At 41.2% G+C, this 144,179-nt stretch overlaps 1 protein-coding gene across 2 annotated transcripts; it reads left to right on the forward strand.

Moving 5' to 3' along the window:
* Nucleotides 1–17,150: 17,150 nt before the first annotated feature.
* LOC129367353 (axin-2-like) lies at nt 17,151–106,171 on the forward strand. 2 transcript variants are annotated; one of them, XM_055041725.1, is made up of 17 exons: nt 17,151–17,241; nt 31,195–31,347; nt 46,513–46,692; nt 46,900–46,946; nt 51,970–52,092; nt 68,124–68,169; nt 86,183–86,463; nt 87,225–88,235; nt 92,329–92,469; nt 95,832–95,934; nt 97,486–97,626; nt 98,686–99,107; nt 99,196–99,345; nt 99,432–99,662; nt 100,358–100,447; nt 100,794–100,919; nt 104,839–106,171. In XM_055041725.1, exons 8-17 carry the CDS (start codon nt 87,382–87,384, stop codon nt 104,963–104,965), a joined length of 2,385 nt encoding a protein of 794 aa, XP_054897700.1. In that variant the 5' UTR covers nt 17,151–17,241; nt 31,195–31,347; nt 46,513–46,692; nt 46,900–46,946; nt 51,970–52,092; nt 68,124–68,169; nt 86,183–86,463; nt 87,225–87,381; the 3' UTR covers nt 104,966–106,171. The 2 variants fall into 2 exon arrangements, with proteins under 2 accessions (XP_054897700.1, XP_054897701.1); XM_055041726.1 differs by lacking the exons at nt 17,151–17,241; nt 31,195–31,347; nt 46,513–46,692; ... (1 more) ...; nt 51,970–52,092; nt 68,124–68,169 and adding an exon at nt 85,475–85,865.
* Nucleotides 106,172–144,179: the final 38,008 nt, after the last annotated feature.

Genomic DNA, 144,179 nt, shown 5'->3' on the forward strand with positions numbered 1-144,179 from the left:
TAGGCATGAGCCAGAAAGGAATCTTAAGGCTTTTATTTTGAAATTTTCATTGAGATTAATTTTAAATGGCCAATCTCATCCCATGTTTAACACTGATTGGGTTAAATCAGTTATATAGTGGTCAAAAGAGCAATTACTTGATAGAAAAATTGTCAAGGCTTTTATTTTGAAATTTACATTAAGCTTAATTTTAATGGTAACACTAATCCCATGTGTAACTATGGAGTTTTGAAATCAGTTCTAAAATTCCCAAAAACCAAGTACTTGTCATGGCCAGCTGATTACTCATCAGTAGTAACTGACAGTTCCACCATGTTGTAGTTTTTATATTCTCCTATGACCTCTTCTGTAGGCACTGAGTGTTCCGCCATGTTGTAGTTCTGACCTTCAGGAATTGTAGTTCTAAAGAGCTGCTCATTCCTCCTCAGTAGTAACTGACAGTTCCGCCATGTTGTAGTTCTGACAATCAGCTCTGACTCTTTTGTAGGCACTGAGTGTTCCGCCATGTTGTAGTTCTAACCTTCCAGATTTGTAGTTCTAAAGAAGAGGTCAACTGTCATGTCAGTGTGACACACAAGGAGAGACTTAATTCTAAATGCTTGAAGAAGTTAGTTTTTCTGACAGGCCTGAGAGAAATATTCAAGGTTTTATTTTGAAATTTTCATTCAGCTTAATTTAAAATTTCCACACAAATACTGTGTGTAACAGTGGTTGCTTAAAATCAGTGATAAAAAGCCCAAACACAATGTAATTCTAAAGGCCAGCTCATTCCTCCTCAGTAGTAACTGACAGTTCCGCCATGTTGTAGTTCTGACAATCAGCTCTGACCTCTTTTGTAGGCACTGAGTGTTCTGCCATGTTGTAGTTCTAACCTGCAGTCATTGTAGTTCTAAAGAGCAGCTCAGTCCTCCTCAGTAGTAACTGACAGTTCCGCCATGTTGTAGTTTTATATTCACCTATGACCTCTTCTGTAGGCACTGAGTGTTCCGCCATGTTGTAGTTCTAACCTGCAGTCATTGTAGTTCTAAAGAGCAGCTCAGTCCTCCTCAGTAGTAACTGACAGTTCCGCCATGTTGTAGTTTTTATATTCACCTATGACCTCTTTTGTAGGCACTGAGTGTTCCGCCATGTTGTAGTTCTAACCTTCAGGAATTGTAGTTCTAAAGAGGAGGTCAACTGTCATGTCAGTGTGACACACAAGGAGAGACTTAATTCTAAATGCTTGAAGAAGTTAGTTTTTCTGACAGGCCTGAGAGAAATATTCAAGGTTTTATTTTGAAATTTTCATTCAGCTTAATTTTAAATGTCCAAAATAATCCAAAGTTTAACAGTGGTTTTGTTAAAAAAAAGTCACATCATGCCCAAGATAGCAATTACGTGATATAAAAGAATCTCAGGGCTTTTATTTTGAAATTTTCATTAGGCTTAATTTAAAATTGCCACACTAATCCTGTGTGTAACAATGGTTGGTCAAAATCAGTTATAAAAAGCCCAAACACAATGTAATTCTAAAGGCCAGCTCATTCCTCCTCAGCAGTAACTGACAGTTCCGCCATGTTGTAGTTTTTATATTCACCTATGACCTCTTTTGTAGGCACTGAGTGTTCTGCCATGTTGTAGTTCTGACAATCAGCTCTGACCTCTTTTGTAGGCACTGAGTGTTCCGCCATGTTGTAGTTCTAACCTTCAGGAATTGTAGTTCTAAAGAGGTCAACTGTCATGTGTGTGAGGCAGAGACAGATTTCTATCTTTGTGAGACAGCTCAGTCAGTTATAATGGAAAAAGCAGCCCGAACAACTCCTTGCCGTTCGGGAACCATGATACGTATCGGAAAACCGTTTGAAGCGTATGAGAGAGCTATTTTTGTCTCCGATAGTCCTGCAAATCAAATCTGTAGCTCATTCACAGTAATTGCAGCGATGATATAAAAATGGTGTGTGCTGAGGTCTGAAATTTTCCATAAAAGTATTAAAATACATGGTGGAGAGCGTCAGTTAGGCTGGAACTTGATTTTGCTCTAAAGTACCTTGACAGAAAACCGTAAGCCCTAGAAAAAATTTGAAAACATTTTACCGGAGCAGACATTCGTATCTATGTCATGACCGAGTTTGAGACCTATTGCACGATATTTGTGGGAGTGGCAGCGATTTCAAAATTTATTTGGGGTCAGAATCGCACTGCTTCCCACACTCTAACGAAACGTCAGTTACACTCTAGGTTTTGGCAGTTGAGCTTTTCGGTTCGGCAGTTGGAAATTTTGCTCGTTTTTCGCTTTTTACGTCGCCGTCGTAACGCCGATTCCCCATAAAGTAATAGCTCCAATGCCGGGAACAAGCCGCACGTTTTGATACCACTTTTGTGGGTGGGCTCGCAGCGGTGCGAGCCGCATTCCGGTCTACGGAAGAATAAGTTATAATATATAAAGAGACATTCTATTGGGTGTAGATTAATAGGTGCCTGCCATGCAATGCATGGAGGCAGTGACTGACTTGCTTTGCAAGTCAGTCACTGCTCTCCTTATGCATTGCTATGGGCAGGCCCCAACTAGAAAATTCCTGAAGAAATTTAACCGGGGCCTGCCAAAGTGTGCCCGTCGATTTTGACCCAGCGTTCTGATGCTAAACATTAGCATCCATGCTAAAGAAAGCTGCAATGTCATTAATAGCACATGGAGCTTCACAAGCATGACTTACTGCATTCAGGACACTAAATATGGGTAATAAGTAAGGGAAATAGCTAATGCAAGGTAAAAGGCTAATGCTCTGCCTTGCTGCGCAAGGCAGAGCCCTAACCTGAGTGGATAAGATCATGCAGGATAATCTTAATGCACTGCCTACGGCAGTGCACTGGTGGGGAACAGAGAAATGCTAATGTTTGTGCTAATGCTAATGCACTGTCTTGCTGTGCAAGACAGTGCCCTAACTTGAGAGGAAAAGATAATGCAAGCTAATATCATTGCAGCGCCTGCAGCGCTGCATTAGCCACGGCCGAATCTTAAGGCTTTTATTTTGAAATGTTCAGAATGTTTAATTTTAAATGGTCAATGTAATCCCATGTATAACAGTGATTTGGTTAAATCAGACATATAATGGTCAAAAGAGCACTTATTTAATATAAAAATTCTCAAGGCTTTTATTTTGAATTTTTTTTAAAGCTTAATTTAAAATTTCCACACTAATTCCATGTGTAACAATGGTTGGTTAAAAATAGTTATAAAAGGCCCAAAACACAAGCAGTTCTAAAGTCCAGCTTTTTTCTCTGAGTTCTGCCATAGTTAGAACTACAGTGATGCGTTTTTGTAGTCCTAATCAGCTGGCCCCTTTGTGTTCCGTTGCCATGGTAATGGATCCTCTGCCAGCTGTAAGTCAGACAGGGGGAGACATAATTCTATCAGTTTGAGGCAGCCATTTTCCCTAAAATAGGCATGAGCCAGAAAGGAATCTTAAGGCTTTTATTTTGAAATTTTCATTGAGATTAATTTTAAATGGCCAATCTCATCCATGTTTAACACTGATTGGGTTAAATCAGTTATATAGTGGTCAAAAGAGCAATTACTTGATGGAAAAATTGTCAAGGCTTTTATTTTGAAATTTACATTAAGCTTAATTTTAATGGTAACACTAATCCCATGTGTAACTATGGAGTTTTGAAATCAGTTCAAAAAATTCCCAAAAACCAAGTACTTGTCATGGCCAGCTCATTTCTCCTCAGCAGTAACTGACAGTTCCACCATGTTGTAGTTTTTATATTCACCTATGACCTCTTCTGTAGGCACTGAGTGTTCTGCCATGTTGTAGTTCTAACCTTCAGGAATTGTAGTTCTAAAGAGGAGGTCAACTGTCATGTCAGTGTGACACAAAAGGAGAGACTTAATTCTAAGTGCTTGAAGAAGTTAGTTTTTCTGACAGGCCTGAGAAAAATATTCAAGGTTTTATTTCGAATTTTTTATTAAGCTTAATTTAAAATTGCCAAACTAATCCTGTCTGTAACAGTGGTTGCTTACAATCAGTTATAAAAGCCCAAACACAATGTAATTCTAAAGGCCAGCTCATTCCTCCTCAGCAGTAACTGACAGTTCCGCCATGTTGTAGTTCTGACAATCAGCTCTGACTCTTTTGTAGGCACTGAGTGTTCCGCCATGTTGTAGTTCTAACCTTCAGAAATTGTAGTTCTAAAGAGGAGGTCAACTGTCATGTCAGTGTGACACACAAGGAGAGACTTAATTCTAAATGCTTGAAGAAGTTAGTTTTTCTGACAGGCCTGAGAGAAATATTCAAGGTTTTATTTTGAAATTTTCATTAAGCTTCATTTTAAATGTCCAAAATAATCCAAAGTTTAACAGTGGTTATGTTAAAAAAGTCACATAATGCCCAAGAGAGCAATTATGTGATATAAAAGAATCTCAGGGCTTTCATTTTGAAATTTTCATTAAGCTTAATTTAAAATTCCCATACTAATCCTGTGTGTAACAATGGTTGGTTAAAATCAGTTATAAAAGCCCAAACACAATGTAATTCTAAAGGCCAGCTCATTCCTCCTCAGTAGTAACTGACAGTTCCACCATGTTGTAGTTCTGACAATCAGCTCTGACCTCTTTTGTAGGCACTGAGTGTTCCGCCATGTTGTAGTTCTAACCTTCAGGAATTGTAGTTCTAAAGAGGTCAACTGTCATGTGTGTGAGGAAGAGACAGATTTCTATCTTTGTGAGACAGCTCAGTCAATTATAATGGAAAAAGCAGCCCGAACAACTCCTTGCCGTTCGGAAACCGTGATACGTATCGGAAAACCGTTTGAAGCATATGAGAGAGCTATTTTTTGTCTCCGATAGTCCTGCAAATCATATCTGTAGCTCATTCACAGTAATTACAGCGATGAGATAAAAATGGTGTGTGTTGAGGTCTGAAATTTTCCATGAAAGTATGAAAATATATGGTGGAGAGCGTCAGTTAGGCTGGAACTTGATTTTGTTCTAAAGCACCTTGACAGAAAACCGTAAGCCCTAGAAAAATTTCGAAAACATTTTACCGGAGCAGACATTCGTATCGATGTCATGTCCGAGTTTCATACCGGTAGCACGATATTGGTGGGCGTGGCGGCGATTTCAAAATTTATTTGGGGTCAGAAATCCACTTCATTTTTCACTCTAGCGGAGCGGCAGTTGGTGGCAGTTATGCTCTGCGTTTCGGCAGTTGGAAATTTTGCTCGTTTTTCGCTTTTTACGTCGCCGTCGTAACGCCGATTCCCCATAAAAGTAATAGCTCCAATGCCGGGAACAAGCCGCACGTTTTGATACCACTTTTGTGGGTGGGCTCGCAGCGGTGCGAGCCGCATTCCGGTCTACGGAAGAATAAGTTATAAGAACTAGAAAATTCCTGAAGAAATTTAACCGGGGCCTGCCAAAGTGTGCCCGTCGGTTTGGACCCAGCGTTCTGATGCTAAACATTAGCATCCATGCTAAAGAAAGCTGCAATGTCATCAATAGCATATGGAGCTTCACAAGCATGACTTACTGCATTCAGGACACTAAATATGGGTAATAAGTAAGGGAAATAGCTAATGCAAGGTAAAAGGCTAATGCTCTGCCTTGCTGCGCAAGGCAGAGCCCTAACCTGAGTGGAAAAGATCATGCAGGATAATCTTATTGCACTGCCTATGGCAGTGCACTGGTGGGAAACAGAGAAATGCTAATGTTTGTGCTAATGCTAATGCACTGTCTTGCTGCGCAAGATAGTGCCCTAACTTGAGAGGAAAAGATAATGCAAGCTAATATCATTGAAGCGCCTGCGGCGCTGCATTAGCCACGGCCGAATCTTAAGGCTTTTATTTTGAAATGTTCAGAATGTTTAATTTTAAATGGTCAATGTAATCCCATGTATAACAGTGATTTGGTTAAATCAGACATATAATGGTCAAAAGAGCACTTATTTAATCTAAAAATTCTCAAGGCTTTTATTTTGAAATTTTTTCAAGCTTAATTTAAAATTTCCACACTAATTCCATGTGTAACAATGGTTGGTTAAAAATAGTTATAGAAGGCCCAAAACACAAGCAGTTCTAAAGTCCAGATTTTTTCTCTGAGTTCTGCCATAGTTAGAACTACAGTGATGCGTTTTTGTAGTCCTAATCAGCTGGCCCCTTTGTGTTCCGTTGCCATGGTAATGGATCCTCTGCCAGCTGTGAGTCAGACAGGGGGAGACTTAATTCTATCAGTTTGAGGCAGCCATTTTGCCTAAAATAGGCATGAGCCAGAAAGTAATCTTAAGGCTTTTATTTTGAAATTTTCATTGAGATTAATTTTAAATGGCCAATCTCATCCCATGTTTAACACTGATTGGGTTAAATCAGTTATATAGTGGTCAAAAGAGCAATTACTTGATGGAAAAATTGTCAAGGCTTTTATTTTGAAATTTACATTAAGCTTAATTTTAATGGTAACACTAATCCCATGTGTAAGTATGGAGTTTTGAAATCAGTTCTAAAATTCCCAAAAACCAAGTACTTGTCATGGCCAGCTCATTCCTCCTCAGTAGTAACTGACAGTTCCACCATGTTGTAGTTTTTATATTCACCTATGACCTCTTCTGTAGGCACTGAGTGTTCCGCCATGTTGTAGTTCTAACCTTCAGGAATTGTAGTTCTAAAGAAGAGGTCAACTGTCATGTCAGTGTGACACACAAGGAGAGACTTAATTATAAATGCTTGAAGAAGTTAGTTTTTCTGACAGGCCTGAGAGAAATATTCAAGGTTTTATTTTGAAATTTTTATTCAGCTTAATTTAAAGTTTCCACACAAATACTGTGTGTAACAATGGTTGCTTAAAAACAGTTATAAAAAGCCCAAACACAATGTAATTCTAAAGGCCAGCTCATTCCTCCTCAGTAGTAACTGACAGTTCCGCCATGTTGTAGTTCTGATAATCAGCTCTGACCTCTTTTGTAGGCACTGAGAGTTCCGCCATGTTGTAGTTCTAACCTGCAGTCATTGTAGTTCTAAAGAGCAGCTCAGTCCTCCTCAGTAGTAACTGACAGTTCCACCATGGTGTAGTTTTTATATTCACCTATGACCTCTTCTGTAGGCACTGAGTGTTCCGCCATGTTGTACTTCTAACCTTCAGGAATTGTAGTTCTAAAGAGGAGGTCAACTGTCATGTCAGTGTGACACACAAGGAGAGACTTAATTCTAAGTGCTTGAAGAAGTTAGTTTTTCTGACAGGCCTGAGAGAAATATTCAAGGTTTTATTTCCAAATTTTTATTAAGCTTAATTTAAAATTGCCAAACTAATCTTGTCTGTAACAGAGGTTGCTTACAATCAGTTATAAAAGCCCAAACACAATGTAATTCTAAAGGCCAGCTCATTCCTCCTCAGTAGTAACTGACAGTTCCACCATGTTGTAGTTCTGACAATCAGCTCTGACCTCTTTTGTAGGCACTGAGTGTTCCGCCATGTTGTAGTTCTAACCTTCAGGAATTGTAGTTCTAAAGAGGTCAACTGTCATGTCAGTGTGACACACAAGGAGAGACTTAATTCTAAATGCTTGAAGAAGTTAGTTTTTCTGACAGGCCTGAGAGAAATATTCAAGGTTTTATTTTGAAATTTTCATTCAGCTTAATTTTAAATGTCCAAAATAATCCAAAGTTTAACAGTGGTTTTGTTAAAAAAGTCACATAATGCCCAAGAGAGCAATTACGTGATATAAAAGAATCTCAGGGCTTTTATTTTGAAATTTTCATTAAGCTTAATTTAAAATTGCCACACTAAACCTGTGTGTAACAATGGTTGCTTAAAATCAGTTATAAAAGCCCAAACACAATATAATTCTAAAGGCCAGCTCATTCCTCCTCAGCAGTAACTGACAGTTCCGCCATGTTGTAGTTCTGACAATCAGCTCTGACCTCTTTTGTAGGCACTGAGTGTTCCGCCATGTTGTAGTTCTAACCTTCAGGAATTGTAGTTCTAAAGAGGTCAACTGTCATGTGTGTGAGGCAGAGACAGATTTCTATCTTTGTGAGACAGCTCAGTCAGTTATAATGGAAAAAGCAGCCCGAACAACTCCTTGCCGTTCGGAAACCGTGATACGTATCGGAAAACCGTTTGAAGCATATGAGAGAGCTATTTTTTGTCTCCGATAGTCCTGCAAATCATATCTGTAGCTCATTCATAGTAATTACAGCGATGAGAGAAAAATGGTGTGCGCTGAGGTCTGAAATTTTCCAGAAAAGTATGAAAATACATGGTGGAGAGCGTCAGTTAGGCTGGAACTTAATTTTGCTCTAAAGCACCTTGACAGAAAACCGTAAGCCCTAGAAAAATTTTGAAAACATTTTACCGGAGCAAACATTCGTATCTATGTCATGACCGAGTTTGATACCAATAGCACGATATTTGTGGGCGTGGCGGCGATTTCAAAATTTATTTGGGGTCAGAAATCCACTTCATTTTTCACTCTAGCGGAGCGGCAGTTGGTGGCAGTTATGCTCTGCGTTTCGGCAGTTGGAAATTTCGCTCGTTTTTCGCTTTTTACGTCGCAACGCCGATTCCCCATAAAAGTAATAGCTCCAATGCCGGGATCGAGCCACACGTTTTGATACCACTTTTGTGGGTGGGCTCGCAGCGATGCGAGCCGCATTAACGGTAGCGGAAGAAGAAGTTATAATAACTAGAAAATTCCTGAAGAAATTTAACCGGGGCCTGCCAAAGTGTGCCCGTTGATTTGGACCCAGCGTTCTGATGCTAAACATTAGCATCCATGCTAAAGAAAGCTGCAATGTCATCAATAGCACGTGGAAATTCACAAGCATGACTTACTGCATTCAGGAAACTAAATATGGGTAATAAGTAAGGAAATAGCTAATACCTCATGCAAGGTAAAAGGCTAATGCCAATGCTCTGCCTTGCTCTGCAAGGCATAGCCCTAACCTGAGTGGAAAAGATCATGCAGGATAATCTTCTTGCACTGCCTATGGCAGTGTTCTGGTGGTGAACAGTGAAATGCTAATGTTTGTGCTAATGCTAATGCACTGTCTTGCTGTGCAAGACAGTGTCCTAACTTGAGAGGAAAAGATAATGCAAGCTAATATCATTGCAGCGACTGCGGCGCTGCATTAGCCATGGCCGAATCTTAAGGCTTTTATTTTGAAATGTTCAGAATGTTTCATTTTAAATGGTCAATGTAATCCCATGTATAACAGTGATTTGATTAAATCAGACATATAATGGTCAAAAGAGCACTTATTTAATCTAAAAATTCTCAAGGCTTTTATTTTGAATTTTTTTTAAAGTTAATTTAAAATTGCCACACTATTTCCATGTGTAACAATGGTTGGTTAAAAATAGTTATAAAAGGCACAAAACACAAGCAGTTCTAAAGTCCAGCTTTTTTCTCTGAGTTCTGCCATAGTTAGAACTACAGTGATGCGTTTTTGTAGTCCTAATCAGCTGGCCCCTTTGTGTTCCGTTGCCATGGTAATGGATCCTCTGCCAGCTGTGAGTCAGACAGGGGGAGACTTAATTCTATCAGTTTGAGGCAGCCATGTTCCCTAAAATATGCATGAGCCAGAAAGGAATCTTAAGGCTTTTATTTTGAAATTTTCAGTAAGCTTCATTTTAACTGTCCAAAATAATCCAAAGTGTAACAGTGGTTTTGTTGAAAAAAGTCACATAATCCCCAAGAGAGCAATTCCATAATATAAAAGTATGTCAGGGCTTTTATTTTGAAATTTTAATTCAAATTAATTTAAAATTACCACACTAATTCTGTGTGTAACAAATTATTGTTACACAACCATTTGAAATCAGTTATAAAAAGTCCAAACACAATATAATTCTAAAGGCCAGCTCATTCCTCCTCAGTAGTAACTGACAGTTCCGCCATGTTGTAGTTCTGACAATCAGCTCTGACCTCTTCTGTAGGCACTGAGTGTTCCGCCATGTTGTAGTTCTAACCTTCAGGAATTGTAGTTCTAAAGAGCAGCTCAGTCCTCCTCAGTAGTAACTGACAGTTCCACCATGTTGTAGTTTTTATATTCACCTATGACCTCTTCTGTAGGCACTGAGTTTTCTGCCATGTTGTAGTTCTAACCTTCCGGAATTGTAGTTCTAAAGAAGAGGTCAACTGTCATGTCAGTGTGACACACAAGGAGAGACTTAATTATAAATGCTTGAAGAAGTTAGTTTTTCTGACAGGCCTGAGAGAAATATTCAAGGTTTTATTTTGAAATTTTCATTCAGCTTAATTTAAAATTTCCACACAAATACTGTGTGTAACAATGGTTGCTTAAAATCAGTTATAAAAAGCCCAAACACAATGCAATTCTAAAGGCCAGCTCATTCCTCCTCAGTAGTAACTGACAGTTTCACCATGTTGTAGTTTTTATATTCACCTATGACCTCTTCTGTAGGCACTGAGTGTTCTGCCATGTTGTAGTCCAAACCTGCAGTCAATGTAGTTCTAAGGATAAGGTCAACTCTCATGTCAGTGTGACACACAAGGAGAGACTTAATTGTAAATGCTTGAAGCAGTTAGTTTTTCTGACAGGCCTGAGGGAAATATTCCAGCTTTTATTTTGAAATTTTCATTCAGCTTAATTTAAAATTGCCTCACAAATACTGTGTGTAACAATGGTTGCTAAAAATCAGTTATAAAAGCCCAAACACAATTTAATTCTAAAGGCCAGCTCATTCCTCCTCAGCAGTAACTGACAGTTCCGCCATGTTGTAGTTCTGACAATCAGCTCTGACTCTTTTGTAGGCACTGAGTGTTCCGCCATGTTGTAGTTCTAACCTTCAGGAATTGTAGTTCTAAAGAGGTCAACTGTCATGTGTGTGAGGCAGAGACAGATTTCTATCTTTGTGAGACAGCTCAGTCAGTTATAATGGAAAAAGCAGCCCGAACAAGTCCTTGCCGTTCGGAAACCGTGATACGTATCGGAAAACCGTTTGAAGCATATGAGAGAGCTATTTTTTGTGTCCGATAGTCCTGCAAATCAAATCTGTAGCTCATTAATAGAAATTACAGCGATGATATAAAAATGGTGTGTGTTGAGGTCTGAAATTTTCCAGAAAAGTATGAAAATATATGGTGGAGAGCGTCAGTTAGGCTGGAACTTGATTTTGCTCTAAAGCACCTTGACAGAAAACCGTAAGCCCTAGAAAAATTTTGAAAACATTTTACCGGAGCAGACATACGTATCGATGTCATGTCCGAGTTTCATACCGATTGCACGATATTTGTGGGCGTGGCGGCGATTTCAAAATTTATTTGGGGTCAGAAATCCACTTCATTTTTCACTCTAGCGGAGCGGCAGTTGGTGGCAGTTATGCTCTGCATTTCGGCAGTTGGAAATTTCGCTCGTTTTTCGCTTTTTACGTCGCCGTCGTAACGCCGATTCCCCATAAAAGTAATAGCTCCAATGCCGGGAACGAGCCGCACGTTTTGATACCACTTTTGTGGGTGAGCTCGCAGCGGTGCGAGCCGCATTCCGGTCTACGGAAGAAAAATAAAGATCTATAATAATAATAAAGAGGCATTCTATTGGGTGTAGATTAATAGGTGCCTGCCATGCAATGCATGGAGGCAGTGACTGACTTGCTTCGCAAGTCAGTCACTGCTCTCCTTATGCATTGCTATGGGCAGGCCCCAATAATAATAAAGAGGCATTCTATTGGGTGTAGATTAATAGGTGCCTGCCATGCAATGCATGGAGGCAGTGACTGACTTGCTTCGCAAGTCAGTCACTGCTCTCCTTATGCATTGCTATGGGCAGGCCCCAATAATAATAAAGAGGCGTTCTATTGGGTGTAGATTAATAGGTGCCTGCCATGCAATGCATGGAGGCAGTGACTGACTTGCTTCGCAAGTCAGTCACTGCTCTCCTTATGCATTGCTAGGCAGGCCCCAATAATAATAAAGAGACATTCTATTGGGTGTAGATTAATAGGTGCCTGCCATGCAATGCATGGAGGCAGTGACTGACTTGCTTCGCAAGTCAGTCACTGCTCTCCTTATGCATTGCTATGGGCAGGCCCCAATAATAAAGAGACATTCTATTGGGTGTAGATTAATAGGTGCCTGCCATGCAATGCATGGAGGCAGTTACTGACTTGCTTTGCAAGTCAGTAACTGCTCTCCTTATGCATTGCTAGGCAGGCCCCAAATATACGTTTTGTATCATGTTACAATGTTATTAAATCATCAGAAACATATCTGCAGTACAAAGAAAAAAAACTTGCATATGAAAATACTTTCATTGCACTCATGCAGCAATATTTAAGTTGTAAAAGTGAAGACAAACATGGCTGGATGCCTCACTGCAGAAGAGGGGCGACGTGGCAATGCTATAGTTGTTTGCCAACCTCCATAAAAACAATGAAGAAGCTCGTCAGTTGGTTTACAGTCTGGCCTTTGCTGAATCTCACATAATGAGCTGCTACCTGCCATAAGGTAAGAATAGCTTATCTTAACTCTGCTAGCTGCTTATATGGACCACGTGCGTCTCCTCCGCTCTCCTTTCCACACGAAAATAACTAACCAATCAGCAACGGCGGAAAAAAAAAACTTTCTGCAACACTGACGCGTTCCCAAAAATAATATTTATAAAATCAAAATAAAATAATGGTAACCATTGAAGGTTATCATGGCTACTAGGAAACAGAGAAGGAGCTAGCTAGCTAGCTAGCTGCATCTAGTCACGTCTCCTAACTCGTAAACAAAGAAATCAACAGAAGCGAGAGTTGAAGGTGCTTATTTCTGTGTCCCGAACTAGATATTCCTTTACGGGAAAAATAAACAAGCTTTTCAAACAAGTAACAGAAACGGTGCTGCTCGGACAGGGCGTGGAGGAGAACGGGAAAGCTAAATCCAACCACTGACAGGCATTACTTATGGGAAACGTCCTGACAGATGGAAAAAATGAAACTGAACTAAGTTCAAGGCCATTGGAGGGCTTTGACTGTTTGTCGGGCTTTACATCATATTTCATAGAAACCGGGTGAGAAATTAGGGAGCTACGAACATTTCTCAGACGGATTCCTGTTCATCCCGCATTGGAGCGGTTTGGTTTTGTGGACGTGACTCGGGGAGTGTGTGGTAATGGCGCCTGCAGGAGCGCGTCATTAGCTGCAACGGCTAACAGGTATCGTTTGATATGTAGGATTTTTATAATAAACTGAAGGAAGCACAGTTACTTGATTGTGCCATAAAGTGAGACTTTGGGCCTGGACAATACAGTATACTGCCCATGTAAGCTGTGGAATAACCCTTTAGTTAGGCACTCATAAAATGGTTCAATGTGATATATATAATATATATGTGTCTAAAATGTTTGATCTCACTATAACCTAACTTTTTTTTTTTTTTGCTTGTTGTTTGGTAACTGTTTCTTTAGTTTCTGTTTGCACTAAATCGTCTCATGTTAACTAACGAAACCCGTTTTTAGCAGTATAACCAGTACACTGACGTACTGTGCTGCTTCATCCTTATTTACTTTCATTTGTGGCCTTTTATTACTAAAAGCATCCCCCTAAATGAGCTCCCATTTCCACATCCTCATCTGAGCGCACCATGACCCACAGATAGATGGTTGTATACCCTACACCCCACCCCCAAAGTGCTTCTTTTAAGTCTGTGTCAGACTGTCCACAATCACTCTGTCAAAATGGCGTCCTGTCACCCACCCCTTGTTATGAAGTAGCACAGAGCAGGAGGCTGAGACATATCAGAGTTGGAGCGGTCTAGTGAGCCTGCCAGCCCCCATCATGTAACATGAGGAAATGAGTTTGTGTCAGGACTATTTTGGAGTTGCTTTGAAGTCTTATTTTACCCACTTTGCCTCTAGGGGGACAGCACAGAAAGCAAAAGGGGGGTTGGGTGGTACAATGTGGGGAAAACTACTGAAATGCCCTGATAACTAAGGCAAGCTCTCCTGATCTGTGCCGGGGTGGTCGAAGTGCATAGAACCGCATCACCAGTTGGGTTAACTACGTATATCAGTGTTGCATATACCTGCTTGAGCATAAGCACCTGCTTAAGATGGAAATTTTTAAGATTCCCATCTCAAAATCACATGTAAAACCCATCTTCCAATCAGCATGCATTAACATCTCCTTAGGGAAGGAAGAGTTTCGTTATCCCGAGGCCTTTTACTATTTTGGGTTTTATTTATGTATAACTTTTTCTACTCATTATTTCTACTTAAATTGCAACTTTTGCGTGGCTTTAACGCACTTTTTGTCTTCATGTAGACGACTGAAATTTTTGAGGGCCTGTTTAATTAAACATTCTATTGTACCTAGCTGCTTTTGCAAAAATGATTTTCACACAGACAGTCGAGAACATTAAAAAATAGATAAACAGACACATCACAAACCCACAACCTGAACAGACATGTTGCTATTATCACATTGTACAAATTCGTAGATCAATAGGCAGCAGTGGATCTGTCGATATGAGCCTGGAGCAACAGACTCCTCAGTGGAAAGTATGAAGAGGGGAATATTCCTAAGGCAGCACAAACAATGATTTTTACCCGCTTTCTGGCAAACAGAAATGTGTACATACTCGAGGGACTGTTTTAGAGTTGGTTTATACACCCAGGAAGACGCATTTAAAAAAATAAGCCCAGAAGTGTCCAGTCGACTGTGCTTTGACCTCATACACAAGTTTATAGATCAGTGATCATAGTTTGTCTCCAGTATCCCATTTGCTGCCATGCATGAGGAGGAACAACAATGTTGCACTGCAAAACAAAATTGGAATTCACACACGCACGGATGCCACACACAAACACACAGACCCTTTTGCCAAAGATGATGGATGTTTTGGATCCCCGTTGCGTCTGCTGCGACGTTCCCGGACCAGGGACAGCGAGAGGGGCGTCCCGCAGTGCTGTTTTGGGCGTCCTTGCCAGCACGAGACAACTTCACTATCCCTGTCCTAGCAGGGGGCGATAATCACATCAGGCTCCCCTGACAAGAGGCATTGAATTCAGCTCCGGTACTCTTAAGATTCTGGCATCCAGCAGTCTCTGCCAAAATGCTACTGATGTTACAATAAGAAGGTTTGTGCTTTTTTTTTTTTTTTTTTTTTACTTTGTGATTTCGCTGAACTTTCTTTTTTTCAAAATCCAGACAGGTTTGGCAAGAACGCTGAATTGCTTGTCACGGTTTGAAAACCTGAATCGACAAATTTGAGAGTCACCGTACCTGCCCATAGTGATCAGTGTGATTGTGCTCGTCAGTGTCTTCTGCTTGTTGTGGCTAATTTTGTACAAAATACCTACCTTTTGTTCAGTTTATTCCCTCAGACTTTTTATGAAAAAATGTTTACTTTTTCAATTTTAACACGAGAAAGATTTACAGATTTACAAACACTATTTTGAGGTTTTCACCAAAAGTCTTCAGAAGGCTCTTTTAGTTACTAAATGTAAAAAACAAAATGTTAAGACTTGGAATTACCACTGATGACCTCAGATTGGATTTAAGCCCCTAACACATGCTGGGTAGAGGCAATACAAAAAGAAACCTAGCGCTGTAAGATACCACGCTCTTTTAAGATTTGTGTGATCAAGTTCATTACTTGTTGTTTTGGTATACAGCTTGGCGATGACTGGTTTGGTCAAAGTGAAAGTAATGCTCACGCTGACTGCTTCTTTTTTTCGTATTTGCATTATTGTTAACAATTGTGTCACACGTCCATTTTTTTTTTCAAACGACCTCCTCTCATCAACACTCAAACACTAATAGCGTGCATGTTTTTTTTGTTTTTTTTAAAAGTTTCTTCTGAAATCTGTTAGAACTTTTAGGAATCCAACAGAAACTGGTCTGAGGCTCTTTGTGGGCCTGCAAAGCTCCCCTGCTACCCAGGGAGCCTGGCTTCCAGCAGCTATGCCCCATTCATCACCTGCTTTCAGCGGCCATCGCCAAGCTGCCTCCGGCTTGAAGGCCAGGTAGGGTGCCGGCTGGAGTACAATGTTTGGGGGATTAGTAATCAAAGGCTTGAGCCCTCTGTCCTGCATCCGCCTTTCACTCCCTAGTTGGGGGAGGAGAGCTCCAGCAGCGGCCAAGGTCATCATCTCCATCTCGGCAGGAGGTAATTTGGAGAAAACCCTGGGAACAGGCTAGCTATCATGGGCTAGCAGGCTAGCAGCACAGCGGGTGTCTCAGCCACAAAACATTCATCTGCTTGGGCTGTGCATGGCATGGCTGACAACAGAATAATGCTTTGCTTTTACTTTCTTCCCAGTTTCACCCTCTTTTCTGTCCTCTCCGACTTCTTTATTTCTTTTGTTGTCCTTGATCTGCTCCAGCTTCATTCTGTGGGATTTAGTTTCCCTTTTTATATTACTGAATGGCATGTTAATGGCATGATGACAAAACTGGCAGCATCGCAACTTAGTTTTGATCATTTGGTCCTAAATGGTTTTTTTTGTCATGTTTGAAGTGTGATGTTTGGTTGTCATCTTATTGTTCGCTTCCTAGTAGAAACTTGAGATATGGTTCTCAAATGTATTCTCTGAAATCAACATTCTCAAACAAATGAGGAAGAACTTGTGATTGTGTGCATTTATGCTTAAGAGTTAAAAATAATAATTATCTACGGATGCGAACACAAAAGAAAATCATTTGAACTGCTTTGACTTAAAAGGCCATTGCTGAATTTGCGATCCACCTCTTGAATTTCACGTGTCAGAATAATGACTATGGTTATCGTTTTAAGCTGATTTGGCGTCCTGTGGTGCGAGACATCGGGCAAAGAAATCCTGGTGAGACAGCTGCCTGTAGACTCATAGGTTTAGAGCAGAATGCCCCATAAATTCTCGAAGATCGCAGGCTGGGCAGATTAGCTTAGCCCGCTAGGTCTGTGAAAGGGGAAACAGCAAGCGCTGAAGTAGCGATGATGAAAAATGAGTTGTCTGCTTGTGCCAGTCAGAGGCAAGGAAGCAAACGTGACCCGCCACCCCACCCTTCTACCAACACACCCCTGTTGGGAAATCGCCAAGTTGTCATGACAACAGGGATGTTCTGCTGATGAGGTCTCGCTCAGCGCTGTCCAATCAGATCGGGGAGCTACAACCGCAGCGTGAACAGGGGAGGACGCACCTATTCCAGTTGCACAATGCTGAGAGAGGATAGGCGAAACCTTGGACCACCAACGGCAAATTGGCAATCTGGGGGAGGCTGTCAACGGGCCGCTATGGTTCGACAATCCACAAACAGCTGGGGGTCGTGGAAAAAGGGGCTGCCAGGTAGGGGGTCTGTATTCTGTAAGACTATTAGCGCTGCTACTGTTGTTTTCATTTCTGCTAAGTATTGAATTTTTTTTTTTTGGGCATGCACTTAAAAAATTTTAGCAATTGTAATTGGTTTTACTGACGTTTCTGGATGTTGGATGTAGCTACAGGACTTCTCCAGCTGCACTTAAGGAAATTGTTAAATAACTCCTGCAGGTGGTTTTTGACTACCAGTTGCAAATACTTCAGCATGGAGAAAGAACTGATAATGCATAGGGAGGATATGCTTTATAAAATTAACTTAAGCGGGATTTTGCATTCACTTCTCTGCGGGATGTGACCTAAGTGTAGACAAGGCTAATATGGTGAAACTCTCCTGGTGTTTGTTTGATTTAGGCCTTTTATTTCAAGCAGCAGGGAGGATTTTTCCATTCACTGTGTCTCTGGTTGACCAAAAAGACAAATTGAAGTTGCTTGAAGCTCGAAAAAGATAGAAGGCTTGGAGAGGAGAGTGCGCTCTTTGCTCTGCAGGCAGACATTACGGTCATTGCCTGCTAAGGCATTTTATTTCAGCCTATCAAACTATGGAAGACCACAATTGCTGTTCTTTTTCGGCAGATATCATAGCATGCAATGGTGATGATATTGATTTAAACACTCTTTTGACCCACCCTTCTCAACTCCAGTCCCTCTATCATGGGCTCCCTGTTGGACACCTATTGACGGATTGACCCTGGTTTGTTTGTTTGACTCTTTAAATTCAAGAATGAGATGGAGGTCATCAGCATGGCAAAACTTCCTTTATTAACTCCTTGCTGGATGTCTTCATGTTTGCTTCTTTCAAATCTTCACGACACTTGAATACTTTAGCAAATCTTAGTGGGAAAGCAAGACAGGTGTCCAAGCGGGATGGCTCTAGTGTGGTATGTTGAATTTAATAGTCGGGAGATCAGTTTGGTGCAAAGTGCCATTATCCCCTTTGCACTTAGAAGTGTTCCAGGAACCCCTGATAGTTCATGTAGCTTCTTTAAAAAAAAGTACTTCTTTACAAATGTGGTTTGCGGAAGCTGACATTAGCATTAGGGACGTTGGTGTTTGCTGCAGCAGATTTTGCATGAATACATTTTAGGCTTGATTCGGTGATAGGTTAACTCTTTTTTGCACAACTTGCAGACAATAGTCATTTCCTGCATCATTTGAAGTAAAAGCTTAACCCTCAGTGGGTCAAAAGAACTGGTTTCATCATCCATTTTTCTACTGAGCCAATCAGTGAACAGAAGGAGAAGTTGCGAACAACGATGTCAATTTTCTGCGCCATTTTAGAGTTGTAGTCTGCCTGTAGCTTTAGCAATGGCAGCATTGGAAGTGAGTGAAGCCGTTCAGTCCATGTTGGCCACGCTATTGAATTACCATTAACTGTTGTATCGTTCAGCTCTGAATTTCTCTCTTCACAGTGGTAGATAATTATTTACAGCACAGGCATTTTTCGGTAAGCTTCATAGCATTATTTACATATGTCAAGGGCAAATATGAGTGGTTGGGTAAAATTTTAAACTTCAACAAAGTCCACTCCTCCAGCAAGCAATCGTTTGTTGTTAGTCAAGAGCCCAGATTCTCTGTACAAAGCAAAGCATTGGGCAGGGGCTGGTTTTTATCAGGCTGATAGCATATGTCATTCTATATCGTTAATGCAAGATAGCTATTAAAAAGCAAGTAATTCAGTACTGATTTCTGTTTAGATCAGTGGTCTCAAATTACATTCCTTGAGAGCCAGAGTCCTGCCACTTTCAGAGGTCTCTCTTGTCCTACACACTTGAATTCAAGTGCAAAGCTGCCTCACTAGCATGCAGTCAAGCTTTACGAACACAAAGCCGCAGCATTTTGCTAATGAGCTATTATTGAAGCCAGGTGTGCGGAAACAGAAAGACATCTACAATTTTGTTGAAAATGAATTAGTTGCAACTGCCTTAAGGTAACAAAGAAATCAGTTTTTTTTGTGACAGTGGTTTTTGCAGCTTCTCATATATATTAAATATTTCCTCCTTCTCAACAATATTTCTCCATCCCAATAAATTGGGATTTCTGCTGAAATGAAAGAGTTCTAAACAAGTCATTGTTGAATGTCAGACAGCAAAGACATTTGGCTGCAAATGATCATTTCTGTCTCAGCTTAATAATGTGAAACTGGATTTGCCCTACAAGCTGATTACTGGGCTTTTATGTCATTTATAGAGCAACTCAGCACTGCCTACAGCATGGAGAAATCAGACTAATCACGGCCAAGATGGGTATAGTGGGCTCAGCTGCTGCTGATTGTAAATTTGGGAGCACAAAACAAAATCCACATGGATTGTTCCCCCTCCACCTCTTGTTTAGTTGTTTCTTGTCTAGTCTGGTAATGTTTGCCGATTTGAGCAACAAACACTGAATTTTTGCACCATTTTATTAAGGTGGCTGTTGTTTTTCTCAAGAAACAATCTTTTTCTTTTTTTTTTAGCAAATGTGGACATGGATCCAGCAAACCAAGCAAAAATGTTGCTTATTCACTCAGTTATGCTTATTTGTCAATTCTGAGTCGGTGAAAAGGGATTTCCCTATTTCTTTGAAGTTACAGACCAAAAGAGTTGTGGAGAGTTTGCGGTGTTAGATTGTTTGCAGAGCAAGTGGGTTTGTAAATTAAAAGCATGACAGAGATATGTTTTCCTTTTTCTGCTTTAGTAAGGCAGATGACTGGGATAGGATGTGGTGAGCGCTACAGCATCCTGTTTACTTCTGACCATGAGGTTTGGGTTGACATCAGTAGAAAACAGGATTTATGAAGAACGTTTGCAAAGACCTTATTAGCCCTTAATGGTGTGTTTTGTAATATAGTCTTTTTTTATTTTCTTTCTTGAAAAGATCTGAAGTTTTAACAGGATGGGTTTAATTGAGATAACCACAGAGGCCCTTGGGAAACCCGTGGCAACTTGCTTGGAATTCATTTATGTCATCTTTTGATCAAATTTCTCTGGGTTCCAGATAAATCACAGCATGAAACATCCCAAAAGAGAGGGTGTAAAAGTTGATGTTTCAAGGAGTTGAAATTAATTGCAAGAGACACATGTGTCAGTAAATGTCATCATACAGCTTATTGGACCACCCGGTGGTTACCCATTTAAAGTCATGCGGTTTCCATTGAAGATGTTCCAGAGTCGCACCCAAAAGTTTTTTTTTTTTCCTCCTCCACAGCAACCCAGCAGATTCTGATCCTGCGATCCACAGATGGGCATAAAAATGCTATGCTAGTCAGTTAGCCGACCTGTCTCCTGACGGGAAACGCTATCTGATGAGCGTCACATTGCAAACGCTTCACAATTCACTCAGACCTCAGGCTCAAGACGTCTATTACGACCGTGCGGAGATTCAAGGAGGAGCACTTTGCACAAATTAATTGCCCGTCATTTGTCAGCTTCTATCAAACAAAAGCACCGCGAGAAGCTTGTCAGCCAAGGACAATGAATGCATCACATTTCTTCCACACCTTCCTACATTTGATCTAATGGAGACGGACGCAGACCACAGACAGAGCTGCAGCAGAAATATGGTCAGGTTGTAAACACACAGACATGAAGAGGAAGAGCGGGATTACAAACAGGTTTGATCTCCTCGGGGCTGTCCAGACCGGCTGACAGTGGGGAGAAGTGGTGGGGAAGCTGAGGGGGGGGGCTGATTTAGGCTCCTTTTATTCTCTCCTCGTCCGTCAACCGCCTCTGTCTTGCCGGTAGCGTTGTCATTTGGGCTGTCCAGATTTAACTGAGAGTCCGACATTGAAAGAAGCACTACAATGAAGCAGGAGACAGGCAGGCGAACATACCTGGAGGCTGAAGTGGTGGAAAACAGCTGAGACCCACCAATTTGTTAACAGCACAATTTTCAGGAGAGTCATAACATTAACCCAACCCTCTCTCTTTTTCTCTAGTTCACGTTATCCGTTCACAAATTTGAAACACTGAAAGAGAAGCTCCATCAATGCTTTCCCACAGACCGGTAAGACTATCTTTAACGGCAAACTAATCAAATTGAATTCCTCATTATCGCTTCTCTTTTCAAAACCATCAAACGCCTCTTTTAATTCCAGTGAAATTAAGTTTAATTTATCTCAGTCCAGTCATAATATTATCCTCTTTGTTCCTGTCCTAGCATAGGAATAAGCAGGAATAGGCAGATCGTGAGATAACAATGGGGCCAGCCTTTCTTCCCGTAATGTGCTGAAATGTGAGGATGACACGGTCTAAAGATGAAGAAGCGTCCTGCCTGGCCAATTTAGACAAGGGGAATTAAAGGTCCAGAAAGTCAGAAAGTGAATCGCGTCCTTCACATTAATGCGTGACTTCTAATATCATTTGTCGCTTGAAGGCAGATGTCTCTTCTAAAAAGAATAATTGTACATCTGCTCATGGAATATGACCCGTCAGTTGAATCTCCTTTAAAAAACATATGAAATGGGAGTAAATGTGTTATTCTTCGAGACCAAACTCAGTTATTCTACTTTGTTACCTTTGAACGGCTTCTTTCTTCAAAAGTTTTATAAGTGCCTATTGTCTTACCTTGTGTAGATACATTTCATGAGGCTTTCATTGATTCAAAGTGCTTGTCTGAGGGAGGCCAAGAACAAAGTGTTGTGAAGTCATGATCAGCCTGTGTGAAACATGTACTCAGAGCCATGTGACACATCCGGATCTAAAAGGAGTCTTGTGTGTTCAGTTTGGGTGAATGTTTTTATTATTATTATTGTGATTTTTAATCTGTGTTACTTTATTGTAAGTTAGTGGCTGAAAGCAGAAATCAAAGATCCGATGAATCCAAGGGCTTATCTAATGGTCCCAAGACCAAAGCAGGCTTCAGTTCAACGGTTGTCATGTGAAAACCCATTCTGAAAACCAAACATGTAAATTGCTTCATGTAAGAATAACTTCTGCACATAAAAGTAAAGAGCTATGAAAAGCACAGTTGTTATTGTAGGATAAATTAAACATGTTTTATTGATTTCTAGACCACCTTACTCTTCTGTCGGGTTATTTTGATTTGAGGTCTGTTAAAAGGTTATCGGCATCTAATTTCTTACCTGCGTGACAAAAGTTCTCTTGTCGTTTCTTAGTTGTTATTTTAGCCTCACAATACAAGACAGTCAGAGGGAGCAAGACAAAACTGGTGTGTCCTCTCTCAAAACAACTTCAACCATAAAAACGTTGAAGCAGTATATACGGCTGCGACTTTAAGGACCGTATGTGGACGCCATATATGCAGTAGGCTATAAATTAAACATGATTTTCCTGTGTGAAGATCATGAAAGTAATGCTGTGTAAACATTGGTAAAGTATAGATTTTCTTTGGCATCTGTAACATGTTTGCCTTACTTTTTATATGTGACCAGAGTATTTGTCTGTCGTCAGAATGTGCTTCAGGATGGCAGAGTTCTGCTTTAGTGCTATATCTGACGAGCATAAACATCTATTTATTTAAAGGTGTTTTAATCATATGGATTTGGTCCCGACACGCTCTTGTCAGTTTGGGTTTAGTTTTAACCATTTCACTTAAGCAGAGTCAAATTGAAACCTTATAGGCACCGGGGCCAATGACAGGTTTACGTCTGTTAGCACAGCCGTGATTGATCTCTGGAGATGAAGTGGAGGGGGAAATATAGCAATAATGTCCTGCCAATCAGGGGAAACACGCAGACTCAAAGAAGTGTGTTGAGAAACACATGGGAATGCAGAAGCGCACATCAAATGGAGCCAGAACATCTGCCAGCCACTGGACCAGTGGTTTAGTTAAAAGATGAGGAGGGGTCTGGTGAATGTTCTGCTATTCATTTATCTCGCATTGCTGCCCATTGGTTTTAATTACGTTTGACTCTTTCAAGTTGGAAATAGGCCTGCCTCAAAAGCACTTCTTTTTGTGTGTTTCACCATTGTTTCTGTGGTAACTTGGCACACGGAACGAAGGTTGACGGCGTATTTTTACATGTGTCTGTGCATCTTCCTGCCTCACTGAATACCCATCTGTCCGGCTGCATTTGAACGCACGCCGTCAATGATGAGCGTTTCTTTTTGTGTGTCTGCATGTTAGCACGTCGCCGTGTGTGTGTGTGTGTGTGTGCAAAAGCTGGACCTGCCGTCTTTTCCCGGCACAGCTGCAGCAGGACTGGATTGATGTGTAACCCAAGACTGCACTTTAAAAGGGCGAGAGGCCCGGGCAGACGTGGTCTTGCTGGTATACCAGATGGGGCTTTATGATGAAAAGAGAGTAATCCCCATCCAGGCATCACTTCCATCAGTTGTGAACTACAAAGCCATTCACAGCATTTTATTGCGAGAAATAATCTCTCTTTTTTTCCAGCTGTACCAAACAGAAAAAAAAAATCTTTTTTTACTTTTCTTATCTTCTTTTTCTTCCTTACTTGTAACACTTTTTCTTCATCGCTTCTTATCTACCTCTTATTGCCCATCCCACCCCACCCAGTCCCTCTTTGCTCTTGAAGACTTGCAAATGTGGCATTAGCTAATATTCTGAGAGCCAGGCAAGCGATCCCTTTTTATCTGCCAGGGCCCGTCTGATTGAGCTACAGTGTGTGCATTGGAAATGAGTGCCGCGCCTGGACCGCCAAACCCCGTTGCCCCTGATTGGTATTCAACATACATGTCACTGCAGGACATGCTGGTTTTTTGGCAATGGATCCACTTTATTTCTTTCTAGCTCTCGTGCTCCGACTCTCTTGTTTTTTTCTCATCCTCTGCTAATTTCTGCCACAGAAAATGTTTCCCTTTTTGCTTCTGTTGCTGATGAATAAGAGTAGAAGGCTGAGCCAAGCTGGTGCCTTAAATGTGCCTGTGATATCTTTTTTTTATTTATCAACACTGACAAAACAAACAGTAATTCACTGATGAAGTTATTGTAGCAAATTGCACTCGGCAGACTCCAATTACCGTATGAAAAATTCACCATATTTTAATGCTGGCCTGTTTTATCTTTCATTAACTAAATCAGATCTTGATTTCAATATTTTGCCTGTTGTTTTTTTGTTGTTGTTGTTGTTGTTTTCTTTTTACTTCTTTTTACACATTTAAAAACCCAAAGTGGGGAATTTTTCAACCTGCTTGTCTGAAATCCTGAAGACAACCTGACATTTAGGATGAACTGGATCCATGAGTCTTAGAATAGCTTTCAAATACCAAAAAATCACTAAAACTTATATTTTTGGAATGTCTTGCAAATACAGTAAAGAAGGCAGTATACAGTTACAATAGCATAACCTATTCATTGTTGGACAATAGTAAAAGTTGGGAATTTTGAAATAGTCTAAATGCTGCAGAGGCAGTGAAATAACCACAGAAATCAGAAATTATACAAACCTACAAATAATAATGGAATAGAAATATCCTTTATTGTCTCAAGCTGCGAAAATTCAGGTGCAACAGCAAATATTGAGATATCAAAAGGTGTGAAAAATAGTCATAACAAAAATAATATATTGTACTAGATTATAACATAAAAATACTGCTCTGAACTATTATTGGGGCAGATTCATTTTTATAGTTTGTTCTCAAATGCCTAGAAAATTTGACTTCGGAAAGAATCAAATTCCTTGCAGAACCCTGAATATGACATGTTTCTTGTTTCTCCATGTTTGTGTATTTTTGTCCTTGTTTCCACAGCTTTTGGATGATTAGTGATGAAGTCACTAATTTCTATTTTGGTGGAAAGGCCTTCTTCCTAATACTCTCTTCTTGAGTTCCCCCCATAGACTCGCTGTCAGATTCAATTATTTGCTCTGGCTATGCAGCTCGTAAAAGTTAGCAATATTGTCAGTCAAAAGGAACATATTGGTAACGTTAAGAGATTCCTTTTAGGCTATTTTTTATTTCTAAAATCTTTTGGGCTTAGCTGTAACCCAAAAGACTTGTAGCTGCAATTAAATGTGGTTTTACAAAGTCCACTCAAAAGAATCCTACAGCATGTCACATTTTTCTGCTGTTTAGTGGTAAAAAATGGTCAAGTCCATGCATGTCTTTTTTACTGCAGACATTTGCAATGTTTTGCTGTCATAAAATTCTAATAAAATACACTGACTTGAAAACACTGAAGGAGTTGAATGCCTTTGCAAAGCACTAAAAATACAGTATGTCTCTATAGCTCTTTCAGAACCACTATTTTTAAACTTAAGTCCTGGGAATAAATGCTGTGGCTGATAATCACGTTTTGTCTTTACGTAATGCATTTGGAAGTAAAGTTTCACATAGGCAAGACAGTGACTGCTCATAGCTCAACCACAAACACCTACTTTGAAAAATGCAAAATTATCTCTTTAAAGTTGAAAGACTTGGGTGAACAGTTTTATTTCTGCATCCATACCCAAACCCTTAGAACCAGACAGTATTTTCTTTTGGCTCATCTCCATTACAACCAATTACTTTAGTGCTGAATCTGTATGTGCACTATTTACTGCATGACACAAATCTTCTTTTCCTGATTCATCAAGTGACAAATTCTGCCCGATTTACAAGGTTCACAATTTTGGGTCATTACCCAAAGAAATCATCCACTAAGACAGTAATTTTAAACAAAAACAATTACGTTTTTGTGCAGCTTGTGCCAGTTTTGCATTTCACCCTGAGTGTAGAACGATATGCCTCTCTATCTGTGTTTAAGTCTCTGAATTCATTTATTCTTCACTTACAAAGAACTCACAGTATATTCTCTCTTTATCCTTCACTTGTTTTTTTCTGCTTGTGAAGAATTCCCTGTGAGCTGCAGGATTTCTCTCTATCTCAGACTTACATCATGCTTGCTGAATATGTCAGGGTTTTTTACTTGCACGTACATTAGCGAAAGTGTGCCTGAAACCTGCCGCGGCAGTGGAAGACGAGAAGGAGAAGTAGCGAGTCTTTAAAGACAACTTAGCGATGATATCCTCCATGGGACTCCGGCAGTCACGAACCGCAGAGAACCTTTGAGCCAGAGGAGGATTTGCTGCTTTTAAACTGACAAAAACTTAATGTTTGGGAGTTTTCTAGTAATCTGTTTATGAGTTTAAAAAAAACTTGTGCAAATTGACACTTCACTTCAGACCAGAGCCTGGTTAGGCCTCTTTATCTCAGGTCCGGAGATCTGTCCTGTAGGTTGGTCAATGTGGGCCTCATTCCAGGTGTGACTGGCAGTGATCCAGTTGTGGATAGTCAAGTGTAAACAGTTTACTGAACTGCTGCGTCTGGGGAGGACTGAGGTTTCTGGCTGGGGGAAGTGAAACTCGGGCAACGTTTCACAGGCGAGCAGCATCCTCCACAGGAAAATGACTCAGCAGTTCAAGGGAAAAGTCAGCAGTGGCGTCAAGGGCAGGGTGGGGGGTCAACAGGCAACAAGACTGCTTTGCTTTCTCCCTAAATGCAATTACATAATTAAGTTACTGGAATAAATGAAACTTTTCAGTAGTTTATTGAAAATGATTGTATGTTTAAAAAATGTTTTGTTTCTTTTCTGATTGTGTTGCAGAATCCACTGGTAGCTGTCGTTCTTTTTTCTTGTCAAAAGAACAACAACTCCAGCTGAAATATTTTTTTTTGTTGGAGCAGTTCTTCCAAATGATTGATCATTTTAGTGTTTAAGCTGCTACTGTAATGAGAGACAATTAGTGAAAACCCTGTGAGACTCTGATAGACTCAGGAGGCGATAAGAAATTATCCTTTAGCTAAATTATTTTCAGATTTTTCTACAAGAATGTAAGGATGTAGATTCAGTGTTATTGGGCAAAGTTTTTCACATAAGCTTAAGTGTCATCTTGCATGTATACCAATAAAAAAAAATACATGCAAAAAAAAATTAAAAAGTCTAAAACCTTCAAACTGTCCACGCGACACTTATGTGTGCCAAAGATAGATTCAGAACTTAGGGTCTATAAACATACTTTGAGCATTTCCACACTTTGGCATACTATAACCAAAAACTTCAATGCATTTCGTTGGGATGAACGTGTTATACCAACACAAACAAGACGAAACCTCGGTGAAAAGAAAGTTGAAAGGATGCTTTTCAGCATTTTTGCAAATGGAAACCTGAAAAATGTTATGTGCATACATTCCTCTTGCATTAAATATCCTCAAGCAAAAATTCAGGAAAACCGAAGTCTGGAAGGATCAGAAAAAACTTAGTTTTTTCACCTAATTTCATTAAAGCTTGAGTTGAGGTTAACTAATGTAGCAAATCACCCTAAAGAACACAGTTAAGCATGGTGGTGGCATCGTCATGCAGCAAGGATCATTTTTTTATGAGCAGGATTTTAAAGGGAATAAAATTTGTCAGAATCAATTGGAAAATGGATTGAGCTAAAAACAGGGTGAGAACAACCTGTTAGAAACCTGTTGGAGATTCACTTTACAGCAGATGACCAGGGACATAAAATGAGAACAAAAAAAAGTTATTTAAAATTATAAAATTGAAATAACTATCCATTGACATTTAATATGTAAATCTAACAAAATATGGAAAACTAGTCGCATGCATTCGTTCTGAGAAGATATTTTCATGCTCTGCATACTTTGCATTTCATGTGCTTAAACCCTCCTAGTGTCCCATAATGTGTTGGTGGTGTCTCTGTTGTCTGAGCCTGCATGCAGCAGAGCCTGCTGCCGCTGTTGTTCTAAACCTCAGCACAGGAAAATGAGGTACTTTGAGGAAGTAGACACATATCTCCAAGGACACATACCACCAAGCAGATCAAAGGACTTTAGAGGGCACGTTTGATGGGGAAACCACACTGGCTTTCAAAGCAATATAGTCCTGCATCTCAGCAGCCCATCAAGGCCCATGAAAGAAATTCTAATACGTTTGCCTGTCAGTTAATTGAAGCCCTGTTCTGTCCCTTGAGGGGAGGATAGGATGCTGGTCGTAAGGGAGCATCTTTGTCCTGCTGCAGAGTCACCATTAATTATTATTCCTCATTCAACTCCTCCCCAACACCGTTCCTTGTCTGAGTGTGTTTGTGTACCTTGTCACCAATCTCTTGTCTTGTGAAAACACACTGAAGTCTGACAGAGAACAAGATCATAGCTATCCGCATACTCACTCGCAGCATATCAGCCTACCTTTGGGGGAGTTGTGTGTTTCCCGAGAAGATATTTGGTTGTCAGGTCTGTTGCATTTGATCATGAGATGGGGGTTTCAGAGTCAGTAAGGTTGTTATGCTGCTTCAGGATGGCAGTACACAGCAGAGGACAGAGGCTCATTTGAAAGTAATCATACCTGGCAAAGAAGGACCACTACATAGTTTGCTGGAGATTGACAAAAGCACACATGCAAAGAGTAGACCTGTCAATCCAAAGACCTCTTCCCTGGAGAAAGTCAGCCTGTTAGACAGGAAGTCATCTTGTCTGTGAAGCTCTGAATGAGGGAGGAGGTGATGAGCGATGGCAGCCGATCTGAGCTCAGCTATGTGTCTGTGTATGGCTTGTGTAGTATGTAGTTTAAAGAATACACTTGATCTGCGCAAAAAAAATATACACTACTCAGCCAAACAAGCATGATTCAGAGTTATCTTGTCAGAGATCACATCTGATATGCAAACCGGTGTGTGTTTTTACAGCCTAAAGAGTCTGTTTAACCAGTGAGAACCATGATGATGGATTCCACTGACAAACCTGACAAATTGTATCTTAAACCCTGAGGGGCTGCATTAGGTTGCACTGATATCATAGCGTGTCTGCAGCTGTGACTGCTGGGAGGAATCATAGTTCTTACAATGGAGGTTAAAGATTTACATACCCTCATTATCATTACTCTTATTAATCCAGAGCTTTTAAATTTGCATTTTACATGGTTGTTTTCAAAGGTTGAATGATAAACAACTTGAATGCTTATATGTTTTTACAAATTGTGTAAAATATATTTTGTCCAAAACAATCTCGGTTTTGACTGAGTCTCTGTTCAGACTCAGTTTCAGATATCTAAGCAGCAAAAGCCAGATCTGACGTCCAGTGAGTGCCTTACAGCTCTGTAATGTCTTTGTCTTTTGTCCAGAGCCAAGTAAAGCAAGTCAGTATTGTCAGTTTTCTGAAGGACGAAAGTCTCGCGATATTGATTGCACAGAATCTTCATTATGGTGTGTACAGGGACTCTTTTGTAAGAGTACTTTTTTCCCAGGGCAAATTGGTGCTGTAGATTCTACCAAACAGTCCTTCATAAACTCCCCATTGGGGAACAGCTTAACTTATCGCGATTTTGTGTGACACAAAGCTGGTCAGGCTGTTGAATCCGTGGAGTGGATGAAGTCCTAGTTACTTTCTTAGTTTCACTAGCACTCTACTGATGCTTGTGCCTGTTTTTGCATAAGTCAAATCCTTGTACTTTTCTTGTGTCTCATCTCATTATGGCTGATAAAATTGTCATCCGTAAACACGGCTATATGTTCTTCACACTAAACAGAATTCAGCAGAAGAACATTTAGAAATTGGCGAGAGGCAGGGTACGCCCTGGACAGGGTTGTCAATCATCTATTGTGGGACAACACAGAGAAACTCAGGTCAAACTCATTCCTGGGGAGAATTAGAGAGGCCAATGAAGTCATAATGTTTATTTTAGGTTTGGTGGAGTGATTGAGAACTCACGCATGCAGAAAGAAAGGCCACAGAGACAATGTATCTGTTTTTTTTTGTTTTTTTCTTATGTGAAGATAACAATTTGGGGTAGAGTGTTGAAAAGAAGATGTAAAAACTCCAATAACGTGAGCGAGGAGGCAGCTGTGACCTACATGTAGACTTCTGATTAACAAAACAAAAAAAAACAGAACAAGAAAAAACAATTCTAGATATTGAAAAACACATTTAAAGCAAAAATCTACCAAACTTACATTCGTCAAATGAGCCACTTAGACGTTGCATAGACTTATTGCCAATTTTTATTGCGGAGCACTTAATAGTGCATGGTGTGCAGTGATCCTCCAGCTCCTAAATGTTTCACTGTGACCTCCTCCAAACCAAATGACCAGTTTGGACATTGAAAGGGAAATAGCCTGCATTCCTCCATAATCATAAGAGGTATTTACATATGCCCTCTAAATGATTCTGTGGTCCAGCTAGAATCACCCAATCAATTTTTGACAAAAGCACTTTCTCCTATTTACATTCCTGAAATGCAATGTGGTTTACTTTTGCTGCTGGACAGGCCAAATCAAAGCATGTGTTCTCAGGGACTGAGTGCAGGCAGAACGAGTGAGAGAAAATGAGAAAACAGAGAACTGGACGGTGGGAGGGGGCTGAGGAGAAGAGATTCAAAGCGAGCAAGTTTAAGCTTCAGGGTCAGCCCCTCAGTGTTTTTTCACAGCCTGTGTGAATACATAACCAACAATTGACTTTCTAATTGGAGAGGGCCCTCATCAAATATGTGGTTTAGTAATAACAGTAATTACTGGTCCTTTTACTCTTTCCACTCCTTGTCTTACTCCCAAAGCATCTAAAGTGACTTGTGTATTAAATAATGATGAAGCAGCAGCTGCTGCTGCTGGCTCTTGGTTCTTTTTAGCTCCTTGTTGTGGCCCTGAAATACAAATTGACAGCCAACCATTGTCCTCCACGCCTCCCTCATAAAAAGGCTCTCCCTACTGGATTCTGTCTCTGATTGGATCAAAGGTTTGACCTGTGTTGCGCGATGACCTTTCACGATTCCTCCTGTGCCTCCAGAGTGGGGACCTTTGCCGGGGCACCTGGGTATTATTCTTGACGGCAGCCTTGTTGGCGGCTGTCACAGAGCCACTGTCTTTTTGATGTCACCTCTGACATCGGCCTCTGTACCAATCGTCAGGAAGATCTGACGCTTATGCTGGGCTGTGAATAATAGAATATATCCAGCGGCCTGAGACCACTGTTGTCACTGGTGCTCCCCTATGATAAAATGTCCCCGTACTTACCTACAGGGGTGATGTGCTCTTCCTGTCTCTTTCAGGGTACAAAGCGACGCATCAGTGGCCAGCCATGGGAAAGAGCTGTCAACACGCTTGCCCAGCTGGCAGTCACAACGCTCCCAAGGGGGCCCACAGCCGACTGAAGTGAAGAGTTAAGGATGCCGAGGGATGATAAGATTCCCCTGCTCCAGCAGGTATCCCTTAACTCTGATGAACCTCTGTCAACAGTGAGAGATGCCAAGAAATGTTTAGAGTGCTCTGTTCTACCATCCCTCAATCACTAGCCTCCCTCAAGACTCATTACAAGTTTGTAATCTCATTTATCTCTTTGTTTTGGATATATTCATTGTGTTACCTTCGATTATACTCCTGTTTTTGTTTCATACCAATTTTCTGGGCTGAATGTAAATCCTTTTATGCAATTTTGATTTTATTATCCAATGTTGCCCAGTGGTGAAACATTGGAACATTGGAAAAGCACAAACACAAACATATGTTTAAGTTTATTTGCCAGGTGTTGTGAGCAAGCTGTTGCTACATGGCTGTATTAGAGGCGAAACCCAACACCGAGTAACCTTTTACTGTGTCAAGCCCTAAGAACTGACAGGAAAAAAAAACAAAGATGGATTATGCACACACATACAAATATCCAACATAAATACAAACACGCTTAGTATTTTAGTAGCATGGCCCAATTGCAGCAAACAGTACAATTGTTTAAAATTTTGGTTCATTCTTTCAATGGGGTTAGAAATTGATTAGTTTAACTAATTAGTTAATTAGTTCTTTAAATTTAAAGAACTGATTCCACAATCCTGGGATGTCCTTAAATTGAAATCTGTAATCATTAAACTCATCCAAAATAGCTTGAAACTAACATTAATCTAAAACAAAAGGCATAAAATGTCCGCAAGACTCTTTACAGGTCTGAGAGTGCTTTTCCCTAAAACACACAGTCCTGAATCTTTAACCTGGGCTAAAATCACTAAATCAGAACTAATGTCGAGGTAAAAAGAAATGATGAGTATAAATTTGGGACAGAGCTGGTCGGGACTCCCCCTGACACGTCTTTACTTCTAGCGATGGACTCCAAATATAAAGGTGTCTTGTGTATACAGTACAGACCAAAAGTTTGGACACACCTTTTCATTCAAAGAGTTTCCTTTATTTTCATCACTATTGACATTGTAGATTCACACTGAAGATATCAAACTATGAATTAACACATGTGGAAATATGTACTAAACAAAAAGTGTAAAACAACTGAAAATACACTTTATATTGTAGCTTCTTCAAAGTAGCAACGTTTTGCTGTGATTACTGCTTTGCACACACTCTGCACTCTCTTGATGAGCTTCAAGATGTAGTCACCTGAAATGCTTTTCACTTCACAGGTGTGCCCTGTCAGGTTGATAAGTTGGATTTCCTGCCTTATAAATAGTCATAAAAATAAAGGAAACCCATTGAATGAGAAGGTTGTGTCCAAACTTTTGGTCTGTAAGTGATGGCAGGATGAACATGAGATAAGTCAGTAGACAAAGCCCTTATCTGCTGCAGTGTAGCCACATGATCAAATTTTATTTGTATAGCACATTTCAGCAGCAAGGCATTTCAAATAGAGTTAGAGTTACAGCAAGTAAATGCCCACACTTAAAATCCCTGCTCTTGGTGGTAAAATAATTTGAAAGAAATCCTTCCTCGGAGTTCCCTTTGCAAGTTTTTTTTTCTTGTCACAGTCCATGGTGACCACACATTCAACATAGATGCAAATACAGTAAATCAGAGTACAGGAAATGGTGATCATGGCTGCCTGGACACAATCCATCAAAGTCACTGTCCTTGTGGAGAACACATGTGTGTCAGGCGTCATCTGCTGTGGATTACTAAAGTCTGGGAATGTCTGTGGGTTCACTCCCACCCCCACAACTAAACCATATGTGAACCTGAAGCATACATCCTTTTAGATGTTTTTTGGTATACAAATTGCATTTCAAAAGAATTCAAATCTTTTCAGCATTTTCACATTTGGCCCCATATCAACGTTCAAACTAAAGTGTATTTTATTCAGATTCAATAGAACAGGTTAACATAAAGTAGTTGTGAAAAAAATAAAAAATATATAGTGTATGTAAATGTTATTTATCCCTCTTTGCTCTGAAAATTCAATATAAACGCTGAAGCAAACAAACACACCACAAAGGTCAGGACAGTGACCTAACATATTAGAAAAAATGGTTCTGAAAAAACTCCTTATTTGAGTTAATAAGGAGTTTGTTTATTTCTGTCTTCCTTAGTTTTTTTTTTCATGAGATCAGTCTTGTTTCTGTTTGTTACTTTACCTCAGTTCCTTAGTGATTCTAGTTATGTTTATTTCTTGTGTCTGGTCATTTTCTGAGTTACCATAGTTTTTGTTATGCTTGTCTAGTTATTTTGTTAGATTTATTTCCTAGTCCACAGTGTGTTCTCACTCACCCTATGTGTCACTTCCTCTTTCTCTCTCTCCCCACTCCTGCAACTCATTAGCTCATCAACCCAAGACTAAAACTAACCCGGGTCTTTTATTCAGCGTTCAACCTCCCATTACTTAAGCACCTCATTTTCAGTCACTTCTGGCCAGTTCGTCCTGTTAAATCCCAACATGTTCTGGCTGCTTTTTCTTCCAGGCTCCCGGTTAGCGACCTATATAGTAAACAATGTAAGAGATGTGAAACAAGGAGGCCCTGGCATCATGCTCTTAGGATGCTTCTCCTTTTTCCAATACAAGATCAATACAGGAATACAGGAAGATCCTAGAAGAAAGTTTTGGATGAGGTGGAAGCTCCACCTAATTCTGAATGTTGAATACAGTAAATCAGAGAATTTACTGTATTAATTCAACAGTAAATACTCTGGAAGTCCTTTGTCTCGCAATCAGTGAGACAAAGAACCTAAACACATATTCAGAGCTGCAATTTAACATATAGATCAAGTATGATCTTTATCCCAGCTACAGCAACTTTACAAATATAAATTGGTCAAACATTTCTGTCTCTAAATATATAAAACTGGTAGAGAAAGTCTTGCAGCTGTAATTTCAGAAAAAGGGTTTGTTTCAAGGCACTGACTCTGGTGAGCTAAGTATAAATGTGTATGCCATATTTTTCAGATTTTCTATTCTAAGAAAAATTTAAATGCATGTATCATTTTCCTTCCACTTAACCTTTATACACCACTTTTGTTGGTCTGTCACAGCCCAATAACATCCAATGAAGTTTGCAGTTTGACAAACTCAAACTTAAAAATTTAAGAGTTGGAGTATTTTGCAAGGCCACAAATAAAGTCAATGCACCAGTGACCAGTGAAAAAATATCTATGCAAACACCACTTTCTTTCTTCTCTAAATTTATTTCTCAATCCTCCTCCATCTCTGGTATTTCACTGTCTCTCCACATTTTCTCTCTGGGCTCTTTCCTTCTCTCTTTGACTCTGTAAGCCGGATAAAAATGCATTCCTTAAATGCACATAGAAATGCCGGGTTTTCTAGTGTCAGCACTTCTTAAAATGGGCTTCTGCTTGCAGACGCTGGAGCTGAGGCGAGATGGAAGCAGAAGGAAAATCCACTCAATCTGCTAAACTCAGGAATGCGTGTTCTGTAAAACGAGTTTGTTTGAAGAGATTGGGAAGGTGGAGGAGACAGCGATGGCGCAGCAGAAGTAATCAGACCAAACCAGGATAAACTTCATGAGGTCTTCACCTTCCTTGGTGTGGTTTGAGGTTGCTTACTGTTTGTTACCATCAAGCCAAACAGAAAGTGAAAATATTAAATTAGCATTATTTTGCTGCTAAGTAAGAATGTTGAGTTCTGGTGATTTAGTCCGCTTGGAGAACAAGCAGTTCACACATGATTATTTAGTTACATATATGCACATATATATAGAATCTCTGCAGACCTGACACATCATGGACATAAACTGTTCAGGCTTTTATCTTTAAGTTACCACTCCGCAGTGCTATTAGAAAAAGAAGTCGACACAGACAGTTTATTTCGCCAGTCTATATTTTGGATAAACATTTAGCATTTAGAGTACCCAGATTCATAACACAGATAATTAATTCCACTTTCTCTTTTTTTGTAAAAATGCTGTTTGTACAAACATTTGAAATATTTCATTGAAAGGAAGGTTTGTCTGCACAAACCTGTTGAAATCAAGCTAATTCTGACTTATTTCCTTCACTGTTAACAGCTGCATGAGTTGTTTAATGAATTATTTTATTACTTGTAAATGGAACAGCTGAAACTCCTTAAATAAAACATAGCAAAATGTAATTTACAATGAGCCAGACATATCCTTTAACACACAAGCCAGGAATAGATGTTGTCATTTCACCATAGGGCAGGACTATCAGTTCTTGCGTTATGCCGCTCATTTACTGTGTTTCAGCAGTTTGTTATCTGTCTCAAATATGTCCCTCAGGGTGTATATGATCACCTAACAATCTGCAGCGAGGAAGAAAATTATCAATCAATATCATTTTGCTGTCTTGGTAATCCCTGCTTGTGAGTAATAGCTTGCTGGAATCCCTTCTTTTTTCACAAGCTGACTCAGTCAGTTGAACAGAGCCACCAGGCCTTTTTTTTTTTTCTTCCTCTGTGCTCCTCCCGGGGTGGTGGCTGCACATGGGGACCACCCCCGGATTGAAAGAGCCTATCGCTTCTCTGAGTAGTGGGGATGAATGCTAGCATGTTTCCAATCATGCACAGGCGCATAAAGAGAGCTACATGTGTACGTGATTACGCAAATGGAACATCATATGGCAGAATAATATGAAACTAATCTGATGACACTAAGGAATATACAAATGGCAAAGGACCATGCACCACCCAATCTGTGAACATATGATTCCTGTATGTAGAGTCAAATGTTGAGATGTCAGAGAGGCAACAATCATTCAAAGATGGCAGTTCTGGAGCATGTGTTTTAGTTTCTAGGGTGCCAACCTGTAAAAGTATTCATACCCTATGAGCTTTTTCAGAGTTTTCACTTCATAACCACAAACTTGATTGAGTGACGCAAAGTCGATCAAACATTTAGCAAATAAAAATCTGAAAAGAGATTTCTGCAATTGCACTCAGCCCGTTCTGATCTGATACCTGGTGATTACCTTCAGAAGTCTCGCAATAGGTGAGAAATCCACATGTGTGTAATGCAACATGGTTACATAGAATTGTACAAAAATCATTGAGGGACGACGGAGTCCCTGCTCGAAATTCCGTGAAAGAGGTGTACGGAGCCTCGTGCTGGAAGCCGTTGAAATTGCCAACCGTCACGTGAACAGTGTAACAGTAAGTGGATTGTAAAAATAAATACCAATAGGTATTTTGTTCCGTATAACACAGTAGGAGTGTAAACAGTAAACCTCTTCTGGATGCAAAGTCAAGAACCGCCCTATTTGATGACTTTGTGTTTTTGTGTTTGTTATGATGTAAAGCACTTTGAAATGTCTTGCTGCTGAAATGTGCGATGCAAATAAAATTTGGTTGATTGATCGGTTGACCCGCTATAAAGGGGCTACAAACATTGATGCGGCTTTCCCAAGTTTGACTCCCATTCTTTAGGCCCCTTTCCTATATGGTTACTGTTAAAAAATTTATATATATATATATATATTTTTTTTTTTTTTTTTTTTTTAAAGCAAAGATCATCAGCATCACTATGACCAAGGGACAAGGAAAAAGCTGTGGAGAAGTTGAAACCAGGGTTAGGTCAAAAACATTAACTTAAACTTAAAATATTTTACATAGCTCTGTTCAATCAATCACCTGTAAATAGGTAGAGTACGGCACAACAGCAAACTTACTAGGAAATGGGCATTCTCTGAAGCTGAGAGACCATGCATGGAGAACAATAATCATAGAAGCAGCCCAGAGTTTTATGATAACTATGGAAGAGGTACAGAGAGGATGCAAAAGTCTTCGGACAGGAGCATTTCACCCTCCAGTTGGACGATGAATCTGAACTCAGGGATCCAAATTAAAAGATAGTGCCCTACTAGAATGGACCAGTAAAAGTCCAGACCTAAATCTATCTGACTGTAAAATGGTAAATGGCTGTACTTGTATAGGACTTTATGAAGTCTGAGGACTCCATTATCTACAATCATTCACCCATTCACTCGCTTGAAGCCACAGCTGCCCTGGGCAGACTGACAGAGGTGAGGTTGTCATTCAGTCGACTTTCTGACCACCAGCTGGCAAAATGAGCCAAGTACAGTATCTTGTCCAAGGACACAACGGCAAAATGACTGAGGAGGTCTGAGTGGGGCTTGAGTCGGCAAATGACCACAGATCAAATCCCCATGACCTGAGCCACTGCTGCCGACAAATTTATAAAACAGACTGGGCAATGTCAGAATCACAAAGGGTTTGCATTCAATCATATTGAACTTGAGCTATTTTGCAAAAAAGAAGAGAAAAATCGTTTATTTTCTTGAGGAAGCAAAGCTGACAGAAACATGGCCTTTAACGGTTGCCGCAAAGTGCAGCTAAATGTGGTTTTATAAAACGACTCTTCAAAAGTGCCGAATGCAAATGAAAACGCGACTTTTCAGATTTTAATTTGCAAAAACCATGTGCTACCATGTGTTGGTCTATGCCAAATAAAATCTGAAATACGTTGACGCTTACAGCTGCAGTATGACAGGTCGCAACAAAGTTCCAGTGGAAAAACGGCTTTGGCCAGGCATTGTGCCTTGATGTCTGGATGCTGCTGCAGTATACGAGCCAGATGAGGTCCATTCACTTACTGTCACATGCAGAGTAACTCCCACAAACTGTTCAGAGAAGTAAGCTGTCAGTCTGTCGCTGTCTTCCTCCTCCTCTCCTCACTCTTTGTCTCAGCTGTTGCCATGAGGCTCAGAAGGGTGATGATGGGCGTTTGAAGGCTGATGTAGAGAGAGGTGTGGGCTTAAAGATGGAAGGCAGCAGAGAAACACAAAGCGTGAGAGGAAATCTAAGATGGAGAACGAAAATAATGAGAATAGTGGGGAAATGGTAGAGGAATACCAACTAGCTTAGTGATAGTTGATGTTCTCTTTATTCTTGCATGCTTGGAAAATTGTTTTAGTCTCTGTGCTTGGCTGATAGCAGGGGTACTGGCATGTGAACACACATCGTGCATGTGTCCAGAGTACACACACACACACACGTATGCACAAAGATCTTTTGCTCATTCTACATAGCAATCACCATGGCAACAAAATGTACAGAACACAGTCAGGGTGGGATATTTTTAAGTTTCAAAGGAATGGAAACAACAATGGAGACGACAAAGGAAGGAAGAGACGAGAACAGTTCAGAGTGAGGGAACAAAAGTGAAGCCGATAAAAGTACAAGCGGATGAGTGAGTGAGTCTGTGTTGGGGAGTGTGTGTCCAAGGTCACACAGCTTAGAGCCATAGGTACCTGAGAAAAGAGGAGGATGACAAAAAGGTAGAAATATATCCACGTTTACTGGTGTAATTGGCAGCTGCATCCATCTAGTGATGTAGTGTAAATGACTGAGTGCATCACATTTCGACTCTTGTTGTACTTCTTAGACTATGCATGTAAGTCACAACAAATAGTGGACGTTGAGTATTTGCTGATGCACCAGGACCATGCTCCTGTTTTAAGTTGTCAGATCCAGACTGACACAAATGATGCTACATGTGTTTTTGCTGAAGGCTAAACTCTAAAACGTAACTTGTGCGTCTGTACGCCTGTGTGTTCGTGAGCTCACGTCTCGTCCCTCTTGTCTGGGTGTGGATTTAGTGGGGACAGCTGAGTTAATTTCAGAAGGTGAAGCAGGTCAGAGGTCGTTCCTTGGTGTAGGTGGCCTGTTGTACCCAGACCACCATCCAGCAGATGCCAAATAAATCACAGTCTTGCTGAGTGGTTTGGCAAGCAACACATGCCTCACTCCTCACACCGCCTGTCGGTATATGTGTCTGTCTTTCTTTTTCAGGCTCTTTTTTTGTTGTTGTTGTTGTTGTTAACACACACACGCACACACACAACTCATAAAGGCACATCTGGCCCAGAGATCCTCACTGGACATGATCAACAGTGACCTTGAACACCTTCCTGTTTTGTGTCTTGGCATTTGTCCAGATCAGAATGTATTTTTTTTTTTTGACAGTTTATCTGTCATAAATTTGTATTTGGTATGTTGATATTTTATTACCTTGCGTGAATATCTACATGTCCCAATGCAGTGCAGGCCATATTCACAGGACGAGCACAGATCGTTTAAGGTTTAAATGGACACAGTAACAATCTGATGGAAAAGTAAGATGGCTTAAAAATGATCTGGAGCTGATGAATAATGTTGACTTGAGGCTTTATGTCTTCATTTTTAGTGCTTTGTCCAGGTGATGTATTTAAATTCTGGAAGGGATTGATGATGTGCAGCAGGTGAGCTGCTGTTTATTGTTTACTCTGTGCCAAGTTCGTCTAGATATGGATTTTTACTCTGGGATAGTTTGCTTCTACATTACTGCTTTATAGTTAGAACACTGCTCATCTGTGTAGAAATCCATCACTGTTGACTTGTAGTAACATAACAAATCAACTCTAATTAATTGTGGGAAGATATTAAAGTTGTATGAAGTTGATCTTGCATGCAGTCAGTCTCAATACTAGGTGCTGTTTTTCCTTAAAAGAACAACAATTTAACTAAGCGAGGCCAATTTTCATTAAAAAATGTTTAGCATAGTAAATGCTGGTAAAACGCCTACTAGACGGGAACATTGTTGAAGTTACAGACCTGGACAAGTTTGCTGGCACCTCTAGTGGAAATGGTTTTTATTGCGGCATTTAATCTCACTGGGAGGAAAAGGGGAAACAGAAACTCTACCTGTTCAGTGGATTTATTCAGGAGAACTATACATTTCAACAAAATTACGAATGTTGGTACGTTTAAAGAATGTGTTTGAAATCAGACACATTTAGTTTTTAAATTTGATTCTAGGTTTCTTATTTTTGCCACTGGCCACTTGACTGGATGAAGGTTGGAGAAGATTAGCATTTAGCTGCATGTCATCACTGGGGAGTGGAGGCAGAGGGAAGCTTTTATTCTGTCCTACCTTCACAAACATATACAAGTGACTTTGCTAAGCACGTTAAAGACAATTGGGACTTCAACTGGAGTCTTGTGGATTGAAAGGAGGCTAAGCTAGAGTTTTTATTATTATTATTATTATTATTTTTTTTTTATTTAACAACAAACACTTTTGGTGAATGAAAATGTGGAAATGAATCTCATGCCCAGTGTTAAGGATGGTGGCGGGTCCGTGATGCTGTGGGCCTTTCTCTTCCTGATGTCCTAGGAACATTTTGAGTTCTTGGCATTAGGGTCTCTTTGAAATACTGGAACATTTTGAAATAAGTGAAATCCAGTGAGATTCAGCAGCAATTGAAAATGTGTCAAAGTTTTGGGTTTCACCAAGCTTAAGATCTAAAACAAATGAGTTAAGCTTTGTAGTTGGACAGTGAGGCACTGTTAATTTGCAGCAGGAAGGTCAGGGGTTTGAATCTTAGCCTGGAATCGTCCTGCATATAGTTTGCATGTTCTCCATGTTCATGTGTGGGTTCTCTCTGGGTACTTTGGTTTTTTCCTACAGTGCAAAAACATGACTGATTACTCTGATTACTATTAATTGATTACTCTTAAATTGTGCTTAGGTATGAGTGTGTCTATGAAGACGCTAGGTGATGATTATCTTGATGCAACAAGTATTGGTCAAAAATTCCTCTTTCTATTTGCACCAACCTTGTAAAACATTATTGTAGAAGACCATTTACATAGGTGGCCATAGTTCTGGCCTTGGCTGCATTTTGCTGCAGTTGTTAGCTCTGGTGCCTTGAAGCAATAGGGTGCATGGAGGCTGCATGAATTCTCTTAAGGAACTCCTTGCAGTAAGAATGTGAAAACCTTTCTTTCTAAATTTGCACGAGTAATAAGTCTGCGTCTGCTTACAAATTTTACATAAACAGACAAGGAAAACGTCTAAAAGTTGCACTGCAACAATAAAGCGGTCTCGTAAAAGGAATGCACGTGAAATTCAGTTCTTCTGCTTTTTCTTTTACACAGGCACATTTTTTTCTGTAGTTCCACCTACTGTTTAAAATGAGAATTGCTGTGAGTGTCGTGTGCCTGAAACAGCAGTTTTTAAAGATAACCTCATTAATCTCGGTGATGGAACTGACTTTAAAAAAGGACGTTTGAGCAAAACCTTAGCTTGGTTGTTCTCTAACGTATTAACGGCTGCATTGTATTAAAATTAAGGTTTGATTTTTTTTTTTTTAAAACGTCTTCAGTATCAGGTTTTGCTTTTGCAACAAAAAATTAATTTGTAAGAAACTAAGTGACACTTTAAAAGCTTGCTTCAGTCCTCTTTCTTTTCTGATGTCTGTTGCCGCAGGACTTTGGGGTGGGTGATATTTTATTGCAACATTTTGTGGCGATATTGTGATAACAGTTGAGACAGAATGATAGGAACTATTTATTTATTACGTATTTTTAAAGTGACTATTTGTCTGTAACTGCATGGCACAGTAATCATAGCTACTGCTCTTGAAAACCATATCCATTTATGAAATGCTTGTTTTGGCAACCAGTCACATAAAAACTGTGATTTGTATGACTAAGTAACTGCATTTAATTATATTTTCAAATGTAAATGCAGTTATTTTCATTTAACAAACTGGAGAAAACGGTCAAAAACAAAAAAAAAAACAAAAAAAAACAATCCAGAATATTAGGACAGCTTAACTGGAATTTATCGTGACAACGATAGAAGAAAATACTTATTATGACAAGAAATTTATAATAAAAGATGAGACAAATGCCCAACCCTAACAGGACCAGTGGTCTTATTGGTTCCAGTCTAAGATATTACACCCAGTAAATGGTTTCAGTTTACTATTTTGGTGAGCAAAGAGCACAAAGAAAGACACCTTTTCAGGAGATCTGGGACAATCCGACTGAAATTTGGCAGCAGGATCTCCACAGGTTCTGTGGAGACACCAGGTTTTTCTTTCTTTCTTTTTTTTTATTTTTATTTTTTTTACATGCATTGGTGATCCAAACAGGAGATGACAGACCAGCATTGTGTGCAACAGGAGATTGCGGGCAGGTTGTGCTCTGTGTGCGCTTGGCTTTTACCATGACGGTATGCCTCTAAAGATAATTTGATGATCTCTGTGTTTTGCTGCCAGGAAGCCCCATTACCTCCCCCATAGTTTCCTCCTCCTTCCGATTCCTGTACTCATGTGGTAACTTATTAATTTCTGCCGGTTTTCCTGCCATTCAGAGATACCACCAAATCACATTATATTTGTCATGGGTTAGGTGTATGGGCAATGCACCTCCTAACAGAAGAAAATAAAGAAGGGATCAAAGATGTGCTTGCAATCACCTCTGGATATGGGAGGCAGAAGAGCTTGTGTGAATTTGTATCGTACAAATCTTAAATGGGGAACACAGAAAACAATCAGTGTCTTCTCTGTTTCCAAGACACTTCAGCGAGGTTGGACTCTACTTTTGGTGGAATTGCAAGTGAGGAACAACTGTTGTGGCGGTTCAGATGGACATTGCATAATATGGTACCAAACTAAAATAAACGACGATTTTGAAATCCCAGTGGCTGAAGAACCACAAAACTATATGTGCTCATTAGTGCGTGTGTGTTGTTTGTGTGGCAGAGGATTTAAAGCTGTCACTTTGTAATTACCTCAGAAAATACAGGCTTGGAGAGAGTTGACTGAAGTCTACCAGTAGGACAACCCTGGGAGAAAATAAGAAGTGACAGGCCACATAACACAGCGTGGGACGTAAATAACTTTTAGCCCCTTCCCTTTCTCTCTCTCTCTCTCTCTCTCTTCCTGGATGATTCTTCAAGGATTTTAAAAGAATGAGTGAGGGAGAGCCGAGCAGAAATGAGAGAATATCCCTTGCTTTCATCTTTAGAAGACGTCCTTTCGCACTTGCTTTGATGAAAGCCTTTGGTTTTTTCGGGGGGGGATTTATCCTCTTACATTAGATGTATGTGGCGCAGCTTGCCTGCTCCGGTTTGTGTTCGACTCACACACACGTTCACATGCGTTGCTATGAGGCCTGGCACTCACCTATCTGCGCTTCCTCACCAGAAGGTGCGTAGGTGGCACGGGAAGTCAGGCTTTGTGCGCCTGAGCATTTGAAGGACGTCTCAGAGCCCGCTCAAGTTGTAGGGCTTTATTTTTATCGGACCTGTCGCCCAGCCCACGATCTGATGAGAACTCACTGTCGCTTTGACAGATTCAATCACAGATTTAACGTAGAAGACAAAAACACATGTATCAATTGATTTATTATGGGGGGGGTTTCTACGGATTATCGTTTTATTTCGTATTGTGTCACAGAGTATTGGATTTCACTTCTGTACACTCAGATGTCAGACGGTAAATCTAAGAAAACCTGTTGAGTTGAGAGGAAACAAACATGACAGGCAATTTTAACAGAAAAAAAACAATACAAAGCACGTTTCTAATGTTAACCTGACGTTCTGGTGTGTCGCACCAGTTGTTTTGTCCTCTGTATTTTGCATTAATCTCTGTGCTTCTGTGTCACAATAACTGATTGGCTCCATGCCACATTTAATGGGCTTGTTTGTCAGTACATTTATTCAGGCTCGTTTGACATGGTGGGATAATCAGCCAACATGATCCTACATGTTGAATATTGTTGATTGAAGGTATGAATACCTCATAAGAGCCATCACTGTAATCTGGGTGTCTTTAAGATGTCAAACTGGGATATTTTTTACTGGTTATTGGTAAACAATAACTCATGTAATGCATGTGTTTTTGTCTTCATCTTAAAGTAAATCTTTGATAAGGTTTGACATGGAAGAGTAGGTTTTATTATTCTGTTTTCATACTTACATTCTTAGAAAAATAATACATAAATTTGAATTATTTAACTAAAAGTTGTGTGTTTGTATATTTACAAAAAAAAAATAAAGGGGGAGGGGGGACGAATTTACTAAGAAGTTGAGATAATTAACGTTTGTAAAATCGTAGAACTTTAAAATAAATGCTAGCCACATTTCTCAAACCCCGATTTGCTGTAAGAATGTGAAAATCATCTCGCTTAACATTTTTCTTTCACTGAAATAACCCTCCATGTTTTATGTCTGTTACATAAAACCTCAGCAAAAAAAAATAAAATGATGTTTGCAGTCATAAAAAACTGAAACGTGACCAGGACGGTTCTGGTCTGTTTCTGGTACATAAAGAATGCATTGGTTCATTGTCTTTGTTTATGAAATCCATTCAGGTTGTTGCTGTGCATCGCGTGAGCTCAGCTTTTATCACTGCAAAGGCCTTTAAAAGTGAATAGGGGACATGGTGACACGTTTTCGAACATCTTCCAACCCTGAGCATGTACATATCCACGCAGCCACACACTGATTTATATTATATCCTCTAAGCTTTATCAGTTTGCCTCGAGCTCTACACCACTCCTACCTTTCTCAAATTTCCCCCCCCCTCTTCTCTCGCAGCCTCCACCACTCCACCTGGCTACGGTCCAGCTATAGATTGTTAATTATGGTTTGTACGTGATGCACGGTCTTTCCTCCAAATGCTGCCGCAACGTTCTTTGGCACACATCAAAGTGTCGGTGTTTCATTCCACGGGGATTAGTGATGGGAGTGCGATAATGCTCTCGCCTGCAAGGCGAATTAAACGCCCGTGGCTGGGTGCAGGTACCGCGAATCAAATGAACGCACAATCGCACCGGCGGTCATACACAGCGCATAAAACCAAAACAATAGGAGGAAAAAGCAAAGGCGCAGGTTTGACAGATTCAAACATGTCGACAACACAATGAGACCGGCAGCCTCATTCCCGCGAAATGCACAGTGATTAAACTGCGGACTAAACATCCAAGCAAACTCTGGTCCCTTTCATCTGATTCCTTTCAGAGAAAAAAAAAAAAAAAGCATAACATTAGTCAGTGTGTCCATAGAGAGAGTCACAGTACATTGACTGTCCTTCACTCATCTCTCATCTCTCCCCCCATGGCAAATTGGATTTTTAAACGGCTCGTTTTTTTTTTTCATCATTCCCCCGCACTCATAATTGACAGCAGTTTTCTTTCTCACTGTCCGTTTTCTTCTGCTTGTTTCTCTACGCCTGACCAGAAAACTTAATGAAAAAAAAAAAGAAAAGTGTTGAAAACATGAAAAAAATGTTTTTCAGAAGTCCAGTTTCTATAGCAACTCTCGCCATAATTCGCACAAAAGGACAAATGACAAGTGTTTAAAGGACTGCGGGGCATTTTAATGTTCAGTTTTTGGTATTTTTGTTGGTTTCTTGGCACACAAGTAGGTCCCGGGAGACGGGCAAGAAAAACAGACATGAAAGGGAAAATAACGGCGTCAGAGAGAGAGAGAGACAAAGGCAGTAGAAGCTCGTCCTTGGTGATCGATGCAGGCGCTGCTGTTTGTTCTTGTTTCTTTGTCCACAAGGACGAAGGCGGAAGGGAAGAGGCAAAGTGATGCATATGAGCATTGTTCAAAGACCTTCTCCCAAATACCTGATGAAATAGACGGCTTACAGTACAATTCACACTTTCTGCTCAGACTCAGGCCTGATGGCATGACAGGAACATATGTCCAACAAAGGACAGAAAACATGCAAACATCTGAATTTCAATCAACCATGTTTACACAAGACCAGTTTCCTCATTATTTGATAGCCTAGCTAATTTTCATCAGGGTTTTCCTCAGTTTCGTGCCATGTTTGCGTGTGTTTGTATTATTAGTATCAAGGGATTAAAGCACAACTTGTAGACAGACAGATCAACAACGGCAGAAAGTTGACCTTTATTTCTCCTTTTCCACTGGTTTAACAGCCCAGTGGCAATGGAAAGAAAGGCAAAGATAAGGGTGGCAACAACAAGGGGGACGAGGTAGTCTGAAAGAGATAGTGGAAGAAGTAAGGGTGAAAACAGGAGAGTATATAGGACCTAAAAACACAGCATTTAGAAAAAAGGTTAGCTTTTAACAACAAACAAATATCTCTCTCCACCTGTAATCGCCTCCTGCAGGTCAGCCTCTGCCTCGCCTCGCTACAATCCCCCTACTAACACCAAACCAAGCCATCAAACAGCTTCTCGTGTCCCCCACCCCTCCCTTTTTTCTGTTTACGCTCACACATAAGACCTTGATGTTTTTCCAATAATTGGCAGCAGAGGTTGACTTTTTCTTTCTCACCAACCCGCCCTCTCCCTCCCTACCCCCCCTTCTTTTTTCTGTTTATCTTTTTCTCTTTTTTTTCTGCTCTTCCTCTTCCTTTAGAGATGAATAGTTGGCCCAGGATCAAAGGCAGACTCCAGCCGGCCATTCTGACCACCACAAAGGGGCGTTGGGCGCTGGCGCGGGGCCAGGTGCTACACATGGTCACATGGGGACAAGCAGTGCAGATGGGCCCTGCAGAGGCCTTGTCGCCCTCCACCCCCCCACGCCTGCACACCAGAGGTCAGCAGCTAAAGTATCAGAGCGTGCGCTTCCTGTAAGGTGATCTTATTGTGCAACTGATTCCCATTTGTTTCCTTCTGTTCTTTTTTATGTGCTTTTGTTTCTCTTAGCCCTTCTGCTTCCTGGTGCAATGTTTCTTCATACACATCTTGCAATCTTTTCTTCTGTTACTGCATTTTTTATTTTTTATTTTTTTCGCTTTTCCAGAGCACAGATCTGACACTTGGGCCGCCTGTGGAACAGAACCAGCTGAGGTAAACAGTTTCCCCTCAAAGACAGACCAGTGTGTATAAATGTTAGAGAGGCCCAGGCTCTAGTTTAGTCGAACATTTCCCCCTACCTTCAACAGTCCTTGTTCAAATATATAAACAGAGTCGCCAAGTCCAATGTGGCCAGGGCCAATACAAATAAATTTATGTGAAGGACACAAGAAGGTGGTTAGATAAAACAAATGAACAAGTTGCTGAACTCCAAACATGTATGTAATTCCAGGCTGGGTTTTCAGCCCCTTCATCAAATGTGTTTGAAGAATTTCATTGAGAGACGCAGAGACCGAGTGACTGAATCAATCTGGATTCTTAATTTCAGAGCAATTTTTAGATCATCAGCAGGATCCGCTCAGATCTTTCCTCTTTTACCTTGTGTGAAATTTGGAACAACAAAAATTTTTGAAGTAAAAATTAGAACCAACGCCTATTTTTTATACACCTGTCCTTTGATTCATACATGTTTTTTACCACTTTACGAACAAAGTGGTTAATTTTGCCATTTTCTTTATAGCTGTACGTATTTTCGTAAGTACGACATTTGTGTCAATGGCAGAAGTCAATTAACATCTGCAGTTCCTTACGTTATGCATTAACACTCATAATGGATGTTATTAGAATTTTATATGGCTAAAGACAAGTAGCAGTTGCTTGTGAGATAGAACAAAAAGTTAAAGTTATTTTCAAAAGACAAAGTTTGTTGGAGAACAAACACCATAATGACAACAAGTGAATACAGCAGAGGGTAAGGAGCGTAACCCTAACCCTAACCAATAGACCATTAGTTACTCTGGAGGAGCCACAGAAATCCACAACTTAAGTTATTGAATCTGTCAAAAATTGGTTGTCTACGACAACAGTCAGGCATTTATGTAAAAACCCATTGTTGAGAGCAAACCATAAAAAGTGCTTCCACAAGTCATATGCAACTGGCATATGACTTGTGGCTTGGCAATTTTACTGCGACCCGGCAGGGGAAGGAGAGTAAAAGGCTTCTTCATGTTGGTGTGTCCGCTAAAGGCTTGTTCACATGGCTCAATTTTTAATTTTTTGCCCCAATTTTCCCCTTACGACAATCTTAGAACGTTCCAAGTTCTAAGTTTGTGGCTTGCGATAATCGTAACGGATCATCCTGCAGTGTTTGCTGTGTTACGTAGAACGCCGGACTGATCCGATTTAACATCGGGCATATTCAACATGTTGGGTTGTCTTGGCCCGACTATAGCAGCCTGTGGGGTTTTCCCTGACTGGGAGCGAGAACGCAGACTCCCAAACAGTTGACATGGCGCAACCGAGAGTCTGGTGGGAACAGCATGTTTATTCAGCAATTTGTACACGAAATATCAATAGAAATGATAAGGAGAAGAGTTGGAGCCCTAACACCTCTGACTCTGATTGCTTTGGTAATGTTTACACATCCCTTCAAAATAATACATATGCGCCACAAAAATGAACATTTTCAACTCACAATAACCAAAAATCAATGGAAGCCCTCTATATTTTCTCTGCCAAGACGGTCCCATCTGGGAGTGATGGGAGACGGTGACATACAAGGTGTTGCTTCTGCTCAGGGTGCTTGGTCTGTGAAGGAGTTTGAAGCTTCATTGCCTCATTGGGAATCACCTACTGGGATAAATCCATTCTTCTGTCTCTTCTCTTGCTCATTTTGCTGCTTGTGGCTCAATGTTGCTTCGTAAGACATACTGATGCGCGGCACACAGCAAATGTAAAAAGAAACTGCTAGTAAGTAATTTTAATACATTTCTGACCAATATGAAATATAGGTCTAACACCGCACATTAGCATGAACAGACAATCTCAGCCATGAAACAAGATGGTGGTCGCATCATGCTGTGGGACAGGGAAGCTGTCCCACAGATTGATGGGACAATAGACAAAGATAAATACAGGGCCTTTTTCGACAGAAAGCCTCTTGGAGGCCGTACAAGATGGTGCGGAGGTTTATCTTCCAATGAGAACATTACCGTAAACACACAACTACAGTCACAATAGTAGTGCTTCCATTCAATCATTATAAAGTGTGATGATGGCCCAAAGTCCAGATTCTGTGCAAATGAGAATATTTGTGTTGCGAGACTTGAAAGTCGATGTTAGACCATTCAATCTGTCTGAGTTTCTGTCATTTTGTTGAAGAACAGTAACTGAAATGTGTGTTGAAGTGAATAGTTGGTGGAGACATAACCCAAAAAGACCTGCACTTGAAGCTAAATACAAATGCATATAGAATATAGATTCAGACTTTATTGATGAAACATCACAATTTTGCACTGCTTTCTGTTGGTCTTATCATATAAAAACTCAATGAAATACATTGAAGTTTGCGAAACGACAAAATGAGAAAAATACAATTTGCTGTCTTTTGGGAGAGAAAAATGGAAACACGATGTCAAAGAGCAAACATAGATTTTGTTTTTTGAATATTTTTTGAGCAGCAGTAATTCTCTTTACACTGCCTGTTGTCATGCATAAATCTTCAGCTTCCAGCCACATGTTTAAGATTAGATGTACTCTTCTGTGAGATAAAAACAGTCAACAACATTCAGGCTGATTTCCTGCTGTTTAACAATTAATTAACTCCATCCACACCCTCTCCTTTGGGGCTGACTGGGGACTGATAGCAAAACATTAGCAGTGTGAACTGTATTCATTTTAGTGAAGAATGATGCAACTACGTTCGTGTGTTGAAAAGAAGAAGTAACAGGTTGAGATACCTTTGCATTAAATTTCTTTTAATGTGTCACAAATGTCGTTTCTGCCTTCGAAACACATCGTAAAAAATAAACGGACTGTTTCTTAAATATTCCTGTCGTAAAAATATCCATATATGTTCCCGTTTGCTCACAAAAAAACATATTAGGATCCCAAATTTGTTTGTGCTACCCCAAAGAAACAATCTGTAAATCTTTATTTTTGGGAGATTTACAAACTTTGTTTGAAGTGCAATCTGTTCTGGTAAAATATTATAATTTCCACTTTTTGCCCTTTGAACCTTGAGTTATATTATCTTTTAATTATCAGCGAGTCTCCCTTAAAAGGACTTAAACTGTTGGACAAATGGTTCTGAGGAAAATATTACTAACACTATCCATGATTTTTGTTGGTATATGTTTGAGTAAAATGACATTTTTTTTTTATACTATGAACTACTGCAAACATGCCTCCAAAATCCCAAGCAAAAATGTTGTATTTATTTGCAGAAAATGAGGTTTGGTCAAAATAAAAAAAAAGATGCAGTGCTGTCAGACCTCAACAACTTCATATTAATACAACAACAATTGTTTTCCCTCAAGAAGAGGTCAGAAGTCAATACCACTCACTTGAAATAGTTTTTCATGCTTTATGTGGAACGGCACTACATTTTATCCCGCTCTGGAATTTTGCTGGTTTTCTGGATTCATGATGGAGTTGAGACCTTTAAGTTACTGCGCAGTTCTTGCTCCACTAATTTGGTGATGTGTAAAGATAAAAACTTTTCAGATCTTAAAACATTGTCCTTTTACCTACTCTGCTCGAGTTTATGGTCTGCTTGAGTTGGCTATGGTCTGTCCATTAAAACCCCAGTAAAACAAATACTGGTTCTGTGGTAGGCACATGACAAAATATGAAAAAGAGACAAAAAATAAGCTGGGAACATACTCAGGCTCTGTGTAATGTTAAGAGAGAGAGAACAAAAAGCAGCCATTCCTGTCAAATTTGTCTAACAGTTTAAATTTAATACACCCTTTGCTCAAAGCATAGGCGATATAAAATGTTAAACAGTCTCCCGGGGGTGAGACAGTAACTGCTCATAAACTCTTTACACGACACCATGTACAAAAAAAAAAAATCTCTGTAAAAATATATAGATTCACTGTACAGTTTAAGTAATTTTACCCCATACGGAGGAGAGGTTAATAAAAACAAGTAAATTAACCCCGAAAACAGACTAAACCTCCATGAAAAAGTAGTTCCAACTTAGATAATAGCTCACTCACCACAGAAAGCTTCCTAATTAAAAAAGCTGAGAAAATGCTAATGAAGTTACCTAAATAGGGTCAACTATTGGGTTGCTCAGCTTCTGAGCAGTACGATCTTTTGCTGTTAGAAACATTACGAGCAAAAGCAGACTGGTGTTGTTTTTCTGTAATAATGGGCATTATTTTCACTTTTATGTGTTCCTCCTACAGAGAAAATAGGCCTGATCTCTCCCTTTGTGGTTGCTCCAACTGTTCACTTCCACCGCCCACACAACACATTTTCCCAGGCAACAGTGTTCTTCCAAAGTTTACACACAATAAATAACGCTATGCCCAAAGCAGTTAGCAGTGGCCCCGCTCTCTCCCGTTTCCTGGCTGGAGTTGAAATGAAATGGTAATTTTGACTTGAGGAGGATTTCAAAGGGATGGCCTCCACTTTTCATCTTGATGCATACCACGAGCTCGCCGACACATTCACGCTGGGATTTAAAAAGGGAAGAAAAAAAAAAAAAACTAAGAAGAGGAAAGAAAAAAAGCAGAATTTTAAGGGTTTTTTTATTTTTTTATATGAACTTCTTTCTTTCTTTTCTCCTGCCATCTCCCCAAAGATAGTGAGATGTAACGTTGCTGAGATCGCTCCCCCCCAGATGGACGGCATTTATATAAACAACCACCCCCGGTTCAGGGATCGTTTGATTGATGTGTCATTGTCCAAAGATTGTTTCCAGGCATTTGAATATATAATTCAGCATTTGATGTAGACATTTCTCTTCAAAGGGCCAGGGGGCAGATGTGGGGGTAGAGCAGAGGTGTCCTCCGTCTCCCATGCTATTTTTGCATCCGAGGCTTCAACCGGCTTCAGCCGTCTTCTTCTCCAGGGAGATTGACTGACACTTGAATCGTTCGACTCAAGATTACAGCGCAGTTTCCAAAACTCCTTCAGAGAGCTGCCTGAACTCTCTGTTATGCAAATACCTTTTGTCTCAGACAAAAGAACAGTGTAAAGATGCATCTTGTTTTTGTTTGTTTTCCAGGACTGCCTACAGTTGGATTCCAAGGTTGGACCAGGACCAAAAGGAGCTGAAGGAGGATCGTCAGAATATTTCAGCATCTCGGCTTCCAGCAGCGAAAAATGGAGTTTAGGAATCCAAAACAAGGTATGCACGTCTTCCACTCAAAGGAAAACCCCCAAGGTTCCCTCGTCACAGTGTTATCAGGCGCATCCATTTGGCACTGCAATACCAGGGGTCCACTAGGCCGGCGTAGGCCAATTACATCCCATTGTCAGGCAGTCATTAGGGAAAAGTCAAGATGACAAAAGCTTGGTGAGAGAAAAGAAAGCAAATTAAAAAAATATATACAAAAAAAACGTGTGATGTCTTCATTATGTCCCAGCTCTGTAGCCTGTGTAAAAAAAAAAAAAAAAAAAAAAAAAAAAGGCCGGGGTTAATTACTGCTGATTACACGTCAGCACACCAGGCTCAGCGGGCGCACAAATCGCTTAGAGGGGGCCATAGAGACCAGGAGAGGAAAGGATGAGGTCGTTTGCAGACAATGATGTGAAATGAGTGTCAAGTGGTCCTCCTTGGTGGGTTCAGCTGGTTGGGAAGCAGATGAGGAATGTAGATGAGGCACCAAAATGGTGGAGTTTATCTGCCTGTTCATGTGTGTCTCTTCACTGCAGGCCTTCCTGGTTGCTGTTTTTGGTCCTTAAAGACATGATCTGCTTGTAGTCAGAGAGAAACACGTCTCTGACACGCCTGTTCAATTTCCCGCGGCAGCGTCTCAAACAGATTTAATTCAGCACTTTGACTAGGCCACTCAAAAACCTCTCTCAGCTTTTTCAGCCTTTGATCTACCTTTGCAAGCTTCTAGGGTTATGTCTCTACAAGTTTTGTACATCTTAAGACAAAAAATTTCTACCTATTATTATTTCCATGTCTTGCTAAAGAAAATCAGTCTTACATCATTATCTAATATCTATCTAATAACTGTGAAATTGCCATTAGACCACTGAGGAAGAATTTTCGTCTCTTTCTTCTTTGCAGAATTGCTTTAATTCAGTCACAATGGAAGCCTGTTCTAGGTTATGTCACTCTATCACTCTATCTCAGTCGCATTCAATTCTGGATTTTCACTGGACCACTTCACCAAATTCATTCACAGGTGGAATTGCTGGTGATTTGAATTGTCTGAATATTTGCCTTCAGGGTTTTCTGGTAGAAACTGCAGCAAGGTCTCCAGAACTTTATGCCCCAGTCAAATAAACCACCACCACCCTGTTTGCTTATTGGTTCAATGTTCACTTTCTAAAATGCTGTTAGTTTTACAGCAGATCACAGTTTCCAAAAAGATTTGCTTTGGTCTCATCAGTTCACAAAATGATCCCCCAAAGTTTTGGGCATCGTCAGAATTTTTATTTTGACATAAGACGTACTTTTATGTTCTTTTTCACCAGCTGTGGAATATTTTGTGACTGTGGGTTAAAAGTAGCATTTAAAAGTCACTTTGGTCGGCTGGTGACTCCTGGGAAGGTTTCCTACCGTTCCATGCCTAATTGAGAGATGTTAATCTGTTTTTTAGGTCAGGGCATGAGGTCCTGTATTAGATCTTTCTAATATATTTAAGTGTTTTCTTGATCAGGGCTGGATAGCTCATTCAAATAGCTTTTTTATTAGAAATGAAATCATTTGAAAACTGCTTTTTGTATTTACTCACACCATCCTCGTTTTATAACAAAATTGATCTGATCGTATAAAACATGATACTGTGACCAAACAGCAATAATAGAGTAAATCTAAAAACAGGGAAAATGTATCTTTCATCTCAACGGAAATTTTGATTGAGAAAGAGGTGGAGTACATTTAGCTCCAATGCACCTGGTCACAGATATACTTCCTTTTTCATCACCAAGTCTCTGTAGAGGCAAATGCATCACTCTTATGACAGTTGGAAAGTCTGACTTCAGCTGCTCCCAAAAGACGAGATACGGATCTGAATAAACCGTTATTCTGAGCTGAACGCTCCCTTGCCACCATCAACAAGAAGGTCTGCTGATAGGTTGTGGAAAACAAACAATATCTAATCTGTAGTAACAGATCAGGCTTGAGACTCTGGCAAATGGCAAAGAGCAAAATCTTTATTTCAGTCGTTTGCAAACGAAGAACACACAGTAACCACAACACAACAGCTGCACCTACAATGAGTTCTGATTTGGAGCTGCAAGCTCTCACAATATATAGGACTCTCTGTACAATGTGGTCACTCACTGGCCCAGAGCCAGTTGAACAGGTTAATGCACAGTCACTCTTAACAGGGTATAGAGAGAATGCAACATCCATTCCTAGGGTAAGTTAATTGTTCAGATGATAAACATCTTTATTCAAAAATAGGTGCATGTCCAAAAATCAGGTTTCCTAATGGAACAATTTTGCATAACAAGAACATTATCAAACTTTGTACGTTCACTCAGCACGTAGCCTTAGCTTGTGACGTTTTAATGGAGGAATTTGTTAAGCCTTAGGGTTTATTCCATCTCACTACAATAACCTAACCTGCTTATTGTTATCTGTTAAGAAACACTGGGGCCTGATTTTAGTTACTGACAACCTACTGAAACTTTTCCAAGGAGAGGTCAAAAGGAAACCTATCTAACTGATTCTTTAAAGACTCCTTGACTTACATGGTTTAACAGACTAAACAATACTAGTGTTAAATGACTAAAGAATTAAATAAAATTCTTAAAAGAAATAATAACACAATTTTTACTTCACAAGGTCACCAAAACTGTCAACTTGTGTAAAATACAAACAAGCACTCAGGCCACCTCTGGGTTAAGTTTGTCTTTATTGTGTGAATTGTGTCGCTCTGTTGCTTTCGTAGCCAAAATAACAGCGACAATAGAGGAGTTTGAGACGCGCGGCAGAGCAGGCAGCTGAGGGCACAACGTCACAAACCTCCTTGCCGCTCGCCGAGCAAGAGCTGCTTTGTTTAAATTCCCCCAGATCAAAGGGTGCAATGCAAATTCCAGCAGCTTCCACGACGCCATTTGATGTCTGAAGGAGCCAAATTATTGCGGCGATTACAGTAGCCGTGCACAATCGATGGAGCAGTCCAAACAAGCTCTTTATTGTGGCTCTCAATTAGCGGTGTGACATCTCAGCACCCAACGTCTGAGAGGCGTCCTACAATAGGAGAGGCTGTTTGGGCTGATAAAGTGATTTGGCTTGGTGGGGTCCTTTCATCTTCACTGACAGCGGGGTATTCAAGGCTTCTGGGTATTCTTTCTCCACATCCTCACGTCTCGCCTTTATTGTGACAATAGCGCCACTGTGTTTAGTGTCTCAAAACTGCCACAAGCCTCTTTCTCTGTGTGTAACTACCCACTAGTTGCCTCTCAGACGGGCTGTTGCGACGAGGATCGTTGTTTTAAAATGAAATGGTCAGTGATGTCCTGAGACGCATTCGGTTAAATGAACTCCTGTTTCTGTTGCAGCAATTGTGTTACTATGTTCACAGTGGGCAGCGGCATTCTGACACCATCCACGAAGTTGGTGAAGGCAGCATTATTGTTGTTGCTTGTGCAGTTGCTGAGAAGCAACTGCATGAGTTGAAACGATAACTTTGCCCGTGGGAAGGACGGAGAACCAGAGGATCAGGTTCAGCTGATAACACTTTGCATTCTGCAGGCGCCAGTGACGGCTCTGATGCCTCATGTTTGATTCTCTCTTTCATGTTCTGCCTTCACTCTCGGTGTAAGCAGCATGGGTGAGGAGGAGGTGAAGTGATGGCGAGATGACTACAGAGGTTTACAGAAACCGGGATTTGATGCTTCTCCGTCAAGCTGATGGACAGTGGACTAAAGGGATGTCGGTTTTAAAGCGCTGCAGGCTCTCACAGCTGGCTGCATCACCGTCAATAATCTGAAGAAAGTGGTTTGTCTGCAAAGAAATGCTGCATGAGACAGCTATGGGCTGTTTATATGTTTTTTAAATGATTGCAGATAGAATGACATGCAGTTAGGATAAGGGTCATACTGGCTCAAAATAATTGTTTAAATAAGTCTTTTTTCACATTTTGTCACGTTGCGACCAAAAATGTAATACGGGGGATTATAGCTTAAAAAAAAACAGAAAAAAGAAAAATGCACGACTGTGAAGTTGTTGGAAAATGAATCATGGTTTTCAACTTTTTATCTACGTGGATTTGTGTTCAGCACTCGTGACTCAGTTGTATATAGGACCTCCTTTCACTTGCAGCGATTTACTGTTAGAGTTGTGAGTTTATTTGGGACGTCTCCACAAGCTTTGAGCATGAAGAGACGGCTGAGCCGTACCGACTGCAGCGCATCGTCGCACATTAATGTTTAAGTCTTACCTACAAAAAAAAAAACTCAGTTAGATGATAAAATATAAATAATGCCCTGATCGAAGCTATTGCACCGTATTTCATAATAGGTTTCCATACGCTTTCCGCTTTGAAGTGACGGTACTCTGTGAAACGTTAGCGTAGTATTGTTGTCAAATCTTCTTTAAAACGTTCCAAAACTTTATACCGTGTTCCTTTGTTTAACTCAGCTGTGCACATAAGCTGAGATTAAATTACACCTATTTACTAACTGGCTGACTTCCGGTTGCTCTGGAGTTTGTTTGTTTTTAAAACTATCAGAGCAGCTGCATACAAATGTACGTCACACTTTTCAGATTTTACTTTTGAAACACTTTGAAAGTAAGTATCATTTCCTCCACTTCAAGGATAGGCACTACATTGTGTTGGTCTGTCACATAACAGACACACACACACACAACTGCAGATCAGCATATTAATTACTTAGACTAAAACGAAAACTAAGATAGGTGCATTTCCTGTACACACATCTTTTCTGGGACACGTAGTGCATTCAAAGAAGATTATCAGAGCTTATATACTTATAAATAATAAAACAAATCTCTCCGTTTTAGAGGGGATGGGTTAGTGCTAATTTTGTCAGAACTAGGGTTTGAACTCAGTTTACTCTGAGCTATTTTCCGTCATGGACTGTCTACGTTCACCCGGTCCGAGATGTTCATCGCTCTGAGAAAATCCAGCAGTGCTCCCGCCTAAGAGAAACATACAACACTAATAGATTTAGCTTAATTGCACATCGGCTCGCAAAAGTGCCTCTGTTTTCTCTCGGCCGTAAAAAGGCTCAGTGTCTGTTGTCGGTTCAAGGCTCTCTGAAGGAAACGCTGGCATCTGTAGGGTTCTGGCAAAACCTGTGTTGCTGGTGGGTGAACTGTTGCTGTTTAAAAATTGTGCAAACAGCCCTCACAATGCTGCATCCATAGGGGGGGGGAAGCAAACACAGAGCTAAAAGGGAAGAGAAACGGGCAAAAAAAAAATAAAAATGAGAGAGAACAGGAAAAAAAAAAAGTCTTGTGAAGCTTTGACTGACGACTTAACAGGCGAAACCGAATTTGTCTTTAGCCGCAAGATGTCAGATGCCTTGCCAGTGAGTGAGGGAGAGAGATGGAAAAAGCACACCACAGGATCTCTCCTGTGTCTTTTCTCGCCCTTCTCTTTTCTCCTCTGGTTTAAGACAGCTTGGTAAATGTGAAAACATCAAAGGCCCAACACTCAGAAAGTACACTGTTGTTCCAGTAACCACATGAAACAGAAATGGAGAGAGATGGAGGACGGCTTGGAGAGATAGAATAAGTTATTTTTTGTATTTTTTTTATTTTTTCACCCGTCTTGCATTTAAATAAAGACCTTATGGAGGAAATCGGCTCAAAAACAGGATGTTAACTCTTTTATCTCTTCGCTTCGAAGTCCACTGCGAGGCTAACCGACGCCACAACAAAAGCAGTGGTGGCTCGTCCTGCGTAACAACACGTCCGACTCCTCCACAAACACAGCTGATGGGGGCAGAAATAGAGCCGGGGAGGTTTGTGTAGCTGCAGCTCTGACTCATTGTCATTAAGAACGGCTCTCTGTAATGGATGCTAAACTTAGACAGGAGTGAGCTCTTGCCACAGACATTCCTCACGTGTTTAAAAGAGGAACGAATCGAAGCGGTCCCGAGCTCAACAGGCTTTATCCGTGCAAACTCTTATCTCAACACGAGAGACCACCCAGGACTGACAAGTCACCTCGCACCTTTGGCTGTGAGTGTTGTGCAGACTTCATACATGCATCTGTGAATGACTGCATTCTCTCTCTCTTTGTCTCTGTACGCGTGTGCCTCCACCTCCCACCATCTGGGTCCTGTTCGCAGAGATTTTCTGGAGAAATCACAGTCACGCCGCGGTAGGATTACCACTGCGAAAAGCAGCACCTGGAAGAAACTCCGTGCTCCTTCTCCCTCTTTTCCTCTCAGATGCTCAAAGAAGTTTCTGGCTTCCCAGCTTGAGGCGCAGGATTTGTTTTTGACCTACATGGGCGTCCTCGGCCTCGCGTTCTCCTCCAAAGGAGCAAGAGAACACATCTGAAATTCGCACTCAGCTGCATCCAGCAAGGTTACAGCATTTCAGAAGATAAACAAACCCATTTCTCTCTTTCTCTCTGCGTGTGTGTGTGTGTGTGTGCGTGCGTGTGCGTGTGAGTGTGTGTTGGTGGGGAAGCGCATCAGGATGTGTTTACTTCACAGAAATATATATACATTAAGCATCTATCCTATTTTCTTTTTTTTTTATCATGGTGAGCCAAACCATGGATGATTATCCATATTGAGATTTAAGCCGATGAAAGAAGGAATTGAGTAATCCTGGATGAAAACTGAGACTGAGCATCTCCTCTGAAGATTTCCCATTAGAAATAATCTTAGTCCAGGATTAGCCACAATTAAAACAGTTTTTGATGTTCTCCGCACACACACACATACAGCACGAGTAGTTTATTTATTTCCAGCGTTGAGTGACGCTGTACATTTGAGGAAATTGCTTGAGCATCGAATAAAATATTGGACTGAAGATTCACATCGCAGCTATGGAGCATTTATCACTTCCAAATCCTCGGTTGCAAAGATCTAACATCCTCTGTAATCCTCTCAGTGATTTAAGAAAAATGTGATTTATGTTGGTTTGCAATTCATGGTTTTTAAGGAAACCTAAGTTAACTTACATGCTGTGCCAGTAAAGATGAGCTAAATATTAAGCTTGGAACTTCAGCAGCTCCAAAGTTGAAATGATTCATATGTCTTGCAGATTTAAGGTTAAATTAATTGATTAATTTTACAAACATTTCGTCTTACTGGAAGTAATGCTGATATTTTTGGAGTGGCCCAGTCAGACCTAAATATTAGGGTGATGGAAATGAGGCCTTCCAACCTCAAAAAACCTGGTAATTGGCAAAAAGCCAGTGCACACCTGGTCAGGAATTAAAATGGGGGTTTGATTTCTGTGATGATGCCAAAATAATTTCAACAACTATTAGGAGGGATATGACTCATTTTGAATGTACTTTGATCCTATAACATGCAAATAAAAACAAATCCATTCCTTTTTTCAAAACTGGTTCTTCTTATATTTATCGTAGAGATGCTTGCTTTCTGGCTATCTAAAAACTTGCACAGTTTCCGGCTCATAAATGAATCACCCAACAGCATGTACTTTGATGTAGTTTGTGTTTACTTCAACGTTAATCTCATATCAGACTCAGGATAACACTAAATGTTTTGAGAAAGTTACAGACACAGGAAATACAGTTCAAGATCCCGTGTTGATCTGTTCAGTGCAACAGATTGATCAGCTTTGTGATATATTTGTACAACCAGTCCAAAGTTTGAACTTGCTCTTATCGTAAACCTTAAAGAAGAGAAAAGCAGCTTTGTTTATTCATTTTGAAGGTACAAAACACAAAGAAAGGACGACACAGTTTGCCCCCATTTGAGAAATTTTGTCTTTTAAAAATCCAAACCAAACCTCTGATAAAAGGTAAGTTATATTTGCATGCAGTTTTCATCATTTTTTGCAAAACAATAGCTACATCCTTACTGGAATCCTTTTAAAGAGCTACAATTACATCTATTAAGCCACTAGGGGGACTGAGTTTAAACAAAGGCGCTAATATGAATATGTCTGATGTTGCATTAGATTATGGCCTGTGTTTGGTATAATCCTGTAAAGCTATAATGTTTTACTAACAAAAATAACAACTTTAGTCAATCACAATTATGAAATTGACAAAAGTTTGAAAGCCTTGTCCTAATCTACTGCAGGTTATAATATTTAAAGATAAGCCTTGTGCACATATTAATCTGTCAGAATATGTGGAAGTAAAAATGATATAACTTGTGAATGTGTGGAGAAATGTAGGCTGTAAAGTAAATAATGCAGTGTGGAGGAACACAGTTACGTGTGATTGCTTTGTGCAGGGGGGAGTTGAGTATCGTGACACATTATTCATCTGTAATCAAGGGTGTGGGTTCAGAAAATATTCTGGATTATGCAGCGCATACAAGTCCTGTGACGGTCTTTATCAGATGCAGCAGTTCAAAGCTCCTGCTTTTGTCCTTTTCTTCATGTGCGTGACTGTACATTCTTCTGCTAACAAGCCTCGATGTCTTTTATATCCATGTCGCCCGAACTCTCGGCTCCCCGCCTGCCCTCCAATCTTGACCCTTTGACCCCGCGCTCCGCGCCTGGCAGCACCAAGCCCCTGATGTCAGCGACATCGCTCATCGCAAAGTGTCCACTGCCACCTCGAGCCCTACTGTCCATTGTCAGGCCAACTGTGAGCGTCCTTGTTCTCGCGAAGGACAGACGCTGGCGCGGCACGCTTCCTCTGTAAATGATGAAAGAGGGTGGGAGAGGCGGGCTGAAAGCGCAGGCCTTGTTCGTTGGGCGCGCTGGACCCCGAGCTGATCGGAAGGCGCCTTTCTCCCCCGACAGTAACTTCTGTGATCTGCCAGATAAAAAAGAAGAAAGAATGTGTTTGATGTCTTGATTTGAATAAATACCCTGATGGTAATCGTTTTATGGTCTTTGTGCGAATGTAGGAGTCTGTACCAGCGCATTTATTTTGCCTTTATGACTGTGACCTAATTATTAAAATGTAAGGATTTATTGTTGCATTTTGAAGAGCGTTCGTGACTCTCGGGCTGAACAATAAAGACCAGCGTGGCTCCTTAATCTCATCCACTGGCTTGAAATCTTTTTGACATCATGAGCATCTATTTGGACAAACATATAGAGCACATGATTCAATCACATGCAATATCATCTACATGGCATTTTTTCCCAGAAATGCTGTTGATCAGGCCACATTAAAGTGGCAAAACGTTCAAAAACAAGGCTGACGCATCTTCAGCAGCGTTTTCCCGACACTACACAGCCCAAGTCATGGTGACCTTGTTTTTTAACGCATGAGGCACATATTCTGTAAGTACATGAACAGATCTGTGTTGCATTTCCTGGAAATTCACAGGGATTCACATCTGGAGCAAATTCTTTTTACTGCATTTTAAAAAGTCAGGAGGGGGAAGTGAAAGCTGAAATGAACAACAGCAGCTGGGCTGATGCGGTTGTACACAAACGCTCCTCATACAGTAACCTACATAGCATCTTAAAGGTGAGCTACAGGGCCCTGCATCAGCGTTCACACCGCTCTGACCTTTCCACTTTGTGTCACGTTACCAACACAAACCTCAATGTGTCTTAGTGGGATTTTATGTGGCAGACCAACATAAAATAGTGCCTAGTTATGAAGTGGATGTATGCCGTTTTTCAAATGAACAAATACAAATCTGAAGGAGTTTCAGCCCAGAATGAATGCTTAGTGGAACCTTATTTCACTGCAATACAGCTGGAAGTCATTTGGAGCCAGTCTTTAACACCTTCACACATTCTTTTCTCAGCGTTGAGCTCAAGCTCATGCATTTTGGATGGTAAGAATCTGTGAACACCAATTTTCAACTCTGTTGCATTTCAGGCTGGACTTAAACAAAGTGGCGAATGGAAGTTGATCCAAACCGTTCCTCTTTTGCTCTGAGTTTGCTGTTCCAGTAGAGGAAAAACTTGGTCACAGCAAGATCACAGCAAGATGCTGCTGCCTCTACTATGGGGATCCATTTGGTTTGGATCATGTGCATTGTTGGTTTTCTGCCACATGTGGTGTTTTGAGTATGACCCAAAAAGTTACATTTTGCTCTCATCTTGCCTAAGCACCATAACATATGGCTTTTTAATGGCTTTCTTTTACGTACAGCTGGTTTTTGTCACTAAGCCATAGAAGCCAGGTTTGGTGGGGGGAACAGTTGTTCTGTTGGTCGATTCTAACAACCTGAGCTTGTGGATCTTTGTAGCTCCTCCAGAGTTACAGTTGAAACCAGACGTTTACATAAAACGTCTTTGATCACCTTTATAACCACTTTGGCCGAATGCTTATGATCAATGTCCATTTGAAAGACTTGTTTGTACCCAAGCTTTAGATGTTTGTCAGTATTTCTACATGACACCACCTGTTTCAGGAGGTGCACCAGTTTCTGGGGTTCCCAGGCTTACAAAAGTTCCTCCCTTTATTCCCCAAATGAAATGGAGGTCATTATGGCCAAACTGTTCTGCTTTCGACTCATCTGACAGAACATAAATTAAGATATTTGTCCCAGTGTGCATTTGCAAAATGCAGTATTTCCTTTAGAGTAGTGGCTACATTTCATTGTGCACAATACCTCCATCAAACCACGCCTGTCTTGACTGGGGAGTCAGTTTGAGTAGAAGTTCACTGTGGATTTTACAGCTTTGTAGCTCTCATTATGTTCTCAGAGAATAAACTGATCAGGGTTCTGTGAGATGTCCGAAGCTCAGCCTGTTGTCTTAACTCTGCTAACTCTCCTGCTAATATTGTCCTTGACATAATTGCTTTGTTTGTTGGCCTTAGTGATGCCGTTTGTTCTCTGATGTTCTCCACGAAATTATTGAAACGTTTGCAGATCGGCTCTATTCATGTGCATGCCATATTTTCGGGCTTCCATTTGTGAAAACCAGGCGTTTTCTCGTGACTTCGCGCTCGCGCTTTGTGTTGGTCTGTCATATGAATTCCATATAAAATGCATCTGAATTTGTGCTTGTAATGTGAGAACTTATGAAAACATTCAAAGGACGAAGCTCCCTTTGCAAGGCTCTGTGCTAAAGATGTGGTAAAACAATAATTTTACCTTACTCTTAAGGCCTTGCAGAACATTTCTTGTTCGGTCCCCTACACTCCGGTTTAATTAACATCGGCGTTTGATATGTTCGATCCGACATGTTTGTTTGATCGTATGTTTTACCTTAACCGGCTGAGACAGTCGGGTGTCTTTTGTCATGTAAATTCACCATTCTGTGGCCTGCTTCCTTTGAAGGATTGCAAAGGCTCAGACAGACCTAGGCTCAGACTTTTCTGAGGAATTCACTGTAGGTGTCACACACACAAATCTTGCTCCCTCCTTGTCAAAAAAAAAAAGAAAGAAAGAAAGAAAGAAAAAAGAACCTATCGTGCTTCCACACCATATGGAGAATTGCCCCAATTTCTTTTCCTTTATATCAAATACAATCCTTTTCAAGTCAAGCCTTTTGTAGCATATACCACATGCGATTTAGGCTCTTGTGCAGCGCAGCAAACTTTGTGACTTTTTTGATATCGCCGTGAGTTGTGTCTGACAAGTTTCCATCGCTCACTTTACAACCTTATCCCCCTTTCTTCCCCCTCCTCCCTCTCCCTCCGTCACAAAAGAATATTTTCTATTCCATCGATTGATTAGCATACATCAAGCCCCGTTGTTACCGCAAAGCTTCATTTGAATCTTCTGTACCTTCCCCACGTCTTTCAACCGCCAGCTGTCAGCCACATCAACGCAGGCGTGCTCTGCGCCACACAAAAGTTAAATTGAAGCGCTCTCTAACACTATATATAGATAAAATGTCACTTCCATCAAGAGACGCGGTACCTTCGAAGTCGTCAATACGGAGCTCTTCATCACGGGCAAAATAACTTTGAAATGGGAGAAGAGAGTGAAGATGAAACAACTATTCTCTTCTTTCCACTTTTGTGCTTGAAAGAGGGGGGGGAGGAATAGAGAGATTATTTTCTAAAGTGGGTAAAAGCGTTTTAAGGGGCTTGTTTTTTGATCTGTCTGTCCATCATGGAAAACGAAGAACACCTCCTGTCGCTTCTGATCGTTTAGGTGTCCTCAAAGTGTCTCAAAGTCTCTTTTGTTATCGCTGAGTGCGTCGATTAAAGGGAGGAATATTATTTATTCATTTTGCCATTGAGCAAAAGGAAGAGATCCGAGAGCTTAGCGCTCATTTTCGTCACACTCCTGAGGTGAGGTGATGGAGTCAGCTCTCTTTTGAGAGATGAGCCGAGTTGAGCTAAAAAGTTGTTGAATTAAAGTTTGTTAGTTTTTTTCTTTTGTTTTTGCTCTGCACATTTTGATAACGTCTCAGTTCTGCTTTGGACAAAGTCAATGCTGTTCCAGGTTTATTAAACAGTTGTCGTGAAATTTTGTCTAAAATTTATTAATTGGCTGCAGGCAACACAAACACATCCTCACCATGAAAAAATAATGACGGCATATGTTCAAAAGGATGCAGGGAGCTGATTTAAGGTGTGTTATCAATAAATAATAATATCTTCGAAAAGTTCATTTATTAACTTCATTTGTTTGACAGTTTATTGGAAACTCATCCATTGCCACACTGCCTCCAGCTGCACGGTCGCTGGCGTCTTTCTCCAGTTGTTTGCCTCATATCCTGTCCTGATTTTCAGTGAAACTGGATTTGGGCTTTTCATCAGCTGTCCAATCAGAAGAATTTGAAGAAACACACAACTAAAAGTTGTCAAAAAAATCTTTAAAATGAGCTTCACTTTTTAAATTGAGTGAAGGAAAAAAAAAAAGTCGTTTTGCCAGAGTCACATTTATTAAAATGCGCCTGTACAAGCAGGCGAAGTACGGCACAATCAGCACATCCGCCGTGCAACTGGTTCATCTTTCCACCACGAAGACAATGTCACATTCATCTTTGCTCCATTTTGAAAACACGCTTTCTGATTCTCTAACGTGCCTCTCAGATTGGAAGTCCTTTCCATTCCGACTGTTTCAAGGCTCCTTTTTTTTTTCTTTTGCTCTTTCCCTTTTTTTTTTTTTTTTCAAATGCTCTATCCTGTTGCGAGGTTGTCTCTCAGAAGTTGAAAAGTTCTTTTCAAGCCCAAAGTTTTTGCCGTCTTCACTTTTTCAGCCGGCAAGATGAATATCGTCGGGACAAAGCAGAGAAAAAGGAAAAGGCTTTTGACAAGACTTCTAAAGGCCCAGGAGCTCGTCCTGTCTTTTCCCTTTTGCAGTTCCTACCCGTTACCGGCTGCTAAAAAGCCGCACAATCAAATGCAAACTAAGAAGTCGGCCTTTTAAGATACATCAGTGGGGCCCTTGTGGCGAAGCCGCTCGGCTTAGGTTTTTCACAACTTTTTCGAGAAAGAAGAAATTGGTGCATTCTCTTTTCTATCTGAGCTGCAGACAGTAAGTTCATGCTCTGTATGTGCAGAGCAGGTGATGCGGTGAATGCATGATCTGGAGAGACCTCTGTTGCTCCAGGTGTTCTCTCGCTTGCAAAAATTTATCTTGTACGGAGGGTGATTTATGTCTTGTGAGTGTGAGTGGTGGTTCCAGTTGTATGTGAAGCAGACCTCCCTCATTCATTTTAAAGCTGCAGAGTGGGAACCGTGAGCAACGGAGGAAAGGGGCGAGCGTATGGAAGCGACACGAATGCCCGACGGTTTATTTTTCCGGTCATGAGTTGCTCTGTGCAGCTCTTGCTCTCTGGTCAATCTGTGTTAGATATTTGAAGTCTAAACAGTCGGGTGTTTTCTGGGCCAGGGCGAGAGGGCGGGAGGGGGGGAAGGGTTGCGGTTTAACACGTTCAAGAATCACTTAGTGGGGCGGCATCACGGGGGTGGCCTCAAGTAACCTGAAATAGCTGAAACTAGACCTCTGGGCAAATAATCACCTTGGGCCTGCGTAAAGCGCAATGTTTATGCATTGTAAATTGTGAGAGCGAGTGCTTTAACATTGTGTGGCATATGTATTTCAAGGCTTTGAGAATTGGACGCCATCCCGAATTTCACCCACACAACCACAGGCTTTTGCTCTAGCGCTCTTGACTGAAATATCTTTTGCATTCCAAAATGGACAAAAAAAAAAGCAACCTTTTTTGTTTTTTTTTCTCCTCTTTTGAGGCTGCCTAAAGAATGTGTCTGAGGCCTTTGCCCTGCTGCTACCAGGCGCAGCCATCGCTGCTCCAGGGTCACAAACCGTCCGCTGTCATCTCCCCAAAAGTGAATGATTTGTGTGTTAAATCCAAACATGGTGCACTCACTCAGTTTCAGTCCATACTGGACTCACAAGGTAACCGCAGGTCTGATGATCTGAGCAAACAACAGGAGTTATTTAGATATTTTGAGCGTTCTCTCATCCTTCTTTGAAGAGGTTTATATGGGAGACGTTTTGGCAGGGGAGCAAGCTGTCACACTCGTTGTCTCCTCCCTGCACTGTAATTTCCTGGACTTGTAACACACCTACTCCTTTGATGTGGGTTTTCGAAACCTCATTCTCCAACCTGTTTACCCTGCTAGCATCTCAGTTCCGGTAATATGCTTAATGATGTCATTGCACACAGGTCTCTTTTTTTATATAGATATTTTTTTAAATCTTTACTTCATCAACAAGTTGGGTCAGTTATGTCACCGACTCAGAGACGGGGGTGTGTTACTGTTTTTTTCCTGCTTTGTTCTGTGGTTATACAACTATGTCTGTGAAGGTGAATTTAATCATCGCACAATCATCCAAAGATCAACACGACTCGTCTGCGCCTCCGACATCAAACACTTCTGTGTTCGTCTTTTCAACTGCCTTCTCATTCCTGACCTGTGGTTGAAATGTTTTTGTTTTGTGCCGGTTCTTCCTTAACGAGAACTTGCTCTAAATTCAGTTGAGCCACATGGAAGTGAATTATGTTCACAGTTCAACACTCAAATATTCTGGACTGAGTTTACAGCTCTAGCTTACGGTCCTCATTCATTTAGTGCAAATAGTCAGATTTCAGAAAGACACAGGTAATGAGTATAAGTACTATGTTATTGACTGGCATCAATTTATTCTCTCTTAACATAAACTGTGCTCTATAATTGCTAATAATAATTGACTGCTACTGCACATTCAAAAACCCACTGCAACCGTGATTAACCGAGTTGAAGTTATCTTGGTAAATTCAGATCCTAAATTACGTTATACTGCTGTCATTAATCCGGCTCATTTTAGATATTATTCACAACACAATGCCGATCCTCAACAATGTCATCTTAAGGCACTTTACCCACCCACATAATGGCTGGACAAAAATTTTTTTTACTCCATCTTCACTTTGTAAACACAGAAAAAAAAATGCAAACACTTGGTGTAACCTGATGGATTTAAGAGTTCGAACTTTAACCTTCGGTAATATTCTTATTTATGAAGCAAAGCTGATTACAGCGAAGAGAAGCATAAAGCGAGAAGAGCAGCTAAATTACCTATATGAGTAAGCAGACTCTGAGAGCACGCAGGGAGGGGAAATGACTGACTGCGTCTGTTTCTCTGGAAATTTTTTGGAAGTTTTCCCCTAAAAAAAACTTTAAGTCATTCAAACAGAACACTGTGAAATGACTGCAAGATAAACGGCATTCGCTTCGTGCTCTGCACTCAAAAATCAGTGCCGTTCAGCTCAAAGTTCCCAACAATGTGAGCTCAGCTCATGAACACATTCGTTTGAGCAATGTGCAATGTTACTCTGTACAATAATAACATGTGCACACACCCAGCAGAAAGGCCCTTTTTGTTGTTATGCAAAAAGGAGATGGCTATCAGTCGCTGGAGATGGCTGCGTTAGGTTTTGGTGCTGTGCAGCTGTGCCGGGGCTCTGAATGGAAATATGATGAGTTTTGTCTGTGGAATGTCTCGGCATGAGTGCGCAAAGATTTTGAACTTTCACCTCATGTGTGCAGCAGCTGAGGTCTTAGCTGGGGCATTCCTGTTCTTCTAACAGCTTTGAGCTAGTATCAGCGCTCCCGTCTACACCATATTGTAGATTATATCACAACTTCAAGAGCTTGATGTGAAAAATCAAGACAATTTGGCTCAGCTGTTGTTTGTGGTGCGCTCACTTCAGCATGAGTATAGCTTTGTGTTTGTTTCTTGCAGGAATTGGCTGATGTGCGGACGAAATCAGAAGGACACCCTGCAAGAAGTAAGTGAGGTTTTTTAAAATGTTTTTATGTACTGTCATAAAACTTTGCTTCACGTTAGATATGCATCATAAATGGAAAGCTGGTCAATGCATTTATTCATCGCTGTAGCTTTAAAAATTGGGGCCCATTACATTTGCACCAATATGCAGACCGGTAGCTTTGCATTATACGGTTTCTCACTGAATTGCAGAACATCTTTAAAACACTTGATCTTGATTTCTGACTCTAGAGCTCCGTCATGTTGTTCTGCTGGTTTTGCTCTGTATTGTTTGCTAATCCGTTGGGTTATTTGACACCTACAAATGGAGAGCTGACAGGAAATGAAAGTCAAAGTAATATTTGAATTTCAATTTTGTGAACTTGCCATTGAAAAAGACTAACATACAAAAAACTTAGGCAGACTAAGATGAGAGTCTTTGGAATACAATGAAGGTTCACAATAAAAACATGAAAGAAAAAGCAGAGTCTAAACTGACTTCATATTTACATTTCCAGTTTTAGCTGCATGTTTATCCTACCAGAAGTGGAACAGACCTCTGTCTCAAGTCTTTTGCACACCCTAGATTATATTCTTTAAGGATTGCTGTTTTTAACTCCATCAATCTTCCCATCAACATTTATCAGTTTTCCTGTACCTGCTGAAAAAACAGCATTCCTCCATAGTGCTTCCTCTACTGTGTTTTGTCTTTGGGATTGTGGGTTTAAGATGATATTTGCAGGGGTTCTTTTGCAACTTAGAATGCGTTTGATATCCTATGACTTTTTTAAATATTATGTCGTTGATATTTACGTATTTCCTCACTTTATTACCAAAGCCAAATCTGTGCAGTGCATGAGCTGCTCTCCCATCCGAGCTGTGAATCTCTGCATCTCCTGCCTGTATTCTCTGAGTATTATTCGCTTGTCCTAACTTGTCGGATTAGTTGGAGGGCCATGTTTTGGTAGGTTTGCAGCTCAGGACACCGTTTTATAAACCACCATTAAATTTCTTCACAGCCCCATCCCAGACTCATCTGGTTTTCCTTTGCCTTTCTAACAAAGTTTGCTCACTAATTTTCTCTACTAAATCTCTGAGGCTTTCACATTATAGCTATAATGTAATTACATTATAAAAAAGCTAACTCTCAGTTAATTAGATTATGTCTAAAAGCAATCAATTGCACTAGATTATATAGATTTTTATTACAACAGTTTTTTATTTTTATTTTTTTTTTTGAGAACCGAATCCTTACAGAGATATTTGCAGAGTTAGCATAACAAAACATGGCGAGGAAGGACTGTGAATGTTTCTGACGGCAATGTAAATCACATGAAAGACGTAAATATGTGTCTCAAACTGCAAGCCGAAACGGTTTAGAGTAAGAAAGGTCAATCCGGAGGCTCTTTTTTATGCTATGCATTTGGTAAAGTTGACATTATCACCACTTCCGGTGTGGGAGAGTTCTTGCAACTACTTTTTTAATCCTCTACTGGACCGGAATATTTTTATTTCAAAGTGCGAGAAACCGGTCTACGAGTAAATATGGACTAATTTAGGTCAGCTCTTGTTATCTCAAAGCGTTAACCCTTTGAAGACAGTAAAATGAAACAACAATATGTGTCCAGAAACAGACATACCTGTCCAAAATACAATAAATAAATAAAAAACTGATGTGGTGTGATGAATTTTAAATGCATAATTTTGAATTTGAGATGGAAAAAATGTAAAAGGGCCCTAATTTAAAAGGCTCAGCGCACACTCACACACAGTCGGCCCATGGCGCTGCCCAGGATCTCTAAAGTCACGCTGTCCCAGTGTGATTGAAGGTCCAGCTGGTAGACCAGCCCTTTTCATCCCTTTCCCTTTTAGGAGAAAGACAAACAGCTCCATGTCGTCACCCACATGAGAGTGATTGATACACTCACACACAGACAGGGACATGGGCACACACACACACACACACGCACACACACACACTCACATTTTCTTAATGGATGCCCTCTTTCCCACTGTAATGACTTTGCTAATGACCTGCTTGAACTCTGAATGAAACCCAGAGGGTTGGAACAAAAGGTGGCTTAAAACGTGCAGCATGAACATGGCTGTCTGGATACTCAGGCTGAATATCCCAGTAAGGGAAAGAGCTTGTGACGACTTGAAAGACTTCCAGTCTGTACTCTAAGAATGAAAACATAGATGACTACTTTTTCAGTTTTTTTCTTTGTTTGGGAAACATCCCTTTTCATTCCTCCTTTGACAACCAGTGCAGGTTTTAGCAAAATACCTACAGGTATATTTCAGTAAATTATAATATGCATTACTCTTAGGCTCGTTTGTCAGGTTCAACATAACTTCTAATAAATAAAAACTTGTAAGTAAGAGGGTATCAGAGGCACTATTCATTATGCCAACATTTCTAAAGTTAACATTTTTTATTGGTTTTATATGTCATATTTTTTGCTGCTGTAATCAGAAAATCCTCATAACAAGCAGAAATAAAGGCTGGAAAAATATTAGCATGTGTAAATAATCTGTAAATCACGTTGCACTTGGTAAACTGAGTAATTTCAAAATAATGAATGTCTAAATGATCTTCAAATGTGCAGAGACGCACTTGTATTGTAAGGATATATAGTCATATGATTCCCCCTTCACAAACTGCTGTTCCTGTTTCACATTAGAAGTGCATCAGTCAGAACTTAATAGCATATTTTGTAAAGTTTTGACCTACCTGTGCTGATTTGAACACATTCCAGCTTCTCTTCAATAAGTTTTGCAGTCATTAGTTATTTGAGGAGCAGTGGTCATGGGGGTAAAATCTCTAATTTAACATAAATGTTGGAAAAAAGCATAATAGTAAGGAACATCTCTGGTGAGATTTGGCTTCAGAGTATAAACAACTGGCAATAATAGTTTGCTTAGTAAATATATTTCAAGCAAATAATAATGAACATTAGATGATTTCTCAGATGGTTTAAAGTAGTTGACTTGTTTAAACTGGTTTAAACTTTATTGGCACAAAAATAACTTAATTCTAAAAATGAAATAAAAAATATTCCTTTTTATTTTTGTTTATGTACTTTCTGACCATTGCAGTTCGAGGTTATATATTTTTTTTAGCTGAAATGACTTCAGCTCTCCGATAAAGAAAATGCTTCATGCATTTTTTTACTCTATGCTTTCTGGGTTTTTACCACCATAAAGTAGCCCAGTTAGTGCAAAACGTTTGTGATCTACTAATATTTTTAGTGTATCAGCATAAGAACCTGTCAATTCGTCACATTATGAAGTCCTGCTTTGATAGTTGTTTCTGGGAGTCCTGAGTAAAAATTTCTACATGATTTTATTTCATCTCAAGAGGTAATTGACCTCTTGGATTAAACAAAAACAAATTAAACTTGTGGTTCGTAGATCTCCTCGTCTTTACATAAACGCAGTGTCGGATTAAAATAACTGTTTATACTTCACATGGCCTGAATGAATCACTGAATACATAACCGTGAGTCAGTCTGTGATTTAAGCCAACATCCTACCTGCATGCTTGACGAAGGGTTTTCTAGTAAAAGCCCTTTCAGAGCTGCTTCCCTGTTCCTCTCTCCCCCTTCAGCAAATGGACACAACAAAAGGCGGGACAAGAGTCAGAGGATAATAAAGACAGAGGAGGGGGGAGAAGAGAATGAGCAGCCGGATCTTAACTTCCTGGGTGTGTGCTGGCCCCAGAGGCCACCGTCATTTTTACATGAGATTTAACTGTAACAATGAATTAAAGAAAAGAAAGGGAAACATTGCCCCCCTTCCTCACGGAGACCTTTTTTTTTTTCTAAAATCAGTTGTGGGTTTTAAAAAAATCTCACATCGACATGGACCTGTTCCCAGAAATGTTTTCAGCCACTATGTTTGCTCCTCCAGACCTGTAAGTGGCGCTAAACCTGGATGTTGGGACATGCGAGTGAAACCTCCAGACGCGGTCACCTGTAAATACACTGAGAAAACAACAAAGCGCGATTGGAGCCTTTTGTGCAGAGCACTGATGACGTTGAACTTCCTGTCTGTGTCATGAATTCTAAAACGGATGAATTACAAGATGGCAAACATGTAAACTGCCTTTGTTGTTGTCATGTATTACAGTTAGGGCCAGAAATATTTGGACAGTGACACAGGTTTTGTTATTTTAGCTGTTGACAAAAATATGTTCAGAAATACAATTTATATATAATATGGGCTGAAAGTGCACACTCCCAGCTGCAATGAGAGTTTCCACATCCAAATCGGAGAAAGGGTTTAGGAATCATAGCTCTGTAATGCAGAGCCTCCTCTTTTTCAAGGGACCAAAAGTAATTGGACAATGGACTCCAAAGGCTGCAAGTAACTCAAAAGGCCTTTCCCTCGTTAACCTGTAATCAAGTAAGTAGTTAAAAGGTCTGGGGTTGTTTCCAGGTGTGTGGTTTTGCATTTGGAAGCTGTTGCTGTGACCAGACAACATGCGGTCAAAGGAGCTCTCAATTGACGTGAAGCAGAACATCCTGAGGCTGAAAAAAAGGAAAAAATCCATCAGAGAGATGGCAGACATGCTTGGAGTAGCAAAATCAACAGTCTGGTACATTCTGAGGAAAAAGGAATTGACTGGTGAGCTTGGGAACTCAAAAAGGCCTGGGCGTCCACGGAAGACAACGGTGGTGGATGATCGCCGCATACTTCCTTTGGTGAAGAAGAACCAGTTCACAACATCAACTGAGGTCCAGAACACTCTCAGGGAAGTAGGTATATCTGTCTCTAAGTCAACAGTAAAGAGAAGACTCCATGAAAGCAAATACAAAGGGTTCACATGTAGATGCAAACCATTCATCAATTCCAAAAGTAGACAGACCAGAGTTAAATTTGCCCAAAAACACCTCAAGAAGCCAGCCCAGTTCTGGAAAAGTATTCTATGGACAGATGAGACAAAGATCAACCTGTACCAGAATGATTGAAGAAAAAAGTTTGGAGAAGAAAGGGAACGGCACATGATCCAAGGCACACCACATCCTCTGTAAAACATGGTGGAGGCAACGTGATGGCATGGGCATGCATGGCTTTCAATGGCACTGGGTCACTTGTGTTTATTGATGACATAACAGCAGACAAGAGTAGCCGGATGAATTCTGAAGTGTACCGGGATATACTGTCAGCCCAGATTCAGCCAAATGCTGCAAAGTTGATCGGACGGCGCTTCACAGTACAGATGGATAATGACCCCAAGCATACAGCCAAAGCTACCCAGGAGTTCATGAGAGCAAAAAGGTGGAATATTCTGCAATGGCCAAGTCAATCACCAGATCTTAACCCAATTGAGCATGCATTTCACTTGCTCAAATCCAGACTTCAGACGGAAAGACCCACTAACAAGCAAGACCTGAAGGCTGCGGCTGTAAAGGCCTGGCAAAGCATTAAGAAGGAGGAAACCCAGCGTTTGGTGATGTCCATGGGTTCCAGACTTAAGGCAGTGATTGCCTCCAAAGGATTCGCAACAAAATATTGAGAAAAAACTTTTTTGTTTGGGTTATGTTTATATGCCCAATTACTTTTGAGCTCCTAAAATGTGGAGTGTTTGTAAACAAATGTGTACAATTCCTACATTTTCTATCACATATTTTTGTTCAACCCTTTAAATTAAACGTTACAATCTGCACTTGAATTCTGTTGTAGAGGTTTCATTTCAAATCCAATGCGGTGGCATGCAGAGCCCAACTCACAAATATTGTGTTACTGTCCAAATATTTCTGGCCCTAACTGTATGTAAATGTTGTTGTAAGTCAAGCTAGAAGTATCAGTGTTTTCAAAAATAGCCATTTTTTCTGTTGATGTAATTACAGGAGCATTTGTGCCATTTATGAAAACAAAAATAGGGATTCTAAGTTTACCCAGCTAGTAGAAGTCCACTGCTGTTGATTACTGGCTCAGCACTAGAATTATTTTTAATAAAACATAGCAATAAGAGTAAGGAGAAACAAATCAAATCAACGCCACACACAGAACCCACAAGGGCAGAGTGAAATGAAAAGATGAGCTCATAGATCAGTTTCTTCAACATTTGATGGGTCCTCTCGGTTCTATAATGTGGCTGACTCTTTCTCTCATGAAAATCTGTCCGGTAGCAGCTTGTTGTCAAACTCCTTCATAAATCAGAGCTTGTATGAAATACCAGCAGGAGGCAAAGGTCAAAGGAGAAAATTAGCAGCTGTTCTTTCCTTTCCTTTCATGTTAGCTGCTGGGCTAATCACCACGTCTGCCGTCAGCCTCATTTCCACTATAAAACACCATCGCCGACGACGGGGGCTTTTTTCCCCCTCTGCTTACATTTTATGGCACCAGTGATCAGATTTTGATCTGTGCAGAAAGTATGGGGAGACATATAGTTTAGAATGAGGGGCTGCACCTTCCTCTCAGCCTCTTGTTTCAGCATTCATTTCTGCACGTCGTCTTCAGGCTCTGCTTCGTTCACGCCGCTCCGTCGACACACTTCAGCAGCTCCAGAGCGGCGGCGATGACGGCTGAACTTCTGCTCAACTCCAAGGTGGTTTTGCCAGTTAATGTGAAGCCTGGTGAACTTTGATGACCCCCTCACTCTCACAGTGTCTGTCGTTCTCCTGCCCTAGTGATACAACTTCAAAGTGGATTACATACATGAAATCATGGCCTATACTTCTTTTCGCTGGGATGAACATTATGAAAGAGTTTCCCAATATCTTGAAGGAAAGTTTTTCAGATTTTTAATGTCCCCATTAGACATAATATGTTTCAATAATGATTGAGATGCTAAAGTTTGTCAATAAAAAAAAAGTTCTTTACATGTTTTTTTTAAATTGTCACTTTGTCTCGAAAGTATATTATCAGAAAGATTCTAACAGCTTCGGCATTCTACAGAAATACACCAATCCCAGTCAGAAACAGCCTAACAGAGTCTTAGTGCTGCCTATCAAGCTTGTGTATGTACTGCTCACAACATTACCTCATGTACAAGCTATAGATTGCGGCTTCGCACCAGTGATCAGATTGAGTTCATAGATCAGTTTAGCTTCAGATATGCTAATGATGGAGAAACAACACGTCACAGAAAAACTGTTCTTCCAGCTAACTATTCTGCTAACTGTAGGCTAGCTGTAGCATAGCAAAGAGCAAGGGGGAGGGTGTGGGCAGCGAGAACACAAAAATGATTGGCAGCACTAAGACTAAGTCTGTTTCTGGTCAGGGGCAATGTTGTAGGTTACTTAGTGCAGCTTTAATGACAAGATATGCTTAGAATGATTTTCTCTAAAGTATTTCTGAACTATGGTTTAACTAATGAGTGATAAAAATAAATTTCTATTCTCATTTTTTGTTTGCTATTTGGTACTTCTCAGGACAGAAGTTTCCCAAGTTTTCTCCCAGCAGATCTGTTTTCAACCCCACATTCAACGTGGTTAAATTGCATGAAAACGACATTATACATATTTTTTTCTTCTATAGGTCCCTCTCCATTCTTTGACCCCGTTCTCCCTTTTCTTCCCCTTTCTGTACTTTCATTTTACATCTCTCTTCTCCAGTTCTGCACCCTTTCTCGATCTTTTTTTTTTTTTTCCTTCTCTGTGGGAAAGTTTTCCCTATCGGTTGTCAGAGCAGTCAGTGAGGTGCAAAGCAGCGTAGCTTTGATGATGTTCCTCTTTGCCTATCTGCTGTGCAATATGTTTTGAAACTCCCCCTCCCCTCTGCACACCTGCTGAGAAGCTGCATGACACTGGGAAACATTCCACAATAGGGTCAGAACACTTTTATCTTAGTTTTAGTTATGGATTTGGAAACTCTTTCAGGATTAAAGGAACGTTATGCAGCTGGCCGGTGCTGAGCACCTGTATGATTGCTCCTTTTTTGCTTCATGTGGGACTTCCTTTATTCCCAGTAGGTGGGTCTGGCTCGCTCAAAAATATCACTGCCTTAAAGTAAAGAGAGAGAGAAAAAAAAGTGAAGATCAGTGTTTCATTTCGAAGCCAAACATTCTGTTTTGCTCAAACCGTTTTGTTTGTACATTCATGAGTCATTGCGGTTTGAGACTAAAAGTGATTGAATGCTACAAATGAGGCTTTTGGGTGTTTTTTTTTTTTTTTTGCCCAGCAACTTCACTTTGTGATTTCATATGAGATACTTTTGGAGACTCGCGCGTGAATGGCAGCCGAAAGGGTCTGTGACTCACACTGAAACCATGAAAGTCTGTTAATTATTATTTAACTTCGTCACAGAAAAGCAAGGCGTTTGGAGCTGTTTGGTCCTTTGACTCTACGTTTGCAGTTCGGGTGGGAGAGTTTACTTTACTGAGTAAATAAACAAAGACATGTTACTTTCACATTTGGGATTCATTGAACGTTTGTGCAATCCCCATATTTTAAGAGGATAGCCATGCTCCAATGTATGAATCATGGGGCTGCGGTGGACTTCGTGTCCTTTGAAATTCAGCATTTACTTATACTAAACATAAATCCAGTACTTTCCCAACTGTATTATATGTAAAAAGCACAAGATTGTACCAGTGTTGCAGGGATTACTTTGGTATTGTAATTGTGTAGCACATAAATTACCATGCAAGACGATGCAGTGCTGTTTCTTTTTTATATATACAGTTTGGCCCCAACCCAAAGTTTTTAAGGAAAGTCTGCTTCTTTAAAAAAACGTTTAGTTTGCCACTAAAAGTGATTGGCATTGCCATTTGAATCTTCAACTCTTCTGTGAAGGTTTCCTGTGGGAGTTTCTGTCACTGGGACATTGGACCATTCGTTCAGAAGCTCATTTGCTAGGTCAAACACTGATGTTGGACAAGAAGGCCTGGCTTACATTCTTGTCTCTAATTTATCCAAAATTTGAGATTTTGGAATCAAACTTTTTCTTACCTATGACCAGAAAGAAAAAAAAACCTGCCTTCTTTTTGCCACCCTGGACTTTTATCTGGCTTCTTTTCCCTACATGCTGTTGCTGTGGCATCAGCTAAATAGAGGTGAATACATGTTTGTCACATCCTGTATTCCTACACGACGTGAATCGAAATTTAAAATTAAACTTAATAGTCGTGTTGCTTTTATCATCGTCCTTCACCTGGTCAAGAGGTGCCAAACATTTTTTACGGGATGATTGAGTTATTTTGTCTCTTTTTCTGTTGGTACATCCTGTGAAATCCTGCAGCAGGAAGCAGCTTGGTGTTTAATGGGGCAGAATGTGAATGAAAAAACAAAAAAACAGGGTTGAACGTAACAACACACACCAGTCTTTTCCGTGAGGATGGTAATGGAATATTTGATTAATAGTGTATACAGACGGTTGTTTGGTCTGTTTCACGGAATCTGACTTTGTGTCGACACCGCCACGCATCTTTCGTGCCTTTTAGTTGGAGCGTGACCGAACATGCAGGGCGTGGATATGCTGATATCACAAGGACCGTCTGTAACACTTGTTCTTCAGACAAAGAAGCGTTGTCACCTCTCTGTTTGTTTCATGGTGTTTTCCCTGTTCCTTGTTGCCATCATATAAACAGTGGCGTCGTGCACCATCCAGTGAGTAGAACTCATCAATCAGTCATGATGATACATTGACTTGCTGCTCAAATTAGCCAGAGTCTATTTGCTTTGGCATTGCAGTCTACAACTGATGTCCACAATGCAAGCAGTGAACATAAATTCATTGATTTATTGTCTTCTTGTATTTAAGAACGCTGCCAAAAAGCATCTACTAACAATACTACATGTTTTTACCAAACTCTGTCCATCTCTTTTATTCAGCAGTGTCAGAGTGATGGTCTAAAATATCCAAATTATAGCCTTCATCAGTGGCATGTTTTAGTCTCAGGTGTAAACAAAATTCTCCGGTATCTCTTTCAAATGAGTCACGTCTTCCTGGCACTGATTGCATGTTTTATATAAATACAGCCCAGTACTACTGTCTTAAATAGACGCTTAAAGCAGGAGCTCGACAAACAGTCGCCTTATTTTGTGTTGCATGAGTGCAGAGGTCAGAAGTTAATTCTTAGCATAACTTGTTCAAATATGTTTGGCACTTACACAATCACGTTGTATGTTCTTACTGTTGATGTTTACATATTTAGACATTCAATCTACCCCATTCGGATTTTGAAGTTGGAGTTAGGAGTTCTTGAATTTTCTCTGGTGTAATCTGTCCATTCGCTTAGCCTTAGGTTTTGATTGGTTTGCTTTGTGACATGTGAACAAGAACAAAGAAGTAAAACGTGGAAAGAAGTGTGGAGAAGAGTAAAGAGCTGTTTATAAAAGTAATTTGTCTCCATCCTGCTGTCTGCTATCTGAGCGTGTCCTTCCCGCAGTCTGTCAAGCCCACTTGTTAAATCAGATTTCTAGTTCTTCTTCTGTTGTTTTAGTGCAGCCATCTATCCTCACATTGAAAATGTTAAGGGACATGTTTCATTTTCAGCTTATTTATTTATTGAAACAATATTGTCAATAACGTTTTAGGTATTTTATTGGCACCAATGGGGTTTATTGTACAATAATTACACAACCAGGGTCAAGAAAGAATGGGAAGGCACATGGTGTAGCTGCTCCACCAATTGATTCACCAAGTGCTCCATGTTGTCCAAAGTAAAGTTTTGTCAACTTAGTCTTGTGCTAAAAACAAGGTAGAAACCTACAGAGCAAGACAAACCGTGCTCAATACTTCTCTCTGAATCACCTGAACTCTCTTGTGGTTTCTCTCTTTTGCTCTCTTTCCTCCCCTGCTCACCTGGTGGGATTTCTGCAGGATTTAGGTTAGGAGACTGAAGTCATCATGAAGAAAGTTTGACATGTGAGAACATATGTAGGAATATGTATAAGCATATTCTACATATTCTACAATATGTTCTTGATAATCATTCTGCTGAAAGATAGGGAAGAAAAGTACCAATACTCTACCTGAAGTCACAAGATTTGCAACCATATATCACAACAACATTCTTGTATTTAACGAAGTCCATCATACCGTGGGCTCCAAAAGAATTTCCAGACTGGGTGGAGGAGAAACATGAAACCACAAATCTTCCATTAAGCCTAACAGAGGGCAAAAGGTGATTTTCAATTTGTTAACAAAGAGAAAAGCATGATTTTACTAATATTTTGATCCATACTAAACACGTCGAGCAAAAAAGAAAGTGGTCCGACGAATATGTAGAACATGGATTCACGTGTATCACGGAACGGAACGGGACGGGAGTCAGCGTCCCATCTGCAAGACATGCAACGCCAAGTTGACCAACTCTGGTCTCGCACCGGCAAAACAAAGGGAACACTTCTTGAAGCTGCATGGAGATGGGGAAAAGTGGGGAAAAAAGTGTTTTGTGGATTCCAAACGACATAAAAAACACATTAAAATAAAAAAAATAAAAAAAATTGTAGTTATTAAAAAAAATTTAATTCTTAAAAAAAATCTAAATTTATTTTTTATTTGTAAAATAGGAAAAACAATATTTTTGGGGGCTGAAATTATTTTATGGGCCCGAAATATTTTGGGGGGGGGAGGCCAGAATAAAATAACACCGTAATTTACTGCAAGTTCATGCACAGTGTTGGTTTTGTTCTTTGAGCGAGGTGATGTTTATGCATGACTCATTTTGTGCACCAGTGAAAAAAAGCATATTATTTATCACGAAGAAGGTTCAATGCATGCGCATATGAAACTGGTGGGCTCAGTACCTCAAAAAAAGGTTAAGAACCGGTATGGACAGACAAAACTAGAAGTTTTAAAACTTTTTGACCCAAATAATGCTGTTCTTTGCTGTAGTGAAATTTGGATTATTATTTTATTTTATTTTTTTACCTCTTTTACTGTCATGCTCAGTGCTAATGGTATTAAAATAAATAGTGATACAGCCCCATAGCAGTGTTGTTGCCTATTTCTTCATGAAGGCAACATGAAGAAATACTTCTAATTACTTCTAATTACCTAGAAGTAATTCTAGGTAATTAGACTTACCTAGACTTCTTGACTTTTTCTGTTCTATTTCAGAAGTAGAGCAGAAAAAGACAGCTTAGTTGGATTTATTTTGTAATAACGGTCAGATGTGTCAGTAAAATATTATCTGCGCAAAAGTGGGTTGGATATGTCACATTTTGTCTATGTGAGATTAATTAACATCTCCACATTTATAATAACCAAATTGTTACTTGGTTTACCAGCTTCAGCTTGTGTTAATAACCCAGTTTGCATAAATAAAATGTTTTGTTTTTTTTAACTTGTATAATTTTTTTAGACAAAAGTCCAATCAAGATTTTTATCTGAAATGAACAAGGAAAAAAAGGTTCAATGCAACCATTAAAATCATTAAAACAAAGGCGATGTAATTGCTTAAAGTCCAGCAGCGGTAAAAGATCGCTTTACATTTAATCATTATTACATGTTCTACATTAACATCATGATTGTGTCCCACTTAACTCGCTCACACCATGGTAATGACACTGCAATTCCTGTTTTTCCTGACAATGTATTTTGTCCCAATGGGCGTTTCTGCGGGACAATTTTATGTTTCTCTACTAATATCTGGTTCAAACTAAGTGGCTGAGTTTTAAAGTGATGATGTTCCCATCAAGTGCATTTAAAGTGGGAATAAATGTGGGGAGTTTCCTAATTTATTCCTCACCAGAAAACGCTTTTTCTCATAATAGTTATAAAGACTTGTTTTGTGTTTGCATTTTATTATATATGACTTGTCAATTTAAGTTTTGTTTAAGCATCCATTCAAAAAAAAAACAAGATTTTATAGTGTGCCCTAATCTTGAAATGTTTTTTTTTATTTCAAAACACACTAAATCTTCCTTAAACATGCTGAATACATGTGATTAATAAAATCCAATGCAACATAACTCATTTTATATGTTTTTGGAGACTTGTGGAACATTTTTTTGCTTGAGTTTGTGAATTAAGGTGCATGCGGTGTTGATGGTACCAAGGACATCAGAGATATCTTGTAATGTGAAATATACCAAGACATATTGGAAGAGCAAGAGGATGCAGTCTAGCATGCCAGTGGTGTTTATTAAACTGTGCAAACTGAATTACACCTTGGAAACGCAGACACACACAGACTCTGTCTGTCTGCCTTGGCAAACATTTACCCACGTTTGAGGTGGAGTTTGAGTGCAGCCAAGACGGATTAGACAAAGCATCCCAGCCATTGTTTCTGCACATTATTAAACTTTTAAGCCACCGATAAACAGGATTGTAGGGGGAAGAAAAGAGAGAGGGGGGAAGTTAGTGATTATTCATCCTCAGCGCACAGACATTCACTCACCCAGTTTTATTATTGAGTCTCTCAAATGAGCTTCAGAAGATGACCCTGACGTTTTGCTCATTTTTCTATGGACTGGCAACTTCACCTGTTTCTCCTCACCAGTTATTTATTAAGACTCTCCCTTAAGTTGACATTAAGAGTTTGTTTTTTTGTCAAATTGGGTCTTTAAAGAGGAATGCTCCTCTAACAGGCCGTAACAAGCCAATGAATGGCTGGCTTCTCAAACTTTAAGGGTCTTATGCACCATGTCTGACTTCAAAGCCCGTCTTAACTCCACACTTTAATTGTATCTCCTTCAAGCCCGTCTGCCTGACCGCCATCTGATTCTGCTGACAACTGCACTCCTCTTACTTCTCCACACTCATCCCTCTATCTCCCCGTTCCTGCTCCTCTGTCTTTCTCCATCTGTCAGAGCAGATAGATGCCCTCACCGCCGCCACCGCCCCCCACCAGCCCTCTTCCTCGCAGTTCCTTCAGCTTCTCCAACAACTCTCTTTCTGCTACAAGTGTCAGCTCTACTTTTTTTTTTTTTCTGGGACCGTGTTGACATCTGCGAGGGGAACGATGCTGTTTACCACGCTTTTCCTCCCTTCCTCCCTCCTTTCCCTGTTTATTTCTCTCCGTTTTGCCGTTTCTCTCAGAGCCTACAAAACAGACATTCACGCTTCTCTCCATATGGGCTTTAATTTGCCATTGTCCCCCAAGATATTCTTCGCTCAGGCTTGAGATAAAGGGATAATCACTTCAAAGGAAAGCTGGGGGGGGGAGAATGCCCCCTCCCTCCCAGCTGAAAGGAGAAGTGGACAATACGCTAATTGAGAGGGGGAACTGATCACAGGGTCTGTTCAAAGGGAGGCCTGGCCACGCCCCCCTCATCCCCACAGACTCACTTAATTTTATTAGTGTTTATGGTGATGCTTCAGCCAAAATTATCACTCCAACCCTCCGCAGCCTTTGAACATTCAAATTTTGGGTTATTTGCAATTATCCACCCTTTCGTCTGTGTTTCTTTTTTTCTTTTTTTTTCTTGTGCTATTTCAGTGCAAGTATGGGGATTTTGTGAAGCGCAAAGAGTGATTTAAAAAAAACAAAATCCCCCCAAAAACACAAGCTGTATGGGATTTATTGTCCGCGATGAGGGAACACAGGCTGTTGGCTGCGACGTGATGCAAAATCCAAAGGTTCTTGTGAAAAAGTGACAAAAAGGGGGTTGAATGCAGGCCTTACGTTTGACTGATGCAACTAATGATGCACCATCAAAGACTTCCGCAGTTCGGCAGCGACGTCGCCAAAAAGGAAACAGAGAGAGAAACAAACAACAACAACAACAAAAAAAGGAGGGAAGACAATTTCTTTCAAACAAATCATCTCCTCCATTCCACTGCCATCATTTAACTCCTCTGTCTATTTCTGTGCGTCCTGATGACACCTCTGCCGACAGGAGCGAAATGAGCGTTTTTCCCCCTCGCCATGTAAGGGAGGCTCTAATTAAAGACGAGTTTCATTTCCAATTTGCGGTGGCCCTACCAGATGCCTTTAATTTCTCCCAGATCACGAGCTCTCAATTAGCCTTGAGGTCACCCTGTTTTATTGGGTTGGGGGGGCTTCATAGCCTGTCGGTGGCAGCACTTTTGTTCCTGTATTGTGCTTTTAGTGCATTTGGATTCCCCCCAGCGAGTTGGTTGGAGTCCTTACAAAGGGGTCAGGGCGAGGTCAACTTCAAAAAGGAGTTTCTTGTGGATAGTTTAGAGCGACCTCGCACTTTTGTTGCCGCTCCACACAAGAGCGCTCCCTCTCCGCGGTCAACAGGTGTGGTCTCTTGGGTTCAGTATCTCGCAACAGTTAGAAAAAGAAGAAGTAAAGGAGGGAGTGTCTGTGGCACAGTAGTTGACTGAAAATGTTTCTACCCCGTTGAATGTTTTTTTTTTGATTTTGACAAGTTACACCCACATTGTGTTTCATTAAGGACCAGTGAAGGGGGTTCATTTCAAATGCATGCCACACTTTGTTAAACAAAATGAAGCCGTTGTTTGTTTGTTTCCATCTATTTATTCCACGCTTTTGCATATGCGATAGTGCGCAACGGGCATGGGGCGACGTTTGTCTTTCTGACTGTCAAGTAATTAGATTTTTTTCCTCCTTCTTCCCTCTGGGGTTGACTGGAAGCATTGTGGTGGGATTAGGACATGAGGCACTGCGGGTGCATGGATGGTGGAGCTAACTGGTTTGACTTTGGTCATCACAAGTTGGTGATAGCGCTTTACAGAAGCGCAGAGGTTCTGTGGATAACATGCTGTTTACATCAAGCTAATCAAACAAATAATCTTATCATATTGCTTTGATGACAAACAATATATGGATGATTTTTCAGGATATACTTAAAGTATATATGAAGTTGAGGTATAACCTGGACAGATACACTACAATCATCCAAATAACAGCAATAGCTAAAATATATATATTGGAGATATATATTTGCCAAAGCAGATGACTTAAGAGGCAAATATTTCACACAAATTTAAGCGCACCTTGTTGTTTCTGCATTATGTTTCTTTCCCAGCTTCCTAAAGCTCAGCATGAATTAATCATCTTTTAGTGACCTCAGAGAAGCTGGATTTCATTAGCTGTCCTGTCCTGTACCATCATGGGAGTTTTGTGAATTTGAATCCTCTGACTTATATAATTATATCCTCCTTTAAAGTTGATTTTCAACATCAAAGGGACAATATAGCCTTTGAAGTACCATGGGATTGGATCACTGTCTAACCCACTCTTTAAGATTCTGTCACAATGACATTAGGGAAGTCATGTGAATTAAAAGACTAGAGAACAGCTCTTTGCCTTTGCTCTGTGTCCAATTTCAATCAAAATGTCATGCTGTGCCATTTTCCCCTGAATGTGGAACTGGCGAGTGTGTTACACTCACATCTTTGTGGCTAAAATCCTGTGACTAATATGTAAATTATTTGACAGTTTCACTCCACAGGATTATTAAAGCGGGCCCAAAACTTAAAGAATAAGTTTCGAATCATTGTGTGCGCCAGTGCCAAGGTCCGAGGCCACATGAAAGCCCAAAACAGAATTCAGCTCAACTAATGACCCCTTTATATTACCATGTTTATTTTCCCTCTGTAGTTCAGGCAATTCTGCCATGTGAAAACTTAGGGAGCAAAAACACAGTATTCCACTGGAATGAATCATCCGCCACTCGGAATCAACTTGCTTGAACGTCACATAAGTTTGATTGGACTGAAACCAAACTTACGACCAGTCGCAAACAAGTTGGATGTGATATCTTGCTGAGAAAGAGATTTTCAACATTTTGTTGTTGTTGTTGTTTGTTTGTTTTTTGGCATTAATTAGCTTGAGACGAGTGAAAAAAAAAAAGTCAAAGCTATTCAAAAATGGTTTTACAGCGTTTACATATCGACCTTGTCCATCTCGACTGAAAACCCTCTTATACAAAGAGAACAACATTTCTTTAGTTCCTTGTTGTTCTGATAAGCTGCAGCTTTAAGCAGCATGGGCTGCAATAGGGATCGAGAAGGAGGGGCTCTTGCCCAGGCCACCATTCATTCAAGAACCGCTACTGTACAATAAAAACACATATCGGAAAAGTTTTAATTAGGCAGGTCATGATGATAAGAAAATAAGAAAGGCAACAGAAAGGGACACCATTGTAAAAAAAAAAACAACAACAACAACAAAAAAACAAGAACTAAATGCCGCGGCTGACCCTTCTCCTGTCACTTAAGGAGGTCGCAGTCAACACACCGTTTGCTTTTGTTTGCTTTGTGTCGGTGTTGAAACTTGGTGTTGTAACAGAAAGACAGTGAGAATAATAGCATGGCGAGGTGGATCAAATACTTGTGAAGCTCCAAAGCCTCGGGGAGTTGGCTCAAGATTGCTTTCTTTGATAAGGTCCTGGCAGACAACTGAGTCCTTCCCTGTGTGTACGAGTTTGAACAAACGCCTCACTTGTGACGCTTGACAGTAGACATTTGCCCGGAAAACTGTTCACTACATTAATCATGTGCTGAGCGTTATTATTTCGCCCCCCGGTGGTTCATTTTTCGCTTTATTTCGCTTCTAATTGCGCAGACTGGACGCAGCATTTTTGAATTTTTATTTTTTTTACGTCTCTTCCGGGACCAGGCCAGCGGTTCTTCACTTTGAAGTCCGCACTTAAACCTTTAGCCCAGTTGGTGTAGAAACAGCCGGGAGGATTTCAACCGCCTGCCATGACTTCTCCAAACACCTACCTGCGGTAGACAGACCGACACGCGGCTCTGTTTCATTTGCGACTGAATTAAAACTTCTCGCACGCGAGCGACAGGACGGGCAGCGAAGCCAAGACCGCCTGTTTGGGACCGTATTTACTTCACTTTTACGTTTTTCCAATCGGAGCGGCAACATGGACGGTGAGTTGTGCGGGGAAGCGGCTCCAGAGGCCCCCTCTCTCGGCCGCTTTGATGTGCTGCTCCTCAGCTTTGAAGTTGAGAAATGTGGGCTGTGTTCCTTGTTTGTGGGCGAGAAATACGGTGTGATAGATAAGAAGCTCGCGCGTGTGTGCGCGCGCGCGCTTTCGGTGAGGAGCGAGAAGGAGCGCGTGAATATATGAATGTGTGGCTGAGATACAAAAAAAAAACGAGTATTTCTCGGGCGGTGTTGCTTCTTCTTTTGACCGAGTTTTAAAAAAAAAACCGTGTGACCCCTCTTCTTCTCCACCCTCTTTCAGATTTTTGACACCCCCAGCGATCTACATAGGCGCAGCGCCTGCCTCCTCTGAGGTCAGTTGTTGAATGGGACGGAGCGCGTTAAACCTCCAGCGCTTCCCTGACGTGCATGTGGGGCGGCGGAGATAAGTCCGCCCGACGCCGATTTCTTCTCTTATTGGGGGACTATATAACCACTCGGAGAGTTTTGGACTGATCTAAAAAAAAAACAAATGGACTAAAAGCTCAACTTTTTGTTTTTCTTCACTTTTTCACGGGCTTTTTTCCGATTTACTCTGCCATGGTATGTCACATTTTCTTTCTTTTTTTTTCGTTCTTTTTTTTTGTTTACATGCTGTTTGGTGCGTTACTTCGCCATCCGTTTCCACTTGTCCTTGTGGCTGCGCTCTCCCAAGCTTTCGCTCAGTTTTTCCCTCCCTCCTCCTCCACCTTCTTCATCTTCTTCCTCACAATCGTTGGTAGCTCAGACACGTCTCCGGACTGTAAAAAAAATAAAAATAAATAAAAAAGCATGTTGTGATCTCCCGCTCTGATTGATAATAATCAACGCACGGTGGAGAGACAACGTCTCCGCTCAAGTTTCGCCGCGGTGCGTACGGAGGGGTGGGGGGAGCCTGCGCGGACAAGTGGAAGTGAGTGGTCGTGTGTGATTGGGAATTAATTGGAGTTGAAGCCTGTGACACGGACTCGTTAGGAGAACACGTGTAAGCCGCTATAGCGTGCGATTCTGTGAGGAGAGTTGCCGTGTGCGAGATGATTATTCCGCCGAAACGGTTTTGATGTGGCAGATCAATGCACGACGAGAATGTGGCGCTGCAGTTGATCTCTCATTTAGGTTATAAATAGATAAATCAAACCAGGGAGAATAAAAAAGGGCTTTCATTTTTTTACCCCTTTATCTGTGAACCCTTAGTTTTTCTTTCTTTCTTTTTCTCTCTTTTTTTTATGTTTTTTTTTTTTTTGAAAGGGACTGTTTACTTGATGTCTGTCTTTTGAAGTTTAGGCAGGATCTGGCTTTGATTAGATCAATACTTTGTGTTTCAGAGTGAAGAGGAGCTGAGAAGCTCCCCCGCTGCTTTTAGAGAGTGAGCGAGGAGGATTTTTTTTTTTTTTTTTTTTTTTGGGAGGTGGGGGGCGGGGGGAGCTTTGGAAGCTGGAGCGGAGGCACCACGGCGGCACTCTCACACAGGCAGCCGGAGCCATGAGCAGGGCGCTCACGGAGCACATCAGCGGTAGCTTCCGAGAAGATGCTCCCCGTCCTCCGGTGCCGGGGGAGGAGGGAGAGGCGTCATGCTGCAACCCGAGCAGATCTGGCAAAATGAGAGCCCAGAGTAAAGTTAAAGATCTCCCCACCGACGCTGCTGCCGCCGCCGCCGCCGTCGCTCTTGTCGGCTCCATGCCGCGGAGGAACGAGGATGGACTCGGGGAGCCGGAGGGCAGCGCGTCCCCGGACTCGCCGCTCGTTCGGTGGACCAAGTCTCTGCATTTCCTCCTGGGCGACCTGGACGGCGCTCACCTGTTCAGGACCTTCTTGGAGCGGGAGCGCTGCGTCGACGCGCTGGACTTCTGGTTCGCCTGCAACGGCTTCCGGCAGATGGACTTAAAGGATACCAAAACGCTGCGAGTTGCCAAAGTTATCTTCAAGCGGTACATCGAGAACAACAGCGTGGTGGCGAAGCAGCTGAAACCGGCCACCAAGACCTTCATAAGGGATAGTATCAAGAAGCAGCAGATAGACTCGGCCATGTTCGACCAGGCGCAGACGGAGATCCAGTCCCACATGGAGGAGAACGCGTACCAGATGTTCCTGACCTCTGACATATACCTCGAATACGTGCGCACTGGCTGCGAGAACGCCGCCTACATGAACCATGGCGGGCTGGGCAGCCTCAAGCTGATGTGCGGATATCTTCCTCCTCTCATGGAGGAAGAGGAGTGGAGTTGCAGTGACCTGAAGGCGAAAGCTTTGGGGTCTGTGGTGGGACTGTCTGCGAAGAACCTGAGGGCCACTGCTACTATCCGGACAGCAGCTGAAGTGCTGGAGAAGACCTACAGGTAACCTTTACATTTCACAAACTGCTCACCTTTCACAAACTAGAAAAGTGTCCAGAAGGATCCCGGCTTTCGGCTCAAAACACATGCAACCTTCTTTATCAGAATTTTGTTCAGCTTGAAAGTGCTCAAACTAGCCGCTGGTTAGTGTGTCTGAAGACTAGAAATGATGGGACTTATTAGTCCTGATGCATCTGACCTGCCTTTAACCGATCAGAGCAGCGCAGGAGAAAATTGGCTGCAGGAGAAAATTGGCTGATTCGGATTGGTGCATTTTGAGTTATTTCACAAATGATTGAGGGGAGATAGTTAAAGCCACATGATCAAAGGGTCTCAGAGGAACATGCCTGTATATTTGTGCCCTCCTGCCTTGCAGTTAGTCAAGAGGTTGGAGGGGTGGAGGGGGCGGGGATGGGTGCAGAACATCAATGCATCTGAATGTTCCTTTTAAGTAAATGGTGTCTTGCAGGCAGCCCTCTGCTGGTGTGCTCAAGTTTCCTGTGCTTTGAAACCGTTCCTCCGGTTCAGGAATGAATTCAGACACCAAAACCTCATGACTGTTACAGCTACATCAACCAGTGCAATTATATATATATATATATATATATATATATATATATATATATATATATATATATATATCTGCCCTCTCCGAGCCTTTATAAATTTTGTTTACTGCCACAGAATCTTCTTAATGTCTGGAAATTCAAACACAGAGTTGAAGAAAAAAAAGAACAAAAGAACTTTTGCAGATATCGCTCTTTTGGTCTGAGATGAAAGCAGAGCTGTGTGGAAAAGCATTTGCGTTTTATCTTAAGAAGTCATCCCACACATTGTCCAACAGCTGCAATCTTTTCAAGCCAAGAAGATTTTCCATAACTTGGATTGGGTGCATGAGGCTTCATCAAAGGAAATTCAAGAACTTGTTTCTTTCGTATTCGACCAAACCAATCTGTCTCATCTGAAGGCAGTCACTGCTTTATACTCTTGTGTGGCTAGAAAACGCTAAGTTTGTACATCATTTGTTACTGGTAAAAAGGTATGCTGACATTTTGAAAAGTCTTGCTTTAGTTTGAGATACCACAGTGTTGGAGAGGCTGAAGTTTTAGCTGACTGAATAAGAGCATAGAGTGCTGCCCTTGCCCCACCTGTTGCTGGCTAAAGGAAGGCTTCCTGGTTTTATAGTACTTCCACAAATGACCACTTCAGCTGCTTTAAAGTATTTAACAGGCTCTTTGGTATGAAAATGGGCGCAGCTAATCCCTGGCGATGGTGCAAATTAGTTTCCAGTAGGACTTTGAAAAACGTTTTCATCTAAATTTGTAGCTCTAAACATGATTCTAAAGAAGTTGCAGCTTTAAAACTGCTGGAATTTTCTCTGGGAACCGTTTCTAAGGTTCAGTGAGATGAATGAATGAATTATGTAGCGCTGTGCCTCAGCAAGCTGTTGCTGCACACTGCTGGTCAGCTGGTGCACAGCTGCTACATCTTCTTTCATATTTCTAGATAGAACCAATTTGGAAACGTGAAGCTGTTGGGGGGAAAAAGCAGTCAGATTATGTTGTACATTTTTATTTTGAAACTAAAACATAAATTTTTTTCAACTCAAGGTTATCAGACTGTGGGAATCCCTCACTGGCACTTACATAGTGCAAAAGTATTTTTTTTAAAAAGTAGTGTAATAATGAGTGTAATAACTTGACTCCAGTTTGTCCCCTGAGAGTTTGGCCTTCATGGGAGCAGATGTGAGATAACAACAGTTGCTCATTTGCTTGGAAGTGGCCATGTGGAGAGCGGGGGAACCAATAAGTGCAGGGTTTGTTGACATGTGGGCATATCCTGCCTTCCTGGTGTGATCTCCTGTGTTCTTGTTTTTCCTCTTTAAAAAGAATAGCGGGAGGGAGAGAGAAAGAGAGACCGTCCTTTCACCCTTTCGTCCCCCTTTCCCACTGCCCCTCACCATCTCTGTGGGTCAACCAATTTCCATCTCAAACATGTGGAACTAATTTTGCCACTGCACAGACTACTCTCGTCACTTTTCGGAGGGACCTCCAACACTCCCAGACTCCAAAGCGGTGGAATGGCACGACAAAACATCCTCGTCTCAGTTCCGCCGCTCCGACCGCAGATCCCGCTCCGCAATGGATTTATGTGCATCAGTGTTTTCCCTCCTCTTTCATTTCGGTCCTGCGCTTTTATCTCTTCTGTAAGAAAGAGGGTGGGGGGAGGGAGGGATCTGTCTGACAGAGACTAAGCATGCTTTGGAAGGAGACAGAAAGACAAGAGGAGGGGAAGAGGGAGAAAACAGGAAGGGTGGGGGGGTGGGTCATGAAAGAAAGAAAAGAAAGATGGGGAGTTGGGGAAGGGGGTGTGCAGAGAGCCCAGCTGTGCTAAATACCTGACTCTTTGCGTGGACCCTCCAAAGGTCAGATTTGTGCTTGGGGCCTACGGCTTTAGTCATGCTGGGGTTCTCCTCAGCTCTCCCGGCAGAAGGCATTCTCATAAAGAAAGGGGCCCTCCTTCCCCCTTTTTTCCCTCTCTCCTTCTCACTCTCTCTCTAAAGCTCAAGTTCCCCCTTCCTCTCCTTCCCTGTCCACCCCTTCACTCCTGGAGCAGGAATGCAACACAGCAGGATAGAGAGCAAAGAGACAGAGAGACTTTAGAAAGGAAGGCAGGCAAGAAGTGGCAAAGGGGGGGCAGACTGGCTGAGAGAGATGGAGGAGTAAATTCGTCAGGAAGGTGAAAGTGGGAGAGATCAGGAGTCTGGGCCCAACAACAGGCTGCAGTCCTTGCATGTTAGAGAGGAAGAACATGAAAGTGAACAACAACCTGTAGAATAACGCTGATGCCACATTCCTCCCGGACACCTCTCACACACGCCGCTCTAATTACAGAAATCTGCAGAGGACATCAGCAAAACAAGCTCAGAGCTGTTTGACTTCACACCAACAGGAGCAGGAAAGAGCAAACAAACTGTCAACTCACCCTTCCTTCTCTGTCTTGAAGTCTGGAGATTATGATATTTGCTTTGGTTATTTTTCATATGGACAAATATGGAGAAAAAGGAAGTGGAGTGAAATTATGTTTGAGTCTCTGTTATCTAGAGCTCTCGTTTCCAAACTGTTCGGCTTTTGACCCACATAAGAACAGCAGAAGAGACATCTGATCCCCAATAATAGAAGATACAAACTGTGTCAATTAAACAGGACTACAGTGACACCTGAAACACCAGTAGCAGCCAGCATTCTTATGATGAATTTTTATTCTTCTCACAGTCTGTTTTTCTAATATTTTACTCCAACTTTGGGAAGCAGTGGTCTAGAAAAAAATGTAAGGAAAAAGTGCGTTTTACACTGACTTGTATATAAATGGGAAGGTTTTAAATTGATTTACCACAACATTAACTTTTTTCATGAAAGATCGAAGATTCACTTTAAAAGATTTAAATTTACCTTAGGAAATCCAGTCTAGATCAGGATCAAATTTAGGCGTGTTACACTTTTATTTAGAGCTGATTTGACTTAATCTGTAGGCCAAAAAAAGAAAAATTTCACTTAAAATGCAGGCAGCTTGAACATTTGTGAAACATCTAGAAAATAAAACCAAACTAGGCAAATGAGTTTTACTCATATTCCTTGAATGTTATAAAAACAAATAGAGATCAAGCGTTTACTGCCTGAAATCAATTTCCTCTTTGTTTTCTTTGAGGTCTGACTTTCTGATCCCAATTTGTACTGGTTCTGGTTTTTTTTTTTTTTCTTTCTCTTGAGTACTGTTACACAAGAAGAGAAACAAAATGTTACGCCTGTTCTTTGATTTTGATAGTAGTAAATTATATTCTAGTTGATGTTTTTACTGACCAAAACCTGGTTGGAGTTTGGGGTTTTATTGTATTTAATAAGTAATAAAGAAACTGTCAGCCCTCGACTCATCAGTCATCTTTCTGCACTGATCAAGGGAAAGAGAGGTCCAGTTTCTTCTGGTGAAACCGTAGAAGTGGTGTGTGTAACGTTGAAGAGAAAAATCTGCTGAGACCCTTTACACCTGCATTTTATTAGAAACTCACTTTACAAACCCATCTTTGGATCTCTCTCAGGTCCCATCGACGAGGAGACCCCGCCAGCCCGTACTTCATCAACTCCGGCTACATTTTCGCCCCCGCCACCAGTGCCAACGACAGCGAGATCTCCAGCGACGCAGCCACGGACGACTCTCTGTCCATGACTGACAGTAGTGTGTAAGTGTTGAGCTTTTATGCAGGTCCTACAACGATGAAACCGCGGCGTTTTCGGGAGGCTCGTTCCTATGCAGCCGATCGCAGCCAAAGCTCTGCACAATTTATTACTTCCATCGTATCTGAATGAGCCCCGGCCAGAAGTCAGTCAACACCTTTCCAGGAAAAAGTCCAGGGGTGTAAAGAAAAATATTTGGCCTTGTAATCCAACAGGTTTAGCTTTTTCTTGGGGCCAGGGGACTGTGTTGCCGAAGAATAATGGTGTGTAATGTATTTTAATTATCCTCTGTGATTGACTCCAGGTAATTCTATTAATGTGCAGTTGTTACTATGGCCTCAGGGGAGATAACTCTGGGAAAGTCATTATGTCTGAAGGCCTTTTGAAGTTTATTCTGATGTGTTGCAGGCTGGAACAAGGGAAAAAAAAGACATCCTGATGTGGGTGGGGGCGTTGCTTCATTTCCTCAATGTTGATATGTATTCATCCCGCCCACCCTTCTGCCACCAGACTTTTTTTTTTTTTTTTTTTTTTTTATATTATCTAATCGCTTTTCCTTTTGAAGACCTGCAGGAGTAAGAAGAGTAAAGAGAGGTGTGGGGGGTGGGGGGGTTGTCCATTCGAGTCTCAAGACAAACTCATTGAAAAAATGTTGGCACCAAATGAAAGGCGGCTTACTCACATGGTGGGTCGGTTTCCTGCCACCGGCCTCTGCAGTGTGCTGAGATCATGTGTCTGCGAGGCTTTCACGGGGGCTACTCATTTCTAGACCCCGGGGCAAGACGTAAGGAGCCCCCGCCCCCTTCTCCTCCCTCTCCCCTCCGGATCAGTCTAGTTTACCCATGCAGCTCCTCTCCTCCATCTTCCAGAGTTGTAAGCAAGAGTGGCGAGGCTCCCAAGTGCAAGGGAGTGAGAAAATAAAGTGCACGGAGTATAAAGGGCTTAACCGAATCGCTTTCAGCCTATTGTTAGGTGAGGGGAGCTTAGCAGGATAAGAGGGTGGCTAGCTGCTTTGAAAATGACTTGCACCGCTGAATAGGAGATCCCCATAAAAGTGAGGGCCAGGAAACCATTCTCTTGCTGTCCAGTCACAGGGTCTGGGATGTTTTGATAAATAGTGAAGTCGGTCAGGGAGGAGTTGGTAAGCTTTGTTTGCTGCTGGCTTTGGAGTTCAGGTTGAGTTTCCCATAGCTACTTCCTGTTCCTTTTCGGGGCTTACGGCTTGTTGTCGTTTGGGAAGCGTCGAATTTGAGGTAGAAGAATCGACATTGGTCACATTGCCAACCATGTGTCCATGATCGAATCTCTCTGGTGTTAAATGTGATAGAAGTTCCTCAGATGAAACAAATGAGCTAACTGCTGAACAGTATCACTTGTCAAAGTCGTGTTCTTTATCACATCCTAGCCTCCTTTTCATTCCAGGGGACAGCTTGATTAGCAGTTAAAAGACGGTCAGCAAATTTGAATCGTAATTTCCCAGAAAAAGAACAAAAAGAGATGGATTTTAGAAAGAGGAGAAAGGGTGGTGGTAGTGATGGTGGAAGGGTGGGATTTATTTATTTTTTTTCTCTTTTTGCTTATATCTTATTTATGGATTTACTTGGACGCTGGGGAATGGTGCTGCACCAACTTCAAACATTACCTTATCTTACAAACCAGCCTTTTGATGTTGCCGAGATCAGAGGCTCGCTGCGGAGCGCTTGCCAAACGAAGATGGCAGCGGGTGCATATGTGCATGAGTGTGAGATTTCAAAGAGGCAGCAGAAAAAAAGTAGCGATTGGGCTAGGTCAGACACTTCTGAGCGGCCAAAGCGGCCGCAATAATTGGCCGAGAGTAAGTGGCAGCTGACTGGAGGAAGCCGGCAGACAGAATTGAAGGATTAGATTCCCGGAATAAATTCTTAATTGTCCAGAGAGTTTTAGTGTTGCTTGCTAAACATCTCTATTTCATCTAGCGAGATGAACAGCTATAGCGGTCAAGCAAAAAGAACCTGAGTACCATTTGGCACGCTGCTTTAGTCTTTTGTAGCTTCGAACTAACCAGATACTGAAAGCTACATTTTTACCCCCCTCAGTTTGAATAACAGAGTAGATAAATCAGAAAGGCTGTCTTTAACTCATATTTTCTTTTATGTTTTGTTATGTGTTTCTGTATTTATCTTGACTTTTAAGAGCTGCCTGAGAGTTTGGTTGCGTGAATGTCTGAGATGCACTGAAAGGTCCTCTGCTGTACTGAATTTATGCATTTTGATGAGGTCCTGTCCATTGGCCAGTCTGAAACTCGAAAATTTGAGTATTTTCAGATCAGTCAATGCAGTGGTTCCCAAAGATTTTCTGGGGCCCTATGGAGATTACAATAAAATCCTCCCCAAAACAGAAAAAGAAAATCAACTGGGCACTCACATCATTCAACTAGGCATAAACCTATACACACATTTTGTTTTCAAACTCCACTGAAGTTTGTTTCACACTTCAGGTTGCAACAAAACACACTACAAACCATAGTTACAGCGAAACACTTTTGTGTAAATGTTTCTTTTTTTCATTCATCCATACTGCCCCTCCCCCCCCCTGCAATGGCACCCCACACTTTGGGAAACACTCTTTGTTGTGTTGAGGAAGCTGTTACTGAGTGAAGACTCGGTTATTATTTTCAGTATCAGTGAGGTATTAAATGAAAGTAAAGACTGAGATTTGAGAAGCTTTTTTAAATCAAACCATGTTCTCTCCATGTAGCAACACGCCTGTCATTCATTCAGGCTGTGAGAGAGCAGGCCAAGAGCAATAGATTACTAAATCTGATTACACTGAGCTGGACAGCAACGTTGTAATGAAATTACTATGTAATGAAACTTGTTTGAAAACCTCAGAGTAAAGATAAGGGTCTGAATCCTGAAACTAATATGGAGACTGGTCTTTTACCAATGCTAGCTATGCTAACAACACCAACCATCATGCATAAAGGACACTAAAGGGTTGAACATTCAAACTAAATATTCATAGACATGAAAGTCTGGGATGATAATGATATCTGGCATAAATATTACTATTATTGCCAATAGTAATTGATTCTCTGCTTTCAGTTTTACACCCCAATCTGTCACTGCATCACTTTCACTGTTAATGACGGGATAAATACCCCATGGTACCCCATCCCAAAACCACAGACAGCAACATTATGAAAGTAAACATTGGTTGTTGTTATGTATTCTTTTATGGTGTTTTAAATAAATAAACACATTAGCTCAGTTGTTGCAGGGCTATTGTGATGCAGTGATCAGCATATTACAAAAATAAATAGGTTATTATTGTGTTTTAGTTGCTTTTTACAACATTAAATGGTTGGTGTCTTTTGCTTCTATTGCAGAGATGGAATCCCTCCTTACAAGATGTGCAGCAAGAAGCAGCTGCAGCGAGAGATGCATCGTAACATTAAGATCAATGGCCAAGTTACGCTACCCCACTTTCCTGTAAGTTCGTCTTTGTTAGAATCTACATTCTGAGTTTCGGTTTCTTTTCAGAGTATGATAAATTCAATTCCTTGTGTATTTTTAAAAAAAATTCCTTAAAATAAATATCTTTGCATACTTTAATGTCTAAATGTCTCTGCGATATTTCTATCTCAGTTGCTTCTGTGGCTATTGTAATAGAAATAGTTGAGCTCTTTCTGTCTCCATAACTACATGTCAACAATCGTCATGATATCAGATTAGAAACCAGGAATTCCTCAAGATCGTGTATTTGGGTTAATTTATTTTTTTGTGTGTGTGGACCAGACAGCGTAAAAATATTGGAGATATTTTCTGACCTGCTGAACTTGCTGAAAGATGGTTTAAAGAACTGGGTAAAAATAGGTTTACACAGATTAGGAAGGAGGAAAGCAAACACATTTCTTTTGTTTCCACATCCAAACTCAGGTATGTGTTTGTGGAGGAAATGTGTTTGTGTGTGAGTTTGTGCATGCACTTTTTTTTTGTTTTGTTTTTTTCCAGTTTTCTCTCAGTCTATCCTTCTCTCTCTCTCTCTGTTTCTTTCTTTTCCACTTGCTCTTCTTTAATGTCTCCCTCCTGATTTGGAGATGGCTCTGTCTCCCATGATGCACCAGCCCCAGGCAGCGGGGGCCCCGTGCAGGGCTGGCGCTCCTTTGCCAGCAGCTCCGCTTGCCTTTTTTCTTCTTCCCTTTATTGTGTCTACAAAGAGATGAGAGAAACAACAACAAAAAAAAGTCAAAATCAAGAAAGCCAGTGTGCCAAATAACAAAAAAATGGTATGAAATGGAGAAAGAGAAGCCAGCGCATATAGTTAAAGAAAAAGGAGGATAATGTGACTAGAGTACCTCTGAGCTGCCCTGCATGCAGCCTGGAAATAAATTACTACTTTCCTTCAGATCTTCCCAGTATTTGACTCCTCTGTCTTCTCACTCTCTCTCCTCCCATCTTTGCCACCAATGCCACTCCACAAACACACACATCTCAATCTTCTTCTTCTCCCTCCATGCTGTTAATTTTGTCACCCCCACTCCTCACACACTCGCTCTCTTCTCTGTCGATATCTGGCTTTTATTCGGAGATTTAAAGCCGCATGTCCCTCCCTCCCCTAGTGTGCGTTTGATGTTTGACAAGGGCCCTTTGAAGTGTGCTGACTTCAGAGGCTGCCTTGCTGATGGTTTGGTCGGGCTACAGAGGGTACAGGCAGGGGGCCTCCCCTCCGAGCGAGACCAACTGCTACCCCGCTATTGCTACCCCCGTCTTTTCCCCTCACCCAGCAGCTTGGCACCGCCAAGGGCACTGGGCATGAGAAGATCTGGGACGGGATGGGCAGCAAGAAAGGTTCAGGTTAGCTTGAGGGCAAGGGCGTGTGTATTAGGTCCCTTTTTTTGAAAAGTAACAGGCTTTTTGGAACGAGATAGGATTAGGGCAAGGGCAATGGATTAATGCACCATATTGCATCCATCTGAAACACCAAGTAGCCACACTTGCACACTTGTTAAAGTATTCCTCCCCTGCCTGTGTTGTTTGCAGAGGACACACCGGCTGCCTAAGGAGATGACCCCGGTCGAGCCCTCAGCTTTTGCTGCCCAACTCATCGCCAAACTGGAGAAGCTGAAGCGTGAGCAGGACACGATGAGCTCTCTAGAGGAGAGGCTGCAGCAAATCCAGGAGGTGAGCATGTACAAATACAGAACTTTTCCAGAAGTGTTACTTTCTCACATTTTTTTTTATTTTGGTGATCTTTATGTAACAAACCAGCACAAAATCGACTTTACAATCACATATGTTGCTTCCAAATTTCATTTATTCAGAGAAAGGTTTGACCATTCTTACTTCAAAAATACAGCTAAGGCCAATGAGGCTGGTTGCATAGTGTTTGCAAATATCCATTTTTCAAATCTGTTCACAGATTATCAATTAGATTTAGGTCTGAACTTTGACTGGGCCATTCTAAGAGTTGCATTTAAGCCACATTTCTGCCACCTCCGTGTTTTTAGTGGTTTGCTGTGCTGGACGTATTTCTCTACCACACAGTGTTTCATACGTTTGTCAAAAAGTTAAACTTTAGCCTGATCTGACCGGAACACATCCTTCCATGTGTGAACCGTATCCTGTGAAACAACAAAAATGTGGAACGTTTAAGGAGTGGGAATATTTCTGCCAGGCGCTATGCCTCCTCAAAAATAGTCTTAACAGCTACTTAAAGCATGCCTCCCACTTTGTAAATTCCAACTTGGATCCAATTAATTTCAGGCAGCAGTTCTAAACTTCAGTACAAATGCCTTTGCGCCAGCTTTAGCATGACGAAGAACAGGGTATGCGCCATGGGATTGCAAAGTTTGTCTGGATTTAGCTGCTTCTTCACTTTTCCTTTGTGTTCTCTCCTATTTCATTTGGAAGGAGGAACTTTCAAACTTATGTTTCTAGACACACTTTAAGTGCCTTCAAATAGCACTTAGTTACTCTCCAGTGGCACATTTGCTGAATATGTGTAGTGCCAGTTTCTTTGTGAAGCACAGGCAGATTCTGCATTATAGATGAAGCGCACCCAAAGCCTGTTAGGGAAGATAACAGTGCAGCAAAGGAGAAAACTCACATCAACTTATTCAGGCATTTGCACTCTCTGACTTCACAGGACGACTGAGAGAAGTCAATGGGAAGCTGACAGAGAAGCTCCTCAACAATATGTGATTATTGTTTTGCTAATCGCCGTTTCTTTTTGGGTTGCAGGAGGACGAAAGGGAGGAAAGCAACGACCTGAGCAGCAGCAGCTCCCTTCACAACCCCCTGCTGCCATCCGGAAGCCAATGTGAGGAAGACCCCCAGGCCATCTTAGACGAGCACCTTTCCCGTGTCTTGAAGACGCCCGGCTGCCAGTCGCCTGGCGTCGTCCGGCACTCGCCGCGTTCCCGCTCCCCGGAGCAGACCGGCGTCCTGGTGTCCTCTGGCCATGCGACTCTTTTTGGTGCTTATCAAGGGTCCGCTAAGGTTCTGATGGCAGCTAGGCAGTCGACGAAGCACATCCACCACCACTACATCCACCATCACCATGCTGGGCCCAAAACTAAGGAGCAGATTGAGACCGAAGCAGCTCAGCACGTGCAGTGCCTCTGCCCTCAAGGGGGCGCCAATTACTCCGACTTCACACCTGCGTGAGTGCAGAATCCAAGCTACCCCTCCCATCTGTCATTTTGTTTTTGCTATTTAAAATACCTAATGGCTCCATGTTTAACGCTTCAGTCGCTGCAGCACTTTGTCCAGACGACCAGTGAAGGCCTCCGATGAGGGTGTGTCTTCACCATGCCTTCCCATGGTTTCCACCGACCGCTCTCAGAATGTTTGGCAGTGGATCTTGGAGAGCGAGAGGCAGGGCAAGCACAAGCCCCACAGGCAAGGCTCGCAACGCCACCTGTACGACCAAAAGGTCTGACTCACGTCCTGTACTGACCCGCGTTTTTCCTCAATCAATTCGACAGCACTCAAGGCCTAAAGAAGTCCAGTCCTCTCGATTCCAAGATCCTGCCTGCTAGGACCAACACCTGGGGTGGAGCTGGCACCTGCAACGGGAGTCACCTCCGTGGCCATCACCCGGGCCATCCTTTCATCCAGGATCCTGCTATGCCACCCTTACCCCCTCCCAACACCCTGGCACAGCTTGAGGAGGCTTGTCGCAGACTGGAAGAGGTTTCCAAGCCGCCAAAGCAGAGGTAGTATGCTTACTAGTGAAGAAAATCTTATTTTTGTTCAAGCTGCAGTATGTAACTTTTATAAAAACATATGTTTTGTTTCTTAAAATTATAAAAATTTTCACTACGTTGTGACGGTATAACAAACTTGAGCTCCTGTTTTCTCCCAATGCTCCCAGTACTAACTGCAGAAATAAACCACTCAGCCATAAACAACTAAATAAGCCAGGAGGAGGGTTTTAGCTCTGTCAATCTTCCTTGTGTATGTGCTGCTCATATCCTCCCCCTTACTCTTTGGTACACTGTAGCTGCCACAAATGCTAAGGATAGTTAGCATGGCCACTCATAACTAAACGGATAAACAGTTTTCCTAGAAAACTAAGTTGTTTCTTCACCATTGGCACATTCAGCAGCATGTTCACAAACATGATTGACAGCGCCAAGACCCTCCTCGTGTCTCTGATTGGTTGTTTCTAACCGGGAGCGGTGCTTTGTGTAGACCCCAATAGTAGCACTGGGAGGAACTGGTGGTGCTTGATTTTATTTATTTATTTATTTTTCACAGATTATCAATCTGTTATCACGACATGGTGACATTTCTAACAAATATAGAAAAACATATTTTTTATGATAGTTATGTACTGCAGCTTTAACATCCTGTTGACTGAACCCAAACTTATTGATGGTCAGGCTCTAATATGGGGTCTCTCTAACAGGCATTCAACAACGTCTAGCAGCCTTCAGAGAGAGAGGAGCCATCCACCTGCTGGAACCGGTGCAGGCTCCTCTCAAAGCAACCCTGAAGAGTACGTATTCCCTGGATTAATCCCAGCTCTGCTTCTTTTTTTCTTTGATTCGGTTGGATGCTCTTTGCTTTAGCACACAATTTCCCAAATTATATCCGATTAGATTCATATTTGAGATTTGATTTTTGGCGAAGAAACCTGGGCTTCTCCGTTTCCTCCCAGGCGTTCTCACGTCCTTCATGTAACGAGGAGTTGACCTCTCTTGCTTTGCTGTTTTACTCATTCAACATTAATCCTGCTTTAAGTACAACATCACCATTTTCCCAAAGACACATGCACCACCAGAACCAAAACAGAATAACTTTTAAGCAGTTCCCTAAAAGCTGATTTCATTTTGTATTTTCAGGTCTAAGGAGCTGGTTGTCACATACTTTTTCTGTGGCGAGGAAATTCCTTATCGCAGCATGATGAAGACCCACTGCCTCACCCTGGGTCACTTCAAAGAACAGCTGAGCAAGAAAGGCAACTACCGGTAAATACGCTGCTGCGACGCCACAAATCAAACCACAAACGACTCTGGACTGATCCGAAATTTGTGTTTTGACTTACAATCTCAAGCTTTCACTTGCTGGTACATATTTACGCTGATTCTGATTTCTCTTAAGAGCTGTTTTTACCAGTATTTAAAATACGTTGCATGTCTTTGTGTTGGAAGATGTTTTCCTTTTATATTGGGAGTAGAGGACACATGATGTCATGAGTGTGAAAGGACCATCACTGTAAAACGAGGTTGAAACAAGCAAATTCATTTGAAGCTGACATTTTAATTTTATTTTCAAATGATAGGAAATTTAAATGGGAACAGTTAGGTACTTGTCACAGTAATTGAATTTTCAAAAAGATGACGGAGCAACTTCACTGCACTCTGTTTAGCCTTACTGTTGTCTGCAGCAAGTCTTGCTCTCTCACTCTCTCACAGCCTGAAGGAAATGACATGACATAAATAAATGTTCCTTCCAAATATCTTCTTACACCTCGGAGCATCTCATTCCTTCTTTTTTGACCCCTGGCCACCTGCTTAATCATTAAGTATGTAGCATTAAGGTTAGCGTAGCTGTCGTGTTTTCACCACCAACTGCTTAAACGGATTGAAAAAAGAGCCGACAAGACTGAAAGCCATCCAGCAGCTGCTTCTTGGTGCCGATTTTTGGTGCACCTCTAACTCTGAATGATGATTCATGACACCTGTTGAGACTGGACAAGAATCACAGCAGACGGACTTAGAAAACTCCCTGCTGAGTTATTTTTTTAATGCCTCTCTTGTTTGTATGTGTGAAGCACCGGAGCCTGAAAGCTGACAAAGAAACCAAGCCGGGCTCATCCAGTTCCACTGTATGTAGAGCTTTTTCAGAAAGAGGGGGAGAGAAACAGGGGATCTGGAGTGAATTTTTCTCACATCTGGTCCTGATTTACATGCTAAGGCAGCCTTAATAAATATGGCTTTGAAGCTAAAGTTATTTTATTTTGTGTGCAAAGACCATCGCAATGCCTTCAAATTCCCCCTGCCAGACGATTGCATCTGGCTGTGCTAAGCACCTTGTTCTGGTGAAGGTATTGGGCGCGGCGATAAAGCCGCCGCTGTCGGTATCACATGACGAGATGAAGCCAAACTCCCAACATCAGGACTTTCATAAGTAACTTCGGCTTTAAGTACCAACAAGTGGTGAAGATTAATCGCCGACGCTCCTGAGATCCCTGTTTCAGGGGACGACGCTGTGGTATGTCAGCAAGCGAAGCCTCTGCACTCACATCTGTTTGTTAGGCAAGAGCAGAGGAGAAGGCTCGCAAACAAGCCAGCGCTCCCCCAGCTATCCCATAACTCTTCAGCGAGCCTGTGAGAACAGGGGGTGGGGGATGAAGCGCCTGGCTTCAATGGCAGCAGAATGTGTGGAGTTGGTTAATTTGGACATGGCAGCGGTTCAGCAGAGAACAGTACTCCGCAGCTCTGCCAGACAATATTGGTGCCAGATGTTGTGAGGAGAGAAAAATCCTGCCACATAAAACATGTTCCAGTGGAAAGACTCCTTCTGTCGCTCTGCCTCTGCAACAAAGTGATGACTTTGAACTATTTGCAAGCATAAAATGTAGTCTTACTTACTTATTTATTTATTTATTTATTTAAATGCAGCCAGTTAGATTAAGATGAGTAGTGTGGCTGTTTTTTTGGGAGAAGAATAAAACGAGAAAGATAAATAATTGAAAGCGTTTGAGTCATACCCAGAAGAAGTTAGACAACAGATGGAGCTTTTTTTGGGTTTTTTTTTTTTTTAGAAATGCAGTTTGATTGCAAGCGTTTTGCTTTTTGTCACATTAATGGTGCTGCCATGGTTCTGCAGCTGTGATGAAGCAAACCTCCATTGCATTCGTCTGCGATTGCAATCAAAAAAACTACGACGTGTGTGTATATTTATGTACAACCCTCCCAGTACATGTGTTGTTTGAATGACTCTAAGCTGAGCTCATAAAACACTCGGCTCCCCCTACTTTTTTTCTTTTTTTTTTTTCTTCCGTTTTATATTCCGAATGCAGGCACACATGGACAAAATGAGGCATTTTTCCATTACAAAGCTTATCATTAAATCCCCTCCTGCTGATCTTTTTGCTGGGTTTAAAGTGGAGAGTAGAATCATTAGAAACATCAGGAGACTTCACAGCCACTGGGACCAAGCTGGCCCGGGGAGTTATCTCCGCTTGTGTGAAGAAGAAGAGCAGCGGGTTAGCCAGGTGACCCGTGACCTCGAGGAATACCGTCTGAGGTCAGAGGTCCTTCGTCCAAACTGTTGCACACATTTGCTGAACCGCTGCTGCAGACGCGCCACATTTTGTGGCTGCCAGTTTTTGTGCTGCTCATATTGATTTTGGCGAGTTTTGACATTTTTTTTATGACTTCTACAAGAATATAAGAACATCATGTTTGTTGTTTTTTCTACCCTTCTGTCCAAAGAGAAAGTGACTACAGGGCTGTGATTTTACTTTCTCACTTCAGAATTTTACATAGTCGAGTGTAAAAGTCATCAGTATGTTATTGTAATGTTGATTATCTTCACTTCTGACTTTTGAAATGCTGCCAACATTTCAAAACCTCTATGACAGAGGTTCAAAGAAAACGGAGCAATTTTCCTGAAAGCCCAGCTCTCTAAGATCTGAATATGATCACGCTATGCACTTTCACACTGCAAAAACGTAACATTTACCAAGCATTTTGCCTTGTATGTAGTGCAGATATCTTAGCACACTTGAATTAGCAGGAAACTAACTTAAAAGTAACTTTTCAGCAAGAAAACTTCAAGGCGACTTGAAGTAAATATTTCATCAATATGAGTGGAAAAGGGTTAGATCCACTGGCAGATTATTTTGTATATAATGATGTAGGAAATAGTAAAATAATCTGCCAGTGAAACTAGTATTTTTGAAATCAATATTAATGAATTATTCACTTAAAATAAGTTCCTATATCTTGCTGAAAAATTACTTACAAGATAAGTTTGTCTTGATTCAAGTGTACACAGAAATTTGCACTAAAATCTAGGAAAAATATATTTGGGAAGACTTTGTTTTCATTATTTTGCAAAGGGTTGCTACATGAGAATCTCATACCGAGCCCGGCCTGTCTCACTCATCCTAAAAAGGCTGCGTCCACACTGAAGAGTGTTGTAAGTGTGGCACAGCACCGTTTCGATTGGAGGCTTTCCACAGTGCGTGTTTGTGTCTGAAGAATTTCGGGTTATGAGGAAGGCAGCGGAGTGCAGTCGCAGACAGACTCTCGGGCACCTGAAACGTCAACCTGTGTGACAGAGAGGCCCTTGATTTGACAACAAGCCCAATTAGAAGCCATGGAGACACTGGGAGGAAGGAACTTGGTGGTGGTGGAGGCGGGGGGGGGGGGGCAGCAGCCATGGAGAGAGGGGAGGTGCTTAAGGACAGCCTCTAATTAACCCTTCAACTTTAATAAGTCCTGGCAGGACAGATCTGCGACGAGGAGCCGAGCGCTCGCGGACGAGCCGCTTTTAGCGGCTCGAATTATCACAGGCGGTGTTTAAACGAGAGGTTCAGCTGTGTTTGCGCAGCGGTGCGATGTGGAGTCAGGCTCTACCTTTGAAGTGTTCAGGGATGGCATTGAAGACTATGACTAAGTTGTTTTGTACAAGATCCATTTCTGGCTCTGAGAGAGTGTGAGTGTTTGATTTGGACTAAAGGGAGCGTGTACACGTAAATAGTCGTGTAGGAGCCTCAAAGCTGTTTAGAACAAGATGAAATGTATCGGTTGCCCTCCTGCTGCCGCTCTGTCAGCTATTGTTTGAGCTTAGTTTTCTTTTCTTTCCCAACACTCACCTACGCGTTTTCTAATCACAAACTTCTCTCTTTGCGTGTCTCTTTCTTCCCCTCCTCAGGTACTACTTCAAGAAGGCGAGCGATGAGTTTGAGTGTGGAGCGGTGTTCGAGGAAGTGTGGGAAGATGCCACTGTGCTGCCCATGTACGAGGGCAAGGTCCTGGGCAAAGTGGAGAGGATGGACTGAAAAGACAAAACAATAACACAAACAACCAGTGCCCTTCCCACGCCCAACCACGAGTTAAGCTTTCTCTTAAGAACTTGAGCAACGGACTCTATGAAAAAAACAAACAAACAAAAAAACCTCTGGACTTTTTATTTTATTTCTTTTTTTATATTTCTTATTGTTAAGCTAAACAGAGTTAATATATCCAGCACAAGAAAAGTGATTGAAGGAAGACGAGCCAATGAAGTATGCCGAACTCAGAGGAGGAGCCGCCCCCTCCCTGACTCGCTCAACCAATCAGCCTTAGATCACACAAACAAAAAGGGACGAAACTTTGAAGACCAACGCACGAATCGGAGGCCAGGGGGGAGGAGAGACCCCGACTCCGCTTGAAGATAACCACTGAAGAAACCGTCGAGTCGCGACACGGCGGCAGCCTGATGGTGTCCTGTGCAGAGGGCTAAGCAGGCGCCAACAGAAACGCCCTTACGTGTGCATATACATAGATATATATGTATATATACACATATTTTATATATATATGGATATACATATATATATCTATATATGTATATATAATCCTTTTTGTCTTGAGTTTAAAGTTTTATTTAGTATTTATTGAAATAACCCTTCCCTCTCCCCTCCCATCGTTTAACCCTTTGACCCCGCCCCCTTTTCCCGTCTCCAGCCAATGATCAAGCTGCTTTGAATGTTGGGAGAATACCGTGGTGACGCCGTTTCACGTCTGTTCGTCTTTGTGTTCGGCAAAGGTCGTCACAAAACAGCGACCTGAGCGCGGGTCCAGTCCAAAGCTTCATGACGCTCACGGTCGATCCCAGTTTTTTATGCTGCTGATAGTTTTGTTTCAGAGTTGTCACACCAGGATCTCCCAGCACTCATTGTCTCTCTCTCTCTCTGTCTCCCTCTGTCCCGTCCCTCCCTTTCTCCCTGCCTTCAGTGACAGAGCTCAATCTTGTTTTTGTTGTGCCTTTGTTTGTAAACCAGGCATTGCACAGGGATGGGGAAACAAAAAAGGGGAGGAGGGGGCCTGATGGAGGGCTGGGAAGATCCACACAGAGAGAAGGCCTAATAAAGACAGTGTTTACAGCCCGCACACCGAAATAACTCATGCTAGCAAGAATCGGTTTGAGCCACTGAGAGCGACCTCTCGACGAAGTCGGCCGACGTGTGCGGGAGGAAAAAAAAGAAAAAAAACAGAAACAAAAATAATACAAAAAAATAAATACAAAAACAGCAAAAACATCGTGAAGAATTTCCGCTCCAGTATCTTTTGAATGTTGTTACAGTAACACCGAATATAGCAGCGCTCCTGCGTATATTGTAATTATGCATTCTGAAGTATGAATACTGAAACACAAACACATGACTGCTGGTGTTTCTTGAGTACAGCACCTGTGCCTACATGGATGCCATACCATGTGCTACCCTGTTTCAGGGTTTTAATATATATCCCTTGGTTTTCAGAAGGGTTTTATGTTGAGAAGATATTTTTATGCTTTTAATAATGTCCTGTAATCATGTTTTTGTTTCTTTTCTTTTTTTTTTTTCTTTTGCTTGGGTTCCTTTTTTTACACCAGGGCCTTTTTTTGGTTGTTGTTTTTGGTTCATAATATCTAAGCTGTAAATTATACATTATATACAGAGTTTCATTTAAAGATTTACATGAATCTATAATTATTGTAATTATTGAGAGATGTAGCCTTTATTAAAGTTTTATATTTTTCAAATGAAAGCAGATGTACTTATTTCATGTTTTTGCAGAGAGACATCATAAATATCCATGATACGACTGACCGTCTGGATCTCTGCTGGTCCTCCAGTCTTTGATCAATTAGTTTTAGTAGGTCTCCCTGTTTTCATAGGTTTGCAGTTATCAATAATTGTCACCACTGAGCTTTTGTTTAACAAAAAAAGTCTTATTGTTGATTGGTCAAAATATTTTTTCTGCATCGTGAGTGAGATTTTGCTCGTATAGTAAAATATTTTGAGGCTTGAAACACCATGGTTGCCATAACTTCCACAAGTTATGGCAACCACTTATAGTTGCAACTTATAGTTCACTCAGAATCAAGCATGGCCAGCAATGAGCAGCACCATTGAATGGGGCAACGTCACAATAGCATGAACTAAAGTGCAGCAGGCCTGGATGACCTGCGCAGCATGTCTTCCCCTCCAACCTACTTTCCCGTCTGACAACTAGCACATATAAATTAATATACAAAAACTATTAAAAAATAAAAAACTGTCACCATGTTCTGACAGAGATACGAGATGGATAATCTGGGGAAAAAAATCGAGCTCCTCTAATCTCTTAACATCTGACATAATTACAGTTTTAACAAATATGTAAAAAATAAATAAATATATATATATATATATAGAAAGGTTACATACTGCAGCTTTAATCGGTATTGCAATTAATAAACCACTGAATATTAACATCAGTTAAACTTTCACGTTGCTTCCTCAAATAAAAACTTCTACAACTGAAGACGTCTTTGCTTAAAAAGACGAGAACGGAACGGCAAACAGAAATCTCCCAGTTCCCCTCTGTGATTAACTCTGCAGGCTTTTTGCTCGGCTCTTAAACGGGAGACATTAAGCATGAAAATGAAGCCATGGTGCTAATTGGTGCTATTAAAGAGCAATGAGGGCCAGCCTTACTCTCTGTACGTCAACACAAACATTAATGAAGCACCCTGCCTCCCCTATCAGAGGGGCTCCCCATGTTTGCTTCAATTATCTGGCTTTATATCAGCATTTGGGGAAAAAAAATCGTTTAACACCATGGAAATAATTCAGCGCCTGGGACTGCGATGCAGTCTGCATCATGCAGATGCACTCGCTCGTGCATTTGAGTTCAAACTGTTTCCATTAAAAGGGAAAAAAGGCTTGCCGTTGATAAAAAACAGAAGTTGCCACATCATAAGATTCAAACAGCCATTACTGATGAGCTTATGCTGCGCACAAATTTTTATTTTTTTTAAATCCTATGTTTTCTTTTCCCTATGAGGGAGTACAAATGGAAAACAAAGCAGGAGGAAAACTGTCGTGTCCAAGATCTTTACACACTTCTTAACAATAAATGCTCCTCTGAAGCCAAACAGTGCAGACGCACCACTAACAGATTCGTTTTCCAGGCTTCGCCAGAGCTCAGGGCGGCGAGGCTTTGCGACATAATTGTTGCATTACATACTCCACAAACCCTGAAATCAATTATGCTGTGGATTTCACTCGACAGTGACGAGGGATTAATCGGGCCTAAGCAGCTAGTTTCTGTTGAGCTGTCGGGTTTGGGGCAGGTGTACCGCGACACGCCCTTCTCACCTGCACTGGCACCATCCTCCCCGACTCTTCTCAGCTCTAGATTTGCAGCCTCTCGGGGACTCTGGCTCTGAAAAAAAAAAACAACCTGTCCAGGGAACCTGCTGACATTCTGCAGACCCTCTCTCTTCCCCAACATCAGCTTGCCCAGCACCAGCCCTCACCTGGAGCCCATTATTTGATCTTTTCACTTTGCCCCTATGACATTCAAGGTGCTTTGTGGAGGTACAGTGCAGGTTATGCACAGGTTCCAGCTTTCACAGCCACTTGACTTGAGTTCGACGCTTCTCATCCTTAAAATTCTCATTTGAGGCACACAGTTCCTCGACCTTTTGAGAGTAGAAGAACATTTCCATGCCGTAAATTTGATTTCAGCCTCTTTCTCCGACGTCCCAAACTTTGCAGCCTTTGCTGTTGTCTTTCCTCCTGATGGTGGCTTTTATTCCTCTTGCGTTGCCTTGTAATTGGCATAGCATGGTTGGGCCTATTGTAAACATGGCCGCGTGAAACGGGTATAAAGAGACACCAGACGCTCCGCGGGCTAAGCCAGCGTGCGAAGCGGGCAGGGACTGCTGCCTATTGTACCGCTGAAAGCCTTTGTAGATTTGCAGTGGGCCCCCTTTTTTTAATCGCCTTCTCATGCACCGCCTGCCGCCTCACTTTGCATATTTAATTGCCAGGTAAAATCATTTGCTCGACAATCCGTTTAATTATTTGATTGTACAGTAAACCGTAAAGAGTGAGCAAGGGGGAAGTGGGAAGGGATAAAGTGGGATAGGGAGAAGGAGGGAGAGAAAGAGAGAGAGAGAGAGCAGCAGGCAGCGGAGAAAGAAAGGAGTCTGTTGCCAGAATAGACATCAAAGCCGTGCCTTGATGTTGATGTTGAATGGGCATTAATGGTTTCTGAAGGCAAGAGATTGCACAGAGGAAAAAAAAAGAAAAAAGAAAAAGAGAAGAAAAAAATAAACCTTCCTTTTTCTCTGACAATCCCGCCAGCCATCTCGGTAAATGCATAAACATTGGAAGCCAGTACAAGTTAGAGCATTGAACAGAGATAAAGAAAAAGAGACTGAGGGAAGCTAGTTAGATTGCTCACTTTTATTTCCTGTAATGACTAAAGATTGAGGTATGGAGGGAGATATGGGTCAAACGGACTGATCTGAGGTGATTAGGTTGCCTTCACAGCACTGTTTTAGATTGTTTTGATTGTTTTAAGCTGTTTTACTGCAGTAAAGGTAATCCATAATTTGATTGGCTGAATGGTCTAAAGGCTTAGGCATCTCTTTTTTTTTTTCCACAAAAGACCAATTGATTTGAGGAGCTCATTTTTCTGACTAAATGAATTTATCGTTTCAAAACGGATTCATCTGTTTACTCGGGTTATCTTTGCTCAGTATCAAAAGTTGTTTGAGTCTCTGAGACATTTAGGTGTGACGAAAAAAAAAAAACAGAAGAAATGTGCAGCGTTTCTTAATATTAAAGGAAGCTTTGTTGGGCCACGAAATATTATTTAGATGCTGCATATTTGAACTGACAGTTGAATATTTGGGGACGAATAACCGAGATTCACATTCACAATTACTCTGAAAGGTTGACAGAATTTAACCAATGAAAACAACAAAATATAAATAATTGAGGATTAAATAGTGACCACATTTTGGTTAGTTTTTTCCTATAATTTATCACAGTAAACCAACTTTAAGAACAATGATAAGATATAAAATAACAACCAGAATGCTTTTGGTAACGACCCGATGATGCCGACATATGTATATGTATAGACTGTCCTTGCTCCCATCAACATGTTTTGTGAATATTGCCTCATGTTTCATGATGCTGTCAATGGGACTTGGCTCTCGTGAGTAACTGGTCCAAGCTCGGAGCTTAAACCACAGCTTACCTCAGAAATTTATCCAAAATCACCTTGATCCTCTTTCGACTGGCGCTGCAGGAGATCTGCCTCTCTCTGTCTCTCTCTTCCAGTCGCGCCATCTGTCTCTTCTACTCTTCTTTGTTGTGAGCTGTGCTCATGACTTTCAGTTTCCTTGAACTGTCTTGTCTTCCTTGCAATTTATTGGCGAGGGTCTTTGTGGGCGCGAGGGTCCAAAGGGTGTCACCTTGAGTGAACCGATCCTAGATTTTCTAGTTTTTGGAGGGTTTTTTTAGGACATTTCAGAGTTCACCCTCAGGTCCAGGCAAAACCTTGACTTGAATACCTTAGGTAAGCTATCTGGGTGGAGCTGAAGGTGGTTCCAAGCTCAAACACTTGGACATTAAAGCTCAAGACATGTTGCTTAAGAGGCACTAAATATCCTCCACAACGTTTTCACCTTCCTATTTTCCAGTCCACAGCTTTTTTCAGAGCAACCTAATCAGCAGGTAGAGAAGACTCAGTGGTCACCAAAGGGTAGAAAGCTGGATTTTCTTTTAAGTTTACCTATACCATCAAGTTATGTTTTGTCTTCTACAATGTTGGAAAGCATCGTTTATCTTACCAAGAGATGCTCTGCGTTCCCAGGAATTATAAACACAGAGGAAGGAGCATATTGGCTGTGCTCTGATATAAAGCATTCTTTTTGGGCAGTTGTTCATTTTATTTTGGGTGCATCCATTCATCTCTTTCCCTCCCTCTCTTCCTCTGCCAGTTCTCTTTCAGCTTAGGATAGGCATTGTCTATTTAGTCTAACTACCCCCTGTCGGGGTTGCAAACCACCCCCCAAGGGAAGCCTGTGTTCTTTGGGCAAGACTCGACTTCAGGCCAAAAACCGCTGTCAACAAGGAGAACAATTTGGCTGGCAACAGCCATATTTACAGATCGGTGAACCACAGCTCCATTTAGCAGTGTTTTTTCGTCAGTAAACACCACAGGTCGGAGTCGTTGTCTGATCTCAAAGGGAAAAATAGAGATAGAATTATGCATTGTGGTTTAAGGTTGGTCCGTACCAGCCACTTCTCAAATCACCATTGTTTGGAAGCTCAGAGCAGCTAAATGAGCCGATAGCGCAGGTTTGTCATGACACACACTCCACATTCCTTGGTGACCAACTGGAATGCAGTTCCTCAAAAGACTTCGCCTGTGGCCTCTGTTTGGATGCCGTTTGGTATATTTTCAAGCTCGTCTTTTCTTGTACAGTCTTTTAAATTGGAATGGGCATTTCTAAAATTACTGTGATTTGGACTTTGCGGCAATTCATATAAATGGCTCAATCAAACTCTGTTTGCACCGTGACACAAATACAGTGTCCGCCACTGTGCCAATACATTTCAGTCTTGAGTCTGGTTAACACACTAGCCCACATCAGAGTGTGGGCAGCTTGGTATGCAGCAGGAGAAACATATTTGGAGTTTGGGATCAGAGAAGGCTTCAACACATTGCAGTAATGAAGTAAAACTGGGAGAGGTGAGAACAATGAAGCGATAGTAGATGCCACTGAGATCTGCAGGGAGGGGGCAATAGGGGCACATGCCCTCAGTTCAGGGTAGATCAGGGGCCCTCCAATATTAAGTTATGGTAAAAAAAAAATTGTCCTGTCTGTGAATAAGAATGCAGGATTAATATTGATGTTACATAAACTTTTATTAATTATTGTCGTGAAGAACTTGCCCAATGTCCCTAACATAGATAATGGTATTGCCCATTGACACAACCTCTAATTTTGAGTTTGTTCTGAGTTTTGTTTTGTAACTTGCTTTAGACTAACATTGTAGACTAACATTACTACACTTCACCTGCTCACAGGATTTGTGAATGAATCCCTGGATTGGCTGCTTTGCAAACCCTAGACAATAACATGTCAAGGAACAACGCCACTCGGTATTCAGCTTTATCAAGCTGTCATAAATTGTTTGGGTTTTTTTGGGGTTTTTTTTCCTTTTCTTTTTACAAAATAAAGTAAGCATGCCATACTTTTGGTGTACTTTTGTATTAGGTATGTATTAGAAATATCCAGAGTTTTATTTTCTCACACAACAGTTCTCAGTCCATCTTCTGAAAATGTAAAAAAAAAAAAACATGTCACAGCTACAAATCTATCGAGACAAACGTAGGTCAGCGAGGTGGAGTAACCGCAAGCTGCAGACGGCATGTGGACAGCCAGGAGTTCAGACCGCCAGCTGCCATTTGAGGGCCACTGTTAAAGACAATGGATAAATGACTGGAAGCTGTAGATAGATTGAGAGGTCATAAACTGATCCTCACACAAAGTCCCATGGTTTATTGTTTGAACAATGAACAGGCTTGTCTACGTCCAACAGTAACTTTTTTGGGGGGGAATTGAGATGAGCCGAAATCATGGAGGAAATTTTACTGTCATGACTTCAGGTGACGACCAGTTCAAGGCGACGGTACTGCTTGTTCTGCGAGACAGCAGGAAGAATTCATAAATGAGTGGAGGTTTACGAGTGGAGATTTGATCCGTGCAGAGAGAAGGTTTGCACGTGAGGGAAAAATCTGAGCATGAACACAAAGATTTGAGAGAATACAGAAAATATTTGAGAAAGCGTTGCAAGTTTTGAGAGTATTCCTGTTTTCAAATTGAAAAAAATAAGCTGGCAGCGAGGGGACGAAATCCTGTTTTCAAATTGAAAATGTATGCTCTCAACTCACGGCAGTAAAAATAACCCCAGTACAAAATGTATCAATAGCCAACAAAAGGAAGATCATCACTAAAATCATTTAATTTGAAAGCGGGTGAGTCATGAGACAGATGCAGTTAATGTTCAGTGGCCCTGAAAAAACAAACTGCTGCAGCGACCAACATTGTTGTCCGTACATGTTGTCTTGCCTGGGTGTGGCCGCCACAGACAGTATTGAACTGAGCTTGTATTTAGAAACTGGGGAATTTCTCTGCGCTTTTATCCTAAGACGACCACAGTGCTTCAGTGTTGTGCCTCACACATACCTTCAGCTCCGCAGTCCATTCCCCAGACAGCTGTGGGAAATGTGGTGAGGCCACTCTGGCTTTGGACGCCTCCCAGGCACCACAGGGATAAAAACTGGCCTCGGTCATGTGACCCTGTCATGTGACTCCTAGAAAACAGAAGAGAAGCGTTAGAGGGCTAACCGCTGGATTTTCATACACCTTAAACAGTTTAAAACTGTAAGTCGATTACACCTCCCTTTGAGTATCGGTGATTCATATCCCCCATAACTCTAAAGCCTGGCTAAGAGATCACAGATGCATAAATGATTCTCAGAGAATCACCTGGGCTGTGAGCTCCGACTGTTTCCCATCCAAGACACTCCGCCTGGTAAAGCTCTGGGCTTAGCCGCCATTGTTTACTCTTTCCCCGCAGATCCAAGCACCTGCTACAGATTGAGCTGTACATAATCCAGCTGCAAGCCATTTTCTTCTAACACCCAAGAAGATAACAACCCCTTGAGCACAAGCGATTAGGCTAATTGGTCTTGATGATGGGAAGAGACAAAGTCGGATGAGAGGGCAGAAAGTTTTGTGGGCCAGAAATGGTGGTCTGCAAGGGGAATCTGTTCAAAATAAACAAATGGGTACGTGTGCATCTGCCCAGTTGTGTTTTAAATAATGAGCAGTGACTTCCCTCGCATGTGCTCATCATCACTTGTTCCATGCGCTGGCTGGCCGACATGCCCACCCCGGCACAGCTAACCGCTGTTCTGGCTAAATGCCTGCACATATCTGTCTGTCTCCTTTCTGCCGCCAGCTTGCCCATCTTCTCACTTGCTTTTTATGCAGAGACAATTAAGTCAAGTTTCCCAATGCCCGACGAGATTCTTTGTTCTTGCTCTTTTGTTTTTGTTGTTGTTCCCCCAGTTCATAGCTGCTCTTTTCTCTCTCGCCCGTTCTTGCGAGTTTGTTTCACGGGTGAGGAGGTCAAGGCCGGGGGCGTAAGAAAAAAAAAGAAAAAAAAAAGAGAGAGAGCAGGGAGTTGGTGGGGTGCATTTCCAGCTTTATGACTAACCACATGTGTTTCTGGGTCTTAATATTTATATGTTTCTCATGGAAAATAGGGTGGTGAAAGAGGATGCTGGGAGAAGAAAGACAGGCATATGGTTCTTGTTTGCAGTATTGCGCTAAGAGCTGGACTGTTTGTTTCCTGCGATGAGCAGAAGGAAATGCATTGTCCTAATCATTTTCCAGCTTGGCTCTTGCCCACACAGTGGTCACGTTTTATTACACATATAAATACTGGATGTAAACAAAATGCAGTTTGATAGAAACGCCTGATCCACTGTAACGCACAATTCCTTTTTCAGAAAATACATCTGAAGGCTGCTTGCCTGAGTTTTCCAATGAAGCAAATATGTTTAGTGATTTAGTGATAGAAACTCTCCTTGTTCCACGCGCTTAAGCGTCTTACTCCATGCATGAAGTTCTGCTCCTGCGACTCTTCTCACTTGTCTTGGGAACTGTTGGCAAAGGACTGATTAGCATTATGAGAACCAGAGTCATTCTTCTCTTCTCCTGTGTCTGAAACCAAACCGAATGCCTTGTAGGGGATGGTAGTGGAAGTCCATGGTGCGTTCCATTCTTTTTGGGATTTAATCTGCTCAGGATCAGACTTTGTATATAATGTTCTGCTATGATTCTTTCCTCAGATTATGGGCGGCAGCTGTTTCATGTGCTTTCTTTTATGTGGAACTCCACCACTTGATAACACAGCCTGTTTTTTGTATATTTTGCTGGACAGTTCTCGAAAAAGGCATCCCCAAAAATAATTCCATATATCTCAGGAAATGCAAGGAGTACTTGACTGGTTCAGGTAATAAAATACTCTATTCTAGAGAATACTCTATTCTAGAGAATACTCTAGAGGCCTGAAAATCAATAGCTGTTTTACTGAGTAAGAGCGAATACATATGGCACACAGTGAAAAAAATACAAAAATAAAAATAGTACATTCTAATGGAAAACATTATGTAAATTATGTAAAAGCATGCAGTTGAAACCCAGCTGTCCACTGTACAGGTTCTGATCACTTCCTATATTTCATTAATACAGTTAAGTGTTTTTAATACAGTCATTACAAATTGAATGTTTTTAATAAAATTTAAAAAATTAAGCATAGACATTTTGTTAAGGGATAAGTTGATAAAATAACAGGCAAACATTCTAAATGTGCCACTTTTGGACATTTTGGCACCATGTGCACAATTACAAATTTCTCTCATTTTTAAATTTATTTTATTTTATTCAAAATTTTCCCCCCAACATTTATCTTCCTATCCTGGGCGTTATGGTTATGAACGCATTGGTTGATGCGGGTGAGTGACTCATCGAACCATTTCAGTGACTCATTGGGTCCAATGAGTCACTGAAATGACTCATTGAACGTTTTCTGCGCAAAATTTTGAAAAACACGGGGAGAACGTAATCTGTCCGATCGGATCATTTGAGTCTCTGCGTGTCATAACACACGAAGTGTTCAGAAGACAAAGTGGACTGCACATCACCCCAAAAACATCGCGGCGACAGTGAAACGTGGAGGTGAGAAAATAATGGTGTGGGGCTGTTTTTTTTTTTTTCCTTCTTAAAAGTACTGTCAAAGTGAACGCTGACATCCTGCTGTCATCCACCAGACGTGATGAAGAGGAGAATATAAAGCTGCTGGAAATGCCTAATTTTCAATTTGACTTTTATCATCTGAAAAGAAAATCTGAGATGGTAGAAGAGGCCTTTCAGGTTCACCGTCTGATTGGGCCAAAATCAAACATTAGCAGTGCATGTGACTAAGGCTTTTTCTGGTTTTTTTCCCTTTTTTATACAAAGTCTTATATAAATATCTGTATATACATATACTTTCATTCACGTTGCTTTACGTAACTAAACAAATTGACATTTTATGTAGCTTTTTTTCCCTTTAGAATGATTTTTTCTCCTTTTCTTTCCTTTTATCGAGGACTTTCTGTTGAAAATAGTTAGCATTCGGTAAAATAGCAAGAAACAACCAATCGCGACAGTATGTTTCGAGATATTGTCTGATTTAAATCAGTGGAAAATTACCATACAAAACAACAGGACTATAAAGGCATGTCAAAACTCAGCTGAACATCAAAGCGATGTGTTCATCCAAAACAGTTGAGCACTAAATGAGTCACAGACATCTTTCAAGGAGGCATGGCCTGTCGTTTGTCGAAATGGGACGCCGAAAAGGCAAACAGATTATTTATTCATGTGTTGATTTGACGGTTGTTTTGGTCCCTCTTGTCACACTTCCATTTCAAATGTCAAAGGACCTCATTTAGGCTGTGTCAAAGAAGAAGTGCCACGTGTGAGAGACGGCAGCGAGTCAGCCGCTCTCGCAGAAAGAGACGGCACTTTTTCAAAGGGAGCAAGTTGAGCTCTAGCCGTGGCTGCACACTTTCTGGTCTTTCCTCATGAATATGAATCTTATTGTGGAAAAAATAAAATAAAATAAAAATAGAGGGGTAAAGGATTCTGTTTCCCCGATCCCATCTCCTGCTTTGGGATCATTTTAAGAGGATAAAAAAAAGAAAATTGAATAAAAAAACAGAAAGTAAGAAACAGTAAGTGGAGGTGGAAGGTCATGAGTGACAGCAGGATGAGTGCGAGCCAGGAAAGTGAAAGAGAAGGATATTCGGCGCTGCTTTATTTTGCCAGGGTGTAGGCTGATGTAAACAAACACAGAGCTTATGCAAGCTTTTGATCTTATGATCCGTGAAATCTTCTCGGAGAAAACAGGAAAATTAGGCCTCACTGCAGGGGAAGAGGAGGGGCGCAGTGGGCAAAGGCTCGTCGGAGGAGATATTTAGTGGGAGAGCTGGAGTTAAATGAACGTCGCCCCTCCACTTCATTTGACACAGCTTAGCACTGTTCTCCCTGAATGTTTAAGCCTCAGGTGCTCATGAGGATTGGGATGGGTTGAATGTTTGTTCCCTGATCAAAGTTGAAGAGTCAAAGCCTTTTTTTTTTTTCTTATTTTACTGTAATTGTCTTTATTCGGTAGCGGGTCCTTATGGCGAAGGACCACACAGTGGATCACAAAGCACCAGTAACCATCCGATTAGTTCTGTTTCGCCACAGACCCGGTTCGCATGGGCAGATGGGGGAAAATCTCTTTTTTTTTTTTTTAAATTCGTTTTAAATGTGGAAATTATTGAGCAAAGCTGATTTTCATCAGATGGCCGCATTCGCTGAATTTTGTTGACACTGCACTGGCGGCTCGGGGGGGAGGAGGGGGGGCTGATAAAAGTGGGATAGGGAGGAGGAGGAGGAGGAGGAGGAGGAAGAGGAGGAGGAAGAGGAGGAGGAGGAGGAGGGGGAGGCTACTTGAAAGACAGAAAAGAGGGAATCAGTTTCTTTGCCCACGAGCTGCACTTTTAAAAAAATTCTTTCCCCTCACGTAGCTCCCTGGTAGGATATGTGAATTTGGTACAGAGGTGAGCAAGCTTACCCCCCCACTGCCCCCCCCACCCCCTCCCTCTGTGGAAAACTCGTGCCCAAGAGCTATTCATTTGAACTTCAGTGAGAGGCAGCCTTCTTGTGAGGACTTGAAACAGGCATCTTATGGAAGCTGTTAGAAGTGCCCAGGCATGCCTTCTTTATCTGATGTGATGTGAGGCTCACTTTTGTTTGATGAATCCATACATGGATACAAAACTGGTATCCGAGGATGGAAAAGAGTGCGATCAGGAGCAAAAAAAAAAAAAAAAGGGGGGAAGACGGGAGGATGAAGACCCTGACACATGTAGCTGCGCCACACACCTGTTACAGCATGTTTCTCAGAGTTGTGACAAAAGGCAAGCCAGGCATTCTGCTTACGCTTCTTTACAGAGCTAAATGTCCTCCATTTGATCTTTCTCTTGATGGCTGTCTTGATAGTTCAGCATCTGTATGTATATTTAATAGATGTGCACCTCCTCTGTAGAATATACCAGGACACACAGCTTTATAGGGCACAGTACACCCCAAAAATGCTTTTTTTTTTGCAAACTAATCTAATTGGATTTGGCATGACCATGATGCAATCCTTATCAGATGTCTAAGTTTAGATGCTTCACGATTTAATGCAAACGTAAATTGAATTTCACCACCCCCCAACATTGGGTGTTGACCTTTCAGTGAAGTATTTTGACACCATCTTCTGATGATTGCAGTTGTGCTAGAAAAGAGAACGAGCGATGGACGCTTTATGAACACAATAAATGTCTCAGTCTGTAATTTGGCAACGTGCAACCTCAGGAAAACCACAGGATGTCACTTAGAAACAGACAACTCTTACTTTGAGACCAAAAATAGCAACTAAATCCATATAATTTGGGAAGGACTCCTTGTTGGAGTTTTTCTGAGCAAAGGTGCAGTATTTAGAGTAAAAAAAAGGATCACTTTCCAAATGGTTGAGTGTGCTTTTAGCATTTCTTTATTTTACCATTTTATGTTTTATTTTAATCCATATGTTTTTTCTTTCTCTTCACATAAAGTGAGTTACTTCAGTGTATTTCACTGCTTTCAGTGAAATACATTGAAGATGTGCCAAAACACATTTTGTGAAAATTTAAGAGCTAGAGCTGCATTTGTAAGTAAACATATGTAAAAAAAAAAAAAAAAAACAAAAAAAAAAACTTATCACACTTAAATTGATAATTACCAAAGTGTAAATGTGCTCTTCCGGCTTTGTCTCAGACATGGACCAGCAGTGTATCAAACGTATCAACACTCGGTGCTGAACACCCAGAATGCCACGGCACATTGCAGGTTTTTTATGCCCTTTTGTCTGCACTGCTTGCCGTTCAACTTTGTATGATAACGAATCAAAGCTTTCCCAATCTAAGTTTGTTTTCCACTTGAAATGCAGTCTTTTTGTGTTTGCTGCTCCTTTGAAAACATTTCGTTTTGAAAGTGCTAGGGGGAAGAGAAAAAAAAAAAAGAAGAAGAAGAAGTTGTGGAGATGACAGGCACGGAGCTAAAATGGCCAAGTAGCAAAAATGTCACCAAAAAAGCACATTCTGCATTACTTTTGATGGAGATCTGCCTTTTAACAAGTTCTTCACTAGAGATCTTTTCAAATCTCAAAGAGAGAGAGAAAGGGCAGAAGACAGCAGACAAAAGAACCCAAACGCAGAGACTTCACTTCTCCCTTGAAGATGTTAAAATTAGTGTCTTAAAAAAAAAAAAAATCAAAGGCTCAACATTAAACGCTGAAAGATGCTTGAAATGTCGACACTGCAGTGTTTTAGAAAAAAGGACATAAGATGAGAGATACTTGCAACAGACTTTGGTGTCACTTCAAAGCCTTGACTTTAAGAAGGTGGGCTAATATAATACTGATAGGAGAATCTTTACCTGGCTCTGTTGACCTCATCTTAAGCTTCTGACAGTCCAACCACACATCTCAGGACAATGCCGTCTCTCCGGGAGGTAAGGTGTGGGCTGCAGGGTCTGCAGGTTGAGGGAGGTTTGACGTGTAACCCTTGAGGCCGTCTTTGGTCTATTGCTTTGTGACGGCTTCTTTCTTTCTTTCTCTTTTTTTTTTCTTGTTATGCTTCGAAAAAGATGGCCGCCTTTGAACTCTGCAGCAGCTATAGAAACGGCTGGAGTTCCTCCACTTTATGGCCCGGTTGTCAGCGTCTGACTGGGCAATCGTGATGGGCCGACATCATTAGAGGCTGCCGTACGCAGGACACATATTGACACATTTGCTGACACGGAGTACATAAACAAGGCTCTGTGGAAGTGAACGTGTGCGGGTGTGTTTGTTTGTTTTTGGGGGCCATTTTAATTGGCTCGGCCCGCAACGTTACGGGCATCAAAAAGCCCCGCGAGCGGCGGAGGCCTGATGGGCTTGGACTGGTGAGAACTCCCCTTTCATGTCTTGGATTTCAGACTTTGTGAACAAAACAAAACTTTTTACATCTCTTGTTAGCCTTGAATCATCCTGGATCAGGAGGAACAATTTGTGGCAAATAAGTTGAATCTTATGGGGCTCATCAAAAAAAAAAAAAAAAAAAACTCAATAGGTCGTCGGTAAAGGAACTGAGTTTACTTTATGTTGCGTGGCACCTTTGCTGTTGCTTTGCAAAAGTGTTTAATTTTCAGTTCATTTACTGGATCTTGTGAGATAGACCAACACAAAGTAGTGGATGGTTGCAAAGCGGAAGAATCCTTTTTCTTTTAAAATAAAGACAGAGGAAATGTGGCCTACATTTTGGGCCTGGTTCAACACATAATATCCGAATCCTGTTGGAAAATTCAGATGTTCACACATTGATTTTCACTTTGATTGATCAATGCGTCCCATCATTTTACTCTCTAAATGCTCTTTTTTGCTTTTATATTTTGAATATTTTCCTTTAAAATTCCTTTTGCTTTTACATTTTGTTTGGTGACCCTTCGCTCCCTGAAAGGCACCTTTTGAATAAAATGTATTGCTGGTTTCAGTTGCAGTTGGAAAAATGCATGAAGCCCAAGGTGTCAGAGAATGAATTCAAATTGACATTTGGCTCTATAAAAATAAGGTGAATTAAATTAAAAACTTCTCACTAAACTGTGATCATTTAAATACTGTAATTATTCCTGCTGCTCTTTGAAGAGCCTAAAGAATTGTCAGAGAGGAAACAGCTTTAATGACACCGACAGGGTCAAATTATAAAAGGAGGGTTAGATTATAAAACTGTCGTCCAAGTCTGGATTTTTAAAAAAAAATGTAGCACTACTTTTTCCATCACCTGAAAATGGAAAGAGTTTTGCACAGGACGGGGAGAGACATGCAGAGAGCAGGAAGATATTGATGTTGTACATCGATTCTGGGGAAGCAGCAGAGACCTACAGTTCAAATGTGAGAGTATGTTGACAGAGAGAGCATTTAGTTGTGAACCCTGCAAATCTGGGTTTGATGGAAGACTGGCAAGAAGAAAACCATTGTTATAAGAAACCCAAAAAAATCTGGGTTACAGTGTTCAAAATGCCATGTGAGAGACACAGCAGAACACACGGATGTTAAAGTCTGTATTAAAAATATGATGGCAGAAATCTGCCATTGTAACTTAACCTAAAAGCACCATCCCAACAGTGAGGCAAGATGATTGTAGCATCATATGACAATCATGATGCTACAATAGATGCAGCATCATCTTTTGTAGCTCCTAAAGATGCTTTTCTTTAGGAGCTGAAACAAACAGTGATCAGAATTGACAGGAAGAGGAATGGAGTTGAATTGCAAAGTCATTTTGGGAGAAAACTTACAAACTATATGAGACTGGGGAAGGAGGTTTAGGTCCAAGAAGAGCCTAAGCATGCAGCCATGGCTACGATTATATGGTTTTAATCAAATTATGTCCAATCAAAATCCAAACCTAAATACTGTAGAGATTTAGCATAACTTGAAAACTGGCATTTGAAATTCTCCCCATTCTCTCTGACTGAAATTGAGGTATTTTGCAAATAAAATAGGCAAAAATGGCTGCTTGTAGAGACCAAATACACAACACTTTTCAGATTTTTTTTTGTTAAAAAAAAAGAACAGTACCATTTGTCACATAAAATAAAATCCCAAATTGAAATTTGTAAAAGCAAGAAGTTGTAGAAGGATGAATAATCTTGCACGCTTTGGCACTTGACATCTTCAGCCTTGTTGTTTCCTTACAAGCCTAGTAAAATGTAAAACCTTTCTCCTCCCAAAAGTTTTTTTGGGTGAATATTTAAATATTCCAGTCTTCATAACTTCAAAGAACTGACGATGTTCGCAAGTCCACATCCCTGCGAGCGCTCTGCTCATTCCTGCTCTTTCATTCCGTCGGCCCCTTCAGTAAATATGTGCAATGGCTCGTCTTTTCAAACAGATTCATTTTCCATGTATTTATTTTAAATGAATATTATTAGCTGGCCAGGCAAGAAAAGGTTCTTATGCTAATCCGCCGGAATCGCACAGGCATTTTCATTTAATGCCTACTTATAGGCCATTCTTTAACGACTATTTGCCTCACAGTCTTAGCAAATGAGCTCTGCACCCGAGACTCCTCTGCGCTCATAATTTCATTGCTAACAAGAAGATACCCCCACCTCGTCCTCCACCCCCACCCCAACCACCAAGCACCACCACCCCACACCACCCACCCTTTTTTTTTTACTTTGATCCCAGAATGTGTTTTTTGAATCTGCTGGTTGTGTATTCGAACATCAATGGAGCCCCTGTTGCAAGTGCTTGCTTTCATTATTTTTCAAAGAGATAAAACGAAACAACAGAGGGATGGGAGGAGACGCAGGGGCTGGGGGGGCGGCTTGGTTGGGGGCATCACGGGAGGAAGCACAGGGAGGGTAGGTGACAGACCAGGACGAGCCTCGCAATGTGTGTCAACGTGAAGTCACATCATTATCAGGTTGTGTCCTACTTATTACAATAGCTGACCTCCCCACCATCGCTTCTGCTTTTTTTTTTATTGGACTGCTGCTTTAAATGCTGCCTTGTCGTTCTTTCTTTTTGTTTTTAATCTAATAATATTTCCTATTGCTTCCAGGTGTGTTTGGAATTCACAGTTCACCCACTGAGGCAAAAGTAGAGTTAAAGTTTTCAGTACCGTGGCAGAGAGAGACGGTTGCAAGTAAAGACGGGATTTGTGATGATACTTAACAGGAGCAGAAGTTTGGAAAAGTAGCAACTTCATGTCACATAAAAATACAAGCTAGGAAAGCAGTGTTGCCAAACATTTCATACATTTGGCAAAAGGCCTATAAAATAAGAATAACACAAGTCAAAGGTGACAAACCAAATTGAACATATTCCACGTTCTCTACCCCGGTAACATATTTCTTCATTAATAGCTCAACAGACTGGAAATACAAATAAATAATCATTTGCTTTTGAATTATGCACAAAGAAAATAGAGCACAAGATGATTTAAAACTGCAAGCATTTAACAACAGTTTTATAAAGTATTAATCAAAGTAAAACCAATCTACATCCACATAACTCATGCTCTGATTCTTTAATAAGAACAAATGAATTAACAGCTAATTTGGAAGGTTTAGTGTTTATGAAGAAGATATGTTTATTAAAAATATATTCGCTCGTCAAAGTTGTGATCCTTCTGAGGAAATCAATAGTTCATGTAGTGACATATCAAACATAGGAGTTTAATAGCCATCACTACATTTAATTACTCTGTAGTAATTAAATGTTTCTTAAAACAAAGAAACATGTTTGCTGTTGTTTTGTGTTGTGTTCTTCCATTTATTAAATTATTTTCCATCAGACCAACTTGGGGATCCCACAGTAGATGTCAGCTATTTGTTTTGTTTTTTTTATTTTTATTTTTTTATTTTTTTTTATTACATCCAGTCACAGCTGTCAACTCGGGCAGATATACCAACCATGGGTCCATTTCAGTCAATTAGTCCCAGATTCCAAGGTAAGTTTTTAAGCATAAGAAAGTCCAGGTAGAAATTGTAGCTCCTGGTCAAGGTAATGCACATCTCTCAAAAGCAAGTTCTCCACTCTGTCTTTCAGGCCTTTTCAAGTTTTATTTGTAGTTTTAAGGACAAAACACTTTCCTTGCCACTGCTTGTTCAGCTACTTGATACATTTTATTTAAATCACCTTTCCAAACACTCAAGGACACTGTACAAACAAGATGAGAAAAAACCCCCCCCAAAAAACCCATGACAGTAAACCAAAGAGATAAAACGCAAAGCAGCCTTCATAAGTTAAAACATTATGGAGGAAACATGCAGGGGTCAGGTGAGCAAAGAATGAGTTTAAAAAACGGCAACAGGAAACCAGAGCCTTGCGTTTTAGGCCTTGGATGTGAACTGTACATTTAGTCCCCGTTTTGCCTTAACATTCAGATGATAGATAAGCGGCTGCGTCTTTGAAAGATCGCGACAGGTTCCGACCTTCACCTTGGATCCCTGTCCACCTATTGTGGCACCCATTGCTGCGACTGTGGTGTACAGGTATTGAAGTTTTCCACCAAGGGATAATGAGTGACGGGACTTCTTTGATTCCTTGAAAGCTTTCATCTTCAGTCAAGGTCCCCATTGGTAGAGTGCACTTTCTCTTTTCCCGTTCTTCTTTGTCTCTTGCCTTGATGTCTGATGGCAAAGAAGGAGGAAAAGATCTTAAATACAGTCCCCGTCCGATTACCAACCTTCTGTCTGCAATTTTCTTATCATGCGCCCTTTCTCCCTGGATTTATGCTCGTAATTGGGATGCCATAACTGAACTATGAAAACTAATTTTGCTAGTTGTCGTGTGTTAGAAAGTTAGCCAGGCAGTCGTTTGCTTGTGCTGCAAGTCACAATCATTACTGCCTGAGATTGTAACATCCCTCTGAGAGAGGGCTTTTGGAGGGCTTTAAGAGCACAGCAAGTCACTTGGAGGCAGAGTTTTATATTTTTTTGCAAGATTTGTGGTGGAAAAAGGAGTAAACTTGAAAGGAGAACAACAAAGACGGCATTTGTTCTTTCTCCGTGCTTGCACCCTGAGTCTGGGGTTCTAATCTCTTATTGTTTCAGACCCAAACAGAGACAAAGGAGTCGCAGATCAAAACAAATGACTATCAAGCTATCAAACAAGCACCACCCTGCTATGATTCCAAACGCTGACTGCGGGAGAGCGAGAAGAGAGTCAGAGTCAGAGGGGTCGCACATTGTTTCCAGTCGCTTTGATGCAGAACTTAAAACACTTGGAGGAAATAAAAATATATATATATATATTCAAACATTCACCATGAAAGAAGGAGGAAAAAGAGAAGACGAAGAGGAGAAAGAGGGCGTGACGCGAAACAAGTGTCACGCCTAACACCCTTTGCATATGTGCACTTGTCTTTGTTTCATTAGTTTTCCGGCTGATAACCTTTATTAGGCCTGATCTGGAATTAAACTCGTGGACCAGCAGAGCTTTGAAGCGACGACGGGCTCTTTTCCTGTTTGTGCTGTAAATGCAGGTTGTGGTGTGGAGATAAAGCACTTCTGAAGGATATTGAGACTTGAAAGTCCCTTGGCTATTCTTTGGTACATATTTGATGTTGTTCTTTTGCTCCGTGGCTAAATTAGCATATCTCTTTCAAAGCTCCTCTCCCCAGCCTCCCCACTGATAAATGTAATCCTCTGCCATCATGTGTTCACTTAAAAGTCATAAATGATGGAAGTACATTGTGTTCACCGCTGACACATCAAAGTGCGATAACACGATTAGCAATCATGACTCGAGTTTGTTTCTGCCTCCCCCCCGCCTCACCCCTTCTTCTCCCCTTCCTCCTCATCATCAGCAGCCATTTGCTCCTTGCTGTATTTTTATCTCTTTCATTTTGGCGCACATCACAGCCTCTGTTTCAAAGTCACCGTACCAGTTGCAGAGGGGTGACAAAACCTTCGCTTCAGTTTGCTCACTTTCATTCAGACTCTCTGTATGAAAATTTTCCATCAGCTAAATTTAGTACAGATCACATCATCCTCCTCTCTTTCTCTCTCTCTCTCTCCCTCAGTGTGTGACAGCTTCTTCTCAACTTGTTTTTTTTTTTGCTCTCAAATCGAGTCATGTTTGCTGGGTTAGAGGGCAAATGCGCTGCACCACTGTAAATGAGTCTGTAAGTTAAACTGCAAGGCAGACTCTCTGGCTCATCAGAGTGCACGCATCAAAACAAAAGACGGTGACAGCACATTTGTGATCTATTATTTAGCCCCTTCTGTATTTGATCACGAGCGCGTGCCAGAGTGATGATCATGCAGATTAAGTCTATTTCCTTCACTCACCGTGCTAAACGCCTTTGCTTTTCTTGTTTGGAGCTTTTTCTCTCTTTTTTTTTTGCTACTTTGGATTTGTATGAGTTAACAGTATTTTTCTTTAAAAAAAAAAACCAGGTTAAACACAGTGAGCTGCTAAAACATCAGTGGAGAAACTTAATTGTCTAAAATGTTTTTATTGTTTTTGCACATTCAGTGCAATCAAAAGGTTCTTGCCAGCTTACCGATCGGTCGAGGTTTTTACATGTTAAAAAGTTTTACATCGTCCTTAAAATTTTAATGTCAGGTAAAGACAATCAGAGTGCATACAAATGATTACATAACGTCTTAAATATAAACCTAATTACAGGTTGTGGCAACAAGTGCTAATGGTTACTGGCAAGGAGTCAGGTCTAAGTTGCTCTAGAGATATATTGGCCTTTTCTTCTTTAAATAAAGGCTTTAAATCAGCCACAATAGCAACAGTTATTTATTTCTGTATTTGCATCTTCTTTGTATTTATGCATTTATAATTCATTACCTCCTTTGTAGTGATCACAGCAACTTGAACTATTGTATCTTTTTTTATGTCTTTTGAACAGGTTTGCAAGCTCACTTTGAGACAAAGTAACAAAAATGAACTATTTTAAATGAACATTCAAAAACTGGCAAACTCGAACGTGTTGACAGGAGCTTTCGCGAGCGGACATGCTGTTCGTGTATGCCAATTTCCCGCTTGTCATCGCTTGAAATGGTGGAACCGTTTTATTGCCGAGTCTTCTTCGGCACATTTTCAAAATTTTACAGAAATCATATGTATTCTGTTCAACGGAAAAATAGCCATGAGGCTTTCTAATACCAATTCCACATTAATAGTTGGCATGGTTTTTTTTTTATCTTTTAGCTATCAATAGGGAAACTCAATACAACCACTTTTTTTTGTCGTCACGTTAATTTAAAAAGAAAACCGGTTGTCTTTATTTGCTTTGACATCGGCTTGGAATAAGCTGCCTTAGCATCTTAATTATCGACAGCTAGCTTTCATTCACTTCCTTTTCCCCTTTCAGGCTAATTCCGAAACATAAAAGAGGCAGTTCAGGTACTTTATTAGCCAAATTATTCCTGAGAGGGCTGAAGGGACACACCAATCAGAGCTAATCTCGTTTGATTCCAAACATGAACGCTGCTCCCTTTAACCTTAACCACTCAGCTGTGCAATTGTTCACTCAGTAGAGAGAGAAACTCTGTTTGTAATTAGCGGGAGACCCCTTCATGAATTGAATTAGCATCATCTTTGTCCTCTCACCAGGAGTGGAGCCCTAATTATCCGTCTGCGTGTTCCAAGGGAGGCCCTGCACAACGCAAAGGAGAACCTTCTGGTGGCCCTCGTTTTTCTGATTCGCAAGACAACAAAATATTCAGAAAGAAAGACTTTTGTTCTGAAAACGAGGGCAAACTCTGGAATGCTAATTGAAAGTCTGACTGCAGATGGGTCTCGTTAATTTTCCACCACGGGGTCACGCAGTAACCCCTTTGGCGTGGCCCTTTTATTTGTGTGTTTGTGTAAATGCGTGCGTACTGCACGCACGGGCTGTTGTAGGTGAGATGGTTTCGAGGAGGGGAAGAGCGGGCACCCGGAGAATAAAGTAACGATTCAAATCCAGGGTGCCTGCACAGCGTCCAGTCTCGCCTCTGATTAAAAATGCTAATGTGTCTCCTTTGTGCTTTGATGCGGGTCGAACAATGGCGCCTGCGTTTGGGGTGGTGGGGAGATGTTACCATGAGACGTTGTAGCGTCGCCCTGCAGTGACACCCAGCTGAGTGCTGTGACAGTCCGAATCAATCATGTCGCAGGGAGCCGCCATGAGTCCGCCAGCTAACAATCCCCCCTGCTCCTCAACTTCCAAGGCTGAGCAAGTCTAATTAGCTTCCCTCTCTCCACACGCTTCAGAAGGCAGAAAACCAAGAACGGCATAAAGAGCGTTCTGAACACACTCAGGCAGAAGACGAGTAAAACACACCAAAACGTCCCACAAACTAGCATTATGAATTGATTCATATTTGACAGAAACTTGGCCAAAAACCATAAGGAAAACCTTCATTAGCATATGTTAGAGGTTCATTGGCCTGCAAAGGTGTAGCTGCCATATTTGCCCCCTTTTTGCATTTTGTCACTTCTTAGCAACTCAAAGAAATCCAGAAAAATCTGTATTCATTCCCCTCTATCCGGATATCGCTTATTAAGTAAGATACAGTGCAACCAACTGCAGTCGGAATGCACCTACTGATGTAGATAAAGCATTTCTGTGTTTTATTTAATCTCAATATCATCCCTCTGTTATGTGAAGGCGTCAGATTTTTAATTAACAATCGTGAACAAACAAAATAACAAAAACCGGCAGACAAGACCGGGAAATGTTGTAATATCGTAGAGCTGTTATTAAACCCATCATTCAAAATTATAAAGCTTGTGGTGCTACTGTAGGCCTACCGCCACATGGCCAGCTGTCGAAACTTGAAAACCGATTTCCTTAGACGCTGTCTCTTGCTGCACTTGAGCTATTTTGCAAAGAAACCAAAACAAAACAATCTCTTTCTTTCCTCTAACAATTGCTCCTGCTAACCAGAGGCATATTTAAAGACACATTATGTTGCTGATGCAACAAATCTGCCATATCTAAGTCCCTGAGCTTTGCTCTCACCTACAGATACCTGCAGTGATATAACATACTAGCTGAGGGCAAAGAGAATAGTAAGACAATAAAAAACAACAGGTGGCTCTCCAGAGAGTTTTGCGCTTGAGATTTTTTTTTAAAACTCTGTGGCCTGACTTTGACTTTCTACTGGTTTCTGAATAAGTAAGTGTTCATAAAAGAGCAAGACAGATCATAAGAACCAAACAGTCATTATGGCACCTGCAAGGAAAAACAACAAAAATTATGCTGAAGTAAATCTCATCATCAAACAATCGAGGGAGTGTTACAAAACTATTTATAAAAAGAAAATAAGACTGTAATTTAGCAAAATGACAGACTAAAAAAAGTTTTTTGCATCACAAGCCACATCCATGGCATACAAAATCAACAGGCTGAGTTAAGAAGATAAATGTTAAAGTTCACTAAAATACAATAAACAGAGGTGTGAATGAATCTGGCCTGTCATAAAGGCTTTGCATGAGATTTGCAAAGTTTCAGCCAAACAAACTGAAACAACATTTAAACTGAAACAACACTGAGACCAAAGAGAAGATGTTTGGCCAATGCACATTATAGAAATAATACAGCATACATCAGGACCAATGAACTCAAATTAACTGTCAAGTACTGCTGATTCTGGCAGATACGGCACCTGGGCATGTCGTTCTGTTTCAGCAATTAACTCCTTTGTTTTTGGAGGAGCAAAATTTGACTCGTGTGGAACAGACAAGCAACTGCACAACAAATTGCAGAAGAAGGTACTGCTGGTACTGACTGAGAGGTGTCAGAATACACCAAACTTTGTTGCACAAGGGTCTGTTTGAACAGGACAATGTTGTGATGTGTTTTTATTTGTTTGATCTGGTCCTTTCTCTGTTTCTGTTTCCCTTTCTGAGCTCCTTTTTCTCATTTTGTCGTAGTATCTCAGTAATTCTTGCATTAAGCTGTGCTCTGTTTTTCAGTCTCTGATCTCTGAATGTCTGGCTCCAGTTCAGGTGATCATTCCAGTAGATTCTCTCTGTCTGTCTTTTTGAGGTTTCCCACTCAGCTGCTCCCACTTAGTAAATACCCTTAGCATACAGTCTCCTTTGGTTCACTCTGGTGTCATCCTATTTATAGGTCTCTGGATTTGGGACCATCCCAAATCTGCTCCCACAAAGTCGAGGGCATGAAATTGTCCAAAATGTCTTTCTCTGTAGCAGCATAAAGTCTTTTTTTTTTTTCACTTAAACAAATTTGTCAAGTCAAACCCTCGATAGATAACCCAACACCATAATCTCCTCTACATGAAACTTGACACAATCCAGTCGGGCAGGTGCTGCTCTCCTGCAAACTCCCAGCAGTTTGTCTAAATTTCCAGACAATGGGACACGAGTCAGTATAGACGGCGCATCTCGACTGTAATAGCATGCTGTCTGAGGGTCACGTGAAATTTGGAAGTCTGCAGTTATTGACTGCAAAGGGCTGGTGACCACTGATGCTACTGTGTGATTTTATGTGGCCTACCACTTCGTGAGTTAGATCAGTGGTCTCAAACTCCAGTCCTCGAGGGCAGGGGAGACGTCTGCCGCTCTCAGATGTCTCTCTGTTTCAGCACACCTGGCTCCTGTCGAGCATGACTGGATGCTACTGAGACAGTTCAGCCATTTAGTTCATCTTGAAGTTGCAGGACTCTGACCCGTGAGGACTGCAATCAGAGAATGCTGCCTAGATACTGTCGCTTCCACGTTGCAATAATAAAACGGTTTACTATTTAGTAGCAAAGAAATGTTCTAATTGGACCTAATGAACAGGAGTCACGGTACCACACAAGAATTCACTGAGCTCCTGACTCCAGCCCATTCTTTCTCCAAAGTTTGCAGAGGTCCTCATGCCTAGGCTGGATTTTATGCATCTGTGGCCACAGCATGGCTTGAATGATCTCAATTTGTTGATTTGAAGGTGTTTCTATTGCTCTCCATTTCAGATTTCTAATATTTAAAATCAGTACGATTTTCCCTCTATGTTTAGGACACTCCCATTAATCCACAAAGTGCTCTTTGCAGGCGGTGTCACTGACAGCCAACCACATCTTAGACACTTGCCATCCTCCCATTCTATGGCTCACTTTTAGATATTTTTCACCAAAATTTCCTGGCATGTTTACCATGTTTATTCTCCTTTCATCCTGCGGTGATCAGAATATGACACCGCCTTGACTCCGTTTCAAGAAACAATCCTCAGCTTGAAACCATCATGGTTGTCACACCCTGGCGATCTGTCGCTCAGCTGCACACACACACAAGCCTTGATACTACTTTCTTTAGTGAAATATGGGTGTGTGTGTGGGTGTGTGTGTTTGTAAGACAGAAAAGGGGGTGCAGGGATATGAAATAGAGGAGCTTTTATCAGGCTCTGAGTTGGAAGTCTTTGAGGGCCTCCTCAGAAGCTCAGCATTTCTTCCATTGTTCTATTTCCATCCCTCGCTTCACTCCTGTCACATGTAAAATCACAAAAGCATCCTTTACCCCCATACCCAAACCCCTCCCCTTCAGTCATATTCCACCCTCCTTTCCCCTCATGTTCCAACGTCAGAGAAGCTCATAACCCACTTAGATTATTCTCAAAATACTTCACAACTTTACAGTGCTCTTGCTGCAAATTGGAGTTCAGGCAAACAAGTGGAGGTGCAAAGCTGAGGTTGTGAACTTCCTTCAGTTTGAAGCGTGAAAAAAGATCTTCTAATTTAACCCCAGCCATTTCCTCATCCAGAAAACGGCAACACTCCCGTGTTGTGTAGTCACACTGTCACATGCCGTGCACACTTGCTTCCAGCATTGTTGTTCTTGCCTCCGAGTCAGCTATTGCATGCGCCGCCATGTCATGATGTTTCTACCTCCTTAACCCTGAGGTGGGGGAGCAGGGGGCGGACGGAGTCTACCTAGTGTCGGCGCATCATCCTCTGGCGAAACGTGTGTTCGCCATACACGGCGAGGTGAAATCCAATCACAGTGAGAGCAGACGTTGCCTTTCTGACGGAGACGTGCATAGACTAAAACACAGCGATATCTGAGAACTGGAGAAAGCCTGCCTGCAGGTCTGCACGCTTTAGCGAGGTGACATCTCAACTGCAAGAACTCATTCCCTTCTATGTTTTTTTTTCTTTTTACCCCTTCTTCCTGTTTTTGTCTCATCTGCGCCACCGCATTGTTTTCTGTTGCTTATCCCCTGACTGCTTCCATTCTGTTCTTCCTCCTCAGTCCTGGCTGTCATCATCCCTTCACCAACTTTCTGCCCTTAGGTGCACACTGACTTCAGGTTTCAGGTGATGGAAGAGCGAAGAGGGAAAACAAAGATTACTTGTCTATTTCCTGCAAAATAAACTGCAGCAGGGGCTTGGGAAATCCCCTGGTGTTGCTTCTTTTGCACAGCAGAGATCGTCTTTGTTATTTGGTGTTTGAGATTCTTCGGTTCTTTGCAAAAGTACTGCTCGTAGTTCAGCTTTTTGCATTTTATCCCGTCACAGCCAAGAACTTTGGTTTATTTTGTCGGATTTCACGTGAGACACCAGCATAAAGCAGCACGTAATCCTGAACTAAAAGGAAAATGTGGGTTTGTCGCTACCAGTTTGTGCAAATAAAACCAAAGCAATAGCAATGTAACTGGCTGCATTTTTCTGCCCTCTCTCTTTTTCTCGTATGCCCCGCTTTTTAAAATTTGGCTTCTTCATTCCTCCACGAGAGATAAGTTATTCCAAACTGTCCACATTAGCATGTGGCATTACAGGTTGATCCTCTGCACGTTGGCATGTTTTGTGCGGGCGCATGCACGCGTGGGTGCGTGTGCACGTCTGTGTAAGGTGAATAAAGGTATCTTTGTTGGCTGCAGGTGTGTGCTTGTGCCAGGCAAGCTTCAGCAGTGGTTCTCAGGAACAATGGCTCTTTGTTGGAGAACACACCTGAGTCAGAGAAGGGAGGTGAGAGGGCCTGATCGCTGTAAGATTACACAAGAGCAGACTTCATTAAACCTGCAGGTGGGGTGGGGCGGCGGGGGTGGTGGGGGATAAAAGTGTACAGGAACGCGAAGAGAGGAATAGCAAAAGAGAGGGAGAGGCAGAGTTTGGGAAGCGGAAAAGGAGCTTGAAGTGAGCTGAATGTTGAAAGAAAAGTAATGTAAGAGTATTTGGACAGAGGAGCCCTGGTCAGAGTGGCTGCACAGCAGGTGCAAGTTAGTGTGGCAAGCACTTTGACCCCAGCTATTTTCAACAGAATGAAGGATTGCTCTAAAGACAATGACAACACCAGTGACTGTCTACTGTCAGCACAGGCTCGTTCTGGAGGAGTGAACGGTCCAGCGTTAAGTTTACAGGCCGAAACCAGAGCAAATCAGGCATATTATAATTTACGCCACTAAAGTTGAACGTCAACGAGGAGATTTGTGACAAGATATCACAACAGAATTGTATCAAAACTTTGAGAGTGGAACTCTTCATCTTTCTGCTTCTATCCTTCAATCATCCAGTCCCACTATATCTTTCTCCACAAAAGTTCAGGAAGTCAAAACGTTCCAACGTTCACATAGGATGAACGCAGTCTGTCTCAGCTCCTCAGACATGAAACACAATTGGTATGTAAATGTCGTCTTTGATTCTGTTTAATGTATCCGGGGTACAAGGTGCAAAGCATAAAAGAGGCTTCTCGTCTCTGCCTATAAAGCATGGCAGCGCACCTTTACAGGACATCGAGGCTCCCTGCTGTGAGGATAATAGGAAGAAATTGTTTTGCAATGAGATGAAGTGATAAAGGGAAAAGTATGATTTTTTTTTCAAAGACTTTTCAAAAACCCTCCACGCTCTACTTCGGAAGTGCACAAGAGGAAAAGTGGCTGAGCGCTAATTGAGTGATGGCTGATTGCTGAAATGTTCATCTTTGATGTCTTTTTTTCTCTTTTTTTTCTGTCCATGTAAATGAAACATCAAAAAACGTCGGATGTTTTGAGAAGAATTAGGATGAAGTCAGAATTTGAAAGGGCTGGCTTGCAGTGATGTATCTGTTTGTGTGAGTTAGCGTGTACAGATGGTGTGTCTGTTTGGGCATAATTGAACTCACCACCATTAAAGGTCTTACTGAGTCAAACTTAAATTATTAGTATCAACAATTGTGCGACACAAGGCTGATGTACTATTTCAATTGTTTAAAGGAGATTTAAGGATCAGCATTTCTGAGGGCCTTAAACTACATTTAGTTCAGGTCATGAGAGGTCATACAGTGCAGGGTTCTTGGGGCGAAAGGAGATTTCGTCCAAACTTTCAGGAAAAACGCGTCTCCATTTTTGTTTTCACAAACGACTGATATCTTGTGACATTCTTTGTAGCTGCATTTTCTGACATTAGTTCTGTTGTCAATTGTTTTAAAATGACCCAAAGTCTCAAATATTTCTGAACTTTCCAATGCATCCATTTCTTCATGTGAAAACAAATTCTGGCTCATTTTCTAGCTGCTGCTGACACGAAGCCAATTGCCTCTCGATTCAGGTCCTCAGCCCCCCCAGATATGCATGTTTTAGATGTGCCTCTCTTCCAGAACATCTGATTCAAATGATTGTATGACCCTCAAGTACTGTAGAAGCATGTTATTCACCAAAATATTCAATCCAGGTGTGTGGCAGAAGGAAAACACCTAAAACATGCAGGGCAGGGGGGCCTGAGGACCGGAACCGAGAAACACTGAATCTCGAGTGACATGTTTGTTTAATCTGGACACAGTTTTTGTTGAATCCACCAAGATCAGCCGTAAGTATGATTGCAATTGAAGATCTTCAGTTCAGTGATGTTTTCTAAAAGAACCCAAACACATTTGAAGCACCTTTGGATTTATTTGTTAATAAAGCTATACATAAGTCGTACCTTCATAGCCCACGACTCACTGATGAAAATACGGTTTCAAGACTCTCATTAAGACTAAGTTCAGTCGCTCTGCCACACTTCAGAGAGCCTTCGCTTGTTCTCCAGTAAAACTTTGAGAAAGTCTTCAAAATAAAGTGTTTTACTGAAAACAAAATTACTGACCTTAGTTGTGTTTTTCCAAGAAGACATGTATAAGCATGATAACTGTGAATAACTCTATATAAGCACTATTTTTTGTGCATCTTTTCAACTTAGTCTCTCAGATAGACATGAAAAGATGAGTTTTGGGGCTTTACCATCAGTGGCTTAGCACTGCTTGTTTCAACACCAACAAAGACAGCATGCGAATCGACTGCCAGGCCTGATCCAGCTGGGCTTGACAGCAGTGCACACATGAAAGAAAGGGATGGAGGGACGAGCAGTAAGTGCAGAGAAAAAAAAGCGACGGATGAACAGAATCACACACTGGGACCCTGCTGTTCACAGCGGCAGGTGCAGGAGGGGAGGAGAAACGGGGTTGTCAGCAATGGGCAGCATTCGTGGTGTATAAAAGGTTTTTTTTTCATAGAAAATAGAGAAAAGAATGAGTGGGAGAGGGGTGAGGCGTGGGTGGCATTAAATGAATCTCAAAGTAATGTAATTTTGGTTTAATTTTGAGTCATTGCAAGGCTTTTTTTATTACCAAGCCATCAGACTTATGATGATGTTCTAGACTCCAAGCTGCAAAAGCCTGACGGTGACATCAGGAAGACGCAGTCTTGACTGCCTGCCACTCGCTGTGGGGGTTTGCAGAAAGCAGCAAGGTTCTCAGCAGAGGTTGTGAATTACAAAAATAAATCAATAAGAGCAGCATGAGTGAGTCCAGCAGTGGTTATTCTGTGAGTGCTGCCCTTAATAAAAGGCAACACTTTTATGAAGGGCATAACATTCCAGGGTACAGTTTTGTACACACAGACAGATACTTTCTAAAATCCATCCATCCCATTGTCTATGCCCACTTGTAAAGCCTCCACATTATACTGCCATATTGAAGAAATTAGATCTGATCTTTTTTTAAGTGTTTGCAGAAAAAAAGCATTGATTGCTGACTTTCTCCAGCTGATTTCTTTTTTTTTATTCGGTGACTCAGAGTGATGGGTCATGAGCTCAAAGAGTCGAGGCCTTGAAGCCAATAACAAGAACCAGCTTGTGGTTGCTGCAGGTAGCTTTGTGGCCAATCACATCTGAGGATGAGGGATCATCCCATTATGTGAAAACAGACAGGGGCCGACTGAATGCTCATATCTGTTCGGACCATAACCCTGTTTATCTCTTTGAGTTAAACGGAAATTAAGCTTTATTAAGATATTTTGCAAAAGTAAGAATAACAGCTTTTCCAGTAAATTAATAAAAACAGGCTTCTCACAAAAACAGTGAACGCAAAACAATTCATTGACATACATGAGGCCACAGATGACAAGAGGCGTTCGGGGGCCAAAGGAGCCACCGATCCCAAGAGGTAACTTGCAACCTAACAAAGATTACTTTCCAGAAAAACAAAACCCAAAAAGAAGGAGAAACGGAATAGGGCAAAGCATGGTGTTTCAGACTACAGTGAGTCTTGAGGAGGGGCATCTTTCTTGACAGACAACAAGAAAACCAGCTAGGGAGGACAGCCGAAGATGAGACATAACAATATCCAAATCCCAGACCGCCTCTTATTTAAGTTACTGAAGACTGTTAAAAAAAAAAAAAAAAAAAAAGGGAAAGTTCTTCCAAAGTCGTTCAGAAGCTTTTGCGCTTTAGGTGAGAGGGAGGGAATGGAAGCAGTAAGAAGAAGAAGGATGTGGCGATGGTGTGTGTGTGTGTGTGTGTGTGTGTGTGTGTGTGTTGGGGGGGGGGGGTTGAGATAATGTTTATGCATTAGATTTTCAAAGAGCGTTTTTTTTTTCTGTAAGGAAATTCAGATTCAAAGGTGTACTTCTTGCAGGAAGATCTAAAGGATTCTTTCTCTCTCTCCCTGTTATTGCTCAAGATACAAAGTCCCTCTGTAGCTTAGCCAGGACTGTATGCACATGGTAACCGAGCGTGAGAAGGCCTTCCACAGCTACAGTACATCCAGTAAGGAAACCCAGCGATGTGTCACTCTATTTTTATATAGAGAGAGCATTCTCTACGCTCAGACTACGCATTTGACATCAAAGAGAGAGAGAGAGGCAGAGCTAAAGTAGCACCTCGACTTGCCCGTCCGAGGCTCCAGTTACCCCAAGCAGTCTGCCGCCCACCAGCAAAGGCCAGCGCCGCTCACAACGCCGTCAATTACGGCTCCAAACACGTCGGGCGAACGTTTAACGGGGACTCGTTTCTTTCTTCTCTTCTTTTTCCCCCCCGAGTTTGAACTTGAAAACTTCACAGGAAGAAAGCCGCGAAAGAGCTGAAGGAGCAGCGACGTGACTGAGAGCGCACGCGCCCGCGTCACAGAGTTGCTGAGCGCAGCAGTCGTACGTACGTGTGATTAAAAATTCAAATGAGCGCCTTTAGTAGTGGATGGGAAGCTTTGAGCCTCCGTAATGAGGCTGATAGTGTGAAGTTTAAACATTCGACGCTTCTGGAAGTGCCACCACAGAAAAAAAAAGAGAGAGAGAGAGAGAAACGCGGAGGGAGGCAAAGAAGGAGGGTGGTGGTGGTGGGGGAGATTTGTGGCTTTGATGCAGCGATATCACCGTGGGGCACAGCTGGTTAGCTGGGGCTGGCTGGTGCCGGGATCCGGAGCGCCTTGCAGAGTGTTTGTAACGTTCCCCGGGATACCATTTCCAGCAATCCCCTGCCAACAATCCAGGACAAACCGGGAGAAAAGAAGAAGCAAAGCAAGAAAAAGAAGAAGAAGTTAAATTACAGAGTGAAAGGAGCTGGAAGAAAGTGATGGGGGCTGAGGGGGAGAAAAAAAAGAAGTGCGGAGTGGTGAAGCAGAGGTGGCTCCGAGGGAAGGAGCCAAAAGAAGTGGCAGCAATCGATTTCTCTCACACACTCCTCAGTCACACAGACACACTTCGCACAATGCGGCAGGTAGTGTGAGAGGACTTTTGGTGTGAAGGACCAGGACACAGTGTGAGTGTCTGTGTGGGACAGAAAGACCGCATGTGGACACGGTCACACTCACACTGTTCCTGTTGTATCTCTGGAAGCATTGGACTCCACTGCCACTTTGAACTTGGCCACCATTAAAAACCTGACAGAGTTTTGAAGAGGCCTATTGAGAGGAAACCTGGGCATTTATAATGTATATCCAGTTCCCCCCCAACACTTTCTTCTCTCCTTTTTCATTTCTTTTTTATTATTTTTATTTAGACAGCAGTTGAAATACTTTATATTTCAACTGCAAAAAAACCAAAAGAACATTCAATTTAACAGCTTCTCGTTTTTTTTTTTTTTTTTTTTTTTGCCATCTGCGATGGTTCATCTTAATTTGTAAGGAACTGGCTGAATATGTTAGATTGGTTTACTCCTTCCATTATTTTGTGTCACTCTGATAATCTTGTGTCTTATTTATTGCCGTAGCCATTACTTCAAAGAGAGCAGACGAGATTTCTCTGAACGACGGCATATTCTTCTAGCATCACCACTTTAAGACACATGCTACAGTCTTTTATTTTACGTGTGGCAGGGACTGAAATGACACTGAAAATGCCTCTTTAAGTCACTGATGCCTATTTGTGTCTTCGTTCTGACTGCAACCAAACTTCCAACCCAAGTTCAGAACTGAACAATCCTTCGGGCTGAGCGGCGAAACGTCTTAAAGGAACAAAGTTGCCTTCCTCTTGATGCACTTATCACTATAATCTCTGCAGTTTAAGTTCATCTGAATCCATTAATGCCATGACACATGGGAAGTCAGACTGTTTTGTTAATAAAATTGTGTACAGGGCACCAAAAGCAGTCCCCTGCTTTTGTGAACATAAGTTTGGACAAACATTGATGCACATGTGATATTACATATACAAAGTATTGTAGATGCTTGGAGACTAAGGTTAAGCAGAATGAATTATCGACCAACCAATTCCTGCATAGATCTTTCTAAAAACAGGCAAATTATTATATCAAATACATTAGCAAGCAAAAAACTGCTGTGTTTTTGTTTTTGAATGCATCTGTACCAAAGTCTCTGAATCTAGCTTGATTTTAGCTATTGCCAACTACCATCCATCTGCTATGTCTTTGTTTTGTGGTGCATCTCTGAGTGAAGTCCAGGAAGATGAAATGTTCCTATTTGTTTCAGTTCAGATAACCAAACTAAACTGATGCAGTGAGTTCAGACTCTGCATTAGTCACAGTTAGCTTAATATAACATCATCAGTCACGCAGTACTTATTCAACGGGAGCCTCTTACGTGTTTTCTTTCTTTGCCTTGGTTTTGGATGGACATGTATAAACTGTTGTAGCGTACATCTGCAAAAAAACCTAAAATTGGTAGTGAAGTGACCCATATCTAAATAGCTCTAAGTACAAACATGGCGACTTGAGACAGAGGTTGAAGAAGGACTCGCACTGATTTCGTGCTGCTTGACTGTCGAACATGTCAGGTTCTGCTTCCTGCTGAGTGCTGTTTGATCTTATAGGATTTGGAAGGAGACTAGGAATGCAACCTACTTAAAATCACCAGAACATGACAAATGCCACTTAGTTTATTGGCAATTTTGAAATTTATAAAGTTAAAACTAAATTCACTTTGACCTGCTGTTCTTCTAATTCAGCAGTAAATAATAAAATAGGCAGGTTATTTGAATTCCCCAACATAGCTTTCCTAAAAAGTATTTGATTTATGATAAACAATTCCTGTCCTCACTCTTATTATAAGCTAATTTTATCCGTAGCTCTCCTGGATCTGGATCAAGGTCTTATTTTTATTGGCCAGGATTGGTCTTGTTGGACTGATCTCTGCTTGGCTTAAACTTATAAAGTCAAACAAAGAGCTCAGATCAAACGAAGTAATTGTGAGAGCGCAGTTGAATATTTCTTCTGCTTTTCTAAAAACAAAGTCTTTCAGACTGAGGCCTTCTAATCATCACATTTGTTACACAGAAAAACTTACATGTGATTACTCTAATCCTACCTGCCTAATTTTATGAGACAGGATGAAAGCTGTGCGTCTGCGTAGAACGATTTTTTTTTTCCAATCACAGCTTGTTCTCCATAGACTAACAAACGCAGTTGTAGATTTAAGAAAATGGAAAACAAAATCTCAACATCTCTTCCATTCAGCAATCAACTTTTAATGAACTCCAGGTCAAAACACCGTAACTGTAACTATCCACCGTGACTGATTATGGTTAATAGTACAGTATTGTCCATTTGTAGCAAAGAAAATTCTCCAACAGCACTTTCCGACACTTTTTGACATGAGATGCCCATTATAGCTGACGCGAATCTTGCTTCACTGGTGGACTACCTATAGGTTTAGAAAGATACTTTGTGCTGCATCCTTCACCTACATGTTGGGTTGTTGTGCCGGTGACTGGTGGTTGAGTCTTAATAAAGCCTAAACCCCGCCGCGCTTCCTCTCTCTGTTCCACAACTCCTGCTGCTCGTCTGTCTCAAGTGTACCGTAATTTACTGTCACAGAACTCCTCAAACCGGCCACCACACAGTGCGCAGAGGGGGAGGAAGAGAAGATAGCACGGATCACCGTCAAAAGGAGGAAACAACTATACCAACTTCCCTTACTGCCAAAAAAGAAAGAGAAGAAAGTTCAATAAAAAAAGAACAACAAGAAGAAACTGTTTTTCAGAGACTCAAACTCACAGCGGTTCACCAAGCCTTGTTTAGGTTTTCTGCTCTTTTTTCAGAAAGGGGAAAGAAGGAAAGGAGGAAAAATTGCTAGGTGGTTGTCAACAGTTGAAGCTGCAGCCGCACCTGGCATCGAGCTACCGGTCTTTGATCACTTTTCGAGTGAAATTCCGCCACTGGATTAAAGTGAAGGAGGGGGCATCCAAAGGTGGGATGACTAGCAAGAGTGACAAGGAAGGATAAAACACAGAGGACGACTTCGCCTGAGACGCAGCCCTGCGTGTCTGGTGTGTTTAATGTGGTGTGCGCCGCCCTGTTGGCTGTAATTAAAATCAGCGTGAATTGTTAGAGTTGCCTCCAGCCTATCATATCTGTTCCTGCCCACACATTGCAGAAACTTTCTGTTTGGTAAAATAACCTTATCAAAATAAGAAAAGAACACTATCGTTGACCTGACACAAGCAATCATATGTGCATCGTTGATGAGTACATTTCCACAGGAGCTCATGATAAGCACTGAATTGGCAGCACTGGATTGTTGCAAAAGATAAATTGTCATTTTTTTTTTCAACATATTTTGTTTTTTAGCAAACCGAGAAATGATCATGAAAAGAAATGCATTTCATTGTAAGTTATTTCTTTCACCCACACATATTTATGAGGTCAATAGAAATGTCACAAGGTGGGGAAAAAAACATTACAATTCAAAATAAAAGTCGCAAGTTGGGCTTTTGGCCTCTTAATGTAGTGCAGGATTCATTGACTCCAGAGATCCTACGTTTCAAATTGAAATTGAAACTCTGTATTTTTGACCACAATAAGGAGCTCTATAGTGACTTACTATTTAAATGATCTAAATGTGTTGGAGATGTTTTGGCTTAATTACATGCAGATTGTTATTTTACATACATATACACATTTTGGTATTTAGAATACAAGCCAGCAATATTGGGCATCTTTGGCCTTGGTCCAAATCCAGGCTTGATGTGTGGAATAGAACAAAACAAGCTGAGATGAATTTTTGACCAAGTGTGAAATTGGTTAGATGTGTTTCAATATCTACTTTTGTAAAACGTTTTCACAACTTTCATTTAGTTTTTCTTAATTCAAAGTAAATGAAACCTAGGAGCATCTGAGAACTTAGTCTTCTTGTTGACGTATGATGATTTACCAAATCCGTTAAATGTAATGGAGCACGAACTTTAAAAATTAAAAACGCATATATTTACTTTACCAAGATGTTGGAGCTCTAAAGGTTGATGCTGACAAGTAGATTAATCTGACGTATACGGAGAAATGGGGATAAAGACACTTTAAAAATGTTACGGTTGTTAGTGCCAGATGGGCTGGGTTGTGTATTTCAGAAACGACTGCCAGACTCTACTGGAATTTTCACCCACAACCATCTCTTGGGTTTAAAGAGAATGTTCTGAGAAACTATTCAGTGAGCCATGGCTGTGTGCATAAAAATGCCTCGTTAATTTCAGAGGTCAGAGGAGAACTGGCAGCCTTGTTTGAGATGATAAAACAGCAACTGTAGCTGAAATAATCACTTGTCACAACAAAGGTGTGAAAAATAATGTTCCAAAATGCACATAAACCTTAAAGTAGATGGTCTTCTGTGGCAGAAAATCACACTCTTGTCACCTAAGGACAGGTTCACTAACATGAATACAACGTTCAGATGATAGTCAGAATTCAGTATATATAAAAAAGAAGGCATCAAACCACCCTGCTTTGTATCCGCAGTCCAGGCCAGTGGTTTTATGGTGTAAGAGGTAGTCCCATTTTGTCCTCTATATAGTTGCCGTGTCTTGTGGTGAAACTGTGAAAAAGCAGTTTTTCAAACACGTCGACATCCATGGAAAAGTTGACGAATTAACACCTACCGTGGGAGTCATGACAGAGCAGCATTGCTTTAAATGTCGAGAGCAACCTTGAACAAAGCACCGGGGACTCCCTTCGCTTGACAGCTGGCTCTTGTGGATGCCCTCGACTGAGCATGTGCTAATGCTGTCAAAGATTTTGGGCAAGAGAACTGCTGGCATGCTAATCTCCACTATGTTTGCCACCAGGCTGAGAGAAGCTGTCTGTGGCATGCACAAGGAAGTGTTGACTGTGACCAGTTGTTCAGTCTTGCACACTGAGGAGATGAAAGGGACCCAAGATTTCCCAGGTTACTTTGGACAACTACAGCAAACGCTTGATTTGATGATGGGAGTATTTATTCATGGCAGCTGCTGTCATTTTGATCTCACCATGGGGATCTAACAGCATGCGGCGCACAAACTACATTAATCAGGTCATATACGTACAATGACGTTAATTAGATATATGGCTACTCTTCCAGGGGAAGAACAGCCAATGTTACAGCAATGGGGATTCAAATAAACAAACAAACTTACATGTACTGCATATTAGAAGATGAACGTTTGTGTGTAGCATAAATATCATTCTTTTGCAAGCACATATTCAGTTCCTTCACACATCGGCTTTCCCTGAGAGGAATGGGGGCTCGGTAACAAGTTGCAAAGAAACTAAGTGCTTATATGAGAGTCAGTGACTATTAATACAACTGTCGTGAGTGAAAGCTAAAACATACCACACAGGGATACTGCAGACAGCCACTGATTGCAGGGTTTTGTTGGTAATATTCTTATCATGACTTTTACATGTTTGACAATATTCCAGTTACAAATGTAAAATACTTTTTACTTTTTTGAAATGTACAAGGAGTTAATAAATTGTTGTACCTCTGTCTTTGCTCAGATCAAAGCCTAATTAATATGCTTGCTGTGAAATACGTTTTGCATGTACAAAAAAATAAACGTATATGCTTTTTCCACATTGACCAGAAAATCCAGCAGATATAAAGTTTGCAGCTTCAATAGGCAGATTTATTTTTCCTCAAGAGGTTGGTACTAATTTCACTCAGGATGACAGATTTTGTTTTTATCTTGACCAGCAGATGGCAGCATTTGCACCTGAAAAACATTAGTGCCATACAGTGCAGGACCTCCAGATGAGTTCATGGTGACCCAATCAGAGAGACTGCGCTTTCTTCACCTAAGTGACATGTTTTTATTTTTTATTTAGTACATTTATTCATATGAAACTCAGGTGATAGAAGAAATTCAATTCAAACTTCATTAAAGATACAGAACCCCGTATCTATAATGAAGAGATAGAAATAGAAAAAGGGAAAAAGAAAAAAAACAATTTGTAACTTTGGTCTATTCTACTATTGCAGAAATTTGCTTTAAGTTGTGGAAATGCGATGCAGAAAAGGAGACCGTGGAAAAGCTGTGAATTCCTATCTAATAAAGGCAACCTTTGTATTGTGTCAAGAGACTCACATATTTAAATAAAGATTGAAAAAGTTTCATGCTGCTCATGCTTGTACTGTATTTAAGGTATGTCTTTGTGCATATAGTCATGCAGAGGTGTGGCAGTCTGTGAAGGCCTCTTCACTTCATCTTGGTTTCATGGGAACCTGCGTGCAGCTAATCCTCCTTTTGGGTGTAGAGGGCTTCTCCAAACAAATCATCCAGTTCTAAAACCCAATGCTCCTCAAGTGGGCTCCTGGCTCTCTTTGCAAAGTCCCACCATGTAACACACACACACACAAAAAGAGAAACCCTCTTTCTTTCGTACGTTACACATAAAACAGCTACCTACCGTGAGGCAAATCCCTTGTCTCCGTGCCTTTTCTTCCAAGAGCAGGGGAAGGAGAAAGGAATGGGGTGTGGATAAGCCAGACCAGCAGGAGACTGTCAAGTTGAAGGACTGGATGACCTGTTTTGGAAGACGGGCTGAGTCTGAATAATGGCTGCTCATGAAGGGGTCATTGTTTGATTGGAAGCTCAAGGAAAGCGAGGATAAAGGCTTGGATC

This window comes from Poeciliopsis prolifica, unplaced genomic scaffold (assembly GCF_027474105.1).
Source record: "Poeciliopsis prolifica strain line A6 unplaced genomic scaffold, Auburn_PproV2 SCAFFOLD016, whole genome shotgun sequence".
NCBI lineage: Eukaryota > Metazoa > Chordata > Actinopteri > Cyprinodontiformes > Poeciliidae > Poeciliopsis > Poeciliopsis prolifica.

Excerpts from the sequence above, each read along its gene's own strand:
- LOC129367353 (XM_055041725.1), top strand. The coding sequence starts at position 87,382 with ATGAGCAGGGCGCTCACGGAGCACATCAGCGGTAGCTTCCGAGAAGAT. Across the intron at positions 99,346-99,431 it reads GGCAAGCACAAGCCCCACAG|CACTCAAGGCCTAAAGAAGT; the intron begins GCAAGGCTCGCA and ends TCAATTCGACAG. Across the intron at positions 100,920-104,838 it reads AGCAAGAAAGGCAACTACCG|GTACTACTTCAAGAAGGCGA; the intron begins GTAAATACGCTG and ends TCCCCTCCTCAG.